General features: G+C 60.0%; 2 protein-coding genes across 4 annotated transcripts in view; one reads left to right on the forward strand and one right to left on the reverse strand.

Annotated features, from left to right (window-relative positions):
- Positions 1 to 35,920: 35,920 nt before the first annotated feature.
- On the reverse strand, positions 35,921 to 107,195 carry SMOC2 (SPARC related modular calcium binding 2). Of its 2 annotated transcripts, none has more exons than XM_079781568.1 (13): positions 106,938 to 107,195; positions 85,171 to 85,342; positions 81,300 to 81,406; positions 79,208 to 79,307; positions 67,407 to 67,454; positions 65,670 to 65,720; positions 64,494 to 64,568; positions 55,802 to 55,988; positions 53,287 to 53,369; positions 43,858 to 43,957; positions 41,511 to 41,785; positions 38,010 to 38,047; positions 35,921 to 37,282 (listed from the first exon to the last, which is right to left on the reverse strand). In XM_079781568.1, the coding sequence occupies exons 1-13, from the start codon at positions 107,022 to 107,024 to the stop codon at positions 37,265 to 37,267; spliced, it is 1,341 nt and encodes a 446-aa protein (XP_079637694.1). In that variant the 5' UTR covers positions 107,025 to 107,195; the 3' UTR covers positions 35,921 to 37,264. The 2 variants fall into 2 exon arrangements, with proteins under 2 accessions (XP_079637694.1, XP_079637693.1); XM_079781567.1 differs by having other exon boundaries at positions 65,670 to 65,753.
- Positions 107,196 to 137,574: 30,379 nt separating this feature from the next.
- DACT2 (dishevelled binding antagonist of beta catenin 2) overlaps positions 137,575 to 140,918 on the forward strand; it is a gene marked incomplete at its 5' end in the record, with an annotated part of 7,099 nt that continues 3,755 nt past the window's right edge. Inside the window, one exon of one of the 2 annotated variants that reach the window (XM_079781670.1) lies at positions 137,575 to 137,808. In XM_079781670.1, coding sequence (XP_079637796.1) covers positions 137,575 to 137,808 — 234 coding nt within the window. Of the gene's footprint in view, positions 137,809 to 140,555 lie in introns of those variants that run through there. The other variant, XM_079781669.1, reaches the window with a different exon arrangement.

A 140,918-nucleotide genomic window follows, 5' to 3' on the forward strand; every position in this document is an offset into this window, starting at 1 on the left:
GAGCTAAAGTGATTTAGTGGGACCGACATTTTAAAGATAGGGAAGATTTCCAATAAACTATGAAATGGCTGATACTAAATCTAAGTTAATGCATACCACGATGGCTTTTTTATTGTATTCTCTTACCATAAATCCAGAAAATATTTCTGAGTTTGGTCCAGAAAAAAGCCCTGTGCTCCTCTGAATGAGGTCGAGACAAAGAAACGCCCACAGACGGAAGGCAACGAAGCAGGCGAGGCTGGGCCGAGCTGGCATTGCCCCTCACCCTCTCGCGTGTGAGAGAGCAAGCGTGGGTTCTGAGGCCCGGACGTGAGCAGAGGAGTAACTGCGAGGCCTCTGCTTCCACCACAGTATTTCCCACAGGCCAGGCCCGAGCTTAAACCCTCCCGCCCATAGAATAATCACTTCACTTCTTGTCTGTGGGCCCTGAAAGAGCACGCGTGTGAGCTGAGGGTTGGAAACGTGGACGCAGGGGAGTCTGGCATAGACATGGTGCCCAGGGTTCTCCAGTTAGGGTGTTGGGTCTGACATAGGCGGCAGAGTGGGCCCTGGGGAACAGCTCACCCAGGTGGGGCTGGAAGGCCTGGTGAGGGCACGGTGTCTGGGCTCACAGGCCCAGGCAGGACCGGCTGCCATCCCTGAGCGGCACCGCCTGCACAGGTTGGCACCGCGTCCGCAGTCAGAAACGCGACGGGAGGAAGTGAGAGCAGAGGCGGGTCCCTGGGCATTCTGTCCCTGCAGGTCTGGCCTCTCCATCTGAGCTGGACTCCGGGGGCCGCACGGCCACAGCCTTTGCTCTCATCTCCACAGAAACATTCTGTGTGTGTGTGAAGAGCAGTTTACATTCGCCTCATGGGGCTTGTATTTGCTGACCTCCCAGCTTGTTAGAGCCTTTCAAACAGTTACCCCGGACCGCCTGGCCTTCGAAAAGGCAGGTGTGGCTGTTCCAGGGGGTCTGGGGTCACCTATCCCCTTTGCAACCTCAGAAGGTACTTATGGGCCCAGTTACACTCTATCATCAAGCCATATGCACTGGTTACGAGTCAAACTTGATGGAATCTGTAACTTTGCCAGGCTCCCAATCAGTCTGAATGGGGTCCTTCACCTTTTTAAAAAATAATAGATATTTTTATTGATTTCAGAGAGGAAGGGAGAGGGAGAGGGAGAGACATCAATGATTAGAGAGAATCATTAATCGGCTGCCTTCTGCATGCCCCCTACTGGGGATTGAGCCTGCGCCCTGACCGGGAATCGAACCGTGAGCTTCTGGTTTATAGGCCAATGCTCAACCATTGAGCCATGCTGGCTGGGCTGGTGTCATTCACCTTGATGAGGGGACCAAGTCAGAGGATGCTGGAGCATCACCTGGTCAGTATGTTTAATCCGGCTGTAGAAGGCGTTGCTGAGCAACCAGTAAGCTACTTCTCAGAAACCACCCAAGTGTAGCTCACGGCAGGCGTTGCACTGGCACAAATCAATGGGCGAGTGAACTGTGCAGCTAATACTAGCTCTGTGTTTATGCCAGTGACTCACGGATACCTGAAATACCATCCATTTGCTACCTTATCAGGCAGCTGGCAGGAAGGGCAGGCCCAGGCTGAGCCCACGGAGGACAGGAAGCCCCTCCCGCCTCACCTGGTGCTGGCTACCCTGCTCCTCTGCGGAGGCCCGGCTGCTCTCACACTTCCCACACCGGCTAACCTTCCTTTCTTAAGCAGCTCATGACCCTGCAAGCGTGTTGAACGAGTCCTTCCAGAGAGGTCTCGGGACCTTGGCGAGGTGACCTCAGCCCAAGCGCCTCTCACTAACCTTTCAGCATCGCCCTCCAGCACACTGAGCGCAGTCCTTGCCCGGCGTGCCCAGAGCCAGCCCCATGGGCTGGACGGCAAATGCAACCCACGTGTCCCAGACATGTGTCTGGCATCAACATTGTTTTATCAGGACTGCTTAGCACCAGAGAAGGCCGTCAGCCTTTTCTTAGCCCCTCTCCCCAAAACAGCAGTAACAAAGGACCCCACGCCTGATCCTCCTGTTGGAAACCACATGGCATTTAGATGCAAATCCAAAAGGGAAAAATCTTTCCTCTGGATATTGGAAATCCGTGTCCAGCTTTAAGAAAGGGTGAGGAAACCATGTGTGTGAAGCATTTTGTTTAATCAAGCACGCCCTCACATTGGGTAGTTTATTCAAACTAAATCGCAAACTGTATTAAAGAATGTTTTAAAGTGTAAACACAAAAAATATCAAAGTTTTCAGAAATCAAAAGAACATGAGAAATATCTTGGTGGATATTAAGAGATGAAATTGTAAAAACATACGCAGAAGAAAGCAGCTGCGCCAATCACGGAAACTCGCCAGTCTGTCCGTCTCCGGCTCAGCACCAACCTGAGTTTTTGTCTAACCAGGACTTGGGTGTAAAATCTTCCAACAGTTACATCAAAAAAACACACCTCACAGAACAGGCAACAGCCTGGTGACTACCAGGGGGGCAGCGCGTGGGGGAGGGTAGAAGAGCGTAAAAGGGGATACATGGTGATGAAGACTGGACTTGAGGTGGGGAACACACAGGACAGTGTACAGATGATGCATATAGAACCGATGTCACCCCAATACATTCAATTTTTTTTAAGTTACAACTAAAACATTTCTATTTTTCTAAGGCTAACCGTGTGAACAAATTCAGCACAAAGTCAACTTGCTTCTGCACGGGGTGTTTGAGGAGCTTGGTGGTCGACTCCATTGTGCGTTAACACACTGTTTTCAATACCTTCTGGAAAATTGTGCCCAAAGCTGATGACTGATGGCAGAGACCATGGGACCCTGCAGAGCGCCCAGGAGCCCAGCCAGCCCTCGCTTGGCCGTCCGGCAAAGCAGCCGCCATAGGGACACAGCGGTTCTATTCCCCGCTGGGAGCATCCCAGGCAGAGATGGGTCCTGCTTCCCCGTGTCATACCGAGAAACCCTGCAAGACACATGGCACCAACAGAAAGACGTTTCCAAATGAAGGAGGCTTTGGCTGCTGGCCGCGTGCTGTGGCTCAGGTTCGGGTTCCCAGATGTGGCCTGGCTCTGTCCCCAGGGGCCCAGGGCAGGGAAGGCTCCTGCCAAAGGCTGCCCCCTGGGTTTAACTCCTCAGTGTCCTGGGAAAAGGCAGTTAGGTCAACGAAACCGCATCCCCTTTTCCTGAGAGCCAGGCCTTCCTCAGGCAGCTGTGTCCTGGGGGGATTTCATTTAACTCCTCACAAGCCCTACAGACTCAAAACTGTGGAGGCAAGAAATGAAGATAGACTTTTCTCTCTTCCCTGCTCATTATCTCTCCGAAGTGCATCTCCGAAGCTGCCACATTTCTTCTGATGGGGAGCAAGACCTTGGTCCTAAAAATGTCTCTCAGCTGATGGGTACCCGAGTCAGGTGCCATCCTTGGCAGCTCTTTAGAGGGAACCAGAGCAGGGGTCCAGCCTGTGGGCACCCCGGGAACTGGGGGACTTTCGAAAGAGACACTGTCATTCAGTCTGAACTCTGGGTTTGATTAAAGCACCACTTGTTATAACTTTTGTAACGTTTGCCAAACACGTCATATGTGTAAGCTATCTGTCCAGTTAAACCAGGGACGTTAAGATCAGGACCAGGTTCTTTAAGAGGAAAAGGGCCTCCTTCCGTGAGGACTGGCCGGACACATCTTCACCAGAGGCCCTCGGGCCCCCAGTCTGTCCCCATCACCTGCCCAGACCTCTGGCTGCCAGCATCACCTCCATCCTCTGCAGCCACTCCTGCTGCGGTGGAGGCTCTGTCCTTCCCCGTTAACGTGACTGTGCTATGCCTTGGTGTCGTTCTGTTCAGGTTTGGGGATTTGTCAATCTTTGGGATCTGTGGGTGTACAGTTTCCATTAAATTTGAAATTTTTTTCAGATAGTATTTTCTTAAATACTTCTTCTTCCCCCACACCATCTCATCTTTTGATGATTCCCATCACATTTACGTTGGTGCTTAAAATTGTCCCACAGTTCCCTATCTCTTCCCATTTTTATTTTCTCTCTCTAGGTTTCCTTTGGGTAGTTTCTATTTCTAAGTTTCAAGTTCACTAATATAATTTTGTATAATTTCAATGTATAACTTGTCATTGATCTGATCTATTATATTTTTTACTTCAGACACTGTATTTACCAATTCCTCAAGTTTGACGTTTGTCTTTTTCATCTTTCATGTCTCTTATTAAATTTTTGAACATTTGGATTCCATTGCAATAACTGCTTCAATACCCTTCTCTGATAATTCTACCATCTGTGTCCATTCTGGGTTAGTCGAAGCTGTTTGACAATATTATTCATCATGAATCATGTTGTTCTGCTTCTTAACAGGCTTGGTAGTCTTTGATTGAATACCCGGAATTGTGTATTTGACCTTATTGGGAGCTGGATATTTCTGAATTCTTGTAAATATTCTTGGGCTTTGTTCTGAGTTGAGGTTAATTTACTTGCAGGCAACTTGACCCTTCGAGTTTCCTTCTATGATTCATTAAGTGAGTCTGGAGCAGTGTTTATTCTAAGAATAATTATTTGCCACTACTGAAGCAAGACTTCTGTGACTGCTCTAACCAATGCCCCATGAATTATGAGTTTTTCCAGTGTGGCTGGTGGGAAAAGGCGGAATTTCTGGTCATGTGTGAGTGCCAGCCACCCTCTGATCCGTGGAAATGGGTCATCCCAGCCCCTTGCTCGGGCATTAACTGGCTCTCTGCAGAGAGACCCTCTCAGACCTCGGGGCCCCCCAGTGTGTTGACCTCCTCTCCAGCACTGTATCCGGGGAACTTCAGTCACCTCGGCTTCACCAAACTCTCTACTCTCTCCTCGACTCAGGAGGTCAGAGTAATTCAGGTTTGCCTAGCTCTTCCTCCCTGGGACACAGCTCAGGAACACGGGGCTGGGAACTGAGGCAGCTCCGTGCCTCCCCTTTCTTCTTCATCACTATCTCTGTCTGAGGCCCAGTGTTTTGAAAACCATCCTACCTAATAAAAGGGTAATATGCAAATAACCATCACTCTGCTACGCCCACGACTGGGCCGGCGGGAGGCTGGGGGGCAGGACTCGGGGTGGCCTATCCGGCTGTTGACGGGGGACCGATGGGGCGTGGTGGGAGCGGAGGCAGCGCCCAGGTCCCAGCCCTCAGTGATCGCGGTCAGAGGTCAGAGCAGTGGTGGCTCGGGTCCCTCCAATCACTGAGGGACCTGGGCGGTGGTGGTGGTGGCGCCCCAATCGTGGATGCCGGCGTGGGGCCTGGCAGCTCCCGCCCCACGCTGCCACCGCAGCTGGGGTCCAAGCCCCCACCCTGAAAGAAGGCAGGAGGAAAACTGGTGCCAGTAGCCAGGTGAAGGAAGGTCTATTGTACGATTCTTCGTGCAAAGGGCCTCTAGTGTTTTATATATTTTTGTTGGAATTTTATGGCTATTTTAGGCAAAAATATAAATACCCTGTTCCTCAACCTTGGCTGAGATTCGCCTAGCAATACTAATCTTAAAACGAAAACTATTTCGGGAAACAGAGTGGGTGAGAACACTTCTCAACTTTTTTTATGCGGTTAGCATTACCTGATATCCAAACTAGACGAAGTCATTACTAAAAGAAACTGCTGGCCAATTTTATTCAGAAACATAAATGAGAAACTTTTAATATCACACAATTAAAATCTGTAGCCCTAACTGGTTTGGCTCCATAGATAGAGCGTCGGCCATTGGACTGAATGGTCCTGGGTTTGATTCCAGTCAAGGGCACATACTCGGTTGCAGGTTCGATCCCCGAGTCCTGACCAGGGCCTCGAGCAGGAGGCAACCAATCGATGTGTCTCTCTCACATCGATGTTTCCCACTCTCTGTCTCTCCCCCTCCCACTCTCTCTAAAAATCAATGGAAAAATATCCTTGGGTGAGGATTAACAAACAAAAATAAATAAAAAACGTGTAATATCTAACACATCGTGACAAAGTAGCATTCATTCCAGTGAAATGTGTATAGTTGCATACACCTGTGTAATCATCACCAAGATCAGTGTATGACTATTTCTATTAAACCACAAGTTTCCTTGTGCCCATTTCCAGTCAATTCCATCTCCAGTGGCAACAAGTATTATGATTTCCATGTCACAGATTAGTTAGGTCTGTTCTTGAGCTTCCTATGGGTTCAGAATATACTGTGTGTGGAGTATTCTGATCAAATCTTTGATCATCTCAATAGATTCAGAGGAAGCAATTGGAAAATTCAATCCAGTCATGAGATAAAAGGCATCTATGAAAATCCTATAAGCTAACATCATCATCATCATCATCATCAGTAAGTAGTTTATATGCAGTAAGATGAACTCTTTGGTATATCGTTCTGTGTTCTGGTAAATGTTTGCGGCTGTTTCACCACCAGCACAATCAAGACCTTTAACAGTTCTAGCACCTCCATCCAGCACCAAAAATTCATGATCAAATTATAAGTTAAATAAAATCAATTTATTATTTATAAGTACTGATTGTTATGGTTTATATAACACTAGTAGCCCGTTTGCACGAAGATTCGTGCAATAGACCTTCATTCACCTGGCTGCCTGCACCAGTTTTCTGCCGGCACCAGGGACCCAGGCCTTGGCTGTGGCCACCGCCTTCTGCCTTTTTCAGGGTCGGGGCTTGGCCCCGGGCAGTGGCCTTGGGCACGGGGGCACCCAACATCCTTGCTAAGGATCGAAGGAGCCGACCCCCAGTGGTTTCCTGCGATCCATGCAGGCTGCCCACTGGTGCCCAAGGCCGGGAAAGCCTCCGCCCCAGGCTTTCCTGGCCTTGGGCTCGCCGCACCCAGCGTCCCTGCTACCGATCACAGGAGCCGACCCCCAGTGGTTTCCTGCGATCCGTGCAGGCTCCCCGCTGGTGCCCAAGGCCCGGAAAGCCTCGGCCCCTGGGACCCCCGGGAGCTGCGGGAGGGGCGGGATGGGCACGGCCAAGCCCCCCCAGGTGGCCGATCGCCCCCGGGGACCCCTGGGAGGAGCGGGAGGGGCCGGCCACGCCCCCCAGGTGTCCGATCGACACCCGGGACCCCCGGGAGGGGCGAGAGGGGCCGGGCCACGCCCCCCTGGTGGCCGATCGCCCCCGGGACCCCGGGAGCGGCGGCATGGGCCCGGCCATGCCCCCCCGGGGTGCCGATCGCCCCAGGCACCCCCGGGAGCTGCGGCATGGGCCCGGCCACTGGGCACCGCCATCTTGATCTTCTCAATGGCGGATATGCCACCCGGAGTCCCGCCCCCAGCCTCCTGCCGGCCCAATCGTGGGCATAGCGGAGGTGCGGTCAATTTGCATGTTTCTCTATTATAAGGTAAGATTATCACTTAATCACTATAATGTACTATAATAACTGATTAGAGAAGCAAAATATATATTATCATGTGCCAAGAAAAACACTTAAAATTTTTTTCTTTTTTAAAAATATATTTTTATTGATTTCAGAGAGGAAAGAAGAGGGCTAGAGAGATAGAAACATCAATGATGAGAGAAAATCATTGATTGGCTGCCTCCTGCACACCCCACACTGGGGATTGAGCCCACAACCCGGGCATATGCCCTGACTGGGAATCGAACCATGACCTCTTGGTTCATTGAGCCACGCCGGCTGGGCCACTTAACAAATTTCAACATTCATACGTTAAAAAAAACCCAGAAAATACAAACTTTAAATACAAGAACACACCCTCAATGTGACATAGAGAACAAACAGAAAGCCTACAGCTCTCACTATGTATCTTCTACGATGGGTTCACCACGTGTACCATCACAAACGATGATGAAATAGTAAGTGCTCTAAGATCAGGAAGACAAGGATCTCCTTTCTCATTGTGTTTATTCAACATTGTTCTGAAAGCCCTTCCTATTAAAATAGGGCAGTGAAAAAATTAAAGCAAAACTATTCAAAACAAAGAAGAAAAAAATTTGTTTATTTAAAGAAGACAATACTGTTCATGTAGAAAATACAAAGAAATCAACAAGCTACTAGAATAAAACTACTTCTGGGTGGCTAGATACAATTGTTTTTATGTATTAACTTGGTGAAACTATATAATATGAAATAAAATTAATTCCATGTACAATATCATTAAACATAAATAATTGAGTATCAAGTTTATAAAGTACATGCAAATCCTTTATATTGGGAATTTTAAAATACTGCTAAAAGAAATTAGAAGAGAACTAAAAAATAGACAGGTATACCATGTTCATGGATTTGAAGACTCAATATTGTTAAGATCTCAATTGTCTGCAATTATTCATATATTTAACACAATCCCAGTTAAATCCTATTCAGCTTTTCAAAGAAATTGATGAGTTGATTTTCAAATTTATTTTGAAACTCAAAAGACATAAAACAGGCAAAGCAAACTTCAAAAAGAACAAAGTTGGAAGAATCATACTATGTGTTTTCATGACTCACTACAAAGCTGCTACATTTGAGACAATGACTAAAGTAGCTCAAAGGAGAAAGGGACCTTTTCAACCACTTGTATTTGACCACCTGGATAAACACAGGAAAAAAATTTAACCACAACCCTTTCCTTAGAACCCTACCAACATGAATTCAAGATATGTCATAAAAGCTAAAACTATGAAGTTTCCAGAAGAAAACAGAGAAACATCTTTTTATTGTCTAAACTGGCAAAGGTTTCTTAGAGTAGACACAGAAAGCACTAACTATAACAGAAAATTTGAGAGATTGGACCTCATCAAAATGAAAAACGTCTGTGCATTAAATGACATAATTAAGAAAATAAAAAAACAAGCCACAAACTGGTAGAAAATATTTGCAAAGCATGTATCTGACAAAAGTCTCATATTCAGAATATAATGAGCTTCTAAAAATAAATGAGACAAACCACCCTGTTTAAAATGGGCAAAAATTTTGGACATTTCACAAAGATACAGAAATTGCCAATAAACATCTGAAAAGTGTTCACCATCATTAATCATCAGAGAAACACCAAATAAAACCACAACAAGGTACTATTTCACTAACTTCAAAATGGCTAAAGTTGAAAAGGCTGTTAATACCAAAAGCTGGCAAGATTGTGGAGCAACTGGAATTTTTATGTGTTGCTGGTGGAAGTATAAAATGGTTGAACTGCTTTGGAAAACTGGCAGAAATATCACGCTTATGTTTTTACCCAAGTGAAATAAAAATATCCATCCATAAAAGGACTTACACAAAATGTTTTTCATTCTAACCCCAAACTAGAAACAACTGAAACCTCAGCGGCATGGGTAAGCCAGCTGTGGGGGATTACACACTGGCGCATGAGTCAGCAGCCGGAAGAACGAACCGATTCACGATTCACGTAGGAACGTGTCTGAAACTCTAAAGCACATTGAGTGGAAGAAGGCAGGCCCAGGAGAATCCCTCCGGCAGTAAAGCAGAAAGAGAAATAAATATGTCAGGTGACAGAATGGATCAGCAAGCGTAGTCTGTCCAGATGGGAAGTACCTTCATCTCAGAAAATCTTGAATTCTTCATTTTGGAGTTTAAGCTTTATTTGGTAGCACAACATCTTAAGAAGCAGGTGAGTCTTCCCCACTCTCTCTACCTGTGCCATCTGCTGGCCAGGTGCAGGCACTCGGCAGCCTTGGGGCTGGAGTAATCACAGGACGGAAGGAGTGAGGAAGTCAAATCACCACATTAGGAAAAGCTATCAGCAGACTGGGAACACCTTTCATTGAACTTTCAATACATCATTACCACCTTCTTCTTGCACTGAAGTTTCATTAGTGCACTGTCATTACCTGCACTAACTAATACAGAACACGTGGCTCCTGCTCACAAGATGGTGGCTTCGGCGCCAGCCTATGCATGTCACTTGCCAGCCTAGTCTTCCTGCTTAAAGAGCTTTCTCAGAGGCATCAGGTCGCATGTAACAAAACGGGCTTACATGACCACCATAAGCTGCAAGGAATATTTTTACCAGGACACATTGTTCCCCCAAACAAACTCAGGGTTTTGTTAAGACGTGGAGTAGGAAAGTAACTGTGTTAACAACCCTCTTCCAACAAGACAAAGCTCAGCCCTGGCCCCTGTGGCTCAGTGGTTGGGCTTCATCCCAGGCACCAGGGGGTCAGGATTCCAGTCCCGATCAGGTCACATGCCCGGGTTGTGTGCTCAATCCCCAGGAGAGGGCATGCAAGAGGCAGACAATCAATGATTCTCTCATCATTGATGTTTCTCTCTATCCCTCTTCTTTCCTCTCTGAAATTAATAAAAATAAAGTTTAAAAGAAAAAAAGAATCATAAACATCAGAATGGCCACTGGATTTCGGCGGGTCACTGGGGTTTCCCAGCTCCCATTCAGGAGAGGCCTTCAGGACCCATCACTCTGAATGTGGGTGCGGGGAGGCCACAGAATAGGATTCCCAGGGGCCACAACCCCAGGTTGTTTTTGTAATAACTTTATTTTCTTTTAAACCTGAGTTTAATTTTCAGTTCAGTCACAAAAGCTCTGTGGCAGAAAATCTAACCCACTCGCTTCCATGTGAAACTGCCGAGTCATTGGACCCTGAGTAGTTTCCAACTTGGACTTGAACTGACTCAGAGCTGCTCCTGTTTCCTCCTGGGTGGGGGTCTAGGTCCCCAGGGGCTGGCAGAGCCTCCAAGTCTGCAGGGGGAGGAAATGTCTGGTCTGCTGCCAGGCAGCCCCCAGCTGCGGAGGGAAATTCACTCAGTCTGGCCTCCAGTCACCAGCCTGCAAAATGCCCATGGTGTCCCTGTAAACATGGCCTCGGGCCCCACAGGCCATGAGGAATGATCTCAGAAGTCCAGCTGGCTACCCCTCTCTGCCCCTCCCACCCTCTTCTGAGGGCCTTCGGCAGGCAGGGACACTGAGTCATGCAGATTCTCAGTGGACTCCACTGGGGACAAGACACAAACTCCATTTCACCTGGTGTCAATAATCAAAGGCTTTCATCTAAATTCTCTTTAAGTTTCTATGCTCACTTCATCTCTATAATGTTTGCCTCTTTCCTAACAACTTTTTAGGAGATTGGCAGCTGGAGTTTCAAAAAGACATGAAGAATATATGGTAATAAGACATCTTCAGTGAGAGGGGGAACCTCACTTCATACAGTTAATAGTTTTATTCCGCCCACTAGGGGGTTTGTGGATTTCAGGTACATTTGGGCCACACTTCTAAGTCACGTGGAAGCCCACAAGCACTGTTTGTGACACGTGAAGAGACAAAGGTCTCTGTCTAGAAGGAGTGGGGTATGTCCAGCCCAAGGCCATATAAGATCTTCAAAATCTGGCCCTGCCAAGGCATTGGGGGTGAGCTAATTAAATGTTTGACCAAATATAGCAGCTAATTTTTAAGTTGATTGTTTTGTATGTCCTGGGATTGATGTTATAAATACCCCAATGAGGCAGAAAAAAGGTTCCCCACCCCTGGTCTAGAACAACCTGTAGAACAGGAGATTGGCTTGGGGCCCACTCGGATTCCAGGTGTCACAAACTTTCCAGGTTGGAAAAGTGTGAGCCACAATCCCTCCCAGGAGGCCACAGGGTCTCTCACAGGGAAACACCGTGATTATGGAACAAGTTAGAGAACAAAGCAGTTGCCCTAACTGGTTTGGCTCAGTGGATAGAGTGTCGGCCTGCGGACTGAAGGGACCTAGGTTCAATTCTGGTCAAGGGCATGTACCTTGGTTGTGGGCACATCCCCAGTACGGGGTGTGCAGGAGGCAGCTGATAGATGTTTCTAACTCTCTATCCCTCTCCCTTCCTCTCTGTAAAAAAATCAATAAAATATATATTTTTTAAAAAGAGAACGAAGCAGTTGGCCATATGATCATTTTAAATGCATGTCCAGGACCCTGGTTTGCAGAGGTAATGAGCACTGTCTTCAGCCTCCCCCCACCGCCGCCTGCCTGTCATCCCTCACCTTAGAGTGTTTTCATTTGTTGGCCATTGCCACAGAGGAGCCACAGGGGATTAAAAAAGAAGAAGAAGCAACGAGTTGTTTATTTGCCTCAAAGTGAAACCAAATATTTGTTCAAGGTTCCAAATATTTAGATAATCTGCCCACTAATTTTTATTTTACTTCATGTTTTGCACATCCTTTAGCAGAGCCAAAATGCCCTTTCCTCCACCTTGTTGATTTAAATGTCTTATGCAAAAAGAAACAAGAACAGATAATTTTTTTAAAAAAAAACTGAGAACAGAGTCACTCATTTGTGCAAACTGAAAAAGCTTTATTTTTCTCACCTCTTCAAATATTTGTCTTTATGCTTAGTTTTCAGTATTCCAAGTTAAGATGCACCTAAGCATGGTTTTCTTTGAGTTTATCCTGTTTGCAGTTCACCAAATTTTTGAATCTGTTAATTTTCATTTTTAACCATATTTGGGAAGCTTTTAGTCATTATTCCTTCAAGTAATTTTCTTCAAGCATCATATTCTTTCTCTTCCCATTCCAGCACTCCAACGATGTCAATATTAGACTTTTGATTCTTTTTTAATTTATAATCTCAGGGTTTACTTTGCTGTCTGTGGCTTATAGCCTCCCAGCTCCACCCTGAAAGGGGCCAGAAATGCCTGTCACTGGACCTATTGAAACAAACAAACACCGAAGACAAATCTTTGCCAAACATCCTACCCCAGAGTAGGAAGTGATCATCACTACTGGTTTTGGCATTCAGTTACATTATCATTTCAGAAAGAATATTTAGAATGTAGTCTTCCTTTTTTCTCAAATAAAATGATGATCATAGATTCAATTTGTAACCTTTACTTGGCAAGTAAGTAAAAACATGCAATTAGCAATCATATGTTGGTCTTTCAATCGATCAGACAATTCTGAATCCATGAAATCTCAACTTGAAGGGACCACTACTATCTGTATCTCTTGGACTCTCACACTCTCACCTATTTCAAACGAAGATCTATCTCAACGGACAATCTGTCTTTTTAGTTATCAGGATGCAAATGTTTTTATTATTATTCCCTCTGGAGTCTGTGAGTAAAAAGAAAGGGAGACCATCATACCTACTCTGCACTGTGGGTCAGGGCAATGAGAATGCACCCTCCCTACCAACCTGGATCACGAAATAATTCCCAGAACTCTCTAGAGAAAGAGAACAACACTTTCTTGGCTTAGAGCCACGACTCTATTTTCCAGAAAAATATTTTTAGCTGGAAAGGAGAACAACTCCCTCCTTGCTAGAACCACCTTCGCCAAAATGCCAAACCACCACTGACACTGCTGATCAAAAGATCAAACATTAAATCCATTTCCTGATTTCTGACAAGATTAGTGATTCATTACAATGTTTTTTTCCATTGACCTAGATCTGTTTCTTAAAAACAATTTTGGAAAGAGCTTGAAACAGAACATTACTGGCTTTTCCATCTTGATATTCCCCTATTTCTCTAAACTATGAAAACACTCAGTCTTTCACAGCAGCAAAGCCCTGTTTCCCAGCATCTCCAGCAACAGGAGAGAGGCTGCCTGGCTGTGGCTGTGCGGTGGCCCTGCTCGGGTCATCCCCAAGCGTGCGCTCAGCCTGGCGCCAGGGTCACGGGCTCCACCAGACTTTGCATGAACCGTGTTGCTATTTTTTTTTAAAAATCTCACCCAAGGATATTTTTCCCATTGATTTTTTTTTTTTTTTGAGTGAGAGAGAGTTGAAGGGAGAAGGGGAGGAGAAAGAGAGAGAAAAATATCAATGTGAGAGAGACACATGATTGGTTGCCTCCTGCATGGGCCCCGAACCAGAGCAGGTATTGAGTCTGCAACCCAGGTATATGTCCTTGACCAGGAATTGAACCCGAGACCCTTCAGTCCATACGCCGACCTCTACCCAATGAGCCAAACTGGCGAGGGCCTATGTTGCTACTTTTTAAACCTAGGAAAAAACTAATCTGGTCGCCGAGGAAAGTAGGGAATCTGCAGTGAAGCCAGTTTCTAGAATGGTTACGCAAGCCTGGCTTCATGTCAGAATGGGGTGGGGAGCGCTGCCTGCGAGCCGTCCGGGGAGGATGTGCGGCGTGAAGCACCCCTTTCACGGCCTGGGCTCCTGAGGGCCGGGCAGCTCGCTCACTCTCATCACCGAGGCCTTGACTTGCATCTCTGAAACTCGTCAAGGACTGAATTTCACCTATCCCGGAGGCCTTTGAGTTTTTAAAGGATACACTCACATAACTCTTCGGTTTAAAAATGGAAAAATGAATTTAAAGTTTTATGTTTTTCCAAAACTTACTCATTTTCATTCAGCCACATCCCTTTTGCCTTTGGTCTTCAATGGAATGTAGGTTGAACTGGAAAATATTTGTGGTTAAGACAAATGTGACTTTATTGGGATAATAAACAAACAGTTCATCGGGAATGCTCTGAACTGTAACTGTTTGGACGGGGCGCTTACCTGCCTGAGCTGTACCCTTTCCTCCTCGGCCCTGCTCACCCACATCACACTGGAACGAGGAGTGTGCCTCAAACCTCGCAGTTTTTCTCGCTAGAAACTTGCTCGTTGAGATTAGACAGTGAGATCCACAGATGACACTGAGGAACATGCTGGCTCAGTTGTTTTTCTCCATATGGGGTCTCTCACGCCTGTGTACAGTATGACAAGAATCGTCACTGGGTTAGCCCTGGCTGATGTGCTCAGTGGTTAGAGCATCAGCCTGAGCACTGAAGGGTCCGATTCCCTGTCAAGGGCACATGCTTTGGTTGCAGGTTTGAACCCCAGGGTTGGTTGGAGCACGTGGGGGAGTAAATTCAGAAGTTACGCAGAGTTTGCTGTACATCCATTCATTTTTATTTTAATTTGCGTAAAAAGCATGTGGGTTTCTCCTCATCCGATGGAGTGAGATATGTTCTTTCCGAGAGCAGCCCGGATGGCTAGACACGGTTCTTCTAACACCTCCACTTCTGAGGTGTTGGGCATGTTCAGCCAAAGGATCGTTTTCACAAACCACCAGGACAGGTTACTGAGCAGCGGAGTCTCTCCCACGTGAAGTTCTCTTCGCAGGTTCAGCACTTCACACTGCCTGGCCCGGAGGGTAGATGACACTGAGGTTTCAGTGACCCCTCGAGACCCGCTTGCACACTTGAGGCTGGTTATTGGGGAGGGTTTCCCCCTAAGGGTTAGGACTGAAGTCTGGGCACATGTTTCTTGTTACACAGTATTTGTTTTCAGTTGCTCGATGCAGATCTAAGCGCTCAGGTGTTTTGCTGGAGGGAGTGGGAACGTCCTGTCGGCAGGGGTGGCTGGGTGGGGACCCCTGATTTCCTGTCGGACAGCGATGGGCGGGCAGATGCTCCCGACCTGCTTTCAGTCTATCAGATGGTAACCACAAGGCCTCTTCCTCCTCACCTCAGGAATCTGTGTAAAACAGATGCGAGTTCACACTCTCATTAAATCTAAGCCCCTCCGAGATCACGTTGAGCCCCATGCCCACAGCAAGGACAGAGTGGAGGGCTCAGTGGTGGTCGCTGGATGGACCCAGGCGCTGGCTCAGGTGCCCCGAGACCCATGTCACAGGAAGTGCTGCGTGGACCGAACCGATGGCCCGGGGCGCCTCTGGAGAACCTGCAGGACCAGTAGGGATGGTCGTCGAGGGGACGTGGTGAGAGCACTTCTTGGAGGTTGACAGTAACAGAGGATTCCTCCTGCCAGAGCTGGGGGGGGGGGTTCCTTTCTCTGCCCCCCTGCAAGCCTCCCCGCACGTGGTGCCAGGAGGCGACTGCCAGGCACACCCTCACCTTCCAAGGAACTCCTGGGATCTCTGAGGACACATGGGGTCCTGTCTCCCCAGAGCAGCCTCTTCTGGGCTCCCTGCTAGGAGTGTCTGCGTGTCTTCTGAAAAAAAGTGTTTCAGTTCCTCCAGAGAGGCCGTTCTGCCCTGCTCCCGTCACCTCTGACCTCTCATCATTTCCCAGTGGCCATCCATCTCTGCTGGACGGCCTTTACTTCCTCAGGGAACAGACTGTGTTGGTATGCCTTTGCTTAAATAATTCTGCAGATCACTGTAAAATTGCCTTTAGTACTGAGCCGTCCCGAGGTTGTTTCCAACATCCCACAGCGTTCACTCCGGGGTATCTCAGCCCGGCTAGCAGCGTGACCAGCGGCGGCTCCACGCCCTGCAGCCACTTCGGGTGCCCAGCACCGTATCCTCGGGTGAAATGAGAAGGCAGTTTCCCAGCACAGCCTGCAGTTACCTAATTTTCCCTCCTGGGGCTGGTCTCCTCTCCCGACATCTGATGGCTATTCTCTTCCCAGGCTTCTGTTTCCCTGGAACAGGGGAGCAAGCCCTCATGACCTTCACAAGGTCACCTTGAGCCACTTAGGCCAGGGCCTCAGGGAGGAGGGCAGAGCGTTGTGTGGGCTGAGAGGCCCGCACTGGGTCTCCTTCTGCCGTTTATTTTAATTTGTATTGGATTTGTTGGGGTGACATTGGTTAATACAATTATACAGGTTTCAAGTGTACAGTTCTACAAACACCATCTGCAAAGAGACTTGGCTTTGCATGGTGTTTTTCACAGTCCGAGCAATGCTCCTCGACGGGCGGTTTGTTTTGAGGGCAATGGTGCAGTGTGGTTGTCCATGGAGGAGACAGAAGTCTGGAGTCCACGTTTGGTGGCAGCCACGCTTCATTTCTGGGAGTCTCTCTGCCTGGCCACCCTGCAGCCACCCAGCCTCGCTGGGTCCCCAGGTGCAGGACCTCCACTTCCCAGTCAGCCTGTACTGACTATAAACAAAGAAGGAATATTGAGAGAGAGGGAAAAAAGGGTGAGCCAATGGATGTTTGCTTTTTTCCGCTGAAATCATATTGGGTTGAGAAAGGGCAATTATGGGAAACAGCGGGGAAGCGAGCTTTTCTTGTAACCGTTCCTATGACTCGCTGACCGGCTCCCACCCCACACACAGGAACCAGCGGCCCCACGGGCACCAAAGCTGCTAAAGTCCCGGGTGGTCTGGGCCCAGCCTGGGCCCCCAGCATTCAGAAAGCAGCTGCCTGTGTGGCTGGTCCCAGGACAATTTGGGGTTTGTGTAGTGTGGTTTAATTCACAAAAGAAAATGCCTTTAATCAGGCAGCGGGAATGCTGTCCTGTGTGAGCAAGGAGCCGCTCCGATGATGAGCTGGCCGCGTCAGATGGGGGCTGGGGTCCCTTCCCAGGGCCCCGACTGTGCAAGCAGCCTCTCTGCTGGGCAGGGATGGCCCGGTGGTCACCGTAGTCCCTGCTGTGGGGGGACGCCAGTCACCTGAGGTGAGCACAGGCTCCTGTAGGAACCCACACCTATGTGGGGTCCCCCCACCTGTGCACACACATGCCCCTATGGGCAGCGGCCAGTCCTCCTTACATGGTGCTCCAGCGGGCGCTTTGTCCCCATCTGTCCCCGGCAGCACGCTGTGGCCGATAACCTGCCTGGAGCCTGAGCCCATCTGAACTCCATTCAGGACCCACGAAAGGAGCCAGAGATGCTGTCCTCACAGGTAAAGGTGACAGTTATATCTGAACTCTAGCGACAGCCCCATCTGTGGGAGCAGGGGGTCCTATCATGTCAGTTCCCAAACACACCTGGGTGGGGAGTCCACCAGTCTGGTCTCGGCGTCCCCGCTGACTGGCTTGAAGGGGACACTTCGCTTGATTTTGCCACTGTCAGATGGGCGCTGGCCTCCTGCCTCCGGAGGGAAGGCTGCCGACAACTCTGGAAGGTGGCTCTTGTATAGAACTCTTAGGAAGGAGATTCTTTCTATAGAGCCTTTTGACGGGTAAAACAGAGGCAGTGACCTACCTCTGCCCAAACAGTCATGACAATGATGATGATACTGTATCAGAAAGTGGCCTTGGAGCTTGGGGCCCAGGTTATCCAAACGCAACGCTGGCACCTGCAGGGGGAGGCGGGCTGGTCCCTCAGCAGTGTCCTTGGAGAGATGCTTGCTCTTCCTGATGCCATGTCAGCAGCTGGCCCCCCCACTGCTCACAACGGGGGTGGGGGGAGGTGTATCTCTGTTATTCAGCCTCTCAAAGCAGGAGACTCTTCAGGAGAAGATATCAGAGCTCTGTCCTGGTTTGGTTAAGAAAAGAATTTGTAACAGAGAAACTACTTTTGAGATGCATTCTTTGCTCAGTTCACGGTGGCGACTGTTTATTCTCAGGCTGGAGACAGGTGCGACCCGGAACACTCCTGCTTTCGATGTTAGGACCCCAGCAGAGTACATGTCCTTCCAGGGGAGCTTCCTACTCTCCTTTTGGTTGGCTCAGTAGTTGGGACACGTTGGGGCAAGACAGGTGTCCAGCAGGAGGCTCAGTCGTCCTTTCAATTGCGACCTCCTGTGGTCCCAACACACCCACCCCTGTCCATCTGTGGGGAGCGTCCACTCTTGAGGGTGCACCCTTGGGAGTCTCTGCTTTGTGGCTTATCGTCTACATAACAGGACCATTCTGTTTCTAGCTTGTTCATTGGCTGTGGCTCCCACCCTTCTGGAGGCGGGAAGTTCCAGACAAAGGTGCCTCAGGGCCATACTCCCCCCAAAACTCAAGTGTGTATTCCTGCCTCCCCGCTTCCAGCTTCTGGGGTGCCAGGGATTCTTGGGCCTCCTGGTAGATGCCCCAGCCGGCTCTCTGCCTCCGTCTTCACGTGGTGGGTGGTGTGTCCCATTCCCCATTTACATGGACACCAGTTGTACTGGGCCAGGGCCACGCATCCAGTGTAGCTTCACCTGCACTTGACCACATTGGCAAAGACCCTATTTCCAAACAAGGCCACATTCCCGATTTCTGGGGGTGAGGACTGCGACATAACTTCTTGGGAGACACCTGCAACCCACACAGACAGTCTGCCTCCCTGGGACAGTCCTGGGAGCCACCTGTCGTCCCACAGCCCCCTCTGTCCCGCTCTCTCTGTCCCAAAACCCAACGTTCAACAAAGAAAAGTACCACAGGAGGAAGTATAGTTATCATTTGACCCCAAAAAAACTGAAGAATTATGCAAAGTAGCTAAAATGTTAATTCAGCAGCATTCTGTGCAGGATGTCATCATGAGCCCAAACATTTATGCAAAACCTAACATGTGACCTTTGACCCCGTAAAACTTCCAGGGCTCAAAACACAGTCATCAACTCAAGCAAAGGCATAGGTAACTGTCGCAGCATTTACAGCATTAGGAAAGAGGAGTTATTCCCAAACTCAGCCAGTGGACAGGGCCGCTCTACTGTCGGGTCCCCGAAGGTTGGACCAAATTACTCCCAATGTGATACTGAGTAAAAAAATAGGAGCCTGAAAATATATATACAGAATAATCTCAATTATACAAATTTATGCATAAAAGCCTGCGAGGAAGCGTCAGCAATAGTTCTCTCTGGGTGGCGGAAAGGTAAGTTATTTAAATTTCTTCCGTATACTCTCCTGTATTTTCTTAATCTCTACAGTAAACAGAAATTATATTTATATAGAACCAATGGCGGGAAGCATTATTTCAGAATAAATACAGGTTATTTCTGACAGCCACAAAAATCGGGCCCACTCAGCACACACAGTGAGGCTCTGAGGCTCCGCAGGGACAGGGTGCAACTCCGGGCAGGGGAGCCGGGGCAGAGCGCAGGGCAGTCAGAGGAAACAGGACTCGGCCGCCTCGAACCACGGATGTTTCCATTTTACATGTTCCACGAGCAGAGCGAGTGAGTGACCGGACGCCTTCTGCAGGGACAGCAGCCACAGTGGCCGAGCTGAGAAGGAGGGCCGGGGCGTGCAGACATGTGTCCCCACCGCCCCACCTGTGAGGAAAGGGTGACATTTCTCCAATGCCGAGCTGACCTGTGGATACTGGTCAAAGCTTCAATTCAACGTCTGATCTTCGCAGTGGCCAGAATACTCAGGACACTGCTTTTCTTGGACTAGCCCTCTTTTTAGTTTATTTTTACTTTAAAATTGAACATTATTAAAAACAGTTTAATTGCTGGACTTCATGTCTCATACAAGCGAGTTTACCCAAGTCTCAGACTAACCTCTTCCAGCCCCCAACGCTGCGGCGCACAAGCCCATTTGGCGCCTCGGGAGAGACGTGGATTTTTCCTAGACTAGGTTTTTATGGTTTCATTTTGTAATGTTTAACTACACGTTTGATGAAGAAACCACAAAACCTCATGAACCTATATGCAATAATGTCAGATGAAATTTGCTGATTTTGTCCAAGGCTTCAATATTGCCATATGATTTCAGTCAAAACCATGCAAATTGAGACAAATGCTGAAGTGGAGAACAAATGAAGGGTTTGGAGACCACACCATGTGAAGTGTGGGGTCACCCAGCGGCACCACCGGGACCACGAGGACACTGCTGTGCGGCAGCGCCTTCTGGAAAGGGGGCCGCTGCAGGGTTGCTGCTGTGCATGGAGACTACAGAAAACGATGGTTTCCTAAATGTCCCGAGAAGCTGAGAAGCCAGCAAGCAGCATCTCCAGCCCCCATGGAGTGGCTGGCGTGTCCTCTGAACAGCCGTCCCCTGGGCCCCTGACCAGAGGACACTCTGCTAGCCCGGCTCCCTCAGAAGGGGGTGGGCGCTGGCCTGACCCGTGGCCACAGAGCCAGCAAGACAAAACACCCAGCCCCGCTTCCAACATCCTCAGAGGACCCTGTCCAATGCAGCAGCTTCATTAAAAGGCCGCCTTTCCTTAGGAAAACCTGTGCCCGTCTCTGCGAGGAAATGGACTTGGGTGAGAATCTCCAAATGTCAGCCAGCGGGCATCTGTGCACATGGCCTCAGACCCCAGCTCAAGGCTGCTAAGAACAGGGCTGACAACCACGTGTGAGCGTCTGACACCGAGAAAGCTCAGCTCTGCCTTTACTGCTACTGCCAGCGGAGGGTGGGTTTAGACACGTTAGCGACTTAACGTGTCTCATCACCTACTGCCGTGATGAGGACGAGATTCTTCTCCTGATGCAGGGAGGGGCGTGGCCCAGGGAGCTTCTCTGCTGACCTTGGCTCTGATTTTGTTTGTTTGTTTTTTAATATCAGCCCAGTTAAACCACCAGGAACCCTTCCTGGGAGGCATCTTTTTCTCAGCGTCCACACCTGGAACGGGGCTGAGAAGGCAGCCTCAGCCTCCCCATCACCACCTGGTAACACTCTTCTCTTAAGAGTATCAGTGGTTGGCCTCCAATTAAAAAATACTCTCACCGCCCTGGCCGGTTTGGCTCAGTGGATAGAGCGTCGGCCTGTGGACTCAAGGGTCCCAGGTTCGATTCCGGTCAAGGGCATGTACCTTGGTTGCAGGCACATCCCCAAGTGGGGGGTCTGCAGGAGGCAGCTGATCAACATTTCTCTCTCATGGATGTTTCTAACTCTCTATCCCTCTCCCTTCCTCTCTGTAAAAAAATCAATAAAATATATTTAAAAAAAATACTCTCACCATATTTCTCAGCTGTCACCTCGAGCATCTGTGAGGCATCCAACAGTGGCCAGTTATTCTGGAATAGTGGCTACTGTTTATTGAGAATATGCAACAGACCAGACCTTGTGAGCACCCGCTATCCTTCCAATAACATGGCGAGATGACGGGTCCGTGTTCACAGATGGGAAAATCATCCCGGGTCGCAGGCCATGCACAGGCACACACAGCCACTGCTCAGCCCGACGGTCCCCAATCCTGCATCTGTCCCCTGGGTCAAATGTCTCCTCCTTAAATGTCTCTGCTTCCCTGTTTTCCATGAAAACGTGGTCCCAATAGTTGACCACTCACCTGCCTAGCCCCTCAATGAGCCTTCGGTTTTAGTTGAGGCTACTGCACCGGAACACCACAGCCTGGGGGCTCGTAACAGCAGACCTTTATCTCCCAGCCCTGGAGGCTGCTAGTCCAAGGTCAAGGGGCCAACAGACTCAGGTGTGATGAGACCCCACTTCCTGCTTTCAGTGGCCATCTCTTCACTGTGTTCTCACCTGGCAGAAGGGGCAGGGAGCTCTCTGGGCTCCACCCTCGTGCCCTAATTACCTCCCAATACCTCACCTCCTCATACCATCACTTTGGAGGGTAGGATTTAACAGAGAAATTTGGGGGACACAAGCATTCTGTCAATAGCATCTTTTTTCCCTTATCCTGACACCTGCACGTCCCCGCCAGAAATGCAGCCACGCTGTCAGCGATGACAGTGACTCATTTGCCTGCTCCTCACACGCATCTCTCCGCCATTCTAACCTTTCTTCCCAAACGTCACATTATCACAAGATTTCACCTGTGCTCTGTGGAGCCTTCATTTACTTTCTCATTCTGAACTGACTGCATTTTGTTTTCTTGAAATAGCCATTATATGTATTTATGGCACAAATAAAAAGCCTAGACTTTCGAAAAAAATGTCAGGCACATGTCCACTGTCCTAATAAATGTCAAAAAGAAAGAACAAAGAACAAGACACATGGTAATGTCACATCAGGACTGCAAAAGCGCTGGTCCAAAAATAGGTACCCGTCCTGTCTCGTCTCAACTTGTCTTTGTTATAAACACCGTTTTCAGAGCCTCCTGTCTGCCCTGCACTGACCACCTGGCTTCTTCCCGAAACGGAAACATCAAGTCGTACATGTGACTTCAGAGCTGCCTGCGATAGTAAACAAAATGGCCCCGGAGAGCATGACGAATGCAAACGCCGGGTGGAGGAAGTGCTCTCGCTGAATGTGTCACCGAGAGTGTGTTAACATTTTAGACATCAAAACATGAAAAATTAAAAGGCATGCTGAATTGCAGTCTAACTTTTATGAGTCAGTTCTTTAATAACCACAACCATAATAACTTACAGCGATGAGCACTTGTTAACTGTGCCAGGCACGCTTCTGGGTTTAAACTATTTAATCTTTATTAAAGTTTCAATATTAAATTTTCAATTCCACTTATTGACAACTGAATCTTCACAACAGCCTCCAAGGCAGGCTCCGTTATAACAAACGAACTCGGTTTTTCCTGGAGGTAGAAATTTGCCTGTGAGCGTTCTTTGGCCAAATCACTGCAGTATTCCTCACATTACACACCCAACACAAAAGACACATGTCCCGATTCCCACATTTTCCTCAGGACCACCCAAGACCCTCCCGCATTTTGTTACCGAGTCACAGGGTTGACAGACAGAAACTTCCCAGAAAAGTGCACAGCATAGCATGCTTTTCGTTAAATTACTTCCTTGATTTTGCTAAAATCATCATGCCATCATAATCATTGTAAACAGTACAGAAACGTGCCCTCCCCCGGACTTATGATGGAGAGAGATGCAATGAAGACAGTTAATTTAAGTTCCCTTGAGAAAGGAACTCTGGCGGGGAAGGAGGAGGGGCCGGTGAAACCCGCCCGGCTTCCTGCCCAGGCCCTTGTGCTCCTAACGCGGGTCTTTGCCATGACTTCAGGGTACGCTTAGGAGAAACCAATGTTCTTCATACAAAGAAGGGCGGTGTCTGAACGCCTCCTGCACCTGCTTTTCTTCCCGTTAACTCGTCTTCTGGGGCCACCACGGGGTCCCGTCCAGGGAGAACCAGAAACACCAGCCACCTGCAGGCGCAACCTCATGTCTGCCGCAGAGGCCCAGCGTCGTTCCCAACCCCCGGCCTTGGCCTTGGAGGGGGTGAGGGGTTCACACTGCAGCCTCCTCCTGAGCTCCAGGCGCGGAAGGAGAGTCCCCGGGGACCCCAGGAACCCGTGGTTTCCATGCCAAAGCTCGCACCGCCTCCACCTCACCTGCTCGGACTCGGCAGGAGCCTGGAAGGTTCTGGAAGCCACAGTGGCTGAGAACCCCCGACTCCTCCAGAGGACACGTGAGCCCCCTCGTGGCGGCATCGACCGCACACACGGCCATCCACTACCCCCCTCTCCTGTCTGCACGGCTGGGTCCTCCTCAATGACAGACAGAATCCCCCCCATGACGTAACCCACGTGCAAACGCAACGGAAGCAAATGCGAAAGTCGCAGCCATCTAATGAAGCCCGGCATGAAGCCACCCCTTCACATCGCGACGGGAAAAAGCAGCTTCTACCGCGACTGCGGTTCCTGACGCTCCCTGTCCCGCCCGCCGCCAGCCCGCCGCAGGGGAGCGGGCCGGTCCCAAAGGCCCACGAACCGCTCAGACGGACTCACCTCCGCGGCGTGTGCAGTCACCTCAGGGTCTGGCTGGGAGGTCACGGATGCAGGGGCAGGTCCGGAGGAGCGGACCCTCCCGCAGGGAAGGAAGGGCCCAGCACCCGCGCGTCCCAGCAGCTCCGCCAAGGGCCATGGGGTGACCCGGACACGCGGGGCAGGCGGTGGGCGAGCGCCCCCGAGGCCCGGTCCTGGCCCGGTCGCGCCAGGCGCTGACCTGCACTTGGAAAGCGGACCAGCACCGACGACTTCCACGCAGGACCGCGGGCTGCCCCTCGGCAGGCGGACGGAGGACCATGCGGGTCAGGTGACGCCCCCGGGAGCACCTTCCGGGAGTTGGCGGAATTTCCCAGCCACTCACTCCGCCCCCAGTAGCGTCCCGCGAGAACCTGAGGTACCGCGAGAGCTCGGGCACCAGGAGAACTAACTGGAAGGAGCCCAGAACTGGAAGGCGCGCGAGAACTGGAAGGCGCGCGAGAACTGGAAGGCGCGCGAGAACTGGAAGGCGCGCGAGAACTGGAAGGCGCGCGAGAACTGGAAGGCGCCACGTGCCCAGGAGCTGCCTGAACAGTGCGGGTCTGTGGGGTGCGGACCGTCTTTCCCAGAATCGTCATCGAAAACCCGGAGAGCCAGGCCCGAGGCCTGCGTGCCTCAGTGGTTGCGCTTTGACCTTTGAACCAGGAGGTTGCGGTTCAGGGCATGCAGGAGGCAGCCAATCAACTCTCGCTCATTGATGTTCTGTCTCTCCCTCCCTCTGAAATCAATAAAAATATGTTTTTTTAAAAAGAATTATTACTGGCTGTACTTTAGCCTCCAGAATCCACAAAAAACAAGGAAATGTGTTCCTCTTTCCTTCCTGCCCACGTCCCCCTCTCAGCCACTCGGGCCTCGGGTTCCATTTCTGCACATGGAGGATGGCCTGTTCCTGCCCCCTGACCTCCTGTCCCCTGACCTCCTGTCCCCTGACCTCCTGTCTCCTGACCTCCTGTCCCCTGACCTCCTGACCCCTGACCTCCTGACCCCTGACCTCCTATTTCCTGTCCCCTGACCTCCTGTCCTCTGTCTCCTGACCTCCTGTCCCCTGACCTCCTGTCCTCTGTCTCCTGACCTCCTGTCCCCTGACCTCATGTCTCCTGTCTCCTGACCTCCTCTCCTCTGATCTCCTGTCCCCTGACCTCCTGACCTCCTGTCCCCTGACCTCCTGTCCCCTGGACCATTCCTGTCCCCTGACCTCCTGTCCCCTGACCTCCTGTCTCCTGACCTCCTGACCCCTGACCTCCTGTTCCCTGACCTCCTGACCCCTGGCCCACGGCAGCCCTCGGTACAGCACATGACACGTCAGTCCCCCCAGGGCCCCCAGCATCTCAGGTGTCTGTCTACGCATTTGCACCTTCGTCTTCACACGTCTTCAGAACCAAGCAGAGAGGGACCAAGTTAGATGGGGCAACCTCTTCCAGTCACCGTTTTATGAATTATTTGTTTTACCTCATCGGAGGTTAGAAATAGTTGCCACGAAAAACTGCAAATGAATGGAATTTTCATTTCATACTTCATACGAGTTTTAAAAATACTTTCTGAAATTTTCCAAAATAGCAATGAAAAAGAACAAGCCAAGTATCCTGCTTGCTCAGGGTGGGTCCCAGCGGCCTCTGCCCCAGCGCCTGACTGCGCCCCTGTGGCCACAGCGGCCTCTGAGGGCCCCTGTCCCGGCCGGTGCAGGAAGCCAGGTGAGGGCGCCGGGACAGCCGCGGTCCGGCCGGTCCAGCATGTGGTTCTCATTTGCCAAGGCTGAGAGGCCACACTGTTCTCGCCGCGGCCCCCAGGAAGGCCCCGCCCTGGGAAACCAAGGGACTCGGTGCGAGGCCGTGTCCTCAGGAGCTCTGGGCTCCCCAGCGAACAAAATGATGCATTCATTCAGCTCAGCTTGGCCGCCCGCGGCCACCGCTCTGCTCCGAACCGCTCGCACCACCTCGGTCCCATGAGGCCTCTCGGGTCAGGGCATCCAGGGCCTCCCAGGTCAGGGCACCAGCGCCAGTGAAAGGTGCACCCAAATTCTGGGGGAATCTTGACGTGCTAATAAAGTCAAGTACCCCCAGTTGCTGCCTAAACCGGTGCCTACCCGTGCATCCACACCGATGGCCGCAGAGAATGGCACCTACGGAGGCCGTCAGAACCACTGTCCGGTATTACAAGTGGGAGGTGTTGCCCTGACCTGGGCATCGTTCTGTGCACCAAAAGGCTCCATCTCCAGTAGGGCGTGTGCCGAAGGCAGCTGATCCATGTTCCACTTACATGGATATTTCTCGATCTCTCCCTCTCCCTTCCTCTCGCTCTAAAACTCAATAAAAATATCCCATATAATAAAAGGCTAATATGTAAATCAACCAAATGGTGGAACTACCGGTTGCTATGATGTGCACTGACCACCAGGGGGCAGATGCTCAATGCAGGAGCTGCCCCCTGTGGTCAGTGCGCTCCCACAGGGGGAGCCTCTCAGCCAGAAGCCAGGCTCACAGCTGGCAAGCGCGGTGGCGGAAGCCTCTCGCACCTCTGCGGCAGCGCTAAGGAGGAGCGGGCCTAAGCCGTCAGTCGGACATCCCCTGAGGACTCCCAGACTGTGAGAGGGCACAGGCCTGCACTGGCCCTCAACTGAGTCTTTTCTGTCCTTTGCCATTTTTCTAAGATACGGCACTTGGGAATACTCTGTCTGTTACCATTTTGATTTTTAATTGAATTTATTGGGGGCAACATGGCTAGTCACATTATACAGGTTTCAAGTGTACCGTTCTAGGATGTATCATCCGTATATCGTGTTGCATGTTCACCACCCAAAGTCAAGTCTCCTTCTGTCTCTGAGTAGAACAGAAACAGAGACTTCTATGAGATCTGCTTTTGTTTCTTAGTATCAGTTAGTCTGCCCAGTGGATGTCCGGATGCCCGGGGTAAGCAGGATTCACCCCCTCTGGTTCCTTGGGTTGGGGGGTTGGGGAGGGCAGTGAGGAGGCTCAGACCAGGAGGGGAACCTGCCTGGTTACCTGTGGGTGAGCGTGGGGACGGGCTAAGGATTAAACTCTCCTCCCTGCGGGCCCCACAGCCCCAGTCACCAGTCCATGGAGTCAACTCCTGTGTCTGACCCATGTCCCCTGCCTAGCTGGTCGGGGCTCCGATCCCTGGCAGAGAAGGGCCACCTGGTTGGGGCAGCAGATGTCACTTTATCCCTCACAGGCTGAGAAGTGTGGCGACTCCTCGCAAACAAAAGGCCGACCGCGGATGTGGCTGTGATTCTGGAATGCGGGTCCTGGTCGGTGGGCCAGGGCACCGTCTCCTGGTCGAAGGGGGCTGTCCCAGGAGCCTCCCGCGTGATGCAGCCTCCCAGGCCCCGGCAACCACTGCTTTCTGAATACGGCCTGGGGGTAACTACGGAGCTTAAATGAAAACATGTAGATGAGAAAAATATTTTAAGAAATTATTTTTTGCCGGCCTTTGAAATGAAAACATCTTGAGAGTGATAAAGAAATTTACCAAAAAAATATGTAATTATTTATGAAATGTCATATTAACCAATGGAGTCCCTACAGTAGCTTTTAAAAATCCCTGTCATGAAGCTCATTTTAATTCTATGTTAAACCCTATTTCTTTACCCTTTTCATAGATATATTGGGGGGGGGGAGGGGCGTGCAGGAGAGACGTGGGAGGGAATAAAGCTAAGGGAGGGAGGGAATGAGGAGCAGAGCCAGCCGCTCTGAGATAAGAACTCAGCCGCCTGTGGCCCCCGAGCCAGGCGGGCACATTCCAGGGGGCACCTGGGCTCCGAGAAACACTATCTGGAGAGAAGGCAGATCCCTGTCAGCCAGGTGGCCGCGCGTTAGCCCTGGGCCCACGGGGACACCTGCCACGGGCCCGTCCCCGGACAATGGGGCCATTGAGAGGTCTTGTCCGGACGGGTCAGTTCCTACAGGGTGTGCGGGTTCAGTGTGTCCCCCTAGGGCACACGCCCACCGACTCCCAGACCCTACATCAGCCACCTGGACACAGACTCACCGCAGAAAGCGGGGAGCTTTGGGATCTGTGTCTCTTTCTGACATGCAGACATGCGGCGTGAAGACAAGCATCGTGAAATCTGCTAGGGGCTTAGCTCACACTATACGGTCAGCACTCAGCCCATCAGTGGCTCCCACTTTTCGTTACTTTCAGCGTGTTTTACAAGCCGGCTCTATAAAACTGCGAGAGCACAGAAGTCTTGAGAAATGAAGAAAAGCAAAATAGGGAAGAAAATGCCTCATAAAAACCTCTTGGGAGACACATGGGCTGAAGACTAATGCACGACGTAACCAGCATCAATAAAAGCTCTATCGATTCACCCCTTTTTAGTAACCTGTTAACAATGAGAAAGGAAGTAGCACGATGTCCCCATGCGGCCGGCGAGGGTCTCGCAGGAAGCGCACGCTCATCCCCCCTGCCCTGCCCTGCCCTGCCCTGCCCTGCCCTGCCCCCGCAGCAGGCTGCATCTTTAAACCGCGAAAATAGGTCCTACGACGGTTATCGTCTCCTGGTGGAGATGGCGGACATTTCCCTCTGTTTTCCTTGCTTTCTGGAAAAGTTAGAAAAGACCGTGTCTATAACCAGGGGACAAAAGCAGCGAATGTGACTTTACCTTCTGTCCACAAAGGCGGGTCCCGCAGGCAAGGGGCCCCCACCGACGCCCGCTGCTGTGCACGCGTTTGCAGAAACGGATGCTGCACGACAGCATCGCGTGTCCGGACACGGAGCACCGGGCACACTTCTGCGTTCACCGTTAGTGAGCGGAGAAATGGAGAGAGGACTAGACATTGTCCCCGAGGGCTCCAGATGTGCGAGAGGCCAGGGCACCGTGGCCTTCGGGAGATGGGAAATGAAGGAGCCCAGTGTCCGTCTCACGGGGTGGGGACAGACCCCGCCCATGGATGTTCCGGTTGGCTTCTCACAGGCACCCCGAGAAGACAGGAGGGGGCGAGCATGTCGCCTCGTCCCTCTGCTGGGGATGCACTCACGGAGCCGCTGCGACCCCCAGGCCTTGGCTCCCAGCAGGTTCCCCCACTCCCGGCCTCCCGACTTCATCTCATCTGTCCCCCGACTTCATCACATCAGTCCCCCGACTTCATCACGTCTGTCCCTTTGTCTCGGCCACCGGGAAGCCCATGCGTTCATCCGGCTTTCTCCCTGGCGCAGGCCCGCCTGCGTGGGCTCTGGTCACCACCGTCACCTTAAGCTTTCATTTTATCTCTTTTTGATGCACGTTCTCCTCCGTGGACTACCCTCCTACAGGAGACGGATTTGTAAGCTCTGAAGCTGTTGTGCGTGGGGCTGCCACTGACTGAGGGGGAACTGCCTTGGACAGAAGGGAAAGCAGCTCATAAATATTTATTAAACCTGAACTCGCCGACTCGTTTGTCGGAAAATGATGGAGAGCCGGCCAGGCGCGTTTCATTCCTCGCCTCCCAGCGCCCGTCACTGCTCCCGCTGCAGACCCTGTAAGGTTTCTCACGGGGACGCAGAAAGCGGTGCGAAGGTGGCACGTGTGTCCGCACATGAAACCCTCACGGCTCGCGCGGCCTGAGTTCAGAACCGCTGACCACGAATCACGCTCCGAGCTCCCCGCGCCGCTGTTCGCCCGGCCGGGGTGGACTGAGTAAACGTCGCAGCCATTTTCCTCCCTAAATGTCTTCGCTGTGATTTAAGTGTTTGGATTGAGTAAGTCCTTGAACACATTTGGTTAATCAGAATCTCTCGGCCCCTTAATCTTTAAATGCAGCGGCTTTTAAAGGAAACCGGGGCTCATATGTTTCTAATTCCTCTGTTCTTACTGAAACGTATCTGAGCGTCGCTTTGTAATTCTTATCTGATGTCCCAACGCTTTTTGAACTGTTAACTGTTTTCTCAAAGTCAGGACCTTATGTTTGGAAAGACAATTAGCTCAAAACCCTCCATATTTCAAGTCCGAACGCACGAGGTTTGAAATGATTTTCATACACGACCAAATGTTATTGTCTGCAAATGGCTGAGGATTACGTCCTTGGACTCATGTGTCCTGGGGGCGGTCGGTAAGCAGCAGGAGGCTGGAGGAAGGGGGAGGTGTCCCAACTTCTGTGTTAAGACTGGCACGGAACCCAGGAACCCGGAGGTCACGGTTCCATTCCCAGTCAGGGCACATGCCTGGGCTGCAGACTCGATCCCCAGTAGGGGGCGTGCAGGAGGCGGCCGATAGATGACGTTTCTCTCTCATTGATGTTTCTAAACCTCTCTCTCTCTCTCTCTCTTCCTTCTCTCTCTCTCTCTCTAAAAATCAATAAAAAACATTTTTTAAAGTCTGGGACAGAGTTTGCATGAGCAGCAACAAGGCCAGACACACTCGGGCCCCTCCCGGCCGCAGCCCCCGAGGTGGGCCAGGTCAGATGCCCTTCGCACCGAGTTTGAAGCAGAAACGCGGTTTTCCTGGAAGCGGGAGCTTGGGCCGGACAAGGGCGCTGACATGCCAGCAGGGCGTGTTCTCTGCCCACACGCGGGACGAGGCGCCAGCGCGGGAGCGGGAGCCGCGTGAAAGCCCTCCTCTCCAGTTGCCCTTAAACTTCAGGGCCACCTGGGCTTAGCAGCAGGAAACTGACGTTCGCAGTCACACAGCCAGGGTCCCTCCCGGAGACGTCTGGGTGTCCCCCCAGCGGAGTCACGAGGGCAACGCCACGCGGGACATGCCTGCCGGTCCTTCCCATATTCTCCAAGAAGCAGCCGACTCTTTGCAGCACTAACGTTTGACGTTTCAGGTACCGTTTCGTTTCCAAGTGACAATTAAAATTCTTGTGCAGGAACGAGCGGCAGGAGCCGGGCACACCTGGCGGGAGAGGCGCGAGGTCCCGGAGCAGCCCGGGGCTGTCCCGGTGAAACAGGAGACTGCGCAGCTGGGCCGAGCAGCCGTGTTTACAAAGCACTTACACGGGTCTATTTCAGGTCCCCGGGGCCCCGGCATCAATGGGGCTTTGAAAGGGCCTCTCAGATACACCGAGTCAGCGTTTGCAGGGCCCGGGGTCAGAGTGGAATTCTCGCTTTCTGAGGCCCCGCTGAGTGACTGTAAAATCGGCACTTAACCCTCTCACCCGCGGGTGCAACGCCAAGGACGCCCGTGGTCGTCCCTGAAACCGATGTACACGCACAGCAGCCTGGGGTCTTCCCGTGTCCGACCACGGAGTCCACACGTGGTCCCGGGAGCAATGCGCCTGCTCTCGGCAGGTGAGCCTGTCTCAGAGGAGACCACCCCCAGGTCGAGCTCGCCGGCGCTGATTGAAAGTGCATCCCGTTTAGAACCAAGTCAGAACCCCGTGGCTCTGGGCCAGAGCTCGTGAAAGCGCGGGGCTGCCAGCGCCCTCGAGGTAACCAGCTGGGTTTGTTCAAGCGTCTTCCCTTCCGAGTTTATTTACATGAACTTTCCTTTCATCGTCAACGTGCATTTCATCACAAGACGGGGCGCGGCCGCCACACCCCACGCTCCACAGATGCAGCTCTGCAAAACACGTGTGCTCCTACTTCCCGTTCGGGCATGAAAGACCGCAGAACGTGAAACAGAGCGTGTCCGCTTCGAATGTATTAAGTGCATATCTGTGTCACGGTAAGAGTATGCAAATGGAACAGTCAAAAGGAAAGGACTTCTGTTAACTAAGACATAACTAAAGGGAAAAACCTGTGAGAGGGAAACACGTCGACTGAACCACAGAAAGGTCTTCACTTGACAGGAACTGTGAAATACAGACAATTCTCTGGGGATCTGAGCTGTTGGAAACGGTAGCCAACGTGACTTAACTTAATGACATAATTGATATTTATTAAAAATATAATCTAGTCCGGCCGGCGTGGCTCAGTGGTTGGGTTGAGTGTCAACCTATGAACCAGGAAGTCAGGGTTCGATTTCCAGTCAGGGCACATGCCTGGGTTGTGGGCTCGATCCCCAGCGTGGGGCGTGCAGGAGGCAGCCGATCCATGATTCTCTTTCATCATGGATGTTTCTATCTCTCTCTCCCTCTCCCTTCCTCTCTGAAATCAATCAAGCATATGTGTGTGTGTATACATACATATATATATATAATATGATCTATGTATGTTGTCTAGAAGTAGATACTTGGCACATGGCCTCAAACCTAAAAGAGGAAATGATGCACTCGTGTCAAAGTTACAAGCAAGGGGGTCCGCAGCGCTGCGGTCTGTCAGGAGTACGAACGGGCCCCACCACAGCGCAGCAGCAATGGGGACAAACACGCAAGAGCAGCACCTGCTAGCCGTGGTGGTTTCAGGCCCGGCGCGAAGACGTGAAATTGCTCAAAATTTGCCTGAAAGAATCAACATGACTGACAAATGTGGACCACCCCCGGGGTCAGAATAAAGCTGCCCCCAGTTGGCTCTGCAGCCCCCAAGAATGACCTGGGGTCGGAGCTGCGCCTCGGAGCACAAGCCAGCATTCGTGTCCCGCTGCCCTCTGCAAGGCCTCCTCCCAGCGTTCCCAGCACCTTCGTCATCATTATTGTCCTTTCTCTGGAGCCTGTCTTGATCATGGTAATTAATGACAAGATATGATTTATTTTTCAATATTTCACGTGGTAGACATATTTTCCAGGCCAATATATTTGGAAGAGTCAAACATATTTACAACTCAACCCGGAGAGGAAGAGAGAACGTGGAGGACATGCTCTTATGGCGAGCCCCATTATCACTTAGCTGCTCCTCGCGTCACGGGACCTCCATCCAGCCACCGAACACGGCGTCCATGCCTCGCCCAGGCTTTATCGCGGGCTTCGGGGAAGAGGTGTGTTTAAGCCACAGGTGCTGCTCCGGGAACCTGACGGGATGTATGTGCATATGCAGGAAGCATGACCCGCTTCCTCTATGTCTGAGACGGCACCCACACATGCATCCCCTTTTCTGCCTTCAGCCACACTCTACACATGGCTCTGCAGCCAAGACACTCGGGACACATGCATGTGCTGAGCTGCAGTCTGAGGAAGGGGTCAGTGAGCAGCACTCTGCACCCACGGCCGCCAGGGCCTCCGGGTGGGCGCACGCACTTCCTGCCCATGACTGGCTCTGGACCAGGTGACGAGCTCTGACCACACAGGTCACACGCGGAGGCTTGAGATATGCCTGTGCTGTAGGGCATGTCACCCGTGCTCAGGCACAGCCCGTGCAGAGACCACGCCCAGATGACCCATTCATCTGAGAGGACGGGACAGAAGCAGACCTGTGCCCAGCCAGGCCCAGACCAGACCGACCAACCACATCAGCACACAGGCACGAACGAGAACAAGCACGAGTGGCTGGATGCCACGGAGTTCGGGAAGGCTTATTCACAGCACTAAGTAAAAGATGGCTAATCCCACTCTTTAGAATGAAGAAATACCAAAAATAGCTAAATACCTAACCAATCAAAATGTTTTACAAATTTTGATCTATGTAGAGTGTGTGTTGTTAGGGAAGAAATATATAGTTATCACCATCATCACCATCACCAATTATTATCCTCACCATGATCATCACCATCATCACCATCACCATCACCATGATCATCACTGTCCTCATCACCATTACCATCATCATCACCACCATCATCACCATCACCATGATCATCACTGTCATCACCATTACCATCATCATCACCACCATCATCACCATCACCATGATCATCACTGTCCTCATCACCATTACCATCATCATCACCACCATCATCACCATCACCATGATCATCACTGTCATCACCATTACCATCATCATCACCACCATCATCACCATCACCATGATCATCACTGTCCTCATCACCATTACCATCATCATCACCTCCATCATCACCATCACCATCACCATCATCATCACCATCACCATCATCATCACCATCACCACCATCATCACCATCACCATGATCATCACTGTCCCCGTCACCATCACTATCATCATCACTACAATGATCATCACTGTCCCCGTCACCATCACCATCATCATCACCATCACCACCATAATTATCACTGTCCCCATCACCATCACCATTATCACCATCACCACCACCATCAACATCACCACCATCATCACATCACCATCACCATGATCATCACCATCCCCGTCACCATCACCACCATCATTATTATCCTCACCATCATCATCACCATCATCACATCACCATCACCATGATCATCACTGTCCTCGTCACCATCACCATCCCCTTCATCATCACCACCACCATTTCTGTCACCACCGCCACTGCCATCTCAGCCGCGTGTAACGCTGCACACATCCTTGCTTCCTCTCGGAGCAGCTTTGCGCTGCTCAATCTGCATGTCACTGGGCAGTCTGTGATTGTGTCAGCCTTCCTACACACTGATTGCAAACATGCTGACTCCTGTCACCTGGACCGCTTCACAAAGGCCGGGGTGGGATCCTGGCATGATTTATGAGCTGGTCGGGGCACTTGTAAATAATGTCGGACGTGGGGGTTTCTGACAAGGATGCAGGCTGCCTTTTAAGCAGGAGAAGGAGGGCGAGGGAGGACTCGGGAGGGCGGCCTCTGTCACTGAAGCCAGCTGCGCCGGGTACCTGAGGGAAACAGCGTTCTGCTTTAGATTTGAATCTTAATGCTTGGCAATGAGAACCATCTGCGCAGCCCGGCGCACTGGCTCCCCACCCGCCCGGACCCCGCCGCCCGCCTCCGCGCCCCCCCCCCCGCTGGATGCCTGGACACAGGCTTGTAGCCTCCCGGACACGGACACGTTATCCCCTCCCATCTGCTCCGAACCCAGTCCCAGCCCCACCTCCCCGAGGCTGTCCTGACAGCTGCCTTTCCCCTAACCCCGCTTCCGGGATCATCCTTACTGCACACGACACGCTGAGACGAGCTTCACGGAGACCCCACTCCTGGGATCATCCTTACTGCACACGACACGCTGAGACGGGCTTCACGGAGACCCCGCTTCCGAGATCATCCTTACTGCACACGACACGCTGAGATGGGTTTCACGGAGACCCCGCTCCTGGGAGCAGCACAGCGCGAGGGCCTGAGGGAGCCTGGCTCCAGGAGCGTCCCATGAGGCACAGCGTGGCAGCCGCCGCGGACACGGCACGTGGCACCACAGAAAGGAAACCCGGAAGTTCTCAGCACCAGGAACGCAGCTGCTCTCTGTCCCTGGAGGATGGACGGCACCTGAACTCGTGGGAGCCGTTCCACAACAGCAGGCAGGCGCTACGCTGCGCACTGTGCACTCAGACCGGGCAGTGTCAATCACGTCTCAATACCACGGGGACAGGAAGAGGGAAAGAGGCACAGGAACGGCCCAAGTGGACCATGATGGGGTCTGACCAGGACGGGGCCCCGGGCCGGAGATGGGAAGGGGCAGGCATGAGGCCTGGAGTGTGTGACGCCGGGAACAGCACCGGCTTCCGTCAAAGTAAGAGCCTCTTCTGTTTCCTCTACGGTCCCGCAGCAGCCGGCAGCCCGGGAGTGTCGCGGGCGGGGCTGGGACTCACCGAGCGCGGGGCTGTGTCGCACAATAAGGGCGCGTCACGCACACGGACCCGAGCGCCTTCGCCCCAGGTGTGTCCCTGTCCACAGGGAACCGAAGCAGAAAAGGTTCAGCAACCGCCCTTGTCACACCCCGTGGGGCGGAGCCAGACTCCAAAGCACGGGGCCCAGCCTCCTCCGTCCCCCCCGAAGGGGACACCCAAGTCAAGCAAGTGCCACCCTGTGCATTGAGCCGGAAAGAACAGAAGAGGACAGGCTCGATCGCATATTTTATTTCAATCGAAGAAAAAGGATTAAATTCAAAGTTGGGAAATAGAAAAGATTATCCAATAAGTTTAGGAGCGTAACTGTGTCCTTTGCGACGCTGACGGTTTAGTGGCTCCAGGTTCAGCTGTCGCTCTGCACGTTAGGCAAGGAGAAGCCGCCGTCTTCACGCCGATTCACAGGGTCGGTGTCCGCCACGTGCTGGGGAGTGAGGCCCCCGGAGGTGTTTTCCCGACCACACGTCGGAGCCGAGCCAGCCTCCCGGCCGGTCACACGCGGCCCCCTGACCTCCCAGGGGCTGCAGAGCCGTGGCCGCTCCGTGCGGGGTCCAGCGGCCCCGGCTGGACAGGGGCTGGTTCAGTGGCTCTCCGTGTGAGCATCAGTCCTGACCCGTCCCACCCAAGTGCCCCAGAGGACTGGCCCAGTGACGAGTTCTCATGCCCTTGGGGCCTTCAGGAAAGAACAAGGAGGAAACGGAACCCGGGCCCAGCCCCCTGCCTGCCGAGGGCACACCACCCAGCGCCCAGCCGTCCCGGCTGCGCCTCCTTTAAGGAATGTCTGTCGGGAGCTGCTCAGGGGACCGTTCACCTGCCAGGGGCCCCGGAGGGCAAGGCCAGGCGGAAGGCAGAGGTGGGCAGATGGCAGGTGCGGCCTGATTCCAACTCCCCTCTGGCCTTGGACCCTGCCCGCCGCCTGGAGCCAGCGCGGAGGGCGGGGGGGGGGGGGGGGGGAGGGTTCCCCAGCGTTGATTTCACTGCCTGAGGCCAACCTTGAGGTGGTCGGGGACCGTCCCCCAGACCCCATCATCCAGCTGTTGTGGCTGCCGACGTGACGGGAGCGAGACCTCGGGCAAGCGGAACAAAGGCAGCAGGTCCCAGAGACACGCAGCCCGGCACACGCCACCTGCACGCAAGGCCGGCAGCTGACCGCACACCTTACAGACCGAAGGTGAGCTCCCACAGGGACCCCGAGCTGCCAATGCAGCGGGTCTCAGAGCAGCGGCTGGAGGAAGCCGAGTGCCAGGGAGCACCCATCCCGTGCCAGGGAGGAGCCACGGGCCGCAGCCGCTGTGCCTGAGCCGCCAGCCTCCACGCGGAAACCATGCGGCCGGGAGAGCAAGTGGAAACCCGCCCCGAACAGCGCCGCCCAGTGCAGACGTCCAAGGTCAAAGGGGACACATACATTGTATGTGACGAATCTGCCGAAGCCAGCCCCGCCCTTTTCACAGGTGAAAGCAGTCCGTTTAAATATCTCCTTTCTACAAAGTGAATTTACATTTAAAGTACAAAGTGCAAATACTATGGGTTTTGTTTCTGTTTTTTAATTGCGTTTGGTGAGGGAGCCTCCCACACGTCTCAGGCGCCTCAGCCGCCGTCTCTTATCCTCGGTTCCTGGGCTGGAAAGGAGACGAGAAAGATGGCGTGAGACCTTCGCATCCCTCGGCCGTGACCAGGGCCTGCCTTCCGGGAAGGAAACAATCCTGTCTGCTGACAACTAGGGGAAAGCGATCTTTTAAACGGTGTGGTTTTGGCTGCGACGATCCTATATAATAAGACCCTAATATGCAAATCGACCGAACGGCAGAACGACCCATCGCTATGATTCGCACTGACCACCAGGGGGCAGATGCTCAACGCAGGAGCTGCCCCCTGGTGGTCAGTGCGCTCCCACCGGGGGAGCGCCGCTCAGCCAGAAGCCGGGCTCACAGCTGGCGAGCGCAGCAGTGGTGACGGGAGCCTCTCCCGCCTCCGGGGAAGCACTAAGGAGCCGCGAGCAGGTGGGCAGTAAGGAGCGAGGGGTCCCGGACTGCGAGAGGGATGTCCGCCTGCCGGCTTAGGTCTGATCCCTGGGGGATTGGGCCTAAGCTGGCAGGCAGACATCCCCCAAGGGGTCCCGGACCTTGAGAGGGTGCAGGCTGGGCTAAGGGGCCCCCCACCCCCTGGTACATAAATTTCATGCACCGGGCCTCTAATTAATACAATGAGAACCTTCTGGACACTTACCTTCTACCACTGTCCTCCCCTCAATGATCCAAATTTACCTTCCAAATTTACTGAACCTTAATTTTTATTGCCTGTAAGTCCACCAGCATGTCTTTGAGGTTAAAATAGAGTCACACTCACCTGTCTATTAGAAGTGCTCTCCGCAGTACCTTTGGGGGCTGTTGGGAGGGAAACACAAAGACGATTTTAACAGCTGCACACTCTTCCTCGGGTGAACGGCTCAGGGTCCCCTTCAGGGAGGGGCAGTGTCACATTCAGATGATCCCAACAACCGCGAACGTGTTTCCATGGCAACGCTGAGCCCACAGGCGAGGAGTGTGGGTCCCAGGATCCTGCTGTGAACATCTCCTAACAGGACGCGGGCCCTCCCCAACCTCAGGGCCGTGCATGGCCCCGAGCCTCCCAACGCCGTCCGCGAAGGCCAGGCCTCGTCCCCGTTTCCCAGGCGTCCCCTCCCCGGCGTGGGTTTTGCCTATTTCCTGTCGTTTTGCCAATTTTCAGAGCAGGGAGCACTCAGCCAATCAGTAGACAGAGGGCAGCGTTTTCACCCACAAGGCCTTGATTGATTGCTGCCTTCTGGCTACGAGATTTAAAAAAGGACCGAGTAAAGAGCAGAGGCATTGCGTTTCCAAACCCCTTCTCCTCCCGCTGACGTGAAGAAACACAATCACAGGTAAAGTCGAAACACAAAGGCACTGAGTAAATTACAAAAACACTGAATACATAACTAGTCGGTAAATGGGCTGTTTTTTTTCAATTGCAGGTTTGAGTGATTCGGGAACTGGGGTAATTGTAACCACTTGGCTTTCTCTGGAATGACGACTTTACTGAAAACGTGGGGCCACTGGTTCCAATTTAAAGAACGTTAGTGATCCTTGCAATCCAGTCTAAGCCGGTTCAGCTGCTCAACAATTGCCGCTTTTTCTTGGTTTCTTTTATGACAAGTATCAGTGTCCCTGGTACTTGGAGGTAACAACAGTAAGAGTTAATCCTCTCAAGTGTTGAGAAGGAAAAGAGCACCTTGCAGTGTAGATGGAAAAGGTAAATTTCATTAAAGACGCCTGGAGCAGCCAGGCCGGTGTGCCTCAGGGGCTGGGTCACAGTTTGATTCTGGGTCAGGGCACAGGCCCGGGTGGCGGGCTGGATCCCCAGTGTGGGGCGCGCAGGAGGCAGCTGATCAATGATTCTCTCTCATCATTGGTGTTTCTACCCCTCTCTTCCTCTCCCTTCCTCTCTAAAATCAATAAGAATATATTTTAAAAGAGTCTTAGGTAAAGTTTAATGGCTCATTATTAAAAAAAAAGAAAAGAAAAGAAAGACACCTGTTGCAATATCTCATTCAAGGCATAGCAGTGAAAATCACCGTTTAAAATGTACAGCCCTAGCCGGTTTGGCTCAGTGGATAGAGCGTCGGCTTGCGGGCTAAAGGGTCCCAGATTCTATTCCGGTAGGGGGCGTGCAGGAGGCAGCTGGTCAATAATCCTCTCACCTCCCTCTCCCTTCCTCTCTGAAATCAATGAAAATATTATTTTTAAAAAATTAAAATAGAAGAAAATGTACAAAGAGCAGGGAAATAAAGTTGTCCGTGAGGTCTTTCAATGGAACAGAATGTACATGATCACAGTCGGCCTGAAGCAAGGCACATGCACTCAGAGAGAAGGCTGTTCCTAGCCACCCGGCCCCCCGGCCCCCCGGCCCCCCGGCCCCCCGGCCCCCGGCCAGCCCCCGGCCCCGGAACAGCCCGGTCGGGAGAGCTGATGTCATCGGGATCGGATGACCCTGATTGCTTCCAGGTGACCTGGAGGCGACGCCCGTGAGGCAGCTTGCCTGGAAGCGATGCAGCTCGCATGGCAATTGGGTTGAAAAGACAATTTGGTCTAAACTGGATAATTCCTGATTGCTGCGTCTCTCTGTAATGGTCACTTTGGGGAATCACGAGGGCATGATGTAATCTTTTGTGACTTTCCCCGAATTCCTCAGAAATATGCTCTTTTTTGGCTGTATCATTTCCTAATCGTCTGTAGTTAATTTTTTTTTTTTGCTTTTGCATTTTTTATCATAGTGAAAGTTTAGATCAAACTTTCCAATAATTTATCTCTGTTGCAGTAACTGAAATGCAAAATCTTGTGTCGTTGCTTAAAATCCGTGTGATTCGAGGGCTCTAATTAGAGAGCCCTTGCCGGCCTGGCTCAGGGGTTGGAGCGTCTGCCCCCACACCCACGAGTCCAGGTTCGATTCCCGGTCAAGGCCTGGACCTGGGTTGCAGGTTTGATCTCGTTGTGTGGGAGGCAACCAATCAAGGTGTCTCTCTCACATCAATGTTTCTCTCTCTCTCTCTCCCCCCCGCTCCCCCCCCCCCGCCCGGTTCCTTCTTTCCTCTCTCTCTCTCTCTCTCTCTTTCTCTCTCTCTCTCTCTCTCTCTCTCTCTCTCTGAAAATCAATGGAAAAGAAAATATCCTTGGGTGAGAATTAAATAAACAAACAAAAAATACATGTGATTGGAAAGTGAATGTGTGGAGCCCGTTTGTAGTGGAAGTCAGCATGGACGTGTGGGGGACGAGTATGGACCTAGGGCTGCTTAGGTCTGAGAAGAAGTAGGTCACGTGTTGCTGATGTTCTTTATTTGCTGCCTCGCATTTTTAGAATAAAAAACTGCACTCGTACGTATGAGCAAACGTAAAGGGGACGAAAGAAATCGGTAACAGTTTGGACATTTAGAAAATCCCAAGTAGTCCTCCCCTGAATATTTAGGCTTCTCTGACTTTTCTCAGATTCAAGTTGCACAGGGTGGGAAAAATAGCTGATCCTCAAACTGAAAAAAATAACGTAGGAAAAAAAATAGGGAAATTCTGCAGGGAAAATACACGGCTCCAGAGACAACAAATGATGCATCCCAGGGCCCGATGCTCGTTTTTGACAAAATACCCACGTCAGCTCATTTGGGCGGGGAAGGTCCTAGAGCAGTGGTCGGCAAACTGCGGCTCTCGAGCCACATGCGGCTCTTTGGCCCCTTGAGTGTGGCTCTTCCACAAAATACCACGTGCAGGCGCGCATGTACAGTGAAACTTCGTGGCCCATGCGCAGAAGTCGGTTTTCGGCTCTCAAAAGAAATTTCAATCGTACTGTTGATATTTGGCTCTGTTGACTGATGAGTTTGCCGGCCACTGCCCTAGCGGGTCCTCTCAGTTCCCAACAAGAGAGTACAACTCAGACACATCAGCTCATCCCAGGCCCTGGGGACGCCCTGCAGGGACTGCCGTTCCTAGGGAGCGACCCTGCTGTGCTCCACCGGCACCCCTCTTCCCAGTCAGGTTGGCGCTCCCACCCTGCCGGCCCCTCGGGGTGTCAGGATGCACCCCTGAAGCGAGAGAACATGCCTGCACCCCTGCAGGGCTCTCCCGTTCGGGCGAATGGTTCCGGGATCGGACCCCACACATCGCGGCCCACACCTCGGGACAGTCGGCCGCCACAGAGGGACGAGGAAGAACTTGTGCTCAGACCCCCTCCCCCCGGGCCCTGCCCTTCCGAGGGTGCATCCCTGCTCCGCGGACGGACGGCCTCCACCTGGACCTCGGGCCAGCCGGGACGCCCAGGCCCGGGGGCGGAGCGGGGCAGGCTTACTGTGCCGCTTCCTGCTGCCGGCCTTGCGCTCCTCCTTGGTCACGCCCAGGCAGCCCATCAGCTCGAGCAGGGACAGGGCCTTGTCGTTGTTGAGGTCGCAGTACTCCACGAACTTCTTCACGCACTTCTTGGGCTTGGACTTCTTCCGAAGGAACCGCTTGAAGGGCTTCAGCTCCTTCTTGCCGACGTCCCCGCTGGCGTTCTTGTCCAGCAGCTTGAAATACCAGTGGACCACTCTCTCCTCCAGCGTGTGGCTGGGGTCGGGCTCGGACAGCCTGGGGGAGCACACGGGCGGGGGGTCGGGGCGCCCGCCGCGCCGCCCGCCGCCCTCGTCCCCCTCCCCGTGCCATCCCGGCCCTGATGCCGAGCCTGCCCGGGAGTGCCACTCGATGGGACCTGGACTTAAAAATAGTGTAGGGAGCCCTGGACAGTGTGGCTCAGCTGGCTGGGCATCATCCGTGCACCAAAAGGTTGCCAGTTCGATTCCGGGTCAGAGCACGTGCCCAGGTTGCAGGCTCGATCACAGTAGGGGCGTGCAGGAGGCAGCCCATCGATGTTCTCTCTGATCTGTGTTTCCCTCTCCCTCTCCTTCTCCCTTTCTCTCTCTCTCTCCTTCTCCCTCTCTAAAAATAATAATTTGGAGAAAGGGTTTAGCAAAAATGTTTCAAGTGGTTTCAAAATTGCAAATGACACTGTGAGTGTGTGCGTGCCAACTATGCACCTGCGTTGCCACGTCCTGAGGACAGAGCGCCCTTGTCCCCGGTTCTGTGCTCCGCGGACGTGGCAGGTCAGGCCACACGTGAAGGACCCGCTGCAAACCCTGGGGCCCGAGGTTCTCGCCTCCGTTTAATGTGGCTCATTATCATATCACGTATGTCACAGGGACCATGAAAGGTACAAATCAGAACGTAACTTGAAGTGGTAACCGGATGCTCCCCCCTGAATCAAAGAGATTCTGTATTGGAAGACGTGAACGAGGAGAGCTCCTCGGGAGGCCTGGGCTCGAGTCAGGGCCGGACACGACCCAGGTGTTCAAGACAGCCTGTCGCCTGCCCGGTGTGGCCCAGGGGATAGAGCGCCGGGCTGAAGGGTCTTGGATTAGATTCTCTCTGCTCATTGATGTTTCCATCTCTCCCTCTCCCTCCTCTCTAAAATCAATAAAAATAAAGATATATTAAAAAATAATGTTTCTTAAAATGAAGAGGTCACTGCAGGTTCCCAGGGGGATCCAAGGCTTGAAAGGCCACACCCAGGAGGTACTGGGAGCCACCCTCACACTGGCCATTGGGGCTGGAGGAGGAAGAGGAGGAGGAGGAGGAGGGGAAGGAGGGGAAGGAAGAGGAGGAGGAGGAGGAGGAGGAGGTGGAGGAGGAGGAGGAGGAGGGGAAGGAGGGGAAGGAAGAGAAGGAGGAGGAGGAGGAGGAGGAGGAGGTGGAGGAGGAGAAGGAAGAGGAGGAGGAGGAGGGGAAGGAAGAGGAGGAGGAGGAGGAGGAGGAGGAGGAGGAGGAGGGGAAGGAAGAGGAGGAAGAGGAGGGGAAGGAAGAGGAGGAGGAGGAGGAGGAGGAGGAGGAGGAGGGGAAGGAAGAGGAGGAGGAGGAGGAGGAGGAGGAGGAGGAGGAGGAGGAGGAAGAGGAGGAGGAGGGGAAGGAAGAGGAGGAGGAGGAGGAGGAGGAGGAGGAGGGGAAGGAGGAGGAGGAGGAGGAGGAGGGGAAGGAGGAGGAGGAGGAAGAGGAGAAGAAGGAGGAGGAGGAGGAGGGACGACCTTCAGGACGTGAGAAGCCCGGGGTGCCTCCTGGGCACAGAGAGAACGCATCCAGTTCCACAGTCAGGGTTCACACTGTGTCAGGGAGCTAACCACGGAGTTGTGCGCTTGAAAACAGTTCAGACGGTACATTTTACGTGATGTATGTGTTTTCCCACAAGAAATCCGTAATACTGTGAGAACTTTAAAGTGCACGTTTTTACACACAGTACTTAACATCCAGTCCGCTGCTGTGAAAGGCAATTCCAAAGCACAAAGCGGCTAAACCAGACCCGTCCCCTCCTCTCCTCTCCCCTCTCCCTCCCACCGCCCGAGGGGACCACGGAAAATCCCCCGGGTCTGGCTGCTCCCAACAGGAAAACCTCCTCAGCGGCTTAATCACATGACCAAGACCCTAAAGGAGTCACCTCCAACCCCTTGAAGCCCTTTCCCGTTCAGGGAGAGGGGGCCCCTCTCGCGCCCGCCCTCCGGCTCCCCGGTGAGTGGCCGGCTCTCCAGCCGAGGGCTGGACGTGGACGAGCGGGTCAGTTTCCCCCGGTTGCCGGGCTCCCTCCCAGCACCCGCTCCGTGTCCCGGACAACATACCTGCCGGAGGAGGAGGGGTCGGAGACGGCGTGCACCATGTCGGTGGACAGTGCGTCCAGAACGCTCGTCAGGAACTCATTCTTTTTGGCACCGGGACAACCTGGAACAAGGAGGACGCACGTTGTTTCACATTCACAGAACTCAGAGCTCACAGAGCTCACAGCCTTTCCCGTGGCGGAGAGAAGCGTCGCTTTCATCCGCGAGGGCACGTTGGGCTCATGGGATCACTCACGAGAGAAACCAACTGACGCTCGTCAACACCCGCGGAACTGGGTTTCCTGTTACACTTATTCCAGTCCCCGGAGCCGCGGATACAGGACCGCTTCCCACCGGCTTCCAGGTCACTAAATGCCCCGGAAAACAGACGGGACGGGGGAGGGGGCCGAGGAGAGAGAGCTCAGGGGCCCGGAGAAGGAAGGGGTCATCGTCGGCAGAGCAGCCCACAGCCCGGACAGTGTGACGTTTGCAGGAATAATTCTCATCAGCGCTCCCCTGGCAGGAAGTAGGAGACGGGAGGCGGCAGGTATGTCTCCACGATCAGGGCCTGGGGACCTCCTGTGGCCACCCAGCTCCGCTCTCAGCAAGGACGTGGCCTTTGCCAGGACAATTCCTGTCCTGAGCACATCCTGACCTCACAGCTCCAAGTCCAGTCCTGTGGGCAGGAAGCACTATGTGGCCGGCTGACCCCCAGGTACCTTCTCCAGGCCGAGGGCAGGTGTGTCCCGGGGCAGGTGTGTCCCGGGGCAGGTGTCTCTCGGGGCAGGTGTCACCACCCAGCCAGGCCCTGCCCAGGGACCAGTTGTAGGCATGAGCGGTTCTTCAGCAGAGCACAGAGGACAGCCCAGAAGTCTCAGCTCAGAGGAGGGACCGCAGGGGACAGCCCCCATGAGGGGCCCAGGGCAGGTGAGCACCTGGCCTGTGGACGGAGAACTCACAGCCGAGGAAAGCGCCGTTTGTAGAGAGGACACGCTGCCCTCCTCAAAGCAGAGCAGAGTCACTGCAGCCGTGGTTTACAAATCTGCGCAAATAAAGCTCCCAGCTCAGCCTGGAGATGCTCGCTCGACCCCCTTCTCTGCGGAACCCACGGAAACACACGCATCATCTTAGATTTCCGTGCAAACACTTGGGCTCCTGTCCTGGTTTGACCCCACAGGAGGCGCTGCCCGGCCCCCGGCCCCTGTCCCTCCCAAGGAGGAGGCTCATGCTGCCCCGACGCCCGCCTCTCCCGCCCGCACCTGGGCCCGGGGCCCTGCAGCCGTGAGGCCTCCAATAGAGGTATTGCACTTGATATAAAACGAGTGTGTTCCGCACTTTCTATGAAGCAGAAGGTAAAAAAAAAAAAAAAATCAGAAGCTTTTTGTACAGAAATTACTGGTCTCAGAAAACCTACTCATACAGTTGCTTCTTTTCCCATTTTCTTTCAACACAAACGGAAACACACTCAGGCTGCTGCCTCAGGGACACCCCAAAACAGGGCTCGGCGCAAACGCACCCGCCACGCAGGGCCCGCACCTCACAGCCCAGCCCCAGCCCCCCACGCGCCCCACAAACAGCCCAGAGAGGCAGGCTCTCCCCGGATGCTTGGGCGTGTAATTTAAGGGACGCTTTCCATTCAAACGGAGAAACCGTTCTTTCCAAACTCCTGGCCCATTCCCCACGTCCGACCCTCTGCGGTGCCACATTGCCTCTGTCTGACCCTGTGCGGGAACTGAAGGAGCCGCACAGGGCTTAACCCTCAAACCTGTAAAACTCCGCGGTCGTCGTAAGAACCAGCCGCCAGCTTCCGGTGGGCTTGTCAATCACACTCTGTAGTGCCGGTGACCCCAGCCGCTTTCGTGCCAACTCCCAGTTTCCTACGTTCAGCACCTCTGAGATGAGCACCCAGGTGAGCAGGCTTCTCTCGCCTCCACGCCCCTACCGTTCCCACGGGACACGCGGGGCCAGGGCGGTGATGGGGCCGGGAGCCACCAGGCTGCCCCGGGGACCCCCCTTGCGCCCCCTCTGCGCACGGCTGGGTCAGACCTCCCTCACCAGGAAGCCCGCCGTGGAAAAGGCGCCAAGATCCTCCCCAGAGAGGAGGACCCACAACAGCAACAAACCCACCGGCAATGAGTTCAAGGCGCAGAGGCGGGGTCACGGTGGGGGTAGCCGGTGACGGGTGACCCGCCAGCGAGTCTCACTGGCCTGAGTCAGAGCTGGGTCTCAAGGACCCCACACACCCACCACCGCAGAACAGCAGCACATAGTAAGAGCAAGGAGCCAACGCAGCCTCGGGGGCGACGAGGAGAGTGCGAATCTCTCTAAGAAAAGCGATCCCGCCCTGGCCGGGCACAGCAGGGAGAGCGTCAGCCTCCAGACCAAAGGGTCCCGGGTTCGGTTCCGGTCAAGGGCACGGACCTCGGTTGCAGGCTCCTCCCCAGCCGGGCCCTGGTTGGGGCTTGTGCAGGAGGCAACCAATCGATGTGTCTCTCTCACATCGATGTTTCTCTCTGTCTCTCCCTCTCTCTTCCGCTCTCCCTAAAATCAGTGGAAACATCCCCGGGTGAGGATCAACAACAAAACAAAAAATAAACTCACTACCTTATAAAAAAAAAGAAAAGAAAGGAAAGCAAAGCGATCCCATTCCCCAGCCAGTATGGCTCAGTGATACAGTGTCGTCCTGCGGACTGAAGGGTCCTGGGCTCGATTCGGGTCAAGGGCATGTGTCTCGGTTGCAGGCTCCTCCCCCTGGGCCCCGGGTGGGGTGCGTGCAGGAAGCAGCCAATCGATGTGTTTCTCTCACATCGATGTTTCTCTCTTCCACTCTAAAAATCAATGGAAAAATATCCTCGGGTGAGGATTACCAAAAATAAAATTTAAAAAAAAATTGATCTTGTGAGCTTAGGGCTCCCCCACAGACTAAGGCTGTGGCCCCCCTCAATTTTCCGGGACCCACCAGGCACCCACGGAGAACAGTGCCGTCTGACGACAGGGATGAGAGGCAGGGGTGACCCACCCTCGAGAGGTGCGGGGGCCGGGGCCGCTGTGCAGGGACCTGCCCGAGACCGTGCGCTCGGCCCATCAGAAGAGTCGACGCATCCTGGCGATTCACCAGGACGTCTGGGTTTAGGAACAAGCCCGGGTTTTCACCAATGTCCGCGCGCAGGCTAGTGTCAACACGGGCGGGCGGATATGGTGAGACAGCCCTGCCTCACAGCGTCGCGAGGGAAGCAGCAGCGCCGCGGGAGCACGTGCGAGTCCCCGGCGAGCCCGCCTGTGCACGAGGAAGGTGAGGCTCACGGATGAGAGTCAGGGCCTCCCGCTCCTGCCTCTCGTAAGCTGCCTCTCACCAAGGATGGAGGATGGGCGTGAATTTGGACTTGCCGCCCCTTATAGGGAAACCCTAACCCCGTGGTCGGCAAACCGCGGCTCGCGAGCCACATGCGGCTCTTTGGCCCCTTGAGTGTGGCTCTTCCACAAAAGACCACGGCCTGGGCGAGTCTATTTTGAAGAAGTGGCGTTAGAAGAAGTTTAAGGTTAAAAAACTTGGATCTCAAAAGAAATTTCAATCGTCGTGCTGTGGGTATTTGGCTCTGTGGACCAATGAGTTTGCCAACCACGGCCCTAACCTATGAGGAAGCTCCGGTGCCTTCGGCCACTCAGCCAGCAGCGGCCAATGCGTGTGCTCTCCCTCGGGTCCGTGTGCTCTCCCTCTGGACACGTGTGCTCTCCCTCGGGTTCGTGTGCTCTCCCTCTGGACACGTGTGCTCTCCCTCGGGTCCGTGTAAGAAGCGGGAAAGTGCCCGGCGCCTTCTTGTACGACATTCCCCATCAGCACCTAGGCCATTTCCTCTGCACGTTAAGGAAAAACAAACTCGGCCTCTGTAACTTGTCGTCATTTGTTCTTGTTTTATTGTGAATGAGTAATTTCCACCATTTGCCCCCAAGGTTTCTCCAGTTTCTCCTCATTTTCTTAAAAATCAGGAAAAAATTAACTGAACTAAACTTCCTAATAAAAACCTCACTAAGACCTCTGCCAAGTGCAGGGCAGCTACTGAGTTCACTTCTTGCCTTTCCTATGCCTCCTGCGCCCTCTCAGCATCCCGTCAACTTTGCTTTTAAGAAGCAGCAAGTCCTACGTAAAAGGTTTGTCTCACGCCTGCTCCTCTGAGCTGTCCGGCTGTCCCGCCTGAGAGGAGCCTCTGCCGCCGCCCGCAAGCGGGACCGCCCCTCGGGGTGCCCGGGCTCCGTCGCGAAGTCTTAGCCAGAAACGTCTGTGTGGGTTTGTGTTTTTACCCGTAGCACCCTTTTCTCAGCAACGCTGGACGTAATGGTCTATGTATTCGTCATTTTTCCTATAAAAGGCAATTTTCTTCTAAAGTACTAGTCATTCTACAAAGTTAATTGCATATTTCACCATCCAGGGTCGTAAGACGTGAAACAATGTCGCTCTCTCTCCAAGCATTGCTCTTGAGATCGGCCCCTCCCCCCAGGACCCGGCGCAGACTTTGACACAAGCAACATTCTTCTTATAGTAACATCATAACATCATCGGACCACGCTTAACAGCAAACACGCATTTCATATCCGCTCTCACACACGGCGCACCTGACCTCACCTGCACACCTGTCCTCACCTGCACACCTGACCTCACCTGCCACCTGTCCTCACCTGCCCACCTGACCTCACCTGCCCACCTGACCTCACCTGCACACCGGTCCTCACCTGCACACCTGTCCTCACCTGCACACCTGACCTCACCTGCACACCTGTCCTCACCTGCCACCTGTCCTCACCTGCGCACCTGTCCTCACCTGCCACCTGTCCTCACCTGCGCACCTGTCCTCACCTGCCACCTGTCCTCACCTGCCACCTGTCCTCACCTGCACACCTGTCCTCACCTGCACACCTGACCTCACCTGCACACCTGTCCTCACCTGCCACCTGTCCTCACCTGCGCACCTGTCCTCACCTGCCACCTGTCCTCACCTGCGCACCTGTCCTCACCTGCCACCTGTCCTCACCTGCGCACCTGTCCTCACCTGCCACCTGTCCTCACCTGCCACCTGACCTCACCTGCACACCTGACCTCACCTGCCCGCCTGACCTCACCTGCCCGCCTGACCTCACCTGCACACCTGACCTCACCTGCCCGCCTGACCTCACCTGCCCACCTGACCTCACCTGCCCACCTGACCTCATCTGCCTTCTGACCTCACCGGCACGCCTGACCTCACCTGCATGCCTGTCCTCACCTGCCCACCTGTCCTCATCTGCCACCTGACCTCACCGGCACGCCTGACCTCACCTGCACGCCTGTCCTCACCTGCACGCCTGTCCTCACTGCACATCTGACCTCACCTGCCACCTGTCCTCACCTGGACACCTGTCCTCACCTGCCACCTGTCCTCACCTGGACACCTGTCCTCACCTGCACGCCTGTCCTCACCTGCCACCTGTCCTCACCTGCACTCCTGTCCTCACCTGCACACCTGACCTCACCTGCCACCTGTCCTCACCTGGACACCTGTCCTCACCTGCACACCTGTCCTCACCTGCACACCTGACCTCACCTGCCACCTGTCCTCACCTGGACACCTGTCCTCACCTGCACGCCTGACCTCACCTGCACGCCTGTCCTCACCTGCACGCCTGACCTCACCTGCACGCCTGTCCTCACCTGCACGCCTGTCCTCACTGCACACCTGACCTCACCTGCCACCTGTCCTCACCTGGACACCTGTCCTCACCTGCACACCTGTCCTCACCTGCACACCTGTCCTCACCTGCCACCTGTCCTCACCTGCACTCCTGTCCTCACCTGCACACCTGACCTCACCTGCCACCTGTCCTCACCTGGACACCTGTCCTCACCTGCACACCTGTCCTCACCTGCACGCCTGTCCTCACCTGCACGCCTGACCTCACCTGCCACCTGTCCTCACCTGGACACCTGTCCTCACCTGCACGCCTGTCCTCACCTGCACGCCTGTCCTCACCTGCACGCCTGACCTCACCTGCTACCTGTCCTCACCTGGACACCTGTCCTCACCTGCACACCTGTCCTCACCTGCACGCCTGTCCTCACCTGCACACCTGACCTCACCTGCCACCTGTCCTCACCTGGACACCTGTCCTCACCTGCACACCTGTCCTCACCTGCACGCCTGTCCTCACCTGCACACCTGACCTCACCTGCACACCTGACCTCACCTGCCTGCCTGTGGTCCTGGACAGCACCAGGGAGGCAGGCACCAGGGAGGCAGGCACCAGGAAGCCCTCCAGGTGTGGCTGGAAGCCCTGGGCACAGCATGGCACCCACGCTTGCATCCACAGGACGAGAGGGTTACCTGCCTGAACCTAAGGCTCCCTCTGGCTCAGCTACCACTCAGCAGACCTGTGTCTATGAAAACGGCATTTGATCTGACGCGGAAGTCACCGAAGTGACACGTTTAACGGGTGAAACATTGGCTCCTCCTCTGTGTGTGTGTGAGAGCCTCGAAGGCCGAGCCCAGTGCAGGAAGGTGACCATGGCCTCTGCAGGCCGGGCGGCCCTCGGCACGGCACTGGGTCCGCTGGGATCACTGCGGGAGAGCAGCCTGAGCCTCATGGGGGCAGGGGGGGTGAGCATCGCTTCACGCCGCCTGGAAGGTGCTGAAATAGGACGCGAAAACCCAGGTGCTCTGCGGGGCCTGGTTCAGTCAGACCCGCATCCCCCCGCCGTCACTGCCGTTAGAAGAAAAGACCTGCCCGCGGCGGGAAGGCGCTGCCCACGCATCAGCGCACTGTTATTCGGAGGCAGCCTGCTCTGAACCGAGAACAGCCGATCCCAGGGTTATTCTAGGGCTGCTTGGTTTTCCCTAATAAGGACGCTTATCTCCAAGAATCACAGTGACGCAGCGGCCACCAAGGCGCACTCACTCCCAAACCTCCGCGGCTGCGCAAGGCTGAGCCGCCTGAGCCTGCACCCAGGCCTCTGGTTTGTGTCTGAGGCCTGGGAGGCGGGAGGCGGCATCTGGGTGACAGCGCCCAGTCTCTTCCTAGGGGCAGCAGCCGGGTGGGGTTCCCCCCCTTCATCCCCCCCCTCATCCCCCCCGTCTCCAGGGCAGGGAGGGGTGGGGTCCCCCCTCGTCCCCCCCTCGTCCCCCCGTCTCCAGGGCAGGGCGGGTGGGGTTTCAGCGGGGACAGGCCCTCCCCACAGCGCCCTCCCTGGATGCTCTCTCTCTAAAGGCCCATCTGACACGCAGACAAGCAGCCCTGACAGGCCCCTCCCTACGACAGCTGTCCCCACAAGACGAACCCCACCCGGGCCTTTGGTCAGGGTCCTGGCGTCGCCGTCCGTGCTGGGTTCCATGGCGAGAGCGCCCGCCCGCTCGCTCGCTCGCCGCGGACACAGGCCCCACGGCCTCACCCACGCCTGACGTTCAGGGGACCCTCCTCAGCGTGCAGGCCGATGCAGGGACAGTGCCGTCTCCTTTGACCAAACACATCAAGGCTCTGGGCCCCGTCGGGACAGAGACAGACCCTGAGACGTGAGCGAGACCCGCAAGCGTTCGCGGCGGCTCTCCGGGCGCCGAGCGCAGGCCGGAGTCGCTGTTTCCCGTAGAGAAAACGATCCTCCACCAAATGCCGACCTGACGGGGGCGGGGGTTTCCCGGCAATGGAGGCAGGGAGCCCACCGCCTGCCGGTGGCGGACCCAGGGAGCACCGGCTGAGGGGCAGACGCCGCCCGGTGCGCAGAAGGCGCTCAGGGAGGAGTCCGCACAGGTGTGCGCACCTTCAGGCTGCCCCCCGCCCCCAATGCCGAAAGAGGCCGGATTCACGGACCCCGTGCTGAGCCCAACACGGAGAAGCAGCGTGTGATAAACATCACGTCCCGCAGACGCCTGATCCGCCTCCAGAGGAAGACGCTACACGCGGAGCGGGAGATCGACGGGGACAGGAGGGCTGGGAAGGCAGGGCAGGGGCGGCCGTGTCCACGTCTGCCGCCGGACCCTGCTCCCCGGCCCCTCCGTGTGCCCAGCGCCCGCGTCGCCGCCGGACGGAGGCCTGTGAGTGCGTGAGAGCCGTGGCCGTGCCTGTGCTGCGCTCGGCCTCTGCCCTCGTGGACAAGCAGGAACCACCGTGACACGCAGAATCTAAAACCCGCTTTGTCGGCCACAGCGCAGACCATGCAAGGCCCACCCGTGGTCCTAAACGGGCCCCTGCCCAGCTGCGTGTGAACCCAGACCGAAGGCGCGCTCGGCCCAGGGGGCTGCGGAGGCTCCTCTCGAAGGCGCGCAGCCTGAGAGGTGTAAAGGGAGAAGGAGATAAAAACAAAACAAGATGGCAGCACGCTCTGCTGATGCCGTCCACTCCTCCGCGCGGTCCAGCCGCTGACCCCGCCGGGTCGCCGGCCCCGGCCTCACCCCCGCGGCCACGGTCAGCCCCGCCCGCTCCTGGGGGTGCAGCACCGACACGCGGCTTTTCGGTGAGAGAACCCGTGACACCCTTCACGCACGTGCTTTCGGCGGTTCTGAGATCCCGCTCCCAGCCTCAGCGCCACGCACAGACGCCTCAGCGATCCCGCTCGCCCGACGCAGACGGACCCGGGTTCCCGGAACCGAACCCTCGGCCCGGAGCCGCCGCGTCCTTCCTCTGCCCAGCAAAGCACATTCAGCACTGAAGGCAGATAACGCGCTTCACGGACAAGAGACACCCACGGAGCCGTCACCACCAACCAGGACCACGGGAACGGGGAAGGGTCTTGGTGAAGATGAAGGAGAAGAAGAAGAAAGATTTTTTAAAATACGGACAATAAAATGGCAATAAATACGTGTCTGTCAACAGTTGAATCTAAAAATCAAAATAAATGAACAAAGAATCTAAAGAACAAAATAAACTGATGAATAAGCTAGAACCAGAGGCGTGGACACATGGAACAGACTGACGGATCTCAGAGGGCGGAGGGGAGGAGATAACCAAAGACCTTGTGTATGTGTGTGTGCATGCGTGCGCGAGTGTGCGTGTATGTGTGTGCGCGCGTGTATGTATGTGTGTGCGTGTGTGTGCGCGCGTGTGTGCATGACCTATGGACACCGACAATAGGTGGTGAAGGCCGGTGGGGCGGGAACCGGGGGGAGGGCAATGGGGGAAGGAGGGGACAGCCTGTAACTCTCAATGTGAAGATTCCTCTAAAAGGACCTCAGAGACGACAGGGACGGCCCGCTCTCTTCGGCAGAAGCGATCCCGAAGCTCAGGGGGAGGGTCGCGCCGTGACGTTCCGAGGCGGACAGATGTGGTGCCCCGCGGACAGCGTCTCCGCCCTCCCTGCCGCCAGCAGGCCCCTCGGGAGGGGACGATGGGGACGATGGGGAGGTGGGGACCCCGCCCCGCCCCTGGGCACTGAGCTGCCTCCAAGAAGCTCTGAGTGTCAGTCCTTCCCCCCCCCCGCCCCCCACACCCACTTACCCTGCAGCTGGCGGCCCTTGTAGAGGTCCCGGGCTTTGGTGGGGTGCGCCCTGGCCGTGTTGTCGCATTTCGGCTGCTCGTACCTACGCGGGGGGAAGGACGGTCAGTGGGGTCAGGGCTCTGAACGGGGGTTTCTTCCCTTTCTCACTGGTCCCCGAGCAGGACCCGTGCTGGCCCGTTGGGGTGAGGGGGCCCAGGGGGTTCGGGGGGCGGGGAGGCTCTGCTGCTGTCGGAGGGGCACAGGTGTCGTCAGGGATGCAGGCGACGCACACGCCACGGAGCCCGCTGGGAGATGGAAGCCGCAGAGCAGAGAGCACACGGCTTGTTAAATCGTGTCCTGCCTGGCCACATGGCTCATCGACCCGTGAACCAGGAGGTCAGGGTTCGATTCCCGTTCAGGGCACAAGCCCGGGCTATGGGCTCGATCCCCAGGAGGAGGCGTGCAGGAGGCAGCGATCAATGGGTCTCTCTCATCACTGATGTCTCTCTCTCTCTCCTTCTCCCTTTCTCTCTGACATCAATAAAAATACGTATTTAAAAACCATGTCCTGGAACTGGACGCTGAGTGTCAGCCGGTCACCTGGAGGCAGGGGCGTGACTGACTGCACGGAGGCAGCCCCATGGCCACCCCTGCCCTTCGCCAGCAGGCGGTCCAGCCCAGAGAGGAGGCACCTCTGCCAGCTCAGCGCGTTTCCTCGGAGCCTAGAGGGCGGGATGTGCTGAGCATCATGACGAGGAATGACAGGTGAACGGTGATGGTAACAGCAGGCCGCCCTGACCTGATGTGTCTCCAGGAACTCGGAGGCGGGGAGGGGCCCCGCCTGCAGGCAGAGCAGGGATGGCTGAGGCACTGCCACTGCTGACACTGCCCTCCGAGATGGGGCAGGGTGGGCGAGGGGCGGGGAGGGCGTGGGGAGGGAGCGGGGGTGGGGAAGGGAGGGTGCAGGGAGGGAGCAGGGAGGGAGTGGAGGCGGGCGTGGGGCGGGGAGGGCGTGGGGGCAGGGAAGGGAGTGGGGGCCGGGTAGGGAAGGCATGGGGAGGGAGTGGGGAGGGGGTGGGGAAGGCGTGGGGGCAGGGAAGGGAGTGGAGAGGGAGTAGAGGCGGGCGAGGGCAGGGCGTGGGGAGGGGATGGGGGCAGGGAAGGGAGTGGGGGGCGGGAAGAAGGGGCGATTCGCTGCGGGCGGACGGAAGGCCAGAGGGACCTCAGGGACAGCACTGAGTGCTGATGGCCTCCCTGGGCGGCGGGAGCAGCGCGGGCTGAGGCTGAGGCTGCCTCTGGGCTGGGCCTGGACCGCGCCTGCAGTCACTCCGAGGGCAGCCGGGCCGGGCGCCAGGCCCGACTCAAACACAGGCACAGGCCGCGTTCAGTGTGCAGAAAGGCTGCTTGCCTGGGTTCTCAGAGGACGGATGTGACCGGAACCACATCTCACAGCGAACCCGTGAAGGCCCCGCACTGATCTGGCGTGCCTGAGGGGAGCTCTGGAGGGCGACGCTGAGCGGGCTCGTGTGCAGCAGTGAGCCTTGGTGGGCGGGTGGCTCTACGTCGTCCGTGCTCGGTTGTGGACGCACTGGCCACCACGGCCCAGCCTGAACGAGTCGCTCCTCTGAGTCCCAAAGCTGAGCACCCGGAGATGATTTCACAGAGGACGGACAGACTGACGGACAGAGGGCCAGGCGTGCTGACGGCATCTCGTCAGCGGTCCCCCAACCCTGGCTGCGGGAGGTGCCCTGCTGTGTGTCCCCCTCACGGTGCCAGGGTCACGTGGGCACAGTCGGGGATGGAAAGGGGACAGGGTCACGTGGGGTCAGTCGGGGACGTCCGACAGGAAGGCTGACACGCTCGCCAGACCCCAAGGTGAGCCGTGGCTTAGTGGTAACATCTGGCGAACTTCGATACATGTGTCAGCTTCTTGTGTACGAACGTGGAAAATCGAGCTCGAGGCATAGAGCGAAAGCTGCAGAACCCTTTAACCACGGGAGCTTCTGTGAGCGAGGCCGTGTCCCCTGGCCGTGTCCCCCGGGCTGTGTCCCCCGGGCTGTGACCCCCGGGCCGTGTCCCCCGGGCTGTGTCCCCCGGCCGTGTCCCCCGGGGTGGCGGCAGGAAGTGCTGGCTGACACCCCAGCTCACAGGCCTGTGTCTGGGCCCGGCCTGGCCCTGAGCCCGTCCTTCCGAGTGGGAGCCGCGGGGGCACGTGTTTCATGGCCAGAAAGCCCTCGGGAGGCGGCTCCCTCAGCGTGTGAAACGCTGGCTCCTCAGCCAACACTGGGACCCTCCCCCACACTCCCGGGCCCCCGCCACCCCGACAGCCCAGGGCTCTCCACGCTCCCCCCCCACTCCCCCCCCCCCCCCCCCCGCACGAGGCCACGCTGCCCTGTCACCTTCCGAGGACAGTTCCTCGTCCCCTTGGCCAAGGCCACTGTTTCCATGGCCGTGAAGTACGGAGCAGGGGGGCAGGCTGGGTGCGGTGGGAACTGTGGGGCCCCCCTGTCCCCCCGCCCCCCGCCCCAGGCTCACCTGGTGGAGGTGCCGGGGATGGGGCGCCCCGTGTCCACCAGCACGCACCAGCAGTAGCCCGTGCTCGGGTGGCACTGCACCGGCTTGTAGAGGCCGCCGTGCGCGCACTCGGGGATCACCACGTTGTCGTTGCGCGGCTGCCGGGCCTCCTCCAGCGCCGACTGCTGCTCCTGGTCGCACGAGGACGCTAGGGCGAGGGCGAGGGGTGAGTGCGCCAGGACGGGCAGCAGCCCGCACACCCCGTACACATGCCGCACACGCCCCCCCCCACACGCCGCACACGCCCCACACACGCCCCGTACACACAGTCCCGCACTCCCCGTACACACGCCGCACACGCCCCCCACACACGCCACACACGCCCCCCACACCCCCGCACACAGTCCTCCACACACCCACACACACACCCCCCACACACCCACACACACGGCCCTCCACACACCCCACACACGGCCCCCACACACCCCACACATGGCCCCGCACACAGCCCTGCACACAGATGCGGACAGCTGGGGCACATGTGAAAACTCCGAGTCAGGAAACTTGACTACACAGAGACCCTCCTGGATCAGGGCCCTCACACAGACTCCCCCTCTACACGGTCACATAGTGCAACATGCTTAATACACAGAAGGTAACATGTTACCCTCTGCTGGTGAGCACAGCTTGTAAAAAAGACCCTGCACTGTGCACATGTGCACACACTCACATATCACACTCACACATGCACACACACACATGCACACACACATACACACACACTGAGGTTCCTCTGCACATGAGCTGAGGGCATCATTGTTTACTGTTGAAAACACACAAATAAGAAAAGAAACTCTAAGCTCAAAATCTGAAAAACCAAAGACCAATGAAGTAAGAGTCTGTTTAAAAATACGGTTCAAGTCCCTGGAAGAAGGTTTCGCTCTTCCGTCTGCTTTTGCCTTTCAATTGAAGGTTCGCCAGCGGCCGCCATTGGCGAGGGCGGGGCGCGGGGGCGCGGCGAAGCGGGCAGCGTGTGGAGCGGCACAGAGGGCCGCCAGGCCCGGAGGGCGCAGAGGAAGGCTGGCTCCGATGGCAGGCGCGGCGCTGCTTAGTGCACCGGCACGTGTCGTCCCGCTCCCACACCCGCTCTCCGTGCCGCCACCCGCCCGTGCGGGCATGTTTTACCGCGGGCGTCCTGGGAGAACAGGAACCAGTGGGACCTTTCAGGTTCTCCGACGTTTTCAAACAGCCTCCACACGGAGCCGTTCTCCACGGCGCCTCCAAAACCCCCTCCGCTCCCCCCTCCGCAGTCACGGTCCCCAACCAGGGCCTGGGGCCACGAGCCCCCCAGTCAACCCAGTCCCTCCAGCACCACATCCTGAGCAGCTCACACCCAGCCACCCCCTCCCGGGCTCTCCCGGCCACGGCTCACGGCCCCCCCCCGAAGCCTAGTCCACGCTCAGCGCCCACACCTGCTCCCCGGGGGATCGCGTGCAGCCGCCTGTGGTCGCTGAGACACATGCGCCGCTTGCTGCGAGCCTGAAGAGAAGGCGGTGCCGGGTCTGCACGGAGGAGTTCGGAGCGGACGGACGGACGGATCACCTCAAGCGGCAGCAGGAAGGGCTCGGGGACCAGGCTGCTCCGACGGGACAGACTCTACAGAGAGCGAGGCCCCGTTTCTGCGCACTTCCCGGCATCTAAGCACACGAGCGCTCACTCACTCGTCAGCCGCCACAGCCACCGAGGGCGAGTCCAGCGGGCACGGGGCTGGCCACTCCCGGGAACTCGGACTCCCGGCCCACAGGTGGCTGAGCCACCCCACTACCTGCCCTCGCTCCTGAGCCGCACCGGCCCCACGCGACCCTCACCCCTGACCCCGTGCAGGGTGGCCCCACACTGCCCACCTGAGGGCGCAGGGGTGGGGGTGAAGCCCTTTCGCACGTTGTCACCCAGAGCTGATGTGCGTCCCCCGTCTCGGGGCCCTGCCCGGGAAGCCTGACTCGGTGGCTTGGGGTGACCTCGGGCAGCCGCCTCCAGGCCCAGCCTCCGTCCTGGCCGGCTCAGCTCACAGGACAGGGCGACCCGCACTCCAGGCGCCAGGCTGTTCCACACGGACCTCGGCCTCCCTCCCTCGGCTCCGAGATGCTGGTCCCCGAGGAACCCAGTCTGGGAGCCCGGCCCGGGCTGGACTGAGCCACGGGGGCCGTATCGGGACCCAGGCCCGAGGTCGAGGCCGGGCACCACCGCGTGCTGACCCGCTGACGGCTGGTGGACAGACGCTGGGTTTGCTTGGCGGTTTTGAGAGTGTCACCATCAGGGAATGACAGCTGTCCCTCCGAGCCAGAGGCGGGAGCCCTGACCCGTCACCGAGTGATCCGAGGACAGTGGCGCCCTAATCACAGAGGCGGGTAAGCCTGCAGGGTTACAGGGGAGCCGCCCACTGGAGGGCCGTGTGCGTCCGATGGAGCCCCAGCTGGGGCCGTCCCAGCAACCAGCCTCCCCGCCCCCCAGCCTGCTGCTCCCCGAGCCGGTGACCCCCACGATTGTAGCTGGTTTGCTTCCTCGGTCAGGCCAGACCCCTGCTTGGCCTGCCTCCCGTCGCAAAGACACCCAAACCCGGGACACAGTCCTCCTCCTTCTCCTCCTCCTCCCCCTCCTCTTCCTCTTCCTCCTCCTCCCACTCCTCCTCGGGGAGAAGGCGGTTGGCCTGCATCCTGTGGGCCTTGGTGGCTGCTGGGGAGGGGAGGCGTCCTGCTGGGGGGCCCGTCCTGCTGAGGGGACCCCGTCCCATTGGGGGACCCCGTCCTGTTGAGGGAACCCTGTCCCACGTCTAATGCCCACTGTGTCATCTGCTGTGATATTTAAGTCACAGAAGAACTGGGTTTAAACGTGGAGCTGCAGACCGAGCCCTGCGGTCGGCCCTGCGGTCAGCGGACCCCAGGAGGCCAGCGCGGCCACAGCCTGCTCAGCCCGCTGCCCAGGGCTGGCCGCCTCCTGCCGACCTGAGGGCAGAGCCCCCTCCTGCTGGGGAGGGAGCTCAGAGGTGTTTGGCAGAAATGCTCAAACAGAGTGGATTCTAAATATTTACCTTGTGCCGCTCCCAAGCTCAGGACACGGCCAGTCTGGCACCACGCGCGTCGCCTAATAAGGCAGCGCTGGGACCGGTCTGTGCGGCGGCCGTCCTGCGCGCCCAGACACCCTGAGGAGCTGGGGCCGTCTGACGGGGAGCAGGAGCCCCCGCCCCCGCCCGGACGCTGGAGCCAGAGGACGGGGGCTGTGCGACCCGCACGGAGGTCAGGGCGGATCCGGGCTGGCAATGAGAGTCCACCTGCCTCCCGTCACGTGGCCTCACACGCAGATCACCCCCCGAAACGCAGGGCCCAGGAGTGGCCCTGAGCGAGAGCCCCCACTTCCCCAGCGGAGGCGGGCAGGAGCCACGCCGTAACCTCGCTCCTTCCTGGGTGTCCGGGCCCCGCGGCCTCCTGTCACTTCCCGGGGCCCACGGCCTCCTGTCACTTCCCAGACCCCACGGCCTCCTGTCACTTCCCGTGGCCTCCTGTCACTTCCCGGACCCCACGGCCTCCTGTCACTTCCCGGACCCCACGGCCTCCTGTCACTTCCCAGACCCCACGGCCTCCTGTCACTTCCCGGACCCCACGGCCTCCTGTCACTTCCCGGACCCCACGGCCTCCTGTCACTTCCCGGACCCCACGGCCTCCTGTCACTTCCCGGACCCCATGGCCTCCTGTCACTTCCCGGACCCCACGGCCTCCTGTCACTTCCCGGACCCCACGGCCTCCTGTCACTTCCCGGACCCCACGGCCTCCTGTCACTTCCCGGACCCCACGGCCTCCTGTCACTTCCCGGACCCCGCGGCCTCCTGTCACTTCCCGTGGCCTCCTGTCACTTCCCGTGGCCTCCTGTCACTTCCCGGACCCCGTGGCCTCCTGTCACTTCCCGGACCCCGCGGCCTCCTGTCACTTCCCGGACCCCACGGCCTCCTGTCACTTCCCGGACCCCGCGGCCTCCTGTCACTTCCCGGACCCCGCGGCCTCCTGTCACTTCCCGGACCCCGCGGCCTCCTGTCACTTCCCAGACCCCACGGCCTCCTGTCACTTCCCGGACCCCACGGCCTCCTGTCACTTCCCGGACCCCGTGGCCTCCTGTCACTTCCCGGACCCCGCGGCCTCCTGTCACTTCCCAGACCCCACGGCCTCCTGTCACTTCCCGGACCCCACGGCCTCCTGTCACTTCCCGGACCCCGTGGCCTCCTGTCACTTCCCGGACCCCGCGGCCTCCTGTCACTTCCCGGACCCCACGGCCTCCTGTCACTTCCCGGGGCCTCCTGTCACTTCCCGGGGCCTCCTGTCACTTCCCGGGGCCTCCTGTCACTTCCCAGACCCCGCGGCCTCCTGTCACTTCCCGGACCCCACGGCCTCCTGTCACTTCCCGGACCCCACGGCCTCCTGTCACTTCCCGGACCCCGCGGCCTCCTGTCACTTCCCGGGGCCCACGGCCTCCTGTCACTTCCCGGACCCCACGGCCTCCTGTCACTTCCCAGACCCCGCGGCCTCCTGTCACTTCCCAGACCCCGCGGCCTCCTGTCACTTCCCAGACCCCACGGCCTCCTGTCACTTCCCGGGGCCCACGGCCTCCTGTCACTTCCCGGACCCCACGGCCTCCTGTCACTTCCCAGACCCCGCGGCCTCCTGTCACTTCCCAGACCCCGCGGCCTCCTGTCACTTCCCGGACCCCACGGCCTCCTGTCACTTCCCAGACCCCACGGCCTCCTGTCACTTCCCGGACCCCACGGCCTCCTGTCACTTCCCAGACCCCACGGCCTCCTGTCACTTCCCGGACCCCACGGCCTCCTGTCACTTCCCGCGGCCTCCTGTCACTTCCCGGACCCCGTGGCCTCCTGTCACTTCCCGGACCCCACGGCCTCCTGTCACTTCCCGGACCCCACGGCCTCCTGTCACTTCCCGGACCCCACGGCCTCCTGTCACTTCCCGGACCCCACGGCCTCCTGTCACTTCCCGGACCCCACGGCCTCCTGTCACTTCCCGGACCCCACGGCCTCCTGTCACTTCCCGGACCCCACGGCCTCCTGTCACTTCCCGGACCCCACGGCCTCCTGTCACTTCCCGGACCCCACGGCCTCCTGTCACTTCCCGGACCCCACGGCCTCCTGTCACTTCCCGGGGCCTCCTGTCACTTCCCGGACCCCACGGCCTCCTGTCACTTCCCGGACCCCACGGCCTCCTGTCACTTCCCGGACCCCACGGCCTCCTGTCACTTCCCGGACCCCGCGGCCTCCTGTCACTTCCCGGACCCCACGGCCTCCTGTCACTTCCCGGACCCCACGGCCTCCTGTCACTTCCCGGACCCCACGGCCTCCTGTCACTTCCCGGGCCCCGTGGACGGAGGCATCCCTGGGCTGGCGGGCGAGCAATTGGGCGGCCACCCGGAAGGCAGCGGGGCCATTGCTGACAAAGCGGCGCAGGCGCAGGCCCAGCAATGGCCTCCGTGGTGTTCCCCGAAACAGGTGGAAACTTAGGTTCAAGCGAGACCTGCACGTGGACGTGTACAGCAGCTCCAGCCACCATCGCCCGGACTTGGAGGCACCCAGAGTGTCCTTCAGGAACGGACAAATGGACGGCGGGCCCTCAGACCAGGGAAAGGACTCGGCGATGAAAAGAAATGGGCCAACATGCCATGACAAGACCAGGAAGAGCCCTGGCTGGTGTGGCTCAGTGGGTAGAGCGTCGGCCTGCAGACGGAAGGCCCCAGGTTGGATTCCCGGTCGGGGCACGTGCCCGGGTCCTGGGCTGGATCCCCAGTGGGGGGCGTGCGGGAGGCAGCCCGTCTGATCCTCTCTCATCACTGATGTTTCCATCTCTCTCTCCCTTCCTCTCTGAAATCAATAAAAACATTAAAAAAAATAGAGGGAAGTAAGTGGCAGCCCAGTTATAGAACCACAGTTTGGACACTGAAATCTAAGAATTCCATCTGATATGAGGAAAACGCCCTTCACAGTTAGGAAGACTGGGGAAATTCAGCACATTTTTAGGTAGATGAATATTTTCGCAGAATTCACTTTTTCGGTCCACATTTAAAAGGAGCTATTTGCGTTTTTTTTCCGTATTTTAATCTCTTCAAATGACCAAAACTTTATAACTTAAGAGTCTCGCTGGTATTTGATGTTTTTGCAAGCCTGCGTTTAAAACATGAAATTAAAGAATGGGGGATAATATTTTAAAACTTAGAAACCCACAAAGAACACAGCATCGGCTGACTCTTCCCCAGGGAATGCCGTTTGCCAGGACTGAGAGCAGAATCAGAAGATGACTATCTCTTGGCGCTGAGCTTAACGTGCAATAAAACCAAAGCCGTCCTCGCCGGGAAGGCAGAGCCCATAAAGCCGGGAACATCACAAGCAGGAGGTGGTGGGATGGACGGAGCCGGTCTCTGGGTCCGGGGGTGGGGCGGGAGGGAGGAATCCTTTTATCCCAGGGAGGGGAGGGGGGAGCCCATCACAGGCATGAGCACTCCGGGGCGGGGCCCTTGTGAGCCTGGGGAGGGGGGTCCGTGGCCCCAGCCCCACCCCCGTGGGTCTCGGAAGGTCGGCCCCGATGCCCCGCACGGGATGTGGGAGAGCCACGGGCCGAGACAGAAAGCAGACGCGCTAGGCAGTGGTCGGCAAACTCATTAGTCAACAGCCAAATTTCAACAGTACAACGATTGAAATTTCTTTTGAGAGCCAAACTTTTTAAACTTAAACTTCTTCTAACACCACTTCTTCAAAATAGACTCGCCCAGGCCGTGGTATTTTGTGGAAGAGCCACATTCAAGGGGCCAAAGAGCCGTATGTGGCTCGGGAATCGCAGTTTGCCGACCGACCACGTGGCAGCTAGAGGAGGCAGCTAGAGGATCACCAACCTCAGATTTGAAATAAATAACGAGACACATGGCCGGTGGCCCAGACTCCGCGCGTTTGCGAGCCGCCCCTCCCCACAGCCCTAGGTAAGCCCGGGGCCCAGTGGCCTGTGCTGTGGCCACACCCGCCGGCCCAGGGCTGGGCGCGGCCCCTGTCAGCGCCCTCTCGGCTGGCCCAGGCATGGCAGCCTGGGCGACGGGGAGCGGCCCCTGTGCATAGCTGTCAGCCGCAAGGACTCCCGGGGGGCGTCACACAGCGATCCTCAGACAGACCTCCCCAGACCGTCAGCCCCCCCCCCCCCCCGAGGTCAGAGCTGATGTGACGAAGGCAGCAGGGGGAGCACCAACATGTTGTCCTCAACACAGAAAAGCCAGTGCCTCAGTTTACCCAGAGCAGGGCAGAGGACGCCTGGCGAGGACCCCACGCTGCCCACGGCCCCTGGACAGTGGCCCCGCAGGCCCGAGTCCCACCTCCCTCCGTGGCAGCATCGACGCCTGGGGATACATCAGCGTCCGCGTGTCGGGGTGCAGGACTCAACTGAGAAACGGGGCCACGCTAACGGGCGGCAGAGTCCCCTCAGGTATCCCCTGACTCAGAAGATGGACAGGCAGGCGCTGTCTGTGCAGAGCTCGCCACGCTCCCCCTCCTCCCTCCCCCCGCCAATGCCACTCTGTCCCCCTCCCCCACCCCCGCCACACACTGCCCAGGCCTGTGGGGGAGCCCCCAGCCCGGAGGGACCTGCCCTCCTCACAGTCACTGAGCAACGACAGCTCCCCCACCAGGTCCCTCCAGGACCCCCACCTTCACTGGGCATCGGGCACGTGGCCGGGCAGTGGGCACGTGGAGTTGACAGTGTACAGGTCCACGCGGCGATCAAACCACTCTGTCCCCCAAACGTCATAAGACTTGCGAACGTCACACATACACGGGTGCTAAAACATGCTTTGGGGGAGAGCCGGGAGCCCCAGGTGACGAGGTTCTAACGCGAAGGCTGCGTGTGAAGGTCCACGATATTCCCTCGAAACCGACCACGGAAATTCGGGCTGCAGACACTTAGCCCTGGGACGCGGCGTCCTCTCGGTGAGAATCGGAGGGAGGCTCACCAGGAGGGCGAGGGAGCCGTGCAGGCTCGGACAGCGCGGGGACACGCAGACACGGTTGGTTCTCACGGACAGCGGGTCACGGACCAGACACGCGGCAGCCCGCACCCATCTCCAATGTCCAATGTCAGGTTCAAAGGTAAAGTCTGGCCCACCGGCGCGGCTCACTGGCTGAGCATCGACTTACGAACCAGGAGGTCATGGTTTGATTCCCGGTCAGGGCACAGGCCCGGGTTGTGGGCTCGATCCCCAGTGGGGGGCGGTGCAGGAGGCAGCCGATCCGTGATTCTCTCTCATCATGGATGTTTCTCTTTTTCCCTCTCCCTCCCTTCCTCTCTGAAATCAATAATAAAATACATATATTTTTAAAAGGGTAAAGCCTGTCGATTCATAGCAAAGCCATCACGCAGTTCCGAGGATTCTGAATTAAATTAGTCAAGTGTTTCGATATCCCTGGCACTCGGTCAAAAACACACACTTATTACCAAACATTTCCATTTTCATCCGAAGCTGTCGTTTGCTTGGCACCTACGGAGAAACCTTGTAGAGACTAGAAAACGTCATAAAAACACCAACGTCTGAACTAGAGTCCGGTGCTCACGCCGTAACCAAGGAAACACATGCCGTCCACACTCCCCCCCTGAGGAAACAGAGCCAGGGGCACGGGCCCTTTTACCTGAATGCTTGTTGGTTTTGTTCTGTCGGCTTTTCACTTGTTCCGTCCACAGCGTCGGATAGCGCGAGGCAATATCTGACAAAGCAAAACGGAGGGACCGTCATTTTTAGTTCATCTTGAAAACACAGCCTCTCAAAGATTTCAGCAGGCAGCCTAAGAGCCAAAAAGATCGATATAATAAGTGAATGCACATTGTACATGTTTAAAGAGCTATGAAATAATCCCATGCACGAGGCAGCAAGAAATCATCATGTACATTTAGAATTTTCAGAACATTTTTCTCTCTCTTCATCCAAAAGTATAAACAAACATCGTGAGAATCCGGACAGGCCTCACGTGCAGACGCGGGCTTTATCCGAACCGTCCGTGAGGTCCAGACAGACATTCACACGGCGTGCGGTGCGCGCTCAGCGGAACAGTCTGGTACCGAGTGGGTGTGTGAGACGTGATTTCCGTGCAAAGCGTTTTGGGAGTGTGTGTCGTGGGCACTTGGTTAACAAGCATGAAGGAGTATTCGAAGGCCGGTCCGTCACATCACGGCCTGAGAACCTCCCGGGAGCTGACCAGCCAGGTCCAGGCCCCTTGGCCAGGCACTGGCCTCCTGACCTCGGACAAGTTCCCTGTGTTCTCGCCTGTGGCACGGGGTTCTGGGGGGTTTGGGGGCCGTGCCGCAGGGCACACGGGAGCCTCAGGCTATGCCAACGTTGGCTGTTACTATTACTTATTGAAGTTATTGTCTGCAGAGCACCATGCAATTCCACCTTCGCTCTCATTCATTTACCTGCATCCCCCGTATTTTGTCTTCACACCCTGACACCTTTGACCTGAAGACGTGGGACGCACGGCAAACACCCCAGACGGTGCAGGAGCGGCCGAGCATGGGAAACCCAGCCCCACGTGACTGCAGGGGAAGAGCGTGTCCCGGGCCCCACGGCGTGAACACGATGCGGGAGTGTGACATATGAACAGGGACAGCGCCACATGCCACCGTGCTCTTTCGAAATAGGTTTTATGTTACCCGCGTTTCAGAACTTCAGTGCACAGTGTGAGTAAGAAGGCACCTCGTGGCAGCCCTCAAATCCACGAGGGACAGTGGGTGCTCACAGCGTGGGGTGGACACCCACAGCAGCGCCCCCCCCCGCCCCCATGTGACCCCCAGGCCCGCCCCCCCCTCACCTTCTTCGTCGCCTTGAGGCTGCGTGTCCAGCGCAGGGGCTGAGGCATCATCTGAATTCAGAACGGAAAACATTTGCAAGGAGACTACAAGCACGAGATAAGCGGGTAAGTGTGCGTGCGGGGAGGCGACGCGTGCAAACAGCCCGCAGGGGAACGCGCACCCACCCAGGACACGCAGGGGCACGCGAGGGCGGGCGAACGGGAGACACTCTGCTCGGGAGCGGCTCGCTCAACACGCGTGCGCCAGGCTCCACCACAGGCCCGAGAGGCCAGATGGGGTTCTACACCCTGAGCTGCCCGTGGGCCACGGGGGGGAGGGGGGCGGTGAGCCAGGAGCCCAGTGCCAGGAAAACGCAGCCTGAAAGGTCAGGAGGTCAGGTGGCCACAGGTCCTAAGGAGGGGGCCTGGCAGGGGCGGTGGGCGGGGCCTGTAGGGGCTGGTGGGCGGGGCCTTTCAGGGGCTGTGGGCGGGGCCTGGCAGGGGCTGGGCAGGTGGACCCCCTGGCCTTGCCCGTTTTCCCGAGGGGTAGGGCAGGGATAAAGGCCTCCTGGTTGAACTGCTGCCCCCCCCCCACTAGGCAGCAGAAGGACACTGGGGGGGGCCTTCAGTGTGGGGGAGGAGATGGGGGCGGGGCCAAGAGTGACAGCAGCGAATGGAGGAAAGGGACCTGGAATACAAATGAGCGGGGTCATTTCACGGACGACCCATATTCCAAATGAATCGTCCTGGTTTAACTGGTTGAAAAGACTCAGGGTTTCCTGGTTGGTGTGAGGTTTGGGGTTCTGAGACACAGCGAGGGGCACTGAGCTCCGAGGCCCAGGGACCGACCCAGGGCACGTGTGGGCTCCGAGGGCCAGCCCGGCGTGTCCCCCTGAGCTCCCCGCGTGGCTTTGCTGTACAGTAATCGCAGTTTTAAACGGAAGTCTTAAAAGGTCACACTGAGCAAGGCCTTCGCTCATCGCAAGGGCTTCGGATGAGGACCACCGATGGACTAGCAGGTTGTGGGTGTGGTCCCCCCGGGCCAGTGACTGGGTGATGGGTTTTAGCCGGCCCAGCCCAGAGGGGCGTCGCCGAGAGGAAGAGGGGCCCCCTCGCAAGGTTGGCATTTGCTCCTGGGTCAACCTGCACATTCACCCTCAGAACACACAGACTCCCCGGCCTGCCGGGCAGGGCAGCGCCCACCGGCGCCTCGTCCGGGGGTGAGGGCATGGGGTTGAACACACGTCCGCTCTACCAGGCTCTACGTCACTTCCTTTATCGCTGGGTCACCTACCACAACCTACGTCGGAAAAAACAGTGCCCAGTTTGTGTTCTAAACCATGACTTTTATTTCATCTGGAAAGCCCCTCCTGACTTTGCAGGCTGCTGTGAGCTAGTGGCCCAGAGCGGTTTGGGGGGGGAGGGGCGTGGGGGCGTGGTCTGGTTCTCGCATGTGCCCCGGCCCAGAAACTGGACGTGACTCCTCTCCACGGCGTGGCCTCGGGAGGGGTGCCTCCCACCATCGGCGGGGGTCCCGGCACTAGCCAGGCCGAAGCCCCCAGGTGGGCACGGGGGGCACCGGTGGGCAGATTACACGCCAGCCGACACGTCTGCGGGTGAATATTTAACAAACTGCCTTGGCTCTCAGGGTCGTCACAAGCTCAATTTGCATGTTAACTTGAGACGTTAGTGTAAGGCACAGGTTGGGTCAGATACAGTATGTCGTTGTGGGAATTCATGTTAAATTTAAATAGTTACCTGTTTTCCCCGTGCCTTCCCGTTGAGGTAACTTTTCATTTACGGAACCTACGAGGGGAAATAAGGAATGAGATTATTTGGGCTCCAAAACCATCACCAGTCATTGTTACAAACGTACGTTCTTCCATGTTGACAGGGTCACAGTGCTTGTGGCTTTCAGGTTACATCACACGAGCCCTCTAGGACCTGAGCCCCCACCCCCCCACCCTATCCCCGAAACCGCGAGGCCTACACCAGGAAGCCTGAGAGGAGCCCCTACCCCGCCGCTGCCCGCCCACCGCACCCCCGAGACCCTGTAATGCCCCCCCCCCCGGTACCTCCTTCTCTGGGAATGCCAGCCCAGCCTTCCTCACCATGCATCACCATGTTGGGGCAGGAAAAGGAGCTAACATTTTTAAAAATTTAAATAAGAAGTTATGCAACTGCAGGTACATTAAAACCTTGGTTTCCGCTGGATTCAAATTTACAGAAAAACGAACAAACCGAGGAGCCGCCTCCTTGGGCGCCACGGGAACAGGACCCACCGGGCGGCCGACCGCGACAGGTGCACTGCTTACACGACACGAGGACCCAGGCTATGCCGACAGGTTGGGACTGCGATCGGCACCCACATTTCTCTTCACCCCCATGACACGCACCCTCCCCAAGTCAGTTTCAATCTGGTCAAAAGGACTTGGGCGCGTATCTGCCGACTCGGTTCGGAATATTCCCTCCAGGGTTCGGTTAGCGCAGCGGTCGGCAAACTCATTAGTCAACAGAGCGGCAAACCGTGGCTCACGAGCCGCATGTGGCTCGCGAGCCGCAGTTTGCCGACCACTGGGTTAGCGTGACCATGGTCAAGTGCCAGGTCCTCCTTGTCAGCAGCAGCATCCGATGAACTAGAACCTGAAATTCCTTGTTTACTTTATTTTTTAATATATTTGTATTGCTCTCGGAGAGGAAGGGAGAGGGAGGGAGAGAAACATCACCAATGAGAATCATGGATCGGCTGCCTCCTGCACGCCCCACACTGGGGATTGAGCCTGCAACCTGGGCCTGGGCCCTGACCGGGAATTGAACCAGGACCTCCTGGTTCCTAGGTCGATGCCCAACCACGGAGCCACGCTGGCTGGGCCACTGCTTATTTTTCCAGTCGTGAGTATGGCATTAAATACAGACCAACTCCTATTGGGACCAGAGACCCCTGATGACGAGAAGGTTTATGCTGTGTCCTGGACACACAGCTGCACCTCATAGCAAACATCAGGCACCTCGCAGAAAGGGACCTTGAAGGCCCTGACCAGTTTGGCTCAGTGGATAGAGCGTCGGCCTGTGGACTGAAGGGTCCCAGGTTCGATTCCGGTCAAGGGCATGTACCTTGGTTGTGGGCACATCCCCAGTAGGGGGTGTGCAGGAGGCAGCTGATGGATGTTTCTCTCTCATCAATGTTTCTAACTCTCTATCCTCTCCCTTCCTCTCTCTAAAAATCAATCAATATATATATATATATATATATATATATATATATTTTTTAAGGACTTTGAAGGACAGAACAGACGACATAACGTGGGGCTCCCGTCCAGAGGGGTCCCCTCCCGACCCACACTCGAGGCAGCGGGTTTCCTTAAAGGAACAGAGCACACGGCCCTAAAACACACCTGCCTCCCCCGTAAACGGCGGCAGGAGACGGACGCCCCTCCTGGGGCTGCGCCTGTGCAACAGGACAGGACGTGCGTGTGCATCTGAGCGTCGACGCTGCTCCGTCTGCACGGCGTGTGCGGGGCCTGTGACACGGGCTCCTTCCCGGGCGTTCCTGTTCCCACCGGTGCCATGTCACATTGTGTCCAGGTCTCGGCATCGGAACTGTCCCAGCCCCGTCCTGTCCCAGCCCCGCGGTGAGACGGGCTCCCTGCGTGGCCCTCACGGAGCCTCAGACCCACGCTTCCTGCTGCTCCTTGGTGCCGTCGGTACAGCCCAGACTCTCCAGCTGAGGTTTCTGGTCCCGTTTATTTTTATCGTGTGTCAGCAGTGAGTCAAAAAAAATGTTTTCTACTTTTGGCTGGAAATTATAATGGCTTGGTAATATTTCTGAATATAACTATGCCGGCTCTGATATTCAGAGCTAAATGTAAACTCCCTAAATGATAATTATTTGTCTCTCCCGCCCCCTCCCCGGGGAGAGCTTCTCGGTCGAATTAAGATAATACTTTATAATCTAAGGACGGAAAAGTCCAACTGCTGGGCCACAAGTGATCAGAGGCTCAGACCGAAGACGACCTTGGAAAAGCTCTCTCCTCTTCGAATCGGCCAACACTCCAGCGTGTGCGTCAGCCGCCAAATCCAACCAGCATTTCCCGGACGAGATCCACACACGTCATCCCTCCTGTGCTCACAGGTGAGGCCTCATCGCCGACCAAACCCACGGTCCCGAGCGGCTGCCCCACGATTCACACGCTGGAGGGGTCCCCCAGGGCCCTCGCTTCCTCTCCCCGCCTCTAGGCAAGCAGGCTCCCCCACACCCCCTCCCGCCCCCCCTCCCGCCCCATCCCGAGGACACGGACGCGGTGCAACGGCGCTCTCCATGCGGCAAAGCGGCGATGGGAACCGGAACCGACGGGTCCAGAGCCAGAAAGTACGCCTCTGGCTTCACGCCGCTTCCTGGGGTTTTTGCAGAAGCGTTTGGAGCAGCAGATTCTGGGGTGTCGGTGCAGAAAGGGACCGGGCATGCAGGTGTGGACGCCACCAAACGTGGGCGGGTGAGCTGCGCTCGGACCTGCGGACGCTCCGGATTGAAAGGCCCGACTCCCTCCCCGATGGAGCGCCTTCCCCTCTACACGCCATTTTGAAAGGCGGCCGTTCAGCCAGCGACGAGGGCGTGCACTCCTGGGAAGAAACCACGAAGACACAGCGAGGAGGATGCCCGCGGTTTGAGGAGGAGCCACGAGCTCTCGGTCTGTAGCTCTGAGCACGTGGTTCCGATCCAGCTCGCTCAGCAAGCCGCCGGAGCCAGAGCCCAGAGGAGGGAGGGAGGGGGCGGCTCACGGAGGGGTGGCCTGAGCCCAGCCCTTCACAGGACTGAAGGCTCTTTACAGATAAGTCAGGACGGGAGAGCTGTGCTGTGTCCGTCCGTCTGTCCATCCACCCAAGGGAGGGGGCGCGGGCTCCGGGACACTGGCTCCCTGTGGGCAGGGGCCACCCCTCCTGGAAATGCACGGCCCGGGGGACGCACATCACACGGCTCTCCCTCGGGAAACAGAGCGGGAGGGACAGGGGAGGGATGGCAACAGCACGGGAGGGGCGGAGGGCGGGGGCGGGTGGGCAGGGGCTCCGTGCCCTGCCCGTTGGGGACCAGCGTCCGGAGCCGCCGCCCTGAGCACTCTGCTGGCACCGGGCCTCTCAGGCACACGGCCCAGCAAGCCCTGGCCGCCGTCACGTCCCGTCACGCCTCCTGGCCCGTCCTCTGTGCTCGGACGTCCTTCCGGGCTGTTCTCAGGAGCCGCTGCCGATGCTTCCTTGTCCTCCCTGAGCAGGAGGGTGAGCATTGACGAGGGACTGATCCCGGGAGGCGTGACATCACGGAGGAAGACGCCCGCACGCGTCTCGCCCGGCAGGCTCAGCTCCCATCGGCACACGGACCAGGCGGCACGTGCCCGGGGCTGCAGGAGGCGTGGAGCAGAGAGCACATGCACGAGGCACACGACACATGTGCCCCTAAATGCTCAGGACACTCGGGTGTGGGTCACAAGTACCACGTGTAGCCTCTCTTCACACACGTGCATTTTACATGTAGGAGGGTGGCAGCCCGCTCGACACAGAGAGCAACACTGTCTCTGGCAGAGCAGCCGGTCAGTCACGTGCAGCCACGGGGGACACGGCAGGCCAGAGGGCCTCAGCCTCTCTCTGGGACGACTTCATTCATTCACTCACTCATTCATTCATTCATTCACTCACTCACTCATTCACTCACTCACTCATTCATTCACTCACTCATTCACTCACTCATTCATTCATTCATTCACTCACTCATTCATTCACTCACTCATTCATTCATTCATTGATTCATTCATTTGACCCAGGCGCCTCCGGTGTCTGCAGACCAGCAACACGAGGCTTACACACGAACAGTCCTGTCTGCTTTGGGCTGGGTGTCACACAGAAACTACGGACATGCCTGAGGTCACAGCTGGGCACACGTGCTCCTACTGTGTGCTGGTCACCACTCCAAGTCCCTCCCACACACCAAGGCGTACTAGGCAGAGCCCATGGCAGGGGGTGAGCAGGGCGCAGTGCGGGCAGGAGGGCCAGGTGCTGGGGGCCTGCATGTAGGTGGGGTGTAGGTGGGGTGTAGAGGGGTTGGAGTCCGAGTTCTGAAAAACCGGTCAGCAGCCAGTCCACGGGGACGGGAAACCAGGCGGGTGGACCAACACGCCCCGTGGGGCTGTGTGACACCTCGTCGGCTCTATGCCCCCCCCCCCACAGGCAGCAAGGCAGGGGCGCCTGCCCGGGGCCTGGACGCGGTGGGAAAGCAGCCAGGCGACCGCAGCGGCCGCGCTGGGAGGACGAGCCCCCGTGAGCCCAGCCACGCGGGGCCGTGCTTTGCTATCGTTGATTTCTGCGCACAGAGAACCCAGCAGGTCGCCTCTTTTCCACGCCGTTAGCGTCCGGTGCTCGCGGCTGGAGCGGGACGGGTCTGTCCCGGGGGCTCGGAGCAGCTGGGCTCCCTCCTCGGCCGTTCCCATGGGGGTGCAGGGGGGGCTCGGAGCCGCGGGGTCCTGGTCTGGTCGGAGGAGCATCGCAGGGGGCGCAGGGCACCACTGCGCGTCGCCCACCCCCGACCCCGTCGGACCGTCCTTCTCGGACGGAAGAAACCAGCTCCCCGGGCTCTTGAGGGACGCGGCTCCCGGCACCCCCCGCAGCGTCCACCTCCATGTCTCTGTCATCGAGGCTCCCGGTTCCCACTTTGACGTGGACGCTCTCCAAACTCCGACGGCAGGAGCGTGCATCTGTGCCGCGACTGTCCTCGGGAAACGGCCCGCCTCGCTCGCTCGGGGTCATAAGCCTCCCGCTGGACGCCGCGGTTGCACGTAGAAAAGTGCCGTGAGAATGTGCTGCCGTGGGACGGGCTGGGGAGGAAAACGCACGTGCACAGACCGTCCCGGGAGAGCACGCCACTCGAACGTCCTGTGAATGGGAACCATCTGCTTCTGGAAGGCTTCTCGGTTTCTTTTGTGGTTTTATTAAATATTAGAAATAGGAGAGAACAGCCGTGGTAGGCGAGGGATGGAAAAGAACACGTTTATATACTTTTGAAGTAATGAAAAATTCAATTACAAATTAGCCACCAAATTAAATGTGCCGTGAAGCACAGCGCCCGGGCGGCGGTAATCAAAAGGCGAGCACCGGACACCTGGAAGCGCTTTCTCCCCGAGAAGAAAAGTCGTAATAAAAGCAGTGAGCGCGTTCCCTCAAGGAAAAATAATAACACCAGCATATTGCTCACCACGTCGCTGGATAATCCAGAAACGAGTCCAAATTAAAAGGAGGCGAGAGCCAGAGAGAAGGCTGGCCCATGTGGACTCAGCACAGAGGCGCCCCGCGTCGCCCCCGCCCCCGGCCCCAGCCCCCGGCCGGCCCAGCCACGTCCACGTGACCGGGCCTGGCTCCTGCCTCCCTGTCAGAGCTCGTCACTCACGCTCCTCGCACAGTCCCACGGGCGCTGGGCGCTGAGCGCAGTCACCACGCCCTGTGTTTCTCCGTTGACGCATCGGCTTGTGTTTTCACTTGCAGTGAAGTCAGCGCGTGGAGACGCCCCGAAGCTGGGACGGTCGTTGGAAATGTCCCGTGTCCCGTGCTGGGTCCAGTGATTGTTTCACCTCCTCGTGGGTGTGACAGGGATGTCTCCGCTGCTTCGGGAGAGTCTGTGTCCGCGGGTGACACAGGGCAGAGTTTCCTTTAGAAAGTCACTTCTTGCCCAGCCGACGTGGCTCAGTGGTTGAGCGTCGACCGATGAGCCAGGAGGTGATGGTTCGATTCCCGGTCGGGGCACATGCCTGGGTTGTACGCTCAGTCCCCAGTGGGGACCTGCAAGAGGCAGCCGATCAATGATTCTCTCTCATCATTGATTTTCCTCTCTCTCTCCCCCTCTCCCTTCCCCTCTGAAATCAATAAAAACATATTTTTTTAAAAAATCACGTCCTTAGTTCAATCCATACAGTCCTCCCCTTATCCAAGAGGGATGCATAGCCTGACCCTCGAGGATGTCGGGGTCACAGGAAGTGCTGAGACAGGGGTCGTGGCGAGACAGCGATGGGTGAAGCTGCAGGGCCGTAGGGGAGAGGATGAGACCCACCACCCGGGTTTATGCTTAAAACCAGCTGAGAGCAGCTCCACCCACATGACCACCGATTTCAGCCTCATTGTATGCTCACCAGAGGCCCCGTGCACGAATTCGTGGACACAGGTGGTTGGCTGGCCGGCCCCGCCCCCGGTCGAACTCCCGGTCAAGGGGACAATTTGCATATTAGCCTTTTATTATATAGGATAGTAGTCATTTGCATCCGAAATGAGACACACACCAGCCACACACATACACACCAGCCACACATACACACACACTCACTGACACACATACACACAAACTCACTCCAGCCACACACACACTCACACACACACTCACACCAGCCACACACACACACTCACACATACACACAAGCACGCACACACACACTCACTCCAGCCACACACTCACACACACACACACACATTCACACACACGCACACACCAGCCGCACGGCTATGGTCAGGAGCAGGAGGCCAGACGAGCACAGATGCAGCCGGGCTCCCCTGCGGAACCTCCCCTTCCCGGGGGACCTGAATACTCCCCCTCACCGACCCCCCATTAAATGAGCCAATAGAGGGAGCCAATCCCGCTGAAGGGGCCGCTCTCCGCCTCGCGGCCTCATGATAAACTCACTTTCGCTGTCAACTCGGCGCTGCTCTTTCCACGTGACGCCCACGGCCCACGGCGGGTCCCGGCCTCGGTCCCGAGTCCCAGAGCCCCTGCCTCAGCGCCAGACCCTCCATTCGTCTACATAAACGTACATATTGTTTCCTACCCACAAGCCTATGGTACAGAGATTGACAGGAAGGAATAAGAAAGCAGAACAGCCGGTAACAGAGGTTGTGCGGGTGTGGCCGCCTTCTGCCAGAATGCCCGGCTTCCCGTGTGGGTGCTGAGGCCGTGCTGGGCCGTGGGGACCAGCCAGCAGCGAGTGGAGCTGAGAACGAGGCGGCCACGGTCCTGGGTCGGCGCCAAAGCGGGCCCTCCCACAGGTCTCCGCCTGTGACAAGTGCGCTCCTCTCCCTCCCCCCGGCATCTCCCTGACAACATCCACCCCATGCCCCATTTCCACGCTCCCGCTCGGGAAGGGTCGGGAAGCCTGAGGACAAAGGCATTTGCGGGGAATAGAGCTCCTCTGACGGTCACCTTCCCATTTAAGCAGAAGGACGCTCCGTTGGCATTTTCATGACGCTCCTCGGAGACACCCCCCGCCCCCGCGGTGTTGCTGGATTCCTATCTGGGGGCTCGGCTGTTCAAGTTCCTGGGCTGCACGGGCTCCTGGACTCGCGGCCAGGACTATTTGTCGGCGAAAACTAAAATAAAAACAGCTGCTCTCCACAGAGGTAACGTTTTCAGAAACCATTGGGAGATTCATACAAACACCGCGTTCTAGAATTTCCCGTGGAAGCTAGAACGCGAGGCACTGCGGGAAAAGGCAGGATCACAGACAGATCAGCTCCGAGTTAGTAACGGGAAGGGAATGGGAATGAGCAGAGAGCTCGGCAGATGCTGGGCCTTCTGTCGTTCAAGTCAAAGCGTCACTCGTAGTTTTAAAAAATACTTACATTGATTTCAGAGAGAGGAAGGGAGAGGGAGAGAGAAGCATCAACCAAGGAGAGAATCATGGATCGCCTGCCTCCGCACGCCCCACACTGGGCCTGTGCCCTGACCGGGAATCGAACCCTGACCTCCTGGCTCACAGGTCAACGCTCAGCCACTGGGAATCGAACTCCGCAGGCCGGGCTCCAGTCACATTCTTAGGGCCCGGGGCACTCCAGGACAAAAGGGGTGCAGGAGTGCACAATTCAGCGCCAGCACGCAGGTGACATGGGGCGCAGGGCCGACGATACCCCAACATTCTCTGCTCCCCACGCTGGCGCCCTGGTTACGTCACAGTGGCTGGAGAAGGCGGCAGTCCACTGTCCGGGGTGAACGTCTGCGCTCATGGTTCCCCATGTCCCACGGACGGCCATCAGGACGCGGTCGTCGGCGAGAATTCATTAAAGCAGAGAGGGCCTCGTGCAGGGAGAGCTCTGTGGGTGGGGGGCAGTTCACAGCTCCCTGTCCTGGGGGCTCCCCTCCCCCAGGCCCAGACAAAACCGCCACGAGCTCATGGACCTGGCCCGGGACTGTCGGTTCTGACCCAGGCATCCCGGACGGAACTCAAGGCCCATGGATGTGCAGACCCATCCCTGAGGCCTTCGCTGCTGCGTCTGGGTGAGCACCTTCGCGGCCTCACCCGAGAGCCGGCCCCTCCTGTAACCCGGTCGCTGACCACCAGGCACGTGCGGCCCAGGCGCTCACGTAATTCCCAGGCCTTAGGTCGTAACCCCGCGCCCCCCACGTTCCTGCTGAGGGCATCTCACCATCATAAGAACCACACAGCGGCCCTATCTGGTTTGGCTCAGTGGCTAGAGCGTCGGCCTGCGGACTGGAGGGTCCCAGGTTTGATTCAGGTCAAGGGCATGTACCTTGGTTGCGGGCACATCCCGAGTAGGGGGTGTGCAAGAGGCAGCTGATGGATGTTTCTCTCTCATTGATGTTTCTAACTCTCTATCCTCTCCCTTCCTCTCTGTAAAAAACTCAATAAAATATATTTTAAAAAAAAAAAGAACCACACGGCGGCCCAGCCTCCACGCGGTCGCCATGGGCCGAGAGCCCCACCTCACCCGCTCGCTGTTCGTATTGCTGAACAGGAGTTGGGTGATTGGCAGGAATGGCTCAAATGTGCATGATTGTGCGCTCGGAACCCTCCCCCTAGGTCTTCCTGGGAGAAGCGGGGAGGCGGAGGGCGGGGCGGGGCTCCCCTCCATCCCGGGGCCGGCGGGAAGGGGGCCTCTGTGCGCTCCCGCGGGGCCGCCTGCCTCCCGGCGTCCTGTGAGCTCGCCACACACACAGGGGCACATCCTGAGTGGAGGTACGATTTGTGGCTAAATTTGAAATCTCTTTTTCTGATTTTCCAATTGTTATAGCACGTTCTTCCACGGCTGGCTCGGTATAAACTCCAGGACAAAAGGTAGCCTTTGAGCAGCCACATTTCCGTGTGACCGTCCTGGACAGAGGTGATGGTGCCCCTGAGCCATACTAAGCACCAGCTAACTCAGCGGGGCAGGGAGGGGGTGCAGGGAGGGGTGCAGAGAGAGGGTGCAGGGAGGGGTGCAGGGGGTGCAGGGAGGGGGGCAGAGAGAGGGTGCAGGGAGGGGGTGCAGGGAGGAGTGCAAAGAGGGTGCAGGGAGGGGTGCAGGCAGGGGTGCATGGAGGGGGTAGAGGGGGGTGTGGAGAGGGTACAGGGAGGGGGTGCAGGGGGTGCAGGGGGGCCCAGACACTGGGCCCTGGGGCAGCAGAAGAAAGCCTGCACAGCTGTGACTGATGGCACCTGTCCCGCCCCATCGCCCCAAAGGGTGTCCCGTCGCCGCTTCTCTGCGGGGTGTGTGAGGCTGTGTCTGTGTCTGGGAAGCCGTGAAGTACACGGCGGTTGGTCATAAACTCCTGGTGCAATTGTGTGCTCAGCCCTCCCCACACGCTCCCTGAAACGGCAAAGCCTCCTCCTGCCCAGGTTCCTGCCGAGTGAAGGCCCTGACTTACAGAAACTTCCCATAATTCCGCGGGAGAGGTACCGAGTAGGTTGGCGCCAACAGGTGTGAGCTGACCCTGCCACGCCAATACGCAGGTCACAGCCACGAAACCGTGCCGTGGAAGTGCGGCCACGCACACACATGCACGCACACACATGCACACACACAGGGCAGGGTCAGAGGAGCGCCCGGGCCGCACCCAACCTTGAGCCTGAGACCCCTCGGTCCCTGAGACCCCTCGGTCCCTGGCTCCTCCGAATACCCTTCCCCACACAACGGACCAGACTGTGACACAAAGAGACAGACGCGCTTTCTCCCATCACCGCCACCTGGACCAGAACATCCCGGGCCGTGGACAACACGGCGTCTCCCTCCGGTGAGGTGCCGCTGACGCCAGAACAACAACGTGAGTAACAGCGCGAGGGCCGGCTCCCCAAAGCAACGCGGCATTTGGGGGTGTCAGCCTCCGGCACGCTCGCACGCAGTTTCCTGCGAGCCTCTCCCACGCTGTCACTGAGCCGCAGCAGCACACACGGCGGGCCGGCCCCGCGGATGGCGTGAGGCCAGCGTGTGACGGTGTCTCTCAGGCCCGGGGACACACGGCTGGCTTAGCGTGTTATTTTTTCTTTCTCACTCACTTCCTGAGTTTGTAAAAGAATTATTAGGTGCAGGGTTCACTCACTAAAAATATTTTTTCAGCCAATTTTAGGTCTTGGGTGACAAAACAGTTTTTAAAAATAACTATGTTTCCCTCCACGCTGTGCACCCCCAGGGCTTGCGAGCGGCCACCAGCCACTGGGTGTCAGATGGCGAGTTCCTGCTAATGACTGTCATCGTCCCGGCAGCCAGCAGCTCGGTCCTGGCCCCTCCACCTGAGCATGTCGGCACCGGACAGCCTTTCTCATTACAACCGCCCGCCCTTCACACAGAAAACCTGTCTAGAAGGAAACTCAAGTGCAAACGTCCCCACAGTTCACAGGAAGGAGCGGGAAGATGTGTCCTTTCTTACCGGTCTATGAGGGGATGTTTGCCTGTTTTAGGAAACCTAACCTTGGGATTGGATGCACAAACCATGGAACTTCCTTTTTATTATTAATCCTCACCCGAGGATATGTTTCCATTGATTTTAGAGAGAGCGGGAGAGGGAAAGACAGAGAGAAACATCGATGTGAGAGAAACACATCGATTGGTTGCCTCCTGCACGAGCTCTGACCAGGGCCCGGGCTGGGGAGGAGCCTGCAACCAAGGTACGTGTCCTTGACCGGAATCGAACCCGGGACCCTTTGGTCCACAGGCCGACGCTCTACCCACTGAGCCACACCGGCTAGGGCCACCGTGAAACCTAACAGATGATCTGATCGGTTTCCTCAAACATGAGTCGACACGGAAGGCTGCAGACCGCTGTCAAGTAAAAGCGGTCTGAGTCACGTATCGTTTTTGGTAAAATAAACGGAAAACAGACCATTGTACAGGCCGCTCTCCTGCAGTGTGGGGACGCTCAGCCGCCGAGCCTGCGGCGAGTAACAAAAATAACCCGAGAGCCACTGGGAAGGAGCGGACACGACCGCTTTTCCTGTGCAAAAATACACACAAACCGGAGCCACTTCTTTCTTGTTTGTTTGTTTTTTTGGCCAAAGGAAATATTTGGTCCTTCCCACGGTGGCCTGCAGTCCTCGCAGTTACTCCCAAACACTCAGCACCCCAGACCCCGGCCCTGGCGCAGCTCCGGCCCGGCCTTCCGCCGGGAACGGACTTAGGAACCGGGGTTCAGAGTACCGCGGGGTGGCCCAGTGACTCCCCACGCGGCCCGGCGGCGCGGAGTTTCTGGGATCATAAGCAAACACAGGCGAGAGGATCAGAAATCAGCCGACGGGGTCAGAGGGCTCCGTCAGCGACCGCAGACCTACCCGGGCACCGGGGCGTCTTGTGGGCCACGGCGGTGCCGCTGATGGGCCTCCCGTTGGGTGTGACGCACCAGCAGTATCCCGTGTAGCTGTGACACTGGACCTGGAGGGACAGGACACAGCGGTCAGGGCGGGGCCTCGCCGCACAGGCCGGCTCTCGGACCCCAGTGCGAGAGGGATGCCCGACCGGATCCCGCGCACACACGCCACCAGAGGCGCTCACCCAGGCCCGTGTGCGCCGGACCCCACGGCATCTGACCCCTGCCACCTGGAGGGCAAGCCCAGCCCTCACCTTACACACGGGGAAACTGAGGCTCCGGGGTGTCGAGAGACCTGCTCGCTCCCGGGTGCCCAGGGCAGAGGCAGGGAGGAGGCTGGCATCGCTGTCAGTGGGGGGCTCTTGCCATCAACCCCGCCCCCGCCCATGTCCCTCTGGCGTCCGTCCTGCCCCGTCTCCCTCCAGGCCAGACAGCCCGGGGCCCCTCCCCAAAGCTCCGGCCTCTCTAATTCTCTCTCCCTCTCCCCCCCCCTCCCTCTCTCATCCCCTCCTCTGTCTCTCTCTCTCTCTCTCCCCCCCCCCTCCTCTCAAAGGTCAAATGCTGGCTATAAAACTGCCCAGAGTTCTCCCTGCACCGATGGCCCAGCAGCCCCTGGGTTCCCGTCGCCCCGCGAGGGCTGCTCTGTCTCGGACGCTCTCCTTAGTGAGGGACGGCAGCGCTGACGACAGTCGTGGCCGCACTGCAGGGCGGGCACCGGGCTCCGGGCGCCGCCTCTGACTAACGACAGCCGTGGAGTCAGGACCCACGGAGCAGCCTCGAGCCCGAGGCCGTGTGGCCCTGAGGCTGGCCGCACGGTGATGAGTTAGATTGGAACTGGGGTCTCAGCCACCAGCAGGTGAGGGGTGCCCCAGACTCACCGCAGGCTGCCCAGCCCCGTTCACACCGGAAGGGCGACGTGGAGCAAGGCCACGGGGCACCCCGCCAGGAAGGAGTGGGACCCACTCACCACCCACTCCTGCGGGTGAGCCCTGTCAGGGACGGGTGCCCACGTGGAGGGGGTTCCCCAGCTCGGCCCCCGCTGCCCCACCATGGGCAGAGCACATGCCTCGCTGTATGTGCCATCCTCGCTCCCCTGCCCACCCCGTACCAGATGTAGAGCGTGTACCTGCTGTAGAGCGTGTACCTGCTGTAGCGTGTGTACCTGCTGTAGAGTGTGTACCTGCTGTAGCGCGTGTACCTGCTGTAGAGTGTGTACCTGCTGTAGCGCGTGTACCTGCTGTAGAGCGTGTACCTGCTGTAGCGTGTACCTGCTGTAGCGTGTGTACCTGCTATAGCGTGTGTACCTGCTGTAGAGCGTGTACCTGCTGTAGCGTGTACCTGGTGTACCTGCTGTAGAGCGTGTACCTGCTGTAGCGTGTACCTGCTGTAGCGTGTACCTGCTGTAGAGCGTGTACCTGCTGTAGAGCGTGTACCTGCTGTAGAGCGTGTACCTGCTGTAGAGCGTGTACCTGTTATAGCGTGTGTACCTGCTGTAGAGCATGTACCTGCTGTAGCGTGTACCTGCTGTAGCGTGTACCTGCTGTAGAGCATGTACCTGCTGTAGAGTGTGTACCTGCTGTAGCGTGTACCTGCTGTAGAGCGTGTACCTGCTATAGCGTGTGTACCTGCTGTAGAGCGTGTACCTGCTGTAGCGTGTACCTGCTATAGCGTGTGTACCTGCTGTAGAGCGTGTACCTGATGTAGCGTGTACCTGCTGTAGAGCGTGTACCTGCTGTAGAGCGTGTACCTGCTGTAGCGTGTACCTGCTGTAGCGTGTGTACCTGCTATAGCGTGTGTACCTGCTATAGAGCGTGTACCTGCTGTAGCGTGTACCTGCTGTAGAGCGTGTACCTGCTGTAGAGCGTGTACCTGCTGTAGCGTGTACCTGCTGTAGCGTGTGTACCTGCTATAGCATGTGTACCTGCTATAGAGCGTGTACCTGCTGTAGCGTGTACCTGCTGTAGCGTGTGTACCTGCTGTAGAGCGTGTACCTGCTGTAGCATGTACCTGCTGTAGCATGTACCTGCTGTAGCGTGTACCTGTTGTAGAGCGTGTACCTGGCTGTAGGTGCCGTCCTCGCTGCACTCCGGGATGAACACCTGCTGGAACTCCTTCCTCGCCTGTTCCTGCGTGTACTTCCGCTCGGCCACACACCGGGACACGTCTGCAGGAGGGAGCAGAGCAGCGCGGTTACACACCAGGATGAGGCAACGCCCGAGACACAGGCACGTGGAGACGCAGGTGCGATGGAGCCGGGGCCAGCCACCTCAGCTGGGGCGGGCGAGTGGCCACCCAGGTCCCCAGCGAGAGGCTGGCTGCTCCGAGGGTGCGTCCTCTCGACACCTAAGGAGCCGGGGCAGAGCTGGGAGAGGATTACTGGGTCGTCCCGGGGACACGGGACCTGCTTCATGGCAAACGAGGGAACACAGCCGGGTCCAGTCGGCGTCTCCTCAGGTCTCAGCGTGTCCATTGGAGCCCACGGGGTCCCGTCCACAGGCCCAGCGGGAGGGAGGGAGCGGGGGCCCCTGGGGCAGGACGTTCTGGCCCACAGCGGGGTCCAGGCCACCCCCCGGAAACACCATCGGGGAGCACCACGGGGCTCGGCTCTGTGTCCGCGTTCCTAGACCTCGAAGATGCCCAGCTCTGCCTCTCCCCCGCCCATCAGTGAGCGCCTCCATTCAGCCTGCCCAGCCGCTCAGGCACCGCCTCAAAGCCGCCACGCCGGCCGGCCGGGTGGCTCAGTGGTTGAGCGTCGACCTAGGAACCAGGGGGTCAGGCACACGCCCGGGTTGTGGGCTGGATCCCCAGTCGGGGGCGTGCAGGAGGCAGCCGATCAGTGATTCTCTCTCATCACTGATGCTTCTAACTCTCTCTCCCTCTCCTTCCTCTCTGAAATCAATAAAAAACGTTTTTTTAAAAAAACTGCTAAGACACGATCGGAGGCACAGCCGCGGGCCTGCTGCTCCTCAGGACGCCACCCCCGTGACTCAGCAAACAGTGGAAAGGAAAAGTCCAAAAGCGCCGACAGAAAAACGCTGCCGAGACCCGGCCGCAGCGCTCCAGCCCGCGTGTCCTCTCGGGTGCTGATGGTTCGTGTCCTCCATTGAGGCCTACGGATGGCTGGTCACACCCTCACCGGAACGGAGACGGTGATGTTGCCATAACTACGCCCGTGCCCGGGGGACTGGAAACATCAAAGTCTCCGGTTGTCTGACCGCGGTGCCGGGCACCGGACACTAATGCAGAATAACACGGAGAGAGAAAGACACCTCAGCACATCTAACCCTGCTCTGCCCACGAGGCCGGGGAGGGGTCAGCAGGGCGAACCGTGGGGGCCGGTGAGCCCAGTAAGGGAGGCCAGCGGTCCGAGGAGGCCCGCCTCGCCCCACGGCTGCGCGTCCGACCTACGCTCCTGCCGGCAGGAGGGAGGCCCAGCCTGATGCTGGGGCCAGACCCCAGGAAGAGGGGGGAAGGGCAGGGCCCCCCTCCCCCGACCCCCACGCGGCCTCCCGGTCCCCGCCGCGCCTCGTGCCCACGGACACCCTCACAGCGCTGGTTTTCCTTCTCTGGGCCCCGACCCTGGAGCCCGTTTGAATTTTAAAACTTGAAAAGAACGCTCTTCCCGAGTTGTCTCAAGTGTTTCCAGATTTAAATAACCGGTTGTCTGGGTCTGAGAGGCCTGTGGGCTCCGAGCCCTGCTTCTCCCAACGCCCCTGCCCAGCGGCTCCAGGGCCGACCGTTCCGCTGCCTGGCAGTCAGACTGCTGCTGCCAGGAGGTGCCAGCCCGGCACCAGCCCCGGCCCGGGGGCTTCTGGGAGCTCCAGGCGTCCCTGAGCGGAGCGCAGACCCTGCCAGGGGTGGGCAGCCCGGCCGCGCGCCCCCCCCGCCCCCGCCCCCGACAGGCTGGTCCCTCGGGGGCTCCTCCCTGGTCCACGCTGGCGGCCGGCCGCCTCACACGTGTGGTTTTACCGCGCTCTGTGTTTTAGCCGCGGGAAATCACTGCCTGCCGGGCCGTCCTCCTGTCCCGGGGCAGCCTGCGGTCTGACCGTCCAAAGGGAAATGTGATAGGGGCCGCTGGCCGGCCCGCGCGGCGGATGGAGTTACAAATTGTGCCCAGCGTTTGAACTCTCGTGGAACAAGCAGAAAGCATCCATTTTCCAAACCGCTCTCGGCGGCCATTCCCGGCGTGGGGCGTGGACACCACCACCTTTTAAAGGCACCGGCACCTCTGCCGCGGGCGGGAGTTCTCGAACCAGCGGCCCCGCGTGACGGGCGCTCAGTCCCAGGTTCCCGGCGGCCGTGGCTGATCACGCAGGCGGGGACCCAGGCCCACGCGCCCGTCGCCCCCAGGTCCAGGCCTGTGGTCAGCTGGGGTGGAGCCGGGGGCCCCCCCTGCCGCGGCCCCCTGCAGATGTGCTGACTCAGCACCGGCCGTGCACTGCGGCGAGGAGCCTGGACAGCCCGCCCGGCCGATTCTGCTGAAACATGCAAAACACCAGGCGGTTTCCCTCAAAACTGCTCACGCCGCCCGGTGCTGCTTGTGTCCTGTTACTCACTCGGCGTGGCCAGGACACGTGACATGAGGCCGCGGGCTCGGCTGGTTTTCCCGTGCACCATCCTCTCCCGGGCCACAGGGGAGCCCACGGCAGAGCCCGCCTCCTGTCCTTCACTTTATTTATTTAATCTATTTTTATTGATTTCAGAGAGGAAGGGAGAGGGAGAGAGAAACATCAATGTTGAGAGAGAATCACCGATCAGCTGCCTCCTGCACGCCCCACACTAGGGGTTGAGCCTGCAACCCAGGCATGTGCCCTGACCAGGAATCGAACCATGACCTTCTGGTTCATAGGTCGACGCTCAGCCACGGAGCCCCGCCCGCCAGGCCCGTGCTTCACTTTAAACCGGCGCCTGGCTGACCTGCTCCCGCGGGAGACTAAATCCAACGCCCCTCCCTACAGAAATCTAAGCACGCAGCATTGCATTATTCGGCTCCATGCCCCAGGCTCCCTGCAAACAGGACGGAGGCTCACGGCTCCCCGCCTCCCCTCGGGGCCGCCCGGGCGAGCCCCTCACGCCGTGCGGTGGTCAGAGTGAGGACGCAGCCGGCCCTCACGGCTCCTGGTCGGGCCGAGGCTGGACCCTGGACACTTTGTGGTTTGTTTGTTTGTTTTTCTTTTTGGACACTTCGTTTTTAACGTTTGAAAATTAAATCCTCAAAACGCAAGCCCCGTCATTATTTCACTGGGATCCATGGCACAAACCTCAAAGCCGTCCTCGTGGCCATCGGAGAGCGGGGAACGCGGTGGCCTCAGAGCGCCAAGGAACCCCGGCCCCGCCCCGCCCCCGCCCCCGGGGTGCCTGCTGGGCTCATGGCCTGTGAGCGGCTCCTGGGCCATGTGGGTGTCGTCCTGAACGCCTTTCCCTGCTCGTTCTGGGCCCCCTCCCCCTCCTCCCCCCCCCCCACCCCAGCCCGTGCACGCGTGCCCGTAGCCTCGGGCCCTGACGGTTTTGGATTCTCAACGCTGGCTGAGCCCTTCCCGTTGGCTCCGGGCCTCTCTGGCCTCCCGTCCACGGCCGTTCCCGAGACTCCCATCCCAGTGACAGCAGCTGGTCCCAGCCGCTCTCCTTCCCCGGCTGCTGATGGGCCGCCACGCGGCACCTCATCTTTCTCTGGTCTTAAAACCCACCTCCCGCCCTGGCCGGTGTGGGCCAGCAGTTCGCGAGCACGGACCCAGTCAAAAGGGCTCTGTCTCGAGCGTCATGGAAGTCGCTCTTCTTCCCACTGGTCTGAAAACATTCCCAGGCTGACACCTCGAGCCCCTCCCTGACAGTGCAGCGGCGGTGGAACTGAAGGCACGGCGTGGCAGTCACGTGGGACCGCCTCACGTGGGACCGACCGGCGCGGCGAGGCGTGTGCGGACGGCTTACCTTTGCAGTTGCCCCGGTACGCGATCTCCAACTGCGGGTCCTTGCACTTGGCGCGCTGGAACTCGCAGCGGGACAGGAAGGTCCTGCCGTCGGACGCACAGACCGGCCTCTGGGGGGCGCCCCCGCAGTCCAGGCTGCAGTCCTTGTCTTTGTCCTGATCGACCCGTAAAAACTGCGGGAGGAAAAGAGAAGCCGGATCAGCCCGAAGGAACGCTTTCAGCCCGGCCGGCGGGGCCAGGGGCTGAGCGTCGCCCTGTGAACCAGGGGTCACGGTGCGATTCCCGGGCGGGGCGCAGGCCTGGGTGGTGGGCTCCATCCCCAGTGGGGGGCGTGCAGGAGGCAGCCGGTCCATGATTCTCCCTCATCCTGGATGTTTCTCTCTCTCTCCCTCTCCCTTCCTCTCCAACGTCAATAAATATGTATACATTTTTTAAAGAAATGTTCTCGGCAGAGCAGCAGGGAGCAGATGGCGAGCCGCGGCCGGGCGCACAGGGAGACCGGCACATTCTTGGCCGTCGCCTGTTTTCCAAGGTCTCGGAAACCCACCATCCTCTACGCCGGCGTTTGGCGCTGAATCGCCGGAGGCTGGACGGCGTGTGAAGCTGTGCCGTGCGCATGGAGGCGAGGGCACCCTTTACCTCAGTCCCCGCGGCGGGGCTTGCCTCGGGGTCTGTGAATTCGTTGCCCGTTACTCCCCATCATCCCGCTCTGCCCTCATCCGGGAGGGGAGGAGTCAGTGAGGGAATTGGGAGGTGGGCCCCCCATGAAATGGCCCCCAGGGCCCCTCACGGCCTGAGCCCCGTGCACATCTCGCCTGAACGAGGTCCTATCCTGTCCAATATGCAAATCAACCGAATGGCAGAATGACGGTCGCTGGACGCGCACTGACCACCAGGGGGCAGACGCTCAATGCAGGAGCTGCCCCCTGGTGGTCAGTGTGCCAGAAGCCGGGCCCACGGCGAGCAAGCGCAGCAGCGGTGGCAGGAGCCTCTCCCGCCTGTGGCAGCGCTAAGGATGTCCGCCTGCCGGCTGAGGCCCGCTCCCCGCACCCCGGGGGCCCCCGGACTGTGAGAGGGCGCAGGCTGGGCTGAGGGACCCCTAGTTTCCGAACCAGCGCCCAGGGGAAGCGGTTTCTGTGGAGGCCTGATGGCTCTTGGGCGACCCATGTCCCCCACGGTCCCTGCCAAGGCCCCCCATACTCCCAACCCTGAGGACACCCCAGGTTCCCTGTCCTCGCCCGGCTCCTCCTTGCCCCCTCGGATCTAACAGTGCCCCCCAGAGGCCCGGGCCCGCCGCCAGCTCCCACACAGCACTTCCTGGCCAACAGATGGTGCTCCCCGCCCACCCGACCCCCCCGACCTCTGCACGTGCTCCCACTGCAGGCCTAGTCCTCCCTCCCCCCACCCCCACCCCCGCCCCCCGCCAGGAGGGACAGCGAATGTGCAGGCGGCCTCAGGAGCGCCTGGGGGGTGAGGATCCCCTACCGCACCTGAGAAGCCCCCACGCCCCTCGCGGCCGGGGCGGGACGTGACCTCACAACACAGCTGCCCCGCCGTGCAGGGGGGAGAGAGGGAGACAGAGAAGGGGGGAGAGAGAGACACAGAGAGACAGAGAGAAACAGAGAGAGGGGGAGAGAGAGAGAGAGAGAGAGAGAGAGAGAGAGAGAGAGAGAAAGAGAGAGAAGGGGGGAGAGAGAGACACAGAGAAACAGAGAGAGACACAGAGAGAGAGAGAGAGAGAGAGAAAGAGAGAGAGACAGAGAGAGACAGAGAGACAGAGAGAGACAGAGAGACAGAGAGAGAGGGAGAGAGAGTGCAACGGCCTTCCTGTCCCCTGGGTGACACAGGACACAGAGGCTTCACCTCCCTGACCGAGTGTGATGGGAGGAGACGAGACGGCAAGGCCCGTGGCACCCGGGCAGCCATCACCCCGAGCCGCAGGCGCAATCTCCGAGATGCACTCCCTGCCGCGGGCGCCTGGCCTCTGTCACCGACACCTCCCCCGGGTGTCTGCGCCCTCCCCGGTGACAGGCAGAGCCCGCTGCCCGTCTGCGAGTCTCCCACGGGTGTCCCGGGGCCGAGGCCGGCTGGGCCGCCCGTGATTGTTCCTGAGGCGCTTCGCCCAGGCCCTGGGGGCCCGAGCACACACAGCTCTAGACCCGCCCGGCCCAGCAGACACCACGGCCGTGCGCGGAGTTCTCGCTTACATTCCGTCACGTTCAGGGAGAGCGAAACTCCGCTGCTGCGTCCCACGGCTGCGTCTCGGCGCTCGGGGGCACCTGTGTGGAGCCCGGGCAGGTGGGGCGCCTCGGTTTCCCGGGCTCTGCCATCTAGAAGCTGGAATTCGGGGGGAACCTCCTAAACTAGCCCCCTACACCCCACGTTTTAAAGGCACCGTTGCACAGGAACCAGCGACAGCCCACCCACGGCTGCAGGACTGAGAAAACAACGCTGAGCAAAGACATCTCCCCAAACGCCTAGACACTCACACCTTTGGTTACAGAGAAGAGAAACCCTTCCGTTTCAGGGGGAAGGACGCTCGGGCTTCTGCAAGGGAGCGAGGGGGATGGTGAGGGGCCCCCAGGAACGGCGGGTTGCGGGGTCCACAGTCCAGAGAGAAGCAGTGGGTGAGGGGCAGAGGCATCGGGGGACAGGAGAGGCGACGCCTGAGCCCGCTGCCCAGGGCAGAGCCACCCCACAGAGCTGAGCAGCGAAGGGGCGTGCAGGCGGGGCGTGTGGGGCCCTCGCCGTAAGCCACGCAGCCCCCGTGGGCGCACAGACCCGCCCGCCCATCGTCACGGGAGCTTCTCCAAACCACAGCGTCACCAAACACTCCCCGTGTCCCCCGAACCACGGACAGCGTGCCACGCCGTGCCGGTTCACGCCGCTCCTCCGGCCGAGCTCAGGGCGCCGGGCACGCCCTCCGCAGTCGAGAGGAGGTGCTGCTGCGAGGCGCCAGGAACGGGCACCTTCTCAGAGGAGAGGCCGACCCGGACCCGCCTCCAGCCCACGGGCCAGCAGACTCGCCATCCCAGGCCATCGGTCAGTGTCAGAGACGAGAATCCCAGAGAGTCACACGGGCTCATGGGCCCCCCAGGGGCACCCGCAGCCCTCGGGGAGCCCCGCCCAGGAAGGACGGTGGGAGCCTGGGCAAGTCCGCGTGGCGGGCACGGGTCCTGTGTGGCCTTAAACACCCGGCCGGTGGCACCAGGATTCGGGGAGCCTGGGGCCAGTGCCTGGATCCTGGCTGAGCCAACTCCCCAATTCCCGGAGAGCCTGTGGGGGGAGGGGGGCGAACCAACGTCCTGCTTGTCCCGGGGTCCCTGCCCCACTCAGGGGGGGCTCTGGGATCCAGCCGGCTGCTCTGGTCCTGGGGTTCCCCGCCCAGAAACCCAGGTGAGTCCTGAGCAGTCCAAGACACTGCCATTCCCGGGGCTCACGGCGCCCCGTCTCCCTGACCGCGATGGAGGACCAGAGGCCACGTCCAGGTCTTCACTCGAGGGCAGTGGGCTCTGACCTGGGAGAGCCGCAGGAAGTGCGGAGAAACGGCGGCGAGGCGTGGAGTCCCGAAAAACAGCCGCGGGGAGTGCAAGGCAGGTCACATAACGCTCGCCCCGCAGGCCCAGCTTCCCGGCTCCACACCCCGCACCCCGCACGTAAGAATAAACTCACTGGGAATTGGGGGGACTGCTCCTGAGGACACTCGGTGCATCCACCTCACAAACTCGCCAGGATTCAGCCCAGACCATGCGGCCGGGGATGGGAACGCGGACAACACTTCCATTTCGGGCGGTTCCCGGCGTCAGAATATTCCAGACTCAGGGAGTCCACGGCTGCTGACACGCAAAAGTCACAGCTACTGCACAGAATCAGCGTACGTGTTGTGAGCAGCAACTCATTTAGGGGTTCATGTCAAAAACCCCTGAACAGCAAGAACCAGTGGACACGGCGACCACAGGGCGGGGAGACACCAGAAAAGAGCCCAGGGGACAGGCAGCGAAACCGATTCCCACCTGTCACCCCACCTGTCAGTCACCCCACCTGTCACCCCATCTGTCAGTCACCCCACCTGTTACCCCACCTGTCACCCCACCTGTCAGTCACCCACCTGTCAGTCACCCCACCTGTCACCCACAGGAAGGAGGGCATCAGAGCTCATACACTGCTCTGGGGGAAATCATACCCACATGATCAACTCTCGTCTAAAGCTAATTCTCACCGACCAGTATCTACTACGTCCCCAAACATTTGGTACTAACATGCCAAGCTAACATGCGTGTAAATGGTGGTGCTGTGAGGGACCTCTCGTCACGACAGTGTCCCCAGCGATGGCTCCGTCTTCATGTTCTGCGTCTCATTTCTACGGGAGCTTCCCTGCGGCTCCGGGAACTCGTCCCCTTTGGAGCTTGCACATCACTTGAGAAACGCCGGCCTCCGACCCTGCGCAGCCGCCCGATGTCCTGCCCGAGGTGAGAGGGTAACGCGGCGGGAATGGTTTTCCTGAGAGCTTTACACCAAGAAAGACTGTGCTCCGGTCGCTTGTCCTTCAATGAGGTCACGTCTGAACACATCTCCACCTTCTGACAGCGTGGCCTTTCTTTTTTTAATGTATTTTTATTGATTTCAGAGAGAAGGGGAGGGGAGGAGAGAGAGAGAAAGATCAGTGATGAGAGAGAATCGTTGATCGTGCCTCCTGCACACCCGACACTTGCGTGTGTGTGTGTGTGTGTGTGTGTGTGTGTGTGTGTGTGAGCCCAGCCTGCCCAGGGGCCCGGAAGTCCTGGCTGCTGTCAGGGATCCCACAGGGAACAGAAGACAGCCGGGTCAGAGCCGGGAAGGACACGGCTTCCACACACACACACGTGTTCCTGGCGACACTCAGAATGAGACGTGAGGATTTCCCCTTCGGCCCTGAAGTGCCGGTAACACACAAAGGTGACTTAGACCCCAGAAGCGGCTGCTCTGCAGGGGGGGTCCATGCCCGCGGGATCAGGACCCGGAGCGAACCGTGACTCAGTGTCCAGTGATGCGGGTCATCACGAGCGGGTCACCTGCCGCCCACGCCCGGGGCCAGGGGGCGCCCCTGCCCGCCTGCGAGCCAAGCACAGGCTCCGGGTCCAAGGGAGCACGTGGAAAACCTTTCCAACATGACTGTGTGCGGAGGTCACAGCGGTGACTATAAAATCCCACGGGCACAGCAGAAACGTATGCACACCAGGCCTCTCCCATTCGCTGTTTCTTCCTGAATGTTGATGGGCATGGGGCCTGCAGGGACCCCGCTTTATTTTTTTAATATGTTTTTCTTGATGTCAGAGAGGAAGGGAGAGGGAGAGAAAGAGAGAGAGAAACATCCATGATGAGAGAGAGAATCACGGATCGGCTGCCTCCTGCACGCCCCACACTGGGAATCGAGCCCGCAACCTGGGCATGTGCCCTGACGGGAAATCAAACCATGACCTCTTGTTCATAGGTCGACGCTCAGCCACTGAGCCACGCCGGCCGAGCAGAACCGGCTTTAAAAGAGCCTGTTTGGGCTCCATCGGTGGGTCCTGACCCGGTTCAGAGGGAGGCCAGTGCGGCGGCTCCATTGGGTGCTGGCTGCCCACCCCGAGACATTCGACGCCGACCAGACCCAGGTCACCGAGAAACGCCACTTTTGAGAAACGGAATGTGTTTAAAATCGGGTATTTTCCATGAGCAGATGCAGCTTAGAGATGTGCCGTGTCTGGTGTAGTCTGTCCGGCCCGCGGCCCGCGGTGACGCTGCCCCGGGCCGGTGGGACGCCGTCCTGGCCGCGCCCACACGTCCCGGGGACACGCAGCGGAAATTTTATCTGGGGCTGGCGAGCTGCCGTCAGGCATCTGGTCACGTCACACACGATTGGCTCGGACTCCGCTCTCCGGGTTCTATGCTCTCGTTCGCCTTTAACACGCGATTGCCCGACACCTGCTCCGGGGGTGGGTGAGGTCCCAGCGCAGGGCGGGGAGCCCTGGGCATCACAGCCCACGCGCTCGGTCCTGAACCCCTGACGGCCGTGCTGGGAGGAGGAGGGAACACCACCACCGAGCATCTGGCTCCCGCTTCCTGCACCACACGCAGGGGGCGTGTTAAGGAACACGGGAAACAGGTGGAATACTCACGAAAGGCATTCCTGCCGAGCCAGTCCCTTGCTAATAATCCCTCAGGGTCCTGCTCCTTCCCATCTCGCCCTCCACGACGGAAATAATTCACCGGAAATGGCGCTGGACCGCAGCCTCGGCGGATCTGGGCCGCGAGGCAATGACAGCTCATCACCGGGAGGGACGCTCGGGGGCAGCCCCGGGCGGTTATCAGAGGAGGAGATTGCAAATCCAGGGACACAGCCTGAGGCAACCCAGGCCTGACCCCAGGGCCCCCGCCTGGCAGAGTTGGGAGCCGGGGTCCTGGCGACGCCTGCCGACACCCCGCAGGGCTCCCACCGCCCCGGTTCTCACTCAGCAAGCGTCTGAACCACGGACGCCCACAGCTACACGCACAATATTTTGCATCTTTAATTTTAAAAAGTGATGCTGGTGTCTACTAACATGTTTCAGCCAAAATAACAAATGTGAGACCTCACAGAGGGTTAGATGCGGAACTTGTTGGCTGAAATCTGGCATTAAATGCCCTTTAACCCAGGCCAGTGTGGCTCAGTGACTGAGCATTGACACAGGAACCAGGAGGTCACAATTTGATGTCTGGTCAGGGCACATGCCCGGGTTGTGGGCTCGATCCCCCGATCATATTCTCTCTCATCATTGATGTTTCTCTCCTTCTCTCCCTCTCCCTTCCTCTCTGAAATCAATCAATATATATATATATATATATATATATATATATATATACACACACACACACACACACACACACACACACACACACACACACTAGAGGCCTGGTGCACCCTTTAGCAGTCCGGGAGCCCTCAGGGGATGTCCGACTGGCGGCTTAGGCCCGCGTGGGGAGCAGGACTAAGCCGCAGCCGGACATCCTTAGCACTGCTGTGCGCTGCGCCCGCCAGCCGTACGCCCAGCTTCTGGCTGAGCGGCTCCCCCTGTGGGAGCGCACTGACCACCAGGGGGCAGCTCCTGCGTTGAGCATCTGCCCCCTGGTGGTCAGTGCACATCATAGCAACCGGTTGTTCCACGTTTGGTCAATTTGCATATTACCCTTTTATCATATAGGATTATTATATAGGATATTTTTTAAATGCCCTTTAAACATGGAGCGAGCAGAGGATGGCAGGAAGCTGGTGGCCACGTGGGCTCCCTGCCCGCTGCCCGTCGCCCGGCTCAGGCTTCCCAGGGACTGAGAGGCCCTGTAGCCCTGCAAACCCCGCAACTCCCAGGGGTACACGTCCTAACACGTTAACTGTCATGCGAGGGTGCATGCAAGTCTGAGAAATCTGGAGTATCAGTCAATCAAAGTGAACTTCATCTTATTTACAATAAATCAGAAGATGCATTTAAACCGTTCAAATTTTCAGCGAGAGGAGCGTGGGTGAGTCAAGATGACGGGAACGCTGACCCCTGGGACGGATGTGATTCAGAGACGAGCTGAGGGAGAAACATCAGCCAACATCCCCGCCCTGACCCGGGCCCAGGACACCCAGGCCTTCCCCCCACGATACGCAGCCCTCCGCCCGCCTGGGGTGCCCGCCACGGCGCGTCCCGTGTTCCTTCCTCGGAGGTGAGCGGGCAGTGCCGCGTCCCAGGGTGACTAATTGGAAGGTCGTATCTGTTTCCAGAACGTTCCCTCCAGATGCAGCTGGTGGTTCCGGTCCAGGCTGTCCTGGGCTGCCCTTCCTGTCCCTGGCGGATCCCAGCCACGAATCCAGCGGCCTCTGACCCCGACATCGGGGTCCCTGAGGCTGAGTCTCAGTTGAGTTCCTCATTTGCAAACCTGCGCTGACTTTTTTAAAAATATATATATATTATTGATTTTTTACAGAGAGGAAGGGAGAGGGATAGAGAGTTAGAAACATCAATGAGAGAGAAACATCGATCAGCTGCCTCCTGCACACCTCCCACTGGGGATGTGCCCGCAACCAAGGTACATGCCCTTGACCGTAATCGAACCCGGGACCCTTCAGTCCGCAGGCGGATGCTCTATCCACTGAGCCAATCCTGTTAGGGCCCTGCGCTGACTTTAAATGGAGCTGAGCCCAGCCAGGGTGGCTCAGTGGTTGAGTGTCGACCTATGAACCAGGAGGTCAGGGTTCGAGTCAGTCAGGGCACAGGCCCGGGTTGTGGGCTCCATCCCCAGTGGGTGGTGTGCAGCAGGCAGCCGATCAGTGATTCTCTCTCATCACAAATGTTTCTACCCCTCTCTTCCCCTTCCTCTCTCTAAAAAAATCAATAAAAACATATTTTAAAAAATAAAAAATAAACAGAGCCAAGCTGCGGCCCAGAGGACGGCCCTGCACGCCGGACCCTCAGACCTCTGATGCCCAAACAGGAAATGCCCTTTGCACGGGCCCGGGCGGCCGCGGGGCCCAAAGAACGTACCCCGATGTTCCTGCCCGGCGGGCGCAGGACCTGCGGGGAGGCTCCGCCCCTCCCCGCCCCCCCCCCCCCCCCGCTCCCCCCAGCACTGGGGACAGCAGCTGCAGGCGTGTCGTCGCCCCTCTGCGGGCCTGGAGGATCTTCGCCACGTGCGTGTGGTTAGAAGCTGGCACGCCACGTGTTTACACGTGACGCTCCAGGTCACTGTAATTACAAGGAGGCCCAGAGGCAAAACACGGATTAAGTAATTAGGGCTTAGCGAGCGCCACGCGAGCGCCACCTGTCACCACCGTCAGCCGCCCGCCCTCGGCTCCGGGGACCCCGCCCCCGACGGTGGCTGCGCAGGGGCCAGCGGGCGCCGGGGGCTTTGCAGCCTGGATTTCTGCAGCGAAGAGGGGGGATTGCCCCCGAGGCTGCACGGGGCTTTCGCTCCGTGTTTACACATCCCCCTGGACACCCGTGGGAGCCAGACACGCGGGGGCCCGCCAGGTTGGACAGGCAGCGGGCATGGGCGTGGCCGTGGCGAGTCCCGGGAGGACCGAGGACCCCGGGCCGGGCCCCGCTCGGCTCCGTGCTGCCGGCAGGAATGGGCAGAGCCAGCGTGAGGCAGGGACAGCGTTTCCCACTCGTGTGCTCTGCCCCGGCCGCTGGGCTTCCTGCTGCCGCGGCTTTATTCCACGTCCCTGGTGCCTCTCACCGCAGAGAGAGGAAGGTCAGGCTCGCTCCCGCCTGTGCACACAGCCGAGGCCGGGCCTCCCCCACGTGGGCGGGGAGCCCCCCACCATCTCCCTCCCGGGCCCACCCCACCGAGAGCAGCTGCCTCCCACTCGGCTCACCTGCCTGGAAGGAAGAGCCCCCCCCCACCCCCCCGTGGACAGGAGCAGCGCCCCAACCCTAAGGCTGAGAGCCAGCGAGCCTTCCCCCACATCCCGCTCCCCCCACTTCCCGACCCCTCCCCCACGTCCCACCCCCCCACGTCTCCCTCCCCCACGTCCCGCCCCCCCACGTCCCGCTCCCCCCACTTCCCCCCCCCCTCCCCCACGTCCCGTGCGGGGAGCCTTTGACAGCCGGGCACTCGCTGGTGCACCCCGAGAAGGGCGCTGGGCGCTAAAGCCACGGTGCAGGCCGCCAGGGGAAAACCCGCTTCCCAAAGTCCCATGTCCTGGAGCAGCGCTGGAAGGTGCCAGGCCGCAGCCCGGGGGCATGGCGTGGGAGCCAGCTTCCCCGGTGACGAGTGGGGTGGCTCCGGCCACGGCGTGCAGGAGGGACGTGTGTGGGACCTGCTGTCACACGGCCCAGTGACTCAGCGCTCAGAACCCAGCCCCGGGTCCCACCCCCTCAGCGTGGCCCACGCGGCCGCATCGCGTCCCGGGCTGGACTGGGTCCCCGCAGACGCACCCGCAGGCTGCGTGGTCCCCGCCGGGAGGGTCCTGCACCCGCAGCTCAGCCCGCAGTGGGGGGCGCGAGACACTGGCTCGGGGTCACCGCACCACCTCGCTTCCCGCGCTGCAGCCGTCCACATCCTGTTCCGGGGGTTGGGGTTCTGAGGACGCTGTCTCCAGGGACAGTGTGACCCCACAACTAACCACTCCCCTGCGGCCTGGCCGGGACACCAGCGAGTCGGGTTTTCCTGTGACAGGGAAACCCGGCACCATTTTCACCTGCGTCTGCCGGGTAGTCTCCACACGATGCCGGGCGGCAGCCGCTCGCAGGGAGTGAGTTTCAGGAGGGGACGCAGACACCCCCAGGCAGAGACCAGGAGGGGGAGGCCAGCTGCCCCGGCTCAGCCGCCACCTGCCAGCCCCTGCAACCCATCGCCCTGACTCTCGGAGAAACAACTAGGAGACAAGGAGGACCTGAGTCTGTTATGAGGTTTGCGTTTAATACTCTGATTTTAAAGAAACTCACAGACTAGGCCCAACATCAGCGGCCTGTCTGCACCCCACACACGGCTGCACCAGCGGCCTGTCTGTGCCCCCACACACGGCTGCACCAGGGCCTGTCTGTGCCCCCACACACGGCTGCACCAGCGGCCTGTCTGCGCCCCACACACGGCTGCACCAATGGCCTGTCTGCACCCCCACACACGGCTGCACCAGCGGCCTGTCTGCGCCCCCACACATGGCTGCACCAGCGGCCTGTCTGCGCCCCCACACACGGCTGCACCAGGGCCTGTCTGCACCCCCACACACGGCTGCACCAGGGCCTGTCTGCACCCCCACATCACGGCTGCACCAGGGCCTGTCTGCGCCCCCACACACGGCTGCACCAGGGCCTGTCTGCACCCCCACACACGGCTGCACCAGCGGCCTGTCTGCATCCCACACACGGCTGCACCAGGGCCTGTCTGCGCCCCACATCACGGCTGCACCAGCGGCCTGTCTGCGCCCCCACACACGGCTGCACCAATGGCCTGTCTGCACCCCCACATCACGGCTGTACCAGGGCCTGTCTGCGCCCCCACACACGGCTGCACCAGGGCCTGTCTGCGCCCCCACACATGGCTGCACCAGGGCCTGTCTGTGCCCCCACACACGGCTGCACCAGGGCCTGTCTGCGCCCCACACACGGCTGCACCAGCGGCCTGTCTGTGCCCCCACACACGGCTGTACCAGGGCCTGTCTGCGCCCCCACATCACGGCTGCACCAGCGCCTGTCTGCGCCCCCACACACGGCTGCACCAGCGGCCTGTCTGTGCCCCCACATCACGGCTGCACCAGGGCCTGTCTGCGCCCCCACACACGGCTGCACCAGTGGCCTGTCTGCGCCCCCACACACGGCTGCACCAGCGGCCTGTCTGCGCCCCACACACGGCTGCACCAGCGCCTGTCTGCGCCCCCACACACGGCTGCACCAGGGCCTGTCTGTGCCCCCACACACGGCTGCACCAGCGGCCTGTCTGCGCCCCACACACGGCTGCACCAATGGCCTGTCTGCACCCCCACACACGGCTGCACCAGCGGCCTGTCTGCGCCCCCACACATGGCTGCACCAGCGGCCTGTCTGCGCCCCCACACACGGCTGCACCAGGGCCTGTCTGCACCCCCACACACGGCTGCACCAGGGCCTGTCTGCACCCCCACATCACGGCTGCACCAGGGCCTGTCTGCGCCCCCACACACGGCTGCACCAGGGCCTGTCTGCACCCCCACACACGGCTGCACCAGCGGCCTGTCTGCATCCCACACACGGCTGCACCAGGGCCTGTCTGCGCCCCACATCACGGCTGCACCAGCGGCCTGTCTGCGCCCCCACACACGGCTGCACCAATGGCCTGTCTGCACCCCCACATCACGGCTGTACCAGGGCCTGTCTGCGCCCCCACACACGGCTGCACCAGGGCCTGTCTGCGCCCCCACACACGGCTGCACCAGGGCCTGTCTGTGCCCCCACACACGGCTGCACCAGGGCCTGTCTGCGCCCCACACACGGCTGCACCAGCGGCCTGTCTGTGCCCCCACACACGGCTGTACCAGGGCCTGTCTGCGCCCCCACATCACGGCTGCACCAGCGCCTGTCTGCGCCCCCACACACGGCTGCACCAGCGGCCTGTCTGTGCCCCCACATCACGGCTGCACCAGGGCCTGTCTGCGCCCCCACACACGGCTGCACCAGTGGCCTGTCTGCGCCCCCACACACGGCTGCACCAGCGGCCTGTCTGCGCCCCACACACGGCTGCACCAGCGCCTGTCTGCGCCCCCACATCACGGCTGCACCAGGGCCTGTCTGCGCCCCACACACGGCTGCACCAGCGGCCTATCTGCGCCCCCACACACGGCTGCACCAGCTGCCTGTCTGTGCCCCCACACACGGCTGCACCAGGGCCTGTCCCCTGCTCTGACACCTGGGAGGCTCCCCTGGATGCCCGCCCACCTGCCCTTAGCCGTTCACCCCCACACCCGCCAGGACCCTCAGGAGGCTCCTCCCTCCTGGTGGCTCTGCACGGGACCCCAGCTCCCTCAGCACCCGGAGATTCCATGTCGCTCCCCGGACGCCCCGGCCCCTGTGAGCAGCGCAGACACCTGAGGGGAGGATGTGACTTTGTCTACCTACTTTCCGGGAGCCGGCCGTGCCCCGGGCCCCTCCCGACGGGGTGGGTGAGGACAGGATGCGGGAGAGGCTCGGAAAGAAAGGGGCTGAGCTGACAGCAGCGCTGACGGGGCTGCCGCGGTTCTGTCGGCCACGAGGTCCCGTGTTGGCGGCCCTCCGTCCTGGAGTCGCTGGAATCCAGTGAATTCAGCAGCCACACAAGGAAGCCACGCCTTCCGCCGGACGGCTGGCCGCGTCACTCCCACAGGTCACAGCTCTCTCCCCAGCTGAGTCCCAGCCCCGATTCCCCGTGCGTCCCGGCTTCCAGATCTCGGTGCTGGAGGCGGAGGGTCCTGGTTTTCCTTCCCCGATTCAGCATCTCGGCGTCTGAGCCGAGTCGTTAAAGCTGGGAGCTCCGCACGGCGCCCGAACCCACGCCGAGCGGCAGAGCCGTGGCGCTTTTTGTCTCCACGGTGGCGGGAGCCTGGCTTGTGGCCCTGACCCAGCCCCTCCCTGGAGCTCCTGTCCCCCAAGGAGGGGGCTGCTCTCGGGCTCCCTCCCGTGGTCGCTGAGGGCTGGGGAAGGGGGCCCGCAGTCCCCACCCAGGAGGGGGCTCCCCTCACCGCCGGGCTAGGCCTCCGCACCTGTGCTCGGGGCGTCCCGGTGGGAGAGCCGCCAGGAGAGCGAAGGTGGCCCCGCGGCCCCGCCCAGATCCTATCTCTGAATGGGGAGCCGGATCCGTCCTGGCAGCCCCCCGCAGAGATCCATCTGTTAAGAGGAAGGCCGATGGGCAGGAGCACGCCGGGACCCGGGAGCGGCACGGCTCAGGCGTGTGCGTGCAGGTTGGAGCCTTGCTCACCTTCCTTACCCCGCGGTGCCTCCAAAACCCCAGCCGCACCCGCCCACGAATCCACCCCCGCTGGCAGGTGCGAGGAGGGCGAGATACCATCGTGGGAGCACGGCGCAGGCGCGCCGAGGGCGAGGCTCGTTCCAGCCACAGCGTCCCTGTCCCGGGAGAAGGTGCGTGGTGGGCAGCGGCCTGTGCCCGAGGGCGGAAAGGTGGTCGCACCCCCAAGTGTCCATTGCTGGGGTGGTGGGAAGGTTTTAAACTGCAATTCACAGTAACAAGGCCTTGGGAGTTGAATGCAGCATTTATGTTACCGTATTTTCCGGCGTATAAGACGACTGGGTGTATAGAAGATTTTCCTGGGTTAAAAAGTCGTCTTATACGCCGGAAAATACGGTATTTATTTTTAAATTTTAAATATATTTGTATTGATTTCAGAGAGGAAGGGAGAAGGAGAGAGAGAGAAACAATGATGAGAGAATCATGGATCGGCTGCCTCCTGCACGCCCCACACTGGGGACCGAGCCACAACCTGGGCACGTGCCCTGACCGGGAATCGAACTGTGACCTCCTGGTTCATAGGTCGATGCTCAGCCCCTGAGCCGGCCGGACCCAATGCAGCATTTTATTGATGGTTTTCAAGCCATTGGCTGGGAGGTCGGGGAAGGCGGGTCGGTCGGGCGGTGAGTGGATTTCACCCGCGTGTCCTCTCCTGGGGGAGGGGCTGGCCTGTCCTTCTGGGGTGTTGTGGCCGTCCAATCGCAGGAGACGGAGGATGCTCAGCACCGCAGGGGGAGCTCCCACCCGGGGCGAAGGGGTCCGAAACGGCACGCCAAGTCCCTCCACGGGCTCAAACCTGCGGCAGCAGCTGCCGGGAGCACCTGGCTCACGGGATCTCGGCTTAGGAAGCTCTTGGGGCCGTGGGGCAGCCACACGCTGGTGCCCGAGGCCAGGCAGTGCCGGGGGACCCACGCTTCCGGGTGCTGCGGCCGGACTGAGGGCCGCCCCCACCCAACAGCACTCGGCGGGGAGGGCCCGAGGGAGGAGGCTCTTCTCCAGAGCCCCCCAAGGCGGAGCGAGAGCCCCCAAGGCGGAGCGAGAGCCCCCCAAGGTGAAGCGAGAGCCCCCAAGGTGAAGCGAGAGCCCCCAAGGTGAAGCGAGAGCCCCCAAGGTGAAGCGAGAGCCCCCCAAGGCGGAGTGAGAGCCCCTGAAGGCGGAGCGAGAGCCCGGCCCGTGGAGGCCCGGGGAGCAGTTAGTCCTTGATTTGTCGGCAGCTGAGCGGTCCCGGCGGCTCGAACCTCCGTCTGATGAGAGCCACCTCGCCCGGCTCACGGCCGCTCCGGGCCTCACCCCCTCGCCCGGCTCACGGCCGCTCCGGGCCTCACCCCCTCGCCCGGCTCACGGCCGCTCCGGGCCTCACCCCCTCGCCCGGCTCCCGGCCGCTCCGGGCCTCACCCCCTCGCCCGGCTCACGGCCGCTCCGGGCCTCACCCCCTCGCCCGGCTCACGGCCGCTCCGGGCCTCACCCCCTCGCCCGGCAGGAATAGGTAGAGCGGCCGGTGGCCTATCGCCTCTGTCCATCCGCAAAGCCTGGTCATTGCCGTCTTCGGAAGACGAGGGACTGCCTGGGCGTGGCCGTGACGCACGTCTTCAGTGTTTCCCCCGGGGACCCCCACCCCGCTCACGACGAGCCTCTAAGGGAGCCGCCAGGACTGTATATGGAGGACACTGGTGTCCGGGGGGAGCTGGGGCCGCGCTGGGTGCTGGCCTGAGAGGAGGAGACGGGGCTGGACAGGGCCACGCCTGCTCTCGCCGCTCACGGTGAAGGCGGGCAGTCCCGCTCACACGGTCTGTTAGAATACTGAGGGGCTGCTCTTTGCGGGGAGCATGTGATGGGGGAGCTCAGCGTGTGACGTGGCTGCCCTGGAGCTCACGGGGTTCCTAGAAAGGGCGCCGGGGCAGGGCGTGCGGCCCGGGACCCTGAGCCCAGCACTGGCTGCGGCCCCCGATCGCCTCCGTCCGACAGCCCGGGGCTGCCAGCCCGCAGCACGGCAGGAGAATGGCTGCTTTTCCGGTAAGTCCCTGTTTTAACATGATCTCACGTGTGCTGGTGTGTTCACGTCCTGTGGCACAGACGGCGGGCTATGGATTCACGCCCCTGCACGCGGGCGGGCACTGAGTCGGCTCCAAGGCCTTTGCCCCCTCCCTCGAGCTGTTTCTAACCCGCACGCTCCCGAGGCCTCTGTTTCTTATTCTGAGACTTCTACCTCACGTTTAAAGGGGTGGCTCTCACGGGGGGGGGGGGGGGGGCTGCACCTTATGACGTCTTTTTCTCTCAGTTTGGCCTCTGCCGTGCGGGAGGGTCACTCTGCCACGGCGAGGGCGGGGCCCAGGGCTCCGTGGCATCCATTCTGATCTGCGTGCTTTTCCTCGATGTTATGAAAACCACAGGGGAGAGTAAGCGGACTCCGGTGTGGGGAAGGCCCTGGAGAGATGAACTGGCCCCCGAGAAGGTCAGTGATCAGAAAGCCGGGACGAGACGCGGTGAAGAAAGGCACGTACATGCTCGCTTCTGAGGACGAGCTAAAGAAGTGGGTACAGCCCGCCGGCCTGGCTCAGGGCTTGAGCGTCGACCTACGAACCAGGAGGTCACGGTTCCATTCCCGGTCAGGGCGCACGCCGGGTTGCAGGCTTGATCCCTAGTGGGGGTCGTGCAGGAGGCAGCCGATCCGTGATTCTCTCTCATCATTGATGTTTCTCCCTCTCCCTTCCTCTCTGACATAAACAAAAATGTATTTAAAAAATAAACACGCGACTCAGACAAGGTCAACCTGTACACTCCTGCTTTTTCCCCAACAAACTGATGAGCTTGCTCTGTAAGAAGCCACTAAGCTCAGCGAACGTGAGGTCCCCAGAGAGGAGCAGGCCCAGCGACGGTGCCCCCCGACGCGTGCCCAGGCCCGCGATCAAACCCGCCGCGGCTCATGTTTATCCGCAGCCCTTCGCGCCCCCTGAAGCGCCGTTACCATTGGCGGAGTCTTTGCCAGCAACCTCCAACGTTCGGAGTCGGTTTACTCGTCCCCCAGAATAAAAATCTGCCCTGGGCACGGCTGGCTAATGGACGGGGCCAGTAACCTGATGCCGGGATCGAATGGCGGCGTGGCCCACCCACCACAACCCTGGCCACCAGGGCGCAGCGGGCGGAGGGCGGGCGAAGGCGCTCCGGGGAAAGGATACGAGGAATAGGAGCTGAAAAACCTTTTCTGGAACGGCAGCCGGTGCTGACGCAGAAACGGTCGATCGGGTTAGCCCGTCAGCACCCGGGGGACACGGAAGCACGGACGGAATGGGATTCGGAGAAGTGGGGGAGAGGAAGGAAAGAGACGCCCGCCCGCCCGCCCGCCCGGGGAAAAGACCAAGTAACGGAAGGGAGATCCATCCGGAAGGGAGGAAGCCCGCGCCCTCTGTCGACGCCCCTCCTCCGAGCGCATATGGGCGGCGGCTGCATGATGTCACACACCATAGACACCTGATTGTAATTGTGGCTTTAGGTCACTCGGAGGTGCCTCGGCGTGGAGAATTCCAATTAAATTTGGCCAGATCTGACAGCATCCAAGTTTCCACGTACAAGTTCTTTTTCTTCATCCGGACCATATAAACGCGAGGTGACGTTTTGCTTGCTTTTATTCGTTTGTGTTTTACCACAAACCTTGGCTCTTGCATCTCCAACCTGAGGCTACAGAACCACACGAGAACGTCTCTATGTTCACTCCCGGAATAAGTCCTTCCCCGGGTAAAATTACCCTTCCTTTCCTGAAATCTCTCCTCCGGGGCCTTCAGGTAAATGTGCAACAGGCGGTTGTTCCAACTCCAAAGACGTACAACTGTTCGTCAGGAAGTCTCGTCCCGTTACCAACGCCATCGCTCAGGGAAGCGTAAAGGTGGGGACGTCCGGCCTGTGCGCTGTATGAGGCCCACGGACTCCTGGGGTCTGGCCCTGCCAGGACTAGGGGTGCGTGGATAAAGGTTTGACCAGGTAGCGCAGGCTCCTCTGTAAGCTGAGCGTGTTGTGAGGCCTCGAACGATGTCATCCACACCCAATGGCCCTCGGCATGGACACAGAAGACGAGTCCTTCCTAATTCCGAGGGTCCACTCTGCTTGTCTGTGTGGACAGGGACCTTCCGGTTCAGAAGTACACCATGTGCCCCGCCCACACGGTCACACGCCATCTCCACACAGCCCCATCGAAGCCCTGGCCCGCGGGGCGGCTCGCGAGGGTACAGGATCCCTCCGGCCCCGCGGCCTCAGCCCCTGCACCCTCGGGCCCATCAGGCCGTGCGTGCAGCCTCGTTGGGGCCGGAAGTGGCTTCAGGTTTTATTGATGGTCTCGACTCCAAATCAGAATGAAAGTGGCTGCCCAGACGCCTGGGTCCCGAGCCGCCATGAAGGGGCTCCCAGGCTGGGGAGCCCTGACTTGTTTAGGTTCCTTCTCCGTAGCCACCTCCCGCCCCTCCTGCGCGCCTCCCCGGGGCGTCTGCACCCGCCCACTGTGTCCACGCCCGCCCAGCGTGCGCAGTGGGAGAGGAGAAGCCGCAATCGCTCCTGAAGGATCCACGCTGAGTGGGAACAGCACCCACCAGGAAGGCGCGGGAGGACAGCGTGCCAGGCTGGGGTCTCCGCACGTCCAGGAGGGTTTTCTCACGGACACGCCCACAGGGAAGTGTCTGAAACTGTAACTGAGCAAGTGCCGTTTCCCGCCTCCTTCCCGCTCTTTCAGGGCAAATACGTACACGGTGGGGGGGGGGGGGGGGGAGGACCGCCCCTCCTCCTGTCACACGCGCCCCAGACCAGCCAGTCCTGAGCCCTCCCCGTCCGAGTGACCACGTGGGAAGGCGACCGTGGTCAACGGGTCCCGAAGGGAAAGGCGGTGCCCAGTTCTAGTCTGAAGGTGACGGAGAGGAGCCATACCCCCGCCCACCCCGGAGGGACAGCGCCTTCCGGTGGGTCTGGAAGCACCAGGCCACCTTGCTGTCGGGGCTCCTGTGGGGTCTCTGGGGGCTCGGCTTCCTCTTCTCTTGAACATGGACACACCAGAGAGCGTGCCTCGGCTGTGCGGGGGGCGGGGGGCCGGGGAGGGTTCAGTGATCAGACAGAGTCCCCCGTCAGGGTCCCTCACAGGAGCCCTCGGGGCGCTTGCCTTCACGGGCAGTGAGCAAAGGCGTGGGGCTCCCTCAGCGCTGCCTTCCACGTGCGGGCGCAGAGGCAGGGTCAGCTCCACACGTGGCCATGGCGCCCCTCCCACACCTCTGGGCACTGCCGCCCTTATGCCCCACGGGGACACTCACTCAGGGGGGGGCCTAGAGTCAGGACACACACACACACACTCACTCACTCAGGGGTGGACCTAGCGGCAGGACACACACACACACTCACTCGGGTGTGAGCCTAGCAGAAGGACACACACACACACACACACACACTCACTCAGGGGTGGGCCTAGCGGCAGGACACACACACACACACACACACACTCACTCGGGTGTGAGCTTAGAGTCAGGACACACACACACACACACACACTCACTTGGGTGTGAGCCTAGTGGCAGGACATTAGGCACAGCTCATTTGCCTGCACCTGGGACCATGCAGAGCTGTGGTCCCGTCGGCCCAGCCCGCGCTTTACACTGGACCGTGTTCCTGGTCTCAGGCAGCACAGAAATTTAACGAGAACCGTCAGCCCCTCCCGGGAAGTGGAGAAGCCTGGCCTGGGGGCACCCCTCAAGGAGGAGCGAGAGGCGGGGCCATGTCAGGGCGGCCTGGACCGTCACACCACCTGACAGGCCCAAGGCCAAGGCCAGAGGAGGACCGGGCGCAGGCACGGCCACGGAACGGCCCCGGGAAACACACCGAGGGCGGAAGGCAGGCATAAAAAAGGTAATTCTCAAGCAAAGCAGATCCTCGCGTCTCACACACAAAGCCCAGGGGGCTCTGGCCACGCTGCCCCCACGAGTGGGCAGCAGGGAGAAGGCGTGTCCTGAGAAGCCAGGCCCAGACACTTCTAAACGCCACGCGTGCAGGCGCCTGTTTCCAGGTGAGAAGGGGGTGAAGTGGGGGGGGGGACAGAGACAGAGCACGTGTTCTCCCCCTGCCCGTCCAGCACCACAGCTGACACCCGGCGGGGCCCACACACAGGAGAGCAGAGCGCGGGCGCAGGGGCCATGGCGGGTGGGGGGCCGCGGCTGCTTCGAGGGGATGATACCTCAGAGGGACGGGGCCTGGTGCGTCAGATGCGGGTTAACTGGCGAGGGACTCTGCCCCGTGCATATCAGAACCCTTATCTCTAGTCCTCACACGTGCTAAGCAGATAGAGCTGCTGTGTCCCCGTGCAGATAAGGAAAGTGGAGAGAGGACCCAGAGCCACCGCCTCCTGGAGCCGGGGCCGCGGGCTCTGATTTATGCAGGACCAGACGTGAGGGCTGCGCGAGAGCCTGCCTCCGGAACAAAGAGATCCCCGCACCCCAGGAAGCGATCTGCAGAGACACCGGCACCTCCCATCCCGCCAGCCCATCGCTGGCTTCCTGGTGTCCTGGGGTGGAGGGGGCGGGGCGGGGGGATGGGGAGCCGTCTGCCAAAATAGTTTACTGCTTTAAACTCCTCTCCCGGGTGCGGGTGCGAGCGCAGCACAGCCTTCCCCTGGCACGTTGTGGTGTTACGGCCACATGTCCTCTGGGCAGCGCCGCGAGGGAGGCCCCGGGACCCCGCCAGGCCGGCTTGGCAACGGGAGCCCACGTGTGGCTGGCGTGGCTGCGGCCGGAGACCCTGAGAGCCGCGGACGCAGGCGAAGCAGCCGAGGCTGCGAGGAAACGGTTAAGTCGGAAGAGGGGAGGGAGAGAAGAAAAGAAAATCTGCGGAGATTTAAATTGTTCCAATAACTAACCGCACGGATCCTGCTGCTCCTCCGGGACCACCCGGCCGGGCCCCCCAGGACGGCAGGCCCACGACAGGCTGCCTCGCCCACTGTCCGCTCCGTGGCGGCCCTCGGCCACGGCCCTGCCAAAACCGTGGGTCTCCCAGAGCATCGGTCTCAGCCTCTCTAACCCTCTCATGCACTATAAGGGGGGGGTCTGTTTTCATGAGTGCATGCATCATGCATACATGTACGTACACATGTATACACATGAACACAGGCAGTGCATGTGGACGGGTGGTCCCCCTGGGGAGATACGCGTCTGCAGGGAAGGCTGAGCGTGTGAAAACCTTCAAGCCTCTAATCGACAAGTCGCTGAGACACAAGGCAGGGGCCGGGCGGCTCGGGAAGAATCTTAGGTATGAACCACGAACCGCTAACGCCTTCCCCGCGCCGCCCGGGAAACAGCCGCAGGAGCCTCGCTTTTGCTGAAAAGCAGGACGGACCGCAGCCTCTATTTTTGATACAATGAACGCAGGGCACGTCCCGCCACTCACACCCTCTCCGCCAGAGGTGTGCTCCGGCCGTCGTGTTTTCTCAAGCACTTGTTCAGAAACACATGTCAGCGGCGTGTTTTCGTTTCTGCAGATTGCATTAATTATGGGCGTGCAGACCCTGCCAGCCCGAGGCCTGCGGAGCTGGGGGCTGCAGGCTCAGCAGGGCCAGCGGCCGTGGCTTGGCGCAGCCCCGGGACATAGCTCGGCGCTTGGCACCGCGGGCCGGCCAGGGCCACGGCCTAGAAGCTGCAGCTCAGAAAGGAAAACACACCGCGGTCAACCGCAGTGACCCAGGCGCTGGGCGCGCGCCCGCGGCTCGCACAGCCCGGCCCTGGGGGAGGACCGCGGGGCCAAGTGGCCCTCGGGGCGCAGGCGACTCCTCCCTCCCACTCTGTCCGTTTACACCAGTGACCAATGACCCTTCTTTGTCACGTCCTCCGCCCTTCCTAACTCCACATAGGCAGGGTCTCCGGGAAGCCCCTCCCCAACCTTGGGGGCCACAAGGGGGGCCCAAGGCTCTCAGCCCCTCCAACTGCTCCGCGCCCACGCGCAGAGCCCGCGGACCGGCGCGCTCCAGAGGCCGGGGCACCCAGTCCCTGGTGGGTCCGCCTTGAACACTCCGCGGGGCGGCGCCCGCGATCCCAGACCTTGTGTCGGGCGGGCGCGTGGGACCCTGCACACCCCTAAGTGGGGGAGCGCACTCCGACTCCCCCACCCCACCCCCGCGGCGCTCGGCCCCACCCCCACCTCCCCGTGCGCCCTTCGCAGCCGGCGGCAGCCTAGCCCGGAGCGGAGCGCACACCGCGCACCCGCCCGCCCGAGTCCCACCTGCCCAGCCCGCGGGCGGGAGGAGGCACCCCGCCTCCAGGGTCACCTGCTCTGCTCCGTGGGGACCAGGGGACTCACCGTGAGCGCCGAGAACTTCTGCGCGGGCGCCGGCGGCAGCAGCCCCGCGAGCAGCAGCGGCAGCCAGCAGAGCCGGGGCAGCAGCATGGTGCGCGCGGGCGGCCGGAGCGGCGACACGCGGCGGCGGGAGCCTGGCGCTGGGCTGCGGGCGGCCCTCCCCTCCGCTCCAGGCGGCCCGGCTCGACCAGCTGCCCTCCCGGCACAGAGAGGTCCTGCGTCCTTTAGGGCTTCCCCGGCTCCTGTCAAATAACTGCAGAGCCTCCTGCCTCCTCCCTCCTCCCCTCTCCTCCCCTCCCCTCCAGCCCAGAGCCCCACCTCCTGCGCCCGCAGCGCGCCCGCTCAGCTCAGATGCCGCTGGGGCGCAGGGGCCACCCCCAGGGAGCTGTGTGCGCGCCTCCTTCCCGGCGCGGTGCACACGCACGCGCATGGATGGCACACATGTGCGCACACACACGTTACACACACATGCACACACCACGCGTGCATGTCTGTCTGGGAGAGCTCCCTGGCCCAACCACAAGGTGCGCTGGACCTGGTCCCTGCAGGCCCACCCCTGAGGCCTGGGTCTCCCACCTGCCTTACCCAGAAGCCTAGGTCAGACCCCAGGCGCCCCGCCCTCCCCTCCCCCGGCCCCCGCCCCCCAACCTCTTCAACCTCTGGACTCTCAAGGCACCTGGTCCAGCCCAGAGGTCCCACTCCAACTCGCTGGCGCTCAGGCGGGGCAGCTGTCAGCACCACCGCGTCCAGAAATGAGAAATGGCGCGGCGCTGCGCCTTGGGGTCCTTGCGCAGGTTCATCCACGCGGGGGGCGGCGTGTTCGGAGGCGCACGCAGGGGGAGGGGGTGACCCGCGCGGGGGGCTGGGCAGTGCCTGCGTGGAGCCGCCCCGCCCCGCGGCGGGCATTTCAGGGACCACGGGGCGGCGGAGGCGCAGGCTCCGCGTGGAGACGGTGGAATCCGGGAGGCTCTGCACACCCAGACGCTGGACGGGATCCATTGCAGACAGCATTGCTGACATAGTTTAGCCTTGGCTTACAGCTTTACAGGAAAAAGCCCGGTTCTGGCTCCACAGAAAACCAAGAGCGAGGACGGGCGAGAACAATGCACCGATTGACTGGGGGGGGGGGGGGGGGGACAAAACCTAGAACATCCAAATCTGGTCTTTAATCGGATGTTTAATCCGAAGCTGCAGCCCCGGGTGGGGGAGGGGCCGTGCCGGCAAAGCCTGGGCCCACCCCTGAGACAAAGGCTGTGTGTTGGGGCTGGGGGGGCCCCTGCGGAGGGGGGAGGCGCCCCACTTCCACAACCAACATGATGGACAGATGGACACAGGGCCCGGAGGGATGGGGACGGAGCGCCTGTCCCGGGAGGGGGCTGCGCACCCTCCTGGGCCCAGAGAACGTGTGAAGCGCTTTAAAGTTTAAACACCTCCATTCCTCCGGCGCAATAAAACGCCCAGGAGGGCGCAGGGTCCGAGCAGCAGGTGAGTGGAGCAGCTGCGCGGGATTAAGCGAACAAGGCGTGCCCTCAGGAAGCTCCGTAAAAATTAAGGTAAAAACGAAACCGTCAATCCGGCAAACGCTCAGACCCTCCGAAGCAGAACCTCGACACCCAGAGCCAGCTCCGCTCCTGCCGAAGCCGGCCGCGGAGCACCGTGCCGCGGAGCACCGTGCCTCTGCTCCCGGCCGAGGCCCCGGCACGCGCACCCAGGTCTGTACACCCGGCTCTGGAGCTCACACAATTGGAAACAGGCTCCTTGCTTCGCCCTCGTCGGCTTCACCAGGGCGGGCGAGGAGTAGAGTTAATTATCCCACTTCACAGGCGAGGCCGCCGGCACCAGAGGCAGGTGGTAGCCGGGTCCCACAGGCAGCGGGTCAGGGCCAGATGCCCGGCGTGTGGCGCTGGCCACGGCCCCACTGCTCTGGAGGCGTGGAGGTGCCCCGGGGCCGGGGGGCGACTGCTAGGCCCTCGGGCCTTCTGTTGGAATCTCCACCCACGTTCACACACCCACTGCAGAGCCGGGTCCCAGCCCGACCAGGAGGGCCACCTTCCTGGACCCCGGGGGCGGGTGCTACAGATGCTAGAAGCGGAGTGTGGAGACATAACCAAGTCCCATTTTCATTGGGAAATCGATACATTTATTAAAAACACTAAGAAATCGGTATGTCTGTCGAACATTCTTTTTCTTAATGTTTTTACTGATTTCAGAGAAAGGAAGGGAGAGAAAGAGAGAAGCCCGATGATGAGAGAGAATCATGGATCGGCTGCCTCCTGCACGCCCCACCCTGGGGATGGAGCCCCCAGCCAGGCTCTGTCCTGACCAGGAATCGGACCCTGACCTCCTGGTTCATAGGTCGGTGCTCAGCCACGGAGCCACGCCGGCCGGGCTGTGTGACAGGAGCGTTAACACTGGCGTGGATGCCGGGGTCAGGATGTGGCAAGCACCTTTGCTTGGTTCGAAATCAAGGCAGGGAAAGATCGGGTCCTATTTTCCAACCAGTTCCTCTAGGACAGTGGTCGGCAAACCGCGGCTCGTGAGCCACATGCGGCTCTTTGGCCCCTTGAGTGTTCTAACGCCACTTCTTCAAAATAGACTCGCCCAGGCCGAAAAACCGCCCAGGCCCTTCTGCGCATGGGCCACGAAGTTTCAATCGCACTGTACGTGCGCGCCCCGCCCGTGGTATTTTGTGGAAGAGCCACACTCAAGGGGCCAAAGAGCCGCGTGTGGCCCGCGAGCCGCGGTTTGCCGACCACGGCTCTAGGACAGACAACGGCAGAGCCATCCTCGCTTTCCTCAGAGGCCTCCCTCCGAGGCCTCAGAGCACTCTGCAGGCCCCGACTCCGTCCCTTAGAAGGCTGACACTGCAAAAGGAGGTATTTCTGGTGGGGGCGGGGTCTTAATTCTTATTTCTGGGTAACTTGAGATTGGCCAGAGAGCTTTGTGTCGGCTCACTCCCCCCCTCTGCCCCCCGTTATGCAAAGTCGGAGACCTCCAGGCCCTGTCCCTGCCGCCTCAGTGTTCAATGCACAGCCCAGTCACCACCAGAGGGTCACCCGAGTGACCTGCAGCCACACTGGGCGCTGTGCAGCCAGGACTGCCCCCTCCCCAGCCACGTCCCCATTTCTCCTGCCTCCTGGCCTCTGCTGACCCCTAGAAGAGGACCCTCCCACGTCCCCCGGGTCAGCTTGGGGTACTGGTCCTCTCGCCTGGCGGTCACGCTCCTCTCCACTCGCAGAATTACTCTGGGCTTTCCCTCCGAACGGGAGGACTGCCCGTCCTGGTGGTTCCTGGAGCCTCCGGCCCCTTCCCTTTCATCCATTCTCTTCGTCTACGAGTGGAGGAGGCGAGACCCCCACATTAGACCCCATTTCCAGAGGCCGCACGCCACAGGAGGGCGGCAGGTGGACGGAGCTGACGGGGGAGGGGGGTCTGGCAGGCGGACGGAGCTGACGGGGGAGGGGGGTCTGGCAGGCGGACGGAGCTGACGGGGGGAGGGGGGTCTGGCCGGCACGTGGCACTGGCGTCTCCGGGCTGTGGTGCTCGGGGTGGACGGGGTGGGCAGGTGTGTTTGACCTCCAGCCTAACTCAGGTGTTCCCTTTTCTGTTTGCACCCATTTAAGTAAAAACTCTGGAATTATTTGAATCTGCCCCTGTATAGAGCGCCTTCCTTCTCCAGACGCCGATGCAAGCGTCAGGACAAGCCTCTCCCAGCTCCTTCCGGAACGTGCTGGGTGTTTTATCCGATTAACCGTGTGGAGCGCGCCCTCACAGATGACCGTGGTGCGGCCCAGGCGTCCCGGACCTGCCGGCCACCCAGGGGGCGTGGAGCAGGATCCTGACGCGGCTCGCCCCGGGGCGGCTCCCTCCTCTCGCCGCCGCCGGCAGCTGTGAGTGGGCGCAGACACCGGCCTGGCTCATTTTGCATCTTGTGTGCGATCCGTTGACAAACAAGTAGAAAACAGCACTTGTGTCTGGCTCGTGGGTGCGGCTCTCTCCCGCGGGGCTCTCCAAGCTCAGGTTTAACGTTCCCAAGGAGAGTTCTGTTCGCCAAGCCAAGGGCAGAACCGCTACTTCCGCAGCGAGGACATCGCCCCTGGAGCTGCCGCGGTGACGGGGATGCCGGGCCGTTCCAAGGGTGCGTCCTGGGCCGGAGCCACGCTCCGACCCGCCCGCCGGCCGGGGAGGCACAGGAGCACGGAGAGCCCGGCTCAGACAGCGGCAGCCGGCGTGCCTTCCCACTCGTGAAACCACCTCCGGGCCACGAGCCTCAGACACTGTGACAGCCACAGAGCTCACTCAGGACGCAAGCCCGCCACACCCAGACCCTGGAGCTGGCGAGGGCGCGGAGGCCCGGCCCAGCTGTGCCCGTGGAGCGCCCGGAGCCCACAGGGTGGGCAGCAGCCAAGTTCTTCCAACCTCAGGTGACCTCGAAAGCGGTGGGAGAAGGCACCCCAATAAAGAAACCTTTCTCTACCCTCAGCACCCGCGCCCCACACCCACACTCCCGCCAGGATGGCACCCAGTGACCCCCCCACCCCCTCCTTGTCCCGAGCTGCAGGCTGCACGGACATCACCCCGTCCCCGTCCCCATCCCTCAGCCCCGCAGCCCCGGTCAGGGAGGCTGTGACGCAAACACCATCGGCCTGGACCTGGCCGCCGACGGCTTTCCCGTCTGCGGGGACCGCGTTGTGGTGGCGGGATTTTGGCCACGTGATCCACCAGCCGTGCTCGGGCGCCTTCCTGGCGCCCGCGGTCCAGCCCAGTCTGGGAGCCGCACGGTCCCGTGTGGCCATCGGTCCTGTGTCCACGTGGCTCGCTGCTTGAGAAGCCTTGGCAGGAAGTCCCGCCCTTCTTCCCAGAGCCGTCCGTCCTCGCAGCCACTGGGCGTCTCCTCACACCTCGAAGGACGGGCCTTATGTGGACTACCGGCTCCCGTCGCCAACGCTCAGCGCCTGAGGCCGGCCTCGAGGGCCGGGAGAGAGAATGGGCGCAGAGTCCAGGCTGTGACATGACCCCCTGTGCTCCGGGGCCGGCAGGGGCCGGGGGCCGGGTGTCCAGGTGCCACGCCTGCCCGCTCGCTGGCTCGGGCCCGGGCGCTGGATGCACCGAGGCAGGGAAGCAGCTGCGGGCGCCGTGATTCACGGCCGAGATAACTCGCAGACGGAGGCGCGCCGGCAGGTGGGTGCTCCTGAGGAATTTAACTTCCCTCCGGGGCTTGGGTTTCTGGCCCCGACGTCCTGTCCGCACCCAAGTCCCAGGCCATCTCTCCTGCGTGCACTGCGGGCCGGGCTGTCCGCGGCGTCCGGTCCGGTCGGGGACGGCCGCCCCACCAGGGGGGGACCACGCTGTTTGTTTTCGGTTGTCTAGGCGCTCGTCACCTCGGGACCTGGCCGGCTGCCCCGGATCTGGCTCTGGGGATCACTGACTAACACGTCTGCTATTCCGGTTCCTGAGCCGGACAGAGCGGGCTTCTCACGCGTGGACCGAGCGCCCGCCCTCGGATCACTCCCTCCCTCCTGCTCCCTGCTGCTCTGCGCGCCGCGTGACGGACGGCAAGTCCTGAGCCCGCGTCACCGCTTCCTCCGGCGCTGAGAGACCCCATGGCCGCGTCTCAGGGTCCCCGGCGCTGGCACGTGCCCGGTCACCAGGCGGTTCCTCTGGGAGTGGCCACGGTCGCCAGCAGTGGGCAAGGAGCAGATCCCGCGGGCAGGGCTCGGGTGAGATGTGACCGCAGAGGAGGCGGGGCTTGAACCAAGTCCCGAAGGACCCGCGGGTGTGAAGTCAGACGGACAGCAGGGAACGGCTCGGCGGCTGGAAGCTGAACGCGGGTCCAGGAGAAGCCGTGGACGACCTGAGTTTTACGCGGGGGAAACGGTTAATACGGTGACGAGTGAAGTCAGACCCCAGCAATCCCTGTCCTGGGTCCTCCAGAGAGAGAGAGCAGGAATGAGAGAGAGAGCAGGAATGAGAGAGAGCAGGAATGAGAGAAGCAGGAATGGGGGAGAGAGAGCAGGAATGAGAGAGAGAGCAAGAACGAGAGAGAGCAGGAATGAGAGAGAGAGCAGGAATGAGAGAGAGCAGGAATGAGAGAGAGAGCAGGAATGAGAGAGAGAGCAGGAATGAGAGAAAGAGCAGGAATGAGAGAGAGCAGAAATGGGGGAGAGAGAGCAGGAATGGGGGAGAGAGAGCAGGAATGGGGGAGAGAGAGCAGAAATGGGGGAGAGAGAGCAGGAATGGGGAGAGAGAGCAGGAATGGGGGAGAGAGAGCAGGAATGGGGAGAGAGCAGGAATGGGGGAGAGAGAGCAGGAATGGGGGAGAGGTTTGACTGGCTCACAGGTGTGTAGGTTAGTCCATCTGGAGTCGCAGGGCGGCCGGCGGCTGACGGCCCGGAACAGCGGATTTGGAGGAGAATCCCTCCTCCTCGGGACCCTCGGGGTTTCCCTCTCGGCATCTTCAGCTGATGGGTGAGGCCCAGCCTCGCTGTGGTGGGCAATCGGCCTTCCTCGGAGCCGACCGGGTTAAGTGCTCAGCTCATCCAGCAGAGGCTTCCCAGCAACACCTCGGCGGGGGTTTGACCAGAACACGGGCAGCTGGCCTGGCCCAGGGACTGGGGAAGCCACCGTCTCAGTCTCTGCTCCTGAGGGCAGGACGCGGCAGGTCTCGCAGCACCGGAGCGGGCGGGGGTTCCCAGAGGGGCTCAGCAGCACCCGACTCCTTGCCAGGAGACCCCGCCTTCAGGGAGAGAGCAAAGCCAGTGAGGAAGCAGGTCCATAGAGCGGGCGCGGACGGCTCCCTCTGTGAATTCTCCACACCCTTTGCTTCTCCTCCGTTTGACGTTTCCTGCTCCTTAGTAGCCCCGAGCGGGGGAGGGCGGCATAGAGGTTCATCGCCTGGACCTCTGGGGGCACCGAGGGAGCCTGGCCGGACGGGGAGCTAGCCCTCCAGTTCAACTGGTCCACGATTTACGGGAAAGCACCTGCGTCCCATCCCGCCCGCAGCCCTCCCCGGCGCTGGGCTGGGCCGTGCCGCCAGGAACAGTGAATCTGTGCGTGATGATAAAGTACTAACATTTATCCTTTTACGTGTATAAAAGCGAGGGCCATCAATAAAAATATATTTTAAAAAAATAAATAAAAATGAAGGCCGGAAAGCAGGCTGCATTGGCTCTGGACACGAGAAGCACAAAGAGGGCTAACCTGAGACGTCAGACGCCTTCTCGGGAGGAGCAGGGCGGGAGGTGGCCCGGGCCGGGCCTGCATCTCCTCACCTAGCGACTAGCCTCCTTGGAGTTTCTGCAGCCCAGAAACATGACTTGCTTTATAGCCAGGTGCAAACATTTCACACTGTAATCAAATGTCTGTGAAGCGTTTTCCCTGCCTCATCTCATTTGATCCTCACAGAAGTCCTGGAATAGGTAGACAGGAGACTCGGTGGAATCCTATTTTCTTTTCATTAGCCAGAAAACGGAGATTTAGAAAGCTTAGAACAGGCGCCTCAAACTACGGCCCGCGGGCCACAGGCGGGTATTTTTCCTGTTTTGTTTTTTTACTTCAAAATAAGATATGTGCAGTGTGCATAGGAATTTGTTCATAGTTTTTTTTAAACTATAGTCTGGCCCTCCAATGGTCTGAGGGACAGTGAACTGGCCCCCCGTTTAAAAAGTTAGAGGACCCCTGGCTTAGAAGCTTGAACCAACTGAAAAGAAGTAAGAAATGGTGGACCTTGCAAATCACTTCAGGTTTTCTCACTGTGCAGAATATAGGCAAACACTGCTGCAGTTTAATATTTTACCCTTTGCCCTCCCTGCGTGATCTACAATAACAATCTGCTTCGTGTTGGTATTTACTGCTGTGTGGCTGACAATTACCTGAAAGAGAAGTTGGGGTGCTTCACTGGGCTGGGAAAAGTTTAGCTACATCAGAAAGCAGGTCTAATGAAGCAAGTTTATTCTATATAGTATATAAAAGGCTCAGTTGATTTGTGCATGCATGATACATATAAAGCTATCGCTGGCACCAATCGCACATGTGTGTTTCGATCTGTCATTGTTGATCGTGAATTTGGTTGACACTTCTATTATAGAGAAAGGGCAAATAGTGATATTAAAATATTTCTTCTAATTAATTTTCTTTCGATGTGCACGAATCCGTGCACCGGGACACTAGTGATTTAATAATGCGTCATCATCCCAACTCCCCGGCAGGCTGTGGTCTTCTGGCCGCCGTGCGATGCCCGGGCGAGGTCGGCCCCCACCCCACCCCCACCCCCACGGAGTGGCTGTCGGGCAGCGGACCCACCACCATCGGAGCCTTTTCCACATAAACGCTCCATGGCAGACGGTTTCCCCTCGCCACATGCTGTGGGTGTGAGTCCACACAGACTCTCATTCATCTCCGAGCATCGGCCAGAGTTTTATTCAGTAGGAGCATTTTAAAAAATGAATAGTGAATAGGATGTTGTACTGGTGGCAAGTCATCGTGGAGTAAAATAAAGTTAACCAGAGCTCCCCAAAATACTCACAAAGTACGGCTCTGACAAAGGGAAAGCCTGATCACTAGAATATACAAAGGAATCGTGACACTCAAGTTCAAAAGTCCAATTAGCCCGGGCGGCGTGGCTCAGTGGTTGAGCATCAACCTAGGAACCAGGAGGTCACAGTTCGATTCCCCATCAGGGCGCATGCCCAGGTGGCAGGCTTGATCCCCAGTGTGGGGCGTGCAGGAGGCAGCCAATCCGTGATTCTCTCTCATCATTGATGTTTCTCTCTCTCTCCCTTCCTCCCTTCCTCCCTTCCTCTCTCTCTAAAACCTCCACTTAAAAAATCCAGTGAAAAAACAGACAAAAGACATGAGCAGACTCTCACCAGAGGACAGGCCCATCAAGCACGCGCCGAGAGAGACGCAAGGGCGTCGGCCCGGGAAGAGCCCGCTGGAGCCCGGGAGCGGTCAGCGCCCCGTGGCAGCAGACAAGGAGCAAGGACCGCAAGCACAGCAGGTGCCGGGGCCACGGGAGAGCAGCGGCCACCGCCTGCCAGGGGCTGAGGAACGGCGTCGCCGGGAAACCCGGCCTGGGGACGCAACCGTCCTCTGCCCCAGCCCCTCCCGGCTCTGTGGGCCCGGGGTCAGGTCGGAAGCCCCAGCCCCTCCCGGCTCTGTGGGCCCGGGGTCAGGTCGGAAGCCCCAGGCGTTCGGAATAGCCCTTCGTTAGCTCTGCCGCTGGCCTGACAGTCTAGATCCAACTCAGCGCCCCGGACGCTCCACACCCAGGTCACACGTCCAGAACCACACTCCCTCCCCCACCGAGTCTTCCTGACTCCTCTTCGGGGTCACCTACTGGGCTCCACCCCGACGCCCGCCGTCCGCGCTGCAGGGAACTCGCTGGCCCCCGTGTCCTGCGTGCCAACGGGTCTGTCTGTGCCCTGCTCCCTCGTGCCCTGAGGGACCCCCAGCCTCTGCCTGCCCCCACCCCCGAGGGACCCCCAGCCCTGAGGGACCCCCAGCCTCTGCCTGCCCCCAGCCCCGAGGGACCCCCATCCCCGAGGGACCCCCAGCCCCGAGGGACCCCAGCCTGGCCTGCCCTCACCCCTGAGGGACCCCCAGCCCCGAGGGACCCCAGCCTGGCCTGCCCCCAGCCCCGAGGGACCCCCAGCCCCGAGGGACCCCAGCCTGGCCTGTCCCCACCCCCGAGGGACCCCCAGCCCCGAGGGACCCCCAGCCCTGAGGGACCCCCAGCCTCTGCCTGCCCCCACCCCCGAGGGACCCCCAGCCCTGAGGGACCCCCAGCCTCTGCCTGCCCCCAGCCCCGAGGGACCCCCATCCCCGAGGGACCCCCAGCCCCGAGGGACCCCAGCCTGGCCTGCCCCCACCCCCGAGGGACCCCCAGCCCCGAGGGACCCCAGCCTGGCCTGCCCCCACCCCCGAGGGACCCCCAGCCCCGAGGGACCCCAGCCTGGCCTGCCCCCACCCCCGAGGGACCCCCAGCCCCGAGGGACCCCAGCCTGGCCTGCCCCCACCCCCGAGGGACCCCACCCCCGAGGGACCCCAGCCTGGCCTGCCCCCAGCAGAGGGTCACGGGAAGGGGAGGGCTTCCGTCCCCTGGAGGAACCTTGGAAGGGGACCTTCTGTTTCCCGGGTCCCCGGTCTCCCCTCGCGGCTCCCCTCACACCTCCCTCCTCCGTGGCTCTGCCAGCTCGGCCTCCCTTCCTTCCCCCCTCGCCCTGCTCATCCTCTCCAGATGCAAGCGCACTTGGGCTGTCAGACAGCAGAGGACCTGGGAGATGGACTCCCCTAAACATTAGCAATGTCCTGGGGGTCCGGTGAGGACTCCCGGGACGCAGCTCCCTCAGCCCGGGCCTCGCTCCGGAGCCTGGAGTCGGCGCTCGGCCGGATGGGAGCGGCGGCCGGTGGGGTGAGCCTGCAGGGCCAGCGCTCAGGAAAGGCCAGAGAGCCCTCCTGCCGCAGCGCCGGGCGTGCGGGCGCCAGTTCGCCTTCCAGCATCAAGGAGCCTCCGGGCTCGTGTGGACGCGGCCTCTGCTGGCCCAGCTGGCCGGGTCCTGAGAAGCTGGCCGCGGGCGCGGGGGCGAGGGGACGCTAGAAGCAGAAGGCAGGGCTGTGAGGGCGGCGGCAGGCCGCAGCTCCGGGTCCCCGGCTGAACTCGCGGGCCCGGGTTCCAGATGCTCCGCAGCTCCGTCCCCACGGGGTCTGACGCAGCCTCCGGACAGGGCGGGCTCTCTGCAGCCGCCGGGTTCTCCCCGGGCCCAAACGGGCTGGGTTCCCCTCGCTCCTTCTCCAACAGGAGCACCGGGAGAGGGCGACGCCTCCGGGCTGATGCGCGTTCCCCTCAGCGCAGCTCCCGTGGCTGCTGAGCCAGAGCCGCCCCGAGCAAAGCACGTCTCCCGGCCCAGCCAGGGCCCCTCGGGACACACGGGGACAGGCCGGGCACCCTGCGTCCCCGCTGAGGCAGGCAGAGGCCCTCGAGTTTGTCAGACGCTGGGCCCGTGTCTTAGAAGGACGCCACACATGGGCACGCGTGTGTTCCAGGGAAGCGCAGGACGGGGGGAGGCGTGCGCACCGGGCTGGCGGTGAGGAGCGGGCACAGCAGGCTGGGCGGCCAAGCCTCCCATGTCTGATAAATATCTAATGAAGCGTCCGCGAGCCAAAAAGCCATTTGTACTTTTATTACGGAGAAGATTCCTTCTTCCCGGGGAGCCTGGAATGTGACTCCCCACCAGGGTCTGCGCGTGTGTGTGTGTGTGTGCATACACGTCTGGTGGTCTGCCAGGCGCAGCGGCCAGGCCCCGGGCCAGATGTGAGCGCGGGAGGGCGTGAGCAGCCTCTGGCCTGAGCAGGGAGGAGAGACGGGGGGAGGAGGGGAGGAGGGCAGGAAGGGAGCAGGGGGAGGAGGGGAGCAGGGGCAGGGGGAGGAGGGGAGGAGGGGAGCAGGGGCAGGGGCAGGAGGAGGGGGAGGAAAGGAGGGGGATGGGAGGAGGGGGCAGGGGGAGGAGGGGAGGAGGGGAGAGGGGAGGAAGGGAAGAGGGGAGCAGGGGGACGGGAGCAGGGGGACGGGAGGAGGGGGACAGGGGGAGGAGGGGAGCAGGGAGGAGGGCTCAGGAGAAGAAGCTGTGGCTGACTCACTGCGGCAGGAGTGTGGCCCCGGCAGGAAGCCAGCGGGAGCCCTGTCCGGGGTGCAATTCACTCGGAAGCTCCAGACGCCGCGTGCCTGGGGGATACCAGTCCGGGGGCTCCTGCTCTTGCCTGGGGCCTAACACTCTCACCCACAAACCCCCTCTGTGCGGGCCGCTCGGGCCACCAGCTGCCCTCTGCCCAGCCCGGGTCCGCCTCTCCCCACGAGGAGCAACCTGAGTGCCGTCACCTCGTCCCGGGCCCAGGAGGGCAGGTCCCGGGAAGGTCCTCTCCCTTCTCTGGCATCGCCCAGCAGTGAGGTGCCGCCCTCCCAGTCCTCCTGCCCTTCGGTGCCCCAGCCCAGGGCAGACAGAACTGCGCCCGAGACAGGAGAGCCGGGCATGCAGCCCCTTCCGCGTCCGTCCCAGAGGACCGAGCGCCGAGCGCCCGCTAGGTACTCGGGCCCCTGAGGAAGCAGGTAGCAGAGGCGTCACGGGCGCCTGGGGGACAGAGCTGGAGGGGGACCGAGGGCGAGGGGAGCTCCTGTGCACACGGGGGCGGTGATACCGTGTCCGCAGCTGAAAGGTGTTGAGTCTAAGACCAGCCACTTGCCGGGTGTGGGGTGCACGGATCTGGGCTGCCCCCTGCGGAGCCTTGAGGGCGGGGTTCGCGGGGGCCTCCGAGGAGCAGACGTGAATTGTGAACGGCACCGGAGACTGGTGCCCGCGGGCCAGCGCCGCCCGCGTGGGCTCACAGAGCCCCGTTCTGTCCGCGTGCGGCTCCGCGCGGAGCCAGGACTGCCTCAGGTTGCTCACAGACCCCGTTGTAGCCCCGCGGTGACTCACGGCTTCCTGAAAGTGCTGGCTGCGGCTGTTTGCTCTGAGGTTCCCCTAAGAGGCGGTGCCGTGCGGCTGTTCCGGGGAACAAAGGCGCGCTTCACTCGGCGCCGTGGGAGCGTGCCGCACAGACCGCCTCTGTGCCCGACCTCCGTGCCAAGTGGCAGAGCCGGTGACTTAGGGTTCAGATGCTTCTGCCGAGGGCCGGCTGTCCCCCCGCCCCCCCCGGCCACGTCTGTTTGTGGACACGTTCCTCTCTGCTCTCCAGAGGCACCGTCCTCTTCCCAACACTGACCACGCCCAGCCCCACGCCCAACGCACGTCACAGGGAGAAGGGCTGTGGGGGGAAGGCCAGGGCCAGACCCGGTGCTCAAGGGGCTTGTTTACGGCAGCGCTTGTTTGGGGTGGTGGCGGGGCCTGTGTCCCACTTGGGGGAAGCCAAGTGTTGGTTTATGGGTGCCAGGTCCGCGGTGCCATTTCCAGGTCCCCAGGAGCGGCGTTCCCTGCAGCACCCCGGGCCCAGGTAACTATCCTATATAATAAAGAGGTGATATGCAAATTGACCCTCACGCCATCACGCCATCACAAGATGGGAGCGCGCACAGCCGAGGCGGGGTTCCCGTAATGAGCCATAACAAGCTATCAGCAGGGACCTGAGGCTGCGTGGTGCAGGGCAGGAGTGGGGGACCTGAGGCTGCACCCCCTGCCCGGCAGGGCTTGATGGGGGACCTCAGGCCGCGCCCCCCCACCCGGCAGGGCTTGATGGGTGACCTCAAGGCACGCCCCCCCACCCCAGTGCCAGGCCAAGGGACCTCAGGCCGCGCCCTCTGTCCCAGGCCAGGGGACTGAGGCTGCGCCCTTGCCTGGCGCCAGGCCGAGGGACCTGAGGCTGTGCCCCATGCCTGGTGGGGCTTGACAGGGGTGGGCTGACCGGGTCTAGATCTCACCCAATGGGGGTGGGGCTGGCCGGGTCTGGGTCTCGCATGATTTTAGGGCTGGTGCACGGGGACTTGACTCTGGGTCCCGTGGCGTGCCCCAGACTCTGACAGGAGGAAGGTTTTCATATACATTTTACTAATTTTCTTTCATCTCTGACACTTCTATTATAGAGAAAGGGCAAATAGCAATATTAAAATATTTCCTCTAATTAATCCCCTTTTAATGTGCATGAATTTCGTGCACCGGGCCACTAGTCTGTATATAAAAGGCTAATGTGCTACGTGTCCCTCTGACAGTTCGCTATGATGCGCACTGACCACCAGGGGGCAGACGCTCAACACAGGACCTGCCGTGACGCACACTGGCCGTTTACAGAGAAACGGCACCGCGGACCTGGCACCCACAAAGCAACACTCTGCTTCCCCCAAGTGGGACACAGGCCCCGCCACCGCCCCAGAGCGACAACCCACCAAATCACAGCCGATGCTGCCGAGACCCCATGGCGCAAAATGCGGCCCACAGCCCAGCCCAGCCCGGAAATGGCGGCTGTCGGCGTCGGGTAATGACGTCACGTAGCAACACCCGGCTTCCTCGCCCTAGCAACTAGCCTCCTTGGAGTTTCTGCAGCCCAGGAACTCGGCTTGCTGTATAGCCAGGTGCAAGCATTTCACACTTTAACCAAATGTCTGTGAAGCATTTTCCCTGCCTCATCTCATTGATCCTCACAGAAATCCTGGAGTAGGTAGACAGGAGACTCGGTGGAATCCTATTTTCTTTTCATCAGCCAGAAAACGGAGATTTAGGAAGCTTAGAAGCTTGAACCGACTGAAAAGAAGTAAGAAATGGTGGACCTTGAGAATGACTTCAGGTTTTCTCACTGCAGAATATAGGCAAACACTGCTGCAGTTAAATATTTTACCCTTTGCCCTCCCTGCGTGATCTACAATAACAATCTGCTTCGTGTTGGTATTTACTGCTGTGTGGCTGACAATTACCTGAAAGAGAAGTTGGGGTGCTTCTCTGGGCTGGGAAAAGTTTAGCTAATTAGAAAGCAGGTCTAATGAAGCAAGTTTATTCTATATAGTATATAAAAGGCTAAGTTGACTCGCACATGCACGACACATATAAAGCTCTCGCTGGTGCCAATCGCATGCGTGTTTCCATCTGTCATTGTTGATTGTGAATTTGGTTGGCACTTTTATTATAAAGGGCGAATAGCGATATTAAAATATTTCTTCTAATTAATTTCCTTTCGATGTGCACAAATCCGTGCACCGGGACACTAGTTTGATTATAAAGAATGGAGGCTGTTTCGAGTATAATTTCTCTGAGAAAACGCTTCTTTCTGTCAAATACCAGGAAAGCCGGGAAACGCAAAGATTCTGCCTTGAATGTGGTCACTCGGGGGGGGAGGACTCACAGTGCGGCTGCTCAGTGGCTATCACGGATCTGAAAACCCCGATGGGGCCATGGGTACCTCACTGTGGACCAGCCGCAGCTGGTCTCCTGTAGAGAGAGGTTCAAAGGCCAGTGGGGAGCCCGGCTCTCGCTGGAAACGATAGAGTGGCGCTCGGCAGAAGGGCACTCACCTACTCCTGGGCTAAACTGTGAGTCTGAGTGTGTGTTGTCCTGAGTGTGCATTGTCCTGAGTGTGAGCTGTCCTAAGTGTGCATTGTCCTGAGTGTGCATTGTCCTGAGTGTGAGCTGTCCTAAGTGTGCGTTGTCCTGAGTGTGCATTGTCCTGAGTGTGTGTTGTCCTAAGTGTGCGTTGTCCTGAGTGTGCGTTGTCCTGAGTGTGCGTTGTCCTGAGTGTGCGTTGTCCTAAGTGTGCGTTGTCCTAAGTGTGCGTTGTCCTGAGTGTGCGTTGTCCTGAGTGTGCGTTGTCCTGAGTGTGCGTTGTCCTGAGTGTGTGTTGTCCTGAGTGTGCGTTGTCCTAAGTGTGCGTTGTCCTAAGTGTGCGTTGTCCTGAGTGTGCGTTGTCCTAAGTGTGCGTTGTCCTGAGTGTGCGTTGTCCTGAGTGTGCGTTGTCCTGAGTGTGCGTTGTCCTGAGTGTGCGTTGTCCTAAGTGTGCGTTGTCCTAAGTGTGAGTTGTCCTGAGTGTGAGCTGTCCTGGATGTGAGCTGTCCTGAGTGTGAGTTGTCCTGAGTGGGCGCTGCCCTGAGTGTGTGAATCACACTCATTTCCTTCCACACCTGACCGCACGGTGGGAGGCAGAGGGCTGCCCTGCTATCCAGCTGACCTCTGACCCGTCACCCTGGAGTTCATGTCTCACTGAGCAGAGACAGGAGTCACGCACTCGTGTCCGCTGGTGGAAAAGCACACGGAGCCCGTGCTGTGGGATGATGAGTCTGTGTTTGTGCAACCGGAACACACGTGTGTGACGTGCGGGACACCCGCGTTACTGACGGGCAGGAAGGGTAAGTGTGTGCTACGCACACCCCGCGGCCCGGGTTACTGGCAGCAGACCAAGGCCCGCGCCCCACACTGCGCTGGGGAGAGGGCAGGACACGGGGAGTCCCCACGTCTTGTCCACGCGCCCCTGCGTCACCCCGAGCCCCGATCTCCTGGCTGGGCGTGGCCTCGTCCCCCGAAACCCCTCCCCACGGGGGCTCCGAGGATCACTCATCAGCTCCACGACGCCCCTCGTTGGCTGGAGCTGCGTCGGCGCCCGGCCAGGCCTTTATTTGTCAGGAAGCACAGGCCCCGGCCTCAGGGGACTGGGGAGATCACGCGGAGTTTCCACGCAGACGCGGCGCCCTGTGCGGGGACTTCACGTGTGTCATTCGCTGACGCGCTGCTCGCCTTCCCTGCGGCCACACGCCTGTTTTCCCGGTAATTTGTCTCCGTGTGATGACACATTGTTCCCAACGCTGTGTGTCCTACGCGAGCCCCGGCCGTGGGTACGTCTGTCTCCGTGACTGAGCCCAGGAACAACCACAGTGGAGAACGCCCTGAAGTCCCGGGCAGGTGCGGGGCCGTTACCAACGTCACGTTAGTTTCTCGGCATCGTTTCTGCTCTGGGCTCCTGAGGCTTGGGGTCTTCGAGCAGAAGCCAGCCGGGCCCCGGAAGCTCCGTGCCGACCACAAGCGCCACCACAGGACGGCGTCTGGCGCAGAAGGGCGTGTTTTTGGTTTTGTTTTTATCTTTTTTATTGATTTCCGAGAGGAAGGGAGAGGGAGAGAGAGATAGAAACATCCATGAGGAGACAGGATCATCGATCGGCTGCCTCCTGCACGCCCCTCACTGGGGATGGAGCCCACACCCCGGCATGTGCCCCGACCGGGGACCGAACCCTGACCTCCAGGTTCACAGGTCGACGCTCAGCCCTGAGCCCGCCGCCCCAGGACCTTGTCTTTAATGAATGAGTCGGTGATGGTTCCCGAGGACTCAGACACAAACACGTCCTCCTTCCTGGGGAACAGGATGTGCCCGTGGGGCCGCGTGCTTCACCCTGACGGGTGTGTCAGCGGAAGCCGGGAGGAAGCCGCCTGGGACCCAGCCCCCGCCCCGCGCAGGGGGGAGGCCCCGTGGCCAGGGCCCGGGTGGCGCCCAGGCAGGCGGGTGCGGGCCCGGGACGCGACGCCCCGAAGTGCGTGGTGAACCGTGGCCCTCACTGTCAGTGCTGGGCTCCTGCCACTCAGGATGCCTCACGTTTTATAAAGACGACTTCTGAGCAGCAACACTGCAGACGAGGGCCAGTCCACGTACGAAACCTTTCCCCCGAGAACCTTTCCTCTGTGCAAACTAGGAACGTGGTTTCCGTGGAGGAGGGGGTGCTGCCGGCCTGACAGACCTGGGGGCGGCCTCGGGAGGGGCCGGCGCGCGGTGCTGCCTCGGAGGCGAGGACGGGGCACTGGGACCCGCAGAGAGTACGTGTCCCAGGAACCACGCGTGGCGTCTCAGCCCGACCACACGTCACGTGAACTCCGAGTCCTTTCCGTGGGCTCGGAGCCCCGCAGCCTCCCACTGCACGCCCGGCCGTAAACGCTTCAGGGGGCAGATCCGACCCAGGGCCGCGTCTGACTCTGATTTATCTGCACGGAGCTCCTCGGAGCAGTCAAGCCCTTTCCCGTCAGAGAGGCCTCTTAATGGCCTTTTAATCCTTTCCTCTTAAAAGCAGAGCCTGTGATTTGCCCAGAACGAGCCAACACGGAACATCAAACACGCCCGTGTTTGGCCGTAAACCAAAAGCCTGCGACGATCCAGGGGCTGCACGTGTGGCCGACGCGTCCCTGCCCCCACTTCCCAGGCGTGCCCGGAGGACACGGCGCACGGAGTCCTCATGCACACCTGCCCCGGGCCACCTGGACACTCCTGTGCAGAGGGCTCACTGCACACACGCACACAGGCACCTTCATGCACATGCACACATGCACAGCACATATACACACATGCACACAGAGACACACACAAGCACCCTCGTGCACATGCACCTATGCACACATGCATAGCACACTCACGCACACACATGCACAGACATACACGGGCACACTCACACACATGCACACAGGCACCCTCACACACACACAGGCACCCTCACACGCATGCACACATACACAGTACATACTCACACATGCACACACACACACAGATACACAGGCACACATACACACAGGATCATGGTAACATGCACACCAGAGGGGAGAAACCAGCCCAAGGGAATGTTTCCACGTGACAATTGCTGGCAGTGGGTTCCTTCTCAATGAGCCGGGACAGCAATGCTGTTACGGGCGAAGCTGTTGTAAAGAACGGGGCTCTGTCTCCCTCTCTCTCAGCAAAGGGCAGGGACTGGCACTGGACCTGTGTCCCTAACCAACCCCCCGGCGAAGGGTGCGTTTTAAGGAGTCAGCTGACTGAGCGGGTTTCACGCGTCGCGGTGCGTGGTCTGAGCGTTCCCGTCTGTGATCAGGTTCCAGGTGTGTCTCCGCGTTCAGTTTTGGGCTTTCTCAGTGCCCTGAGGCCACGCTGCCCTCCGCAACCGGAGGGTGAGGCCAGCCTGCTGCCCGGGCCAGGCCTCAGGCCCGGTGACCAGCCGTCCTCCCAGGAGGAGTGTTGGAGGGAGCGCGGGGCGGCTTGGCCGGGGGCTGGGCGCACGGTGGAGCACACGGCCGCCCTGGGGACCTCACGTGTGTGTCTCCAGGGCCATTTTCAGCCTCGGATTCCTTTCTTCAAAGAAATCTCCCAGAAACAAACAAGTGAACAGGGAGAGGGCTGTCCCGGGAGCGGGGCGGGGGCGGCCCCAGGAGTTGCCGGGGGACCTCAGGCCGGGAGGAGCCCGAGGGGGAGGGGACCACGCTCCGAGCACCTCTGTGGGGCCCAGGCAGGAGCAGCACCCGCCCTGCCATGAGCTCACAGCCAGGCCGCCCCCTCCCAGCACCCCGCTGCCGCTATGCCCTCAGCCCCTCACCACCGCTGCCTGCTGCCCAGGGCCCCCAGGACGGGCAGAGAGCGCTGACACTCGCCTGGAGGGCAGAGCAACGCCCGCCCAGCGGAGCAGGGCCCTGAGGGTGGGGACAGCGCTGGGCGCGGGTGAGTGAGAGGAGCCGCTCAGGAGCTCCTGTCCCTGAGGCCCTGGCTCCGGCTGGAAGAGGAACATTGAAAACGGCGTTTAAGTTCACGCCGGCCCCGCCCCTGGACGTGCTGGGGCTCCAGGGCCCTGGACACACGGGACCAGCGCCAAGGCCTGGGCGCTCGCACCCGCCCCTCCCTGCGCAGCGGGTCAGCGGGAGAGCCGGTCCCGCCTGCGGTCTGACACGCACGTGCGGGAAAAGCAGAACAGGCCGCGACCCCCGCTCTGCGGAGCTGGAAGGCACAGCGCCCGCGTCAGATGGTGGAGGTGACCGCAGCAGAGGTCTCCACGGGCACCCTGCACCCCGCTCTCTGGGTGTGGCGTAACGGGGTGTGTGCACAGGGACGACGTGGGGTTCCGGGAGTCGGAGAGATTCCCCTTCAAAGTCCCGGGTCGGAACCAGACCCGTTTTCCGCGGCCTCACCCCTCAGACAGGACGGGGGCCGTGGTGGAACTTGCTCTGCCCCCGGGTCTGCCATTCCGCCCAGCACCCTTCGGGCGGGCCGGAGACCGGGGACCGGGGAGCGGGGAGCGGGGCGGGGCTCTCCCGCAGACAAGCCCCCGTGCTGGCACACAGCCGGCCGCTCAGCCAGTCCGGGTCTTTATAAGCTGAGCCCGATTCCGGGCCGCGGGGGCCTCGTGCCCGCCCGCTCCCACAGGTGTGCAAACACGGGGCCCGCACCCGGGGGAGCGAGGGCTTCGCTCCGATGGGGACCGTTTCCCGGTGAAGGCCCGGGGCTGTTTGTCCCGCTGGCTTCCTGGGAGGGGACCTGGCAGGCGGCTGGGCGCTGCCTGCGCACCTGGCCTGGCAGCCCGGCCTGCGCACCTGGCCTGGCAGCCGGCCGCCCTCCGCGTGTCTGTCAGCAGCCGCCCTGCTTGGCCCGAGGTGGCCTGGTGCTGGGAGGGCGGCTTTAACCCATTTCCCCGCGAAGCTCTCGTCTCTGAGGACGGGAGACGCGGGAGACTCGGGAGAGCGCTGGCTTTCCCTGCGGCAGGGCCCAGGCCGCAAACACCGAGCCCCTCCCCGTGGCGCTGCGAATGGGTCGGGCCGGAACCAGAGCAGAACCGCAGGCGGTCTCCCTCCCTCAGCCCCAGGGCTCGGGACACCTGCCCTCCCACCTCTCACACCCGCGCCCGGCTGAGGGTCCCAGGATGGGGGCACATCTACCCCCCCCGCCCTCGGGCATCCCTGGAGGCCACCTCCCGCCATCTTCATGGGCACGAGGACTGCAGGAGCCTCACGGCCCAGCCCACCCGGGAGGGGCCCTCGGCGGCGCCCTCTGCGCCCCACCCTCCGCGAGGGAAAGGGAGATGCACCCCATGTGCTCGGCTTGGCTCAGCGTGGCCACACCCTGTCACCACGTGTCTGTCCAGCTGTGCCGCCTGAGCTCGCCCCAGAGGCCACAGGACATGGGAGGCAGGAGGGCCAGACACGGGGGTGGGGGGGAGCGGACACGGGGGAGGGCCGGACGCAGATGCAGGGGGAGGGCCAGGCGTGGGGGGGGGGCTGGACATGGTGTGTGGGGGGGTGTTCCTCTGGAACCCAGTGGCCTGGGCTCTGGCCCGCGAGGTTTGCGAGGGGCCAGTGGCTGGGGCCTGGGTTCAGCCCTGACCACTCCCTCTGGTTGTCACTCCTGCTGAGGCAGCGTGGCTTCTGGGTCAGAGGTCAGGAGGGCGTCTGTGGACACACTGTGTGGTCGGCAGCTGGGGCACGAGAGGGTGTGGACCCCTGGGAGCCGGGACCCTAACACTCGTCGCTTCCTGCTGCCCACACCACGTGCCCGCCACTCAGGACTGTGGGGACACAGCGGACACACGGGCCCAGGGGACGGGGACCTTCCGGATCCCAGCGTCTCCCCGGCTGGGCTACCCCCGGCTTCCCGGGCACCGAGGTGGCATCGCCGCGTGGTGTCGGCGCCCCGTCCCCTCCCCGCGGGGCACCTGCATCCACCTGGCAGGCCCGCCACACCCGCTCCTGACCTCAGAGACTGCCTGGGGGAGCGGCCTGACCGTTTCACCGTGAACCGTCTCGGGTTCGCGGTCACACGAGTTGCCGGTGCGCCTGTCTTTGAAAGAACCAGCTGCGCCCGAAGGTAGATCAAGGCGAGGAGGACAACGTGACCACCAGCGCCTGCTGTGCCCCTCAGAGGCAGGACCGCCCGAGGCCGTCAGGGGTCAAGGCCACACGGGCATCAGGGAGGAGCCACGGGAGACGCCGGGGACACGGGGGCCAGAGCAGGCGTCTGCTCTGCCGGGTCAGTGCCGAGGGACAGGTGCCACGGCCCCTCCGGCCCCTCCAGGGAGCCCCCGCCCGGGCACGCGTGAGCCCAGCCACCAGGAAGGTGTGTCCTGGAGAGAGCAGGTGCCTCGGTTACACGGATGTGTTACCTGTCGGGGCTGTTCTGACGGACAGGGACGCGGAGGCGGGTCTTTCTGTAAACAGACGCCCGGTGGGAACGAGCCCCTGGAACACGTCCACGCAGGTGCTGCTTCAGGAGGGCAGGCGAGCGGCATCCCCTACAATCGCCCTTTCTCCTCCTATCAGCGGCACCTGCCCGGCCGGGAGGCATTAAACCCCTTATCGACAACGGCCGGCTGGGGCACCTGGGAGCAATAAAGGCGGAGGCGCTGGGAGCCGGGACCCCAGGCCCGGCCGTTGTTGCCCCGAAGGTGCAAACGCTCACATCAAAGTGGCAGAAACCCCACGGCTGGGCCATAAAGGGAGCGGCTGAATGGGGCTTTGTTGCCTCCAGGTGCTGGGGGCTGTGGGCGTGCAGAGAGGCTCTGAGAGAAACGGGATCGGGTCTGGGGGGGGGGGGGGGGGACCCAGGATCCACGCCAAGGAGCCGAGACCTCAGGCACCCCACCTGCACCTCCACTCGGCCCCCTGCCAGGCAGAGGCCTCCCTGTGGGGTGCCCAGGGCCAGGCCTCACTGCCCTGAACCCGGCCAGGGTCTGCTCCCCGCAGGTGCACGTATGTGTGCATTGTGCGTGTGCGTGTTCACGTGTGCCCCATGGCACCGTGATGACCTCTGACCCCTGGCTCGGGGCCTGCGCCCCATCTTCTCCAGCTCCTGTCCCTGCTGCTCCGGGGACCTGGCCCCTCTCCCCGCCAGGCCACCTGTCCATGGCCGAACACGGAGGCCTGACCCTTACCCACTTCTCCCAACGCCCCGGGCCACCGAGACACATGGACAGGGCTGCACGGCTGGTCAGCGCGCAGAGGGCGAGTGCTGGTCAGCGCACTGGGGCCTGGGCTCGGTCCACCCCCACCCCCCGGGGTCAGGGTCCCAGTCCCAGGGACCTCAGACACCTGGCGCCAGGACAAGCCCTGGGCAACAGCACCATCTGGTGGCGGGTCCTCCGGGGCCTCCCCCAGTGCTGGTCCCCAAGCCAGGTCTGAGCAGCCGCCTGCGCCTGGGAGGGACAGAGCCCAGCTCCCCCACACCCCCACCCCCACCCGCGGTGCAGCCCTCCAACGGCCGCGGAACCCTCTGCTCCCGGACCACGGCCCAGCGCCCTGGACATGCGGGGCCTGGATTCTCCGTCCTCAGCCTTCGGGACCTGGTCCGGCGTGGGCCGAGGCTGCCCCTGGTGGCAGGAGGCGGAACTGCACCATGAGGCCTGCGCCTCAGCCTCCCATTAGCCCTAGAGGGAGATTTCCAGACCAGGCAGCTCAGAGCCGGTTCCCGGGGGCTCCCGGCAGGCTCCCGTGAGGCGAGCCCAGTTCCCAGCCGCTGGGTGTCCCTTCACGAACCTGCAGCGCGAACCTCCGGGGGCCACTTCTTTGAAACAACAAAACCCTGTTTTATATCAATAAATTACAATGATTGCATCTAACAGAGGAGTTATAGAGGGATACAACTCACATTACGTCCATCTTCCCATTGCGCTGAAAATACAGCCACCGTGGGGGCACACCGTTGTGCACAGTCAGATCCGACACCATCTTCCTGGTGCAGCTACACAACCCAGAGCACACGCCGGTTGTCACGCCCCATCGTGGGGAAATGAAACCAGCTCACATCCCCGTGCGTGTGGGCACGTCCCCACCCTGACCCGACGGGCACGCTGTGGGCAGGGGGCTCCTCCCAGGACCACAAGGGCTGCGCCCCCCAGACACCCTGCGCCATCGAGAGCAGCACGTAGTGGGGCCACAGGAAATGGTTTCACGGGACCGAGACAGACCGAGGCAAGATTTTGAGGGGCAGGGCCGGGCTCACACAGAGCGTGTAGCCAGAACATGATTTTGGGTATTTCACACCCGCTTGGCTCCGTGGGAATCAAAGTACATGAAACGGTGCTGAGGGCAGAGTTTCGGGATCAGGCGGCCTCGCCGTGTCTCCCTCCCTGAGTCTGGTTCTGACCCAGCAGTCCACGGGACACAGAGGGTGCAGACCCTACCCCCCCCCCCAAAAAAAAAAAACACAAGGGAGACGGCAATGGTCTGCGTCTCTGGTGGGTCCCCAGGCGGCCTCGCCTCGGCAGGGGCTGCCCGACTGACCTGGGAAAGGTCCCTCCTCCACGCGGCCTTGGCTTCCTCCAATCGGACTGTCCCTGTGGCCTCGCGTCCCGGAAAGCCAGGCCCCACGCGACCTCGTCCTGTCGCACGCAGTTGAGTGTAGCTGAGCCCAGGCCACGTCGTTCGGAGCCTCGTTTGGGGGACGCAGACGGATCCTTCGAGAGAGGAGCTCGGCTCATTAAGAATAAATCACCCAGCCCGGCCGGTGGGGCTCAGGGGGTGAGCATCCACCTCTGAGCCAGGAGGTCCCGGTGCGATTCCCGGTCAGGGCACAGGCTCGGGCTGTGGCTCGATCCCCAGTGTGGGGCGTGCAGGAGGCACCGATCAATGATTCTCTCTCATCCTTGATGTTTCTCTCTCCCGCTCCCTTCCTCTCTGACATCAATAAAAACATATATTTTTAAAAAGAGCACGATCCCCGAGGGAAAGAGCTTGGACAGAGAACAGACGCAGGGAACCCCGGTTGTGGCAGGAGGACGGGCTCCGAGTGGTGGGGAGCCAGGGGAGGAGAGGCTCGTGCAGGCATGGTCCCGGCTCCCCACAGCCGAGCCACCACCTAGACCAGCCCGCTGAGGTCAGGCCGCCCGACCCAGCAGGCGTGCTGAGCGTCTGCACCTGTGCGCTCGCTGCCACACCTGCGCGTGGGGCTCCACGCACCCGGCCCCTCCCGCTGGTCTGCACCTCGTCGGCCTCCGCATTGAGGTCTCCTGTGTCCACCTCCCCCGCGCGCTTTGGGCCGAGTGATTCCTTTCATTTGAGGAGGGCTCCGGAGACACTCCCTCCTGGACGCTGCCCGCCCCACGCTCCCACCCACCCCGGCCCCACCGTCGTGGTCGGGACCAACTTCACCCGCAGAGCCCGCAGCCCTTCCTGGCCCTTGGCCGCGCGAGCAGACCCCCGATGGCCACGCTCCTCATGGCACCTCTGAGTCCCGCCACTTCTTCAGCGAGTTACGTGGGGGTCGGTCGGCCTCGTCTTCCCTGATGCGGCGTCTAAGCCGGAGCAGGTGCCGGCGATTCTCCGGGGAGTGACTGAAGGACGCTCCTCATCGTCCACTTGTCTCCTCTCTCGTTACACACACACACGCAGCTGAGCGATGAGGGGCGCTCGGGGTTCCCAGTGAGCATCGCGGCACCCCAGTGCCTGCTTGTTCACCACGACTTGGCCTCGTCCCTCTAATTGTCGTAAACAGTGACTCGGTTATAGACACGAGCCGGGCAAACGCCCGATGGAGGTGGGGAACTAGAGCTTGGAGAGTTTAAGTAACTTCTCCAAATTGGGGGGTGGGGGGGGTAATTGTCAAAGCTGAATTTGAACCCTGGTCCTGAGTCCCGACGGGCAGGAAGGACAGGGACTACGGGAAGGAGGGGAGGAGGGGCCGGACCAGGGACGGGAGGAGGCCTCTCGGGAGCCCCGGGAGGAGGGCGGGGATCGACTCGAAATGAGCTTATCTTCATTGACTTTTTAAAAATATATATTTTTGTTATTGATGTCAGAGAGGGAGGGAGAGAGAGAAACATCCATGATGAGAGAGAGTCATGGACCGGCTGCCTCCTGCACGCCGCACACTGAGGATCAAGCCCGCGCCCCGGCACGTGCCCTTGGCTGGAACTGAGCCGTGGCCGCCTGAGGGCCCTCCTGGGCTCCTGAAGCCGCGATCTGATCTGCGGCAGGGCCAGTGTGGACGCTCATCTGCATAAGGAAGTCAGATCGGCATCCCTCCTCACACCTGCTGTGGTTCCCCACATGCACACCAGGGGGCGCTCTGCTCACACCAAAAAGTGCTCATCCCCACAGGCCTGAGCCTGACCCCGGCTCTGACGGCACCTGACCCGCGTCTGTGAAGGACACCCAGCGTCTGCAGTTCCCACGGGGCTGATTGTCAGAGTGACCCTGTTTGGGGGCCTGTCCCTCGCTCAGAACACCACCCAGACACTGGAATCGGGGCCCCTGCCATGGGGACGGGACACAGGCTCACGCTGCGATTGCAGCTTCGGGAACGTGGGCCCCTGGAACCCAGGCGGGAGGAGGGGAGCCGGGATGGGAGGAGGGGAGCCCGGGTGGGAGGAGGGGAGCCGGGATGGGAGGAGGGAAGCCGGGATGGGAGGAGAGGAGCCGGGATGGGAGGAGGGGAGCCCGGGTGGGAGGAGGGGAGCCGGGATGGGAGGAGGGGAGCCCAGGTGGGAGGAGGGGAGCCGGGATGGGAGGAGGGGAGCCGGGATGCCACAGGCGGGGTTCCCCGCCACCCTCCACCCCACCTGGCAGGCTCCCCGAGGCTCCCCTGTACCCCACATGCCCACCAGGTTGCTGCCTCCACCGGGCGAACCCAGGCAAGGCCGTCTCTGGAGTCTGGTCTGGGCCAGGCCGCTCTCACCTGGTGACCCGAGAGGCGTAGGGGCGATGAGGCGGGTCGGGGGCTGGGATGGGGTGAGCGTGGGAGGAAATAATTTCAGAAACGTCGGTCAGATGGACACGCATTCCACTGACGTGTGTGCAGGTGCCTGTACCCCCCGCAGTGGACAGAGGACACGCTCGCGGCTTCAGCTGAGGGGTCGGGGACTCCCAGGAGGAGGCTGTGGTGCGTGCTGTCAGGAAAAGACAATTTTCTCACCTTGAGGTTTTTCTCCCCAAAGTTTTCCCATAATCCCTTGCCTCCCACTCTCCTGACTCGGGGCCAGAGGTGGGGGCCGGGCCAGGAGGGGGTGAGTGGACCTGAGGGGGTCGCTGGCTCCTCCCTGCACCTCTGCCCAGCCTCTGCTCAGCCTCTGCCCAGCCTGGGAGGGCAGATGGGAGCAGCCCGCGGGGCAGGGCTGGGTGAGGACAGGAGGTGTGAGGGGCGGTTCCTGGGTGTGGCTCCGCTTAAGCCCAAGGTGTCAGTCTGGAGGGCAGCCGGGCACTGGCACGGCACAGGGCGTGGAGGCAGCGGGCGGAGTGCGGAGTGGCAGGCGCTGAGTGACGGCACCTCTGTGCAATGCGGGTCAGCGCCCAGTGAGGATGTGATCCCCATCGCGTCCTCCCGGCTCCTGGCCGCCTGTCCCACCCTGAGCTCATTCCTGGCCCTGCTTTCCCACAGCCGGTGCCCTGGGGTGTGTTTAACCAACGATAGGGTGTGGTGGGGAGAGGAAGCCACGCACATGGGCCCCAGCTCCACCACGGACCCAGCTCCACCACAGACCCAGCTCCACCACGGACCCAGCTCCACCACGGACCCAGCTCCACCACGGACCCAGATCCACCACGGGCCCAGCTCCACCACGGACCCAGCTCCACCACGGACCCAGATCCACCACGGGCCCAGCTCCACCACGGACCCAGATCCACCACGGACCCAGATCCACCACGGGCCCAGCTCCACCACGGACCCAGCTCCACCACGGACCCAGATCCACCACGGGCCCAGCTCCACCACGGGCCCAGCTCCACCACGGGCCCAGCTCCACCACGGACCCAGCTCCACCACGGGCCCAGCTCCACCACGGACCCAGCTCCACCACGGGCCCAGCTCCACCACGGACCCAGCTCCACCACGGACCCAGCTCCACCACGGGCCCAGATCCACCACGGGCCCAGCTCCACCACGCGCCCAGATCCACCACAGGCCCAGCTCCACCACGGACCCAGCGCCACCACGGACCCAGCTCCACCACGGGCCCAGCTCCACCACGGACCCAGCTCCACCACGGGCCCAGCTCCACCACGGACCCAGCTCCACCACGGACCCAGATCCACCACGGACCCAGCTCCACCACGGACCCAGATCCACCACGGACCCAGCTCCACCACGGGCCCAGATCCACCACGGGCCCAGCTCCACCACGGACCCAGCTCCACCACGGACCCAGCTCCACCACGGGCCCAGCTCCACCACGGACCCAGCTCCACCACGGACCCAGATCCACCACGGGCCCAGCTCCACCACGGGCCCAGCTCCACCACGGGCCCAGCTCCACCACGGGTCCAGCTCCACCACGGGCCCAGATCCACCACGGACCCAGCTCCACCACGGACCCAGCTCCACGGTGCCGGGTGCTGCCTGGTCCTGGTCCCGGGCAGAGGGCCTGTGTCCTGCACGTGGTGGGGGGGGGGGGGAGCCCCGGTGCTGGGGCCTCCTTGCAGGACCCCTCCTGAGCGCAGGGCACTGCAGACCCTGCGCCTCGCGGACCCGCACTCACCGACGTTGGAAACACGTTTCTCCCGGGAAGTCTGTCCAGCTCTGCGCCTGCAGCTGTCAGTCAGGCAGGGCCTCCGGGGAGGAGAGGACTGTGAGTCGTCAGCACATGCAGGGGTTCCCGCCCCGTCTTCCTGGGGGGCCACCGGCCGGGACTCACCGCCGCCCGTGAAGGCGTGGCCGTCTCCTCCACTCAAAGCCGGTGAAGGGACCCAGAACCAGCCCCCGAGCCGGGCACCCGGGGCAGCTGTGGGCCGGCGCCCGCAGGGAGGGCCTGAGGGGGCAGACTCGCCGGCAAGGGGAGCGGGCCGGGCTGCCGGGCTGCCGGGTGTGAGCTGAACCGGCCGCAGGTGCCCACGCTGACGTGGTGTCAGGCACGTCCCCGCGCAGATGTGCGGCGTCAAACTGCGAGGAGAGCGCCGTCGCCCTCCACACGGGGTGAGCTCCCCCGGAGCCGGGCGCGCGGTTCAGTCACGACCATGAGGGAAAAGCGGCTGAACCGCCAGCCCAGGACCCTCCGCCCGACATCCTGGTGAAGAACCGTGAGCCGGTCTCTCGGCAGCTGCTGGGAGCCTGCAGCCCTCCATCCATGTCTCCCCTCTCACCAAGCCTACAGCCCGGGGGGGAGGGGGGGGACCCGCCAGGAGCCACAACCACCATAAGGAGCAAACCATGCGGGTGCCGGCAGACGGCAAACAGTACATCTGGGGCCCATGGTGGATCCGGTTTGGCTCAGTGGATAGAGCATCGGCCTGCGGACTGAAGGGTCCCGGGTTCGATTCCCGGTCAGGGCACATGCCCAGGTTGTGGGCTCGATCCCCAGTAGGGGGCGTGCAGGAGGCAGCTGATCAGTGATTCTCTCTCATCATTGATGTTTCTATCTGTCTCTCCATGCCACTTTCTCTCTGAAATCAATAAAGATATATTTTTTTAAAAAAAGAAAAAAAAGGTAGAGGGAGGCCCGGGACACTGCAGTCAGAACGGACCTGGTGGGGAAGGTGAGACGGGGAGCCCCGAGCAGAAGCCCACCCGCCTCCCAGCTGCAGGGCCGGCGCGTGCAAAGGTCCCGGGCACTTGGGAGACTGCAAGGCGACCGCACGGGGGTGGGGGGGGGGGGCGGGGACCCCAGCACTCGGGTGCCGCCGCCAAAGGGCCAGGAGGAGTCAGGTGGGGAGCAGCGAGAGGGGTCGGACGGAGGAGGGGCAGGGTCGGACGGAGGCGGGAGGAAGGGCGGAGAGCCTCCCAGCCCACCTGAGCACACGGGGCCTCCCTGAGCGGCGGGGACTACGCAGGGCTCAGAGCAGACGAACGACCGGCTGCTTAGTGGGGGCCGGGCTGGTCCCGGGGCGAGTGACCTGGGCAGCCGGTGAGGAGACAGCCGTCCTCTCCCTGCGCCCTCAGGGCCGCCGCGCACGCCTGTCCTAACGGGCCCTCATCTCCTCCCGAAGCACATCAGCCACACCGTCAGCCACTGGGGAAGGCCTATCACATCACAGCGCCACGCCGCCCACACCCCGGGGTGGCAGAACCCACAGGACAACTGCGGGCGGCCGTGGGGAGGGCGGCGCCAGGGGCGGTCCGTGAGCGGCCACTTTCGAGAGCAGCTGGCAGTTCACACGGTTACACAGAGTCACGTGGCCCAGCAGCTCCGCTCGCAGGTGGAGACCCAAGAGAGATGACAACGCCCGTCCCCCCGACAACACGGATGTGCACGCGGCGTCACTCCTCACAGCCAGAAAGCCGACACCCGGGTCCGACAGGGAGGGAGGAGTGACGTGCTCCATCCCCAGGAGGGAATGTCACTGGCCCACCGAGAGGGACCGGACGCGGGCACGCGGGCACCTCGGAAACCCGCTCCGGGCAGGGGCCAGGCACAGAGCACCATCACAGGAGCTGTGCTCATGCAAGGTCCCACACGGACCGCTCAGCAATGGGGGTGCGGCCAGGGAGCGGGGGCGACCGCCACCGGGACCCTAACCCAGCGCGTCAGCACAGGGAGAGGCGGGGTAGCGGCGCACCCTGCACGCCTGTGGGGCCTCCGGGCACCCGACTCGGTCATCAGCCTCTGATCCCATCTCAGGACGTCGTCAGCCACCAGGTCGCCAGGCGCCCGGCAGGTGCACAGGTGGCTGAGCGGGAGGGCGGGGCTGAAGGGACTGGGTGAAGTCCGGGGCGCAGGGCCCATGAACCCTGAGCTCTGGGCCTGGGGCTCCCACCCCGTGCCACTGGGTCCGGCTGAGGGCTCTGCCTGCTGCCCGGGCACTCGCTCCCCTGCTGCGCGTGGTCTCGCGATGGAAGTTGCCGGTAACCGTAACACACCCGTGTGCACACAGCGCGAACCGCTGGATTGTGCCCCTGAATAAAGGGCTCCTGCTCTGCCAATTACAGCTCCATGAAGCTGCTATTGTTTTTAATATATTTTTTATTGATTTCTGGGAGGAAGGGAGAGGGGATAGAGATAGAAACATCAATGATGAGAGAGAATCATGGATCGGCTGCCTCCTGCACACCCCCTACTGGGGATCAAGCCCGCCACCCGAACATGTGCCCTTGACCGGAATCGAACCCGGGACCCTCCAGTCTGCAGGCCGACGCTCTATCCACGGAGCCACCCCGGCCAGGGCGAAGCTGCTGTCTGTAAAGAGACAAGCGGGGCTCCAGAGGACAGACACGCCCAGGCCGGTGAGGTTTTCCTGGGAGCGGCTCGAACAGGGACTTTTTAAAAGTCGGAGCTTCCACCGGGTTTGCTCCGCGCCCCTCCCTGCCCCCCTCGCGGGCTCCTCCTTCCCCGCCGCCCCGGGGAGGGTCCCGCGGCTCCAGGCTCAGCCACCGCGGCCGGGCGGCTCTGACGGGGCGGTGCCGGGCGCCCTCCGGCCGCGGATAGGTCCGCCACCTGGGCGACTGCGGGCGGGCGGGGCGGAGGCCGGGGAGGCCGGGGAGGCCGGGGCGGCTCCGGAGGCTCCGGCGGCGGAAGCGCGGGATGTGGGCGCCCGGGGACCCGCCTGGGCCCGCGGGCTGGGACCGCCGCCGGGTGGGCGCCCGGCTGCTCGCGGCGCTCGCGGGGCTGCAGGAGCTGCAGGGGCTGCGCGCCAGGCAGCAGGCGGCCGTGCGGGGCGCCCTGGCCCTGCGGCCCCCGCCCGCGCCCGCCGCCCCCCGCGGGCCCCGCGCCCACGAGCGGCTGGAGGCGGCGCTGGCGGCGCTGCAGGAGCAGCTGGTAAGGAGCGGGGAGGGCGGCGGGGGGGAACGGGGGCGCAGGCCCCCCCCCCGGGTCCTGGAAGCAGCGGGGACCGCGCGCCGCTCTGCTCCCCGCGGACACGGGCGCATCCCGTGGGCTCGAGTGTCACGCTGTCCTGAGGAGAACGGTGGGATCGGGTCCGAGAGCGGTTCTGGGGTCGGTCCGGTACCCGCTTCTCCTGCTGCAGGTTCTGGGCCGGAAGTGCCTGCGTGCAAAGCGCACCCCCCCCCAGGGTCCCCGGGAATGTGCCGGGGTCGCGTGGGGTCGTGTTACTGTAACAACCGGGTGGGGAGAGCCCAACCCGCAGAGAGAGGCGTGTCCTCCGAGTCCGGGCGGTGTGTGTGTGTGGGGGGGGGGGGGTCCCGGTGACCCCCAGCCAGGCCCCTCTGCCGTGGCCGGGCTGTGGGTTTCACGTCGTGCTGGGGGACAGCTCCGCGTTTGCAGTGAGTGTTTCTAAAGGAAACACAGGCTCTGGGAGGTTCTCATCAGAAGTCAGAGTCGCTGTCCTTACCAAGTAGCCATGAAGCCCCGCCCCCGGGCCCAGGACCCTGGGGTCCCCCCTCACTGCGTACCCCTCCCTCTGCAGCCTTCCCTGTGGGTCCAGCTGCTGCCAAAGGGCGGGAGGGGGCTGGTCAGGAGAGGGCCCCCCCCCCAGCCCCGGCCCCCCTGCCCGCCGAGGCGCGTGCTTGGTTAGGCTGTGTTTGCGCCCGGACCATCCTACCTTACCCATGAGCTCGGGCGCACACAGCGGCCCCCCGGGGGGTGCCCAGGGCTGCCCTGAGCTGTGCTGGGGGGGGGGGGGAGGCAGGGAGGGGAGCACAGGTTGATGATTAACTTCCAGTAACAAATCGGCTGGTGCGCACCAGCCTTTAATTACCAGCAGCCTTTGGAAGAGAGGATCAAACAGGTTCTTTTGTTTAAATTTTTTAATGTGGGACCAGAAGGAACACGCAGACTCTGTCTCGGAACTTTGTTCTCGGACGGATTACGTGATCTGAAGGGAAGCCTGGGTGTGTGACAGCTCAGCGCAGCACGGGGACGAACGGGAGTGTCCTCGCTCTGGGGTGCAGAGTACAGCCAGACTCGCGTCCCGGCCGCCACCCCACCAGTAACGCCCAGCGTGTGCCCACGCACACACACGCACACACACACGCACGCCCTGCCCACGCCCACCCGGCCGGGGCCCCAGCAGGTGTGAAGGCAGGAGGAGGGTTATGGGCCAACCGGACCCACCGACCGCAGCGCCTTACCCTGCAGGGCTCCCCGGTGAGAGTGAGCCGCCGGCTGCCGTCACAGCCACACTCACCCAGTTCCTGCGTCTGCAGCCACGGGAGTGCGCCCTGGGCAGTGAGCGGCCCGCTGTGAGCAGAGAGGAGAGTTCAGTACTTACCGCTCCCTGTGGGTGAGGCCGTGACCTCTGACCCAAGCAGTCACGCGCTGGGGTTCCGTTCTGCCACCTGCTTCCGTTTCAGGAGGTTTTCCAGCCGCAGAGGAGGCTGAGGCAGGACGCCCCCCGCCCAGCAGGAGGCGCTGCCTGGGGCGGGCGGGGAGGCAGCCCAGCCTGCGATGTTAACAGGAATTTCCCAGGGCTGACTCTGCTGGTCCTGACTTGCCCCGTGTCCCGGCAGCTGCACAGGCACCGCGCGGGACCCGCTGCGTGCAGGGGCCGGGTAGACACCACGCCCGCGTGGCCCTGGGACTGACCCCTGACCCCTCGGGGGAGGCCTGAGCTCCAGGTCACGTGAGGACCCTGGCGGCTCCTGCCTGCCGTCCAGGAGGCTCACCTGGGCCCCGGCCTTGGCTGCTGATTGAGGGACAGTGAGAGTGACAGGGAGAGGGCGAGGCTGCCCACCCGCAGGGCACCTGGCGGCCGCCGGCGGGCACGGACCGAGCCCCGGCAGCTGCTCCCTCCCCGTGAGTGGCCTGCAGAGGGGGGTGAGCCCAGGGTGCCCAGTGGTGGCCCCGGCGGCGTTTTCAGGCCGTTTGTGGTGCGTGGACCTGACGCGTCTTCGTGGGCCCGGGCAGTCGGTTAGCGTGCAGGCGTGGCCGGGGACCCGGCCCGCGGGTGGCAGGGTCCGGGAATCTGCATTCGTGCCGGCACCCCACCTCCTGGGAAGCCGTCCGGGGGGCCTGACCCCGGGGCTGTCAGACGGCGCCCACGGATCCCTGAGAGTCCACGCTGGCTGCGCCTGCCCCTGCGTGGCCGCCGCGGCGCCACGGCGTTCCCACGGCAGTGAGGTCACTGAGCCATTTCCTGGGCCCGTAATTGGCCTCGGGACTTCCTCGTCTCCTAGGTACAATCGAAACGCAATTAATGATTTCCTTAAACAGGACGAACCACATAATTACACTCGTTAATTATTTTCCTTAAAATTAATTGTTAATCAAAACAAGAAATGTATGCAGCAGACCTTGAAAACAGTGAGGTTTTATCGCTGAAAGAAGAAATCAGCGTTTATTAAACATTTGGGGCAAGTGGTTCGCCTGCACTTACTGGCACGTGTGTACATGCATGATAAGCACTCACATGTATGTGTCATATGCATATAATATATGCACGTGTCATGGATATCATACACACATGTGTACGTGTGTTGTATAATATACACATTTACGTGTGAACATGTATGGGTGTATTATGAGCACTAACCATAGGCATGTATTATATGTTCTATAAAATGTACACATGTGTATTATATGGCATGCCCACGTGTATTATATAAACACCTATGTGTTACATACTAGTATACAATATGTACATGTGCTATGTGTATAGTGTATAATATACACACGTGTGTGTTGTGTGTGGTATACTATACACACGTGTACCGTGTATTGTATAATATACACATGTATGCACTGTATGTATATCACATAATGTGCTGTGTGTATAACATACGCAGAGAACTAAACAGCAGGTGGGACTCCGCGTGCGGTGCCCGCCACGGGGGTTTCTGTGCTGCCGGCTCCTGATCTCCCTCAGGCGGTGTCACTGTGTCTGTAGGAAAAGTATCCAGTTGGCCTGGATGGTGTGGCTCAGTGGGGAGAGCATCATCCTGTGGACTGAGGAGTCCCGGGTTCGATTTCCG

Source organism: Cnephaeus nilssonii, assembly GCF_951640355.1.
Source record: "Cnephaeus nilssonii genome assembly, chromosome: 9".
Taxonomy (NCBI): domain Eukaryota; kingdom Metazoa; phylum Chordata; class Mammalia; order Chiroptera; family Vespertilionidae; genus Cnephaeus; species Cnephaeus nilssonii.

Bases quoted from the DNA above. Each gene is read 5' to 3' on its own strand.
- SMOC2 (XM_079781567.1), bottom strand. From the start codon at position 107,024: ATGCTGCTGCCCCGGCTCTGCTGGCTGCCGCTGCTGCTCGCGGGGCTG. The intron at 85,343-106,937 runs GTGAGTCCCCTG...TTCCTCCCGCAG, and splicing joins AGAAGTTCTCGGCGCTCACG to TTTTTACGGGTCGATCAGGA. The intron at 55,989-64,493 runs GTAAAAGGGCCC...CCCTCGCCCTAG, and splicing joins CAAAACCAACAAGCATTCAG to CGTCCTCGTGCGACCAGGAG.